The sequence below is a fragment of the Crinia signifera genome, chromosome 2 (assembly GCF_055691185.1).
Source record: "Crinia signifera chromosome 2, ASM5569118v1, whole genome shotgun sequence".
NCBI lineage: Eukaryota > Metazoa > Chordata > Amphibia > Anura > Myobatrachidae > Crinia > Crinia signifera.
The window spans coordinates 329,231,504-329,375,682 of NC_139218.1; the positions used below are offsets into that span (position 1 = coordinate 329,231,504).

General features: G+C 43.7%; 1 protein-coding gene across 6 annotated transcripts; it reads left to right on the forward strand.

Annotated features, from left to right (window-relative positions):
• Nucleotides 1-9,983: 9,983 nt before the first annotated feature.
• On the forward strand, nucleotides 9,984-89,691 carry DTX3 (deltex E3 ubiquitin ligase 3). Of its 6 annotated transcripts, XM_083169396.1 has the most exons (7): nucleotides 9,985-10,161; nucleotides 30,174-30,235; nucleotides 31,072-31,150; nucleotides 38,995-39,100; nucleotides 61,084-61,838; nucleotides 77,826-78,043; nucleotides 86,881-89,691. In XM_083169396.1, exons 5-7 carry the CDS (start codon nucleotides 61,104-61,106, stop codon nucleotides 86,954-86,956), a joined length of 1,029 nt encoding a protein of 342 aa, XP_083025522.1. In that variant the 5' UTR covers nucleotides 9,985-10,161; nucleotides 30,174-30,235; nucleotides 31,072-31,150; nucleotides 38,995-39,100; nucleotides 61,084-61,103; the 3' UTR covers nucleotides 86,957-89,691. The 6 variants fall into 6 exon arrangements, with proteins under 6 accessions (XP_083025518.1, XP_083025522.1, XP_083025520.1 ...); XM_083169394.1 differs by lacking the exon at nucleotides 38,995-39,100; XM_083169397.1 differs by lacking the exon at nucleotides 31,072-31,150.
• Nucleotides 89,692-144,179: the final 54,488 nt, after the last annotated feature.

A 144,179-nucleotide genomic window follows, 5' to 3' on the forward strand; every position in this document is an offset into this window, starting at 1 on the left:
CCCAAACCATAATGGACAAGTTAGCACTTATCCCGTCCAGTTTATCTGTAAGCTGTGGATGGTAGCCGTCTCTCTGAAAGGACTATTTCTCACCAGACGCTCCCTATTGTTTTTTGTGTTCCTCCAATTAATTTGTGATTCCCAAAGCAACTCATGAATTGTCTTGGGTATGCTTTGGCTACAGCTGCATAATCCACATATTGATTATATTTAATTGTAATTGTCAGCTTGGGGATACTCCTGCTTTGCTCAAGTCTCTCCCCCAATATCTTCGGGGCTGAAGACTTAGGCAAAGTTACCTGAGGTCTATAAAGATGCTGATGTATTCAGAGAACAGGTGTCTGGTGTGCTCCATCCACATTGGATATGGGATTGCCCAATTGATACGCATGTATCCTCTTCCAGTACAAGAAACTCAAGCCGTATCCAAATTTATTAGGAAAATCTGCAAAAGTGAGTCACCCAACCTTCCTCCTCTCTTGCCAGGACTGGAATGTTCTTTGTTAAGAAAAAAGATGTAAGGTTAAGACCCTGTATTGATTATCAAGGCCTAAATGACATCGGTATAAAGAACTGCTACCCTCTCCCATTGATTACTTAGCTCTTTGATAGGGTCAAAGGAGCGACCATCTTCACAAAACTCGATCTTTGTGGGGCCTATAATTTGATAAGAATACAGCATGGAGACGAATGGAAGATAGCCTTCATGACCCGTGATGGCCACTATGAATATTTAGTGATGTCTTTTGGCTTGTGTGATGGCCCCAGCAGCTTTTCAGCATTTTGTCAATAAAATCTTCAGAGCCATTTTATACAAGTTTACTGTCACAGGTGGTGGATTAGATGGTATCGTGTGGTGCACAGGAATAGATGATTGACCAGAAGATGTAAGTGTAAAACGAGCAGGTTTAATGAAAGAGCTTATATATAAATTACATGAACTTGAATCAAATAATTCTTTGATGAGCAGTCACAAATCATAAATAATAAGTTTGCAATGACCTTGGAAAGAACTGAGAAACAAGTCTTTGCATAAATATTGGAATTGGTGTTTGAAGATTGATTGGACGATTGGAAGATTGAACAATTGAAGATTGGACGATGGAAAGATTGATGATAGGATCTGGATCAGGAGGTAGAACCGGAGGGTACTGTGATGGTCCAGTGGCTCCCCAGGAATGAAGGGGGCTCAATGGACCGGATACCAGGAAGAGGCTGAGATGAGGTCAGAGGCCGGCAGGGACTAATGACTGACAGGACACAGTGAGCAGAGGCACTAGGAGGAGTCAGGATCTTCCCAGAGCTGTATACTGCCCAAGAGACTCTTTGCACTGACCCAGGATAGCCTAGGCAGATCCGCTTTATGGCAAGGGGGTTGCTGCCATTGGCCACCTGGACAGAGGAGGAGGGAAAGACCCAGCCCTGGCCAATCACTGTTTTGCCCCTTTTCCAAGATGGTGGCACCGGCCTCCCAGCACCTACCAACACACAGTCAGACTTCCACGCCTCCAACAAGCCTTTCAGAGCCAGCATCCTGAACCTCCATGACCTGCTGCCGCCAGCCCAACTGAGGACTCCACCGGACACATGCCAGCCAGCGGCAGACATGGCCAGGTGAGTACGGTGCCTGCCGTGTCTCTGCACGGCGGCGTGTGACATTTACGGTGGTCTATCTATATTGATATTTTCCCAAGATCTGGTTACACATTGTCAACAGGTTAGAGAAGTTCTTAGGAATCCGCTACAGTATATGGCAAACTTTTCAAATGTACTTTCAATGTTTCTTTTCTTCTTATGATATATTATTTCTGGTACTGATCTTCGCATGGACCTAGAAAAACTTGCAGCAATCTAGAATTGGTCATAACCCATGTAATTGAAGTATGTTCAGCACTCTCATGGGTTTGCACTTTACTATGGGAAGTTTACACAAGGATTTTCTACGCTCATTGCCCCAATTATTGCAGTTACTCGTAAGGGGGGCTGATCCTTCCTTGTGGTCTGAACAAACACTTTCTGCATTCCGACTCTTTAAGCAAGCCTTCATCTCTGCTTTAGGTTTTCATTAATCCAACATTAATAAGCCATTTGTTTTTAAGGTACAGTAGATGCCTCCACTGTTGGTATAGGTGCAATCCTTTCTCAGACTGGAGAAGATGGCAAGTAATCCATGTGGGTTCTACTTTCATTAGGTTCTGCCAGATGAGAAGAATCATTCCATTGGGGATCAGGAACTTCTGGCAATAAAGTTAGCTTTAGAATAATGGAAGTTTCTATGCCAATTATAAAAATCTACTTTACCTGAAGGCTGCCCAGTGTCTCAACCGGCACAAATCTCATTGGGCTTTATTCTCCTGATTCAATTTCAATATTGTCTTTCACAGATATTTCTTCATTAGATTTTCCGTCTGCATGGTTTACCTATGAAAATTGTTTCTGATCATAGTGTACAGATTGTGCAAGATTTTGGAAGGCATTGTATTCTGCATTACAGGTGCAACTAAAGTTCTCTACAAACATCCACAAACCAATGGGCAGTCAGAGAGAGAGTAAATCAGTAACTTGATACCTACTTCAGACTTTACATTGCTTCTTCTCAGGATAACTGGGTAGAGCTATTGACACCACACACTTTTCTCTAGTCTATGGACGACATCCCAAAGTTCCAGATTTCCACTCTTCCTACGATAGATGTTTCAGCAGTCTCTATTGTTCTCGGATCCACCTCTCTCTTAAGAAAGCTTCTCAATGAAATTAAATATTTGCAGATCGCAAGAGATTGGCAGTACCCAAGGAAAAGGGGAGTGTCGCGCTTCCGTACATACGCTAACGTGTTCACCCGGAGCTTGGCCTGTCCACTCGGACATCCAGCATGCGGCCAAGCGAACAGGCTCTGCGGGTGTTTCACACGCTAGAGCCCGAATTCGCTCAGAAGTAATATCCAACCCATTAACCAATTACCCTCATTTTATAGTGTTTATTGAATTCCATTTACTAATTTCCTTCCCCAATTACGCAACTAATTAACCCTTATTACATGTGTCTTTCTTGTGTTCTGAATGTGCCACTTTCCTAAGTAACTCTCAATCTATTGTCCCAACATGAAAGGCACACTTGTGTGTTAAGGTTGCCGAGTTTGAAATGGCACCTAATAGCAATTAAGAATGCTGGTGGAATCATGTGTAAAAACAATAAAATATATAAGAGATATGAATGCAGAGAAGTGTAAATGGTTAAAGTGGAAAAAGTGTGCTTCCCGTGTGGCTGCCATGTAGTTAGTTAATTGATTAATGAGAGAAACTTGTATGTTGCATGGGTGTGTATTGCATGCAGGTGCATTTAGTTTATGAATTATGCGTGTTGATCGCCCATGCGAATGCGGGGCCGAGAAACGGCTGGGCTGCGAGGCGTGAGACTTACTTTTATGGAGCGAATTAATTGGAGCTCGATCAGTCCCAGCACTCGCACAGTGGAGCGAAGCCATCACCCAGCACATGTAGCCACCACCACATTATACGCCCTGGTTAATGTCCAGTTTTGTGGCCGTGCCCATCCATACGCCCACATTACGCCTACTCTGAATGAGTTTGTTCGCTAGGGTATTTCTACTCGTAAGGTTGCGAGCTTGCACGGTTGCCCAAACCTGCACATGCGCCTTGCGTACGGTACGCATGCGCAGTAAGCAAAGAAACGATCTGCGAACGAATACGTGCCCGAGTGAGGCAATCAGATTAAGGGCCATACACCAGAAGTAAGAAGTTGGGCTAATGCTGCTTATGTTCATGCTCCTCGTTTTGTCCAAGCTTTCCACAAGTGTCATCACTCAAAGCCTCATGGGTGTTTAGTGTCCACTCATAAGAGGGGGAACTGTCAGGAATAGGGTTCTGTCTCAGCAGTACATACTGGCATGGTGGAGCAGTGGTCTACGGAGATCAAAAGTAAAGATTAGAGGCGAATCCTGTGTGACTAGATGCTGATTGCTGGAGTGCAGTCCTGTCTCTCCAACCATCAGTTCCCAGGCCGATAGTCCAAGCCACCAGTTTGATATCACCATCCATAGTTTCCAAGATTTACAGTTTGTCAGAGTGTTACTTTTAAGCTGCTACCCCACCCAGCTGCTCATGTGATCCTGTATCATGTAACGAGACATCCCTAGTTACAAGTCTATGTGCAAGACTCACCTCAAGGCTCCTAGTTTCCTTGTCAAGACTTCTACCACTGCCTCACCAGTGTCATCTCCAGGAACACAAAGCTCTACAGAATAGACGGACCTGACACTCTCATGGGCCTTGCAGAGTCTAGGGGTGAAATGTAATAGGATGAAGAGAGAGTGAGAGATTTGGTAACAAATCTCCAGTTTTTTAAAGCTACAATCATTTACACTGCAAAATCAAAATGATTGCAGCTTTACCAAATCTTTCACTTTCTGAATCTCTCATCCTATTAAATTTCCCCCTAGCAGTCTGAATATGCACTGACTCCCTGCAACAGGCCACTTGGATCTAGCATTTACGTCGTAACCAGGCTTCAATATCCAGGCAGTGGCAGACAAATTTCAGACAGTGGGAGACTTGAGGCACATTTTTATTGGCCAGGTGAGTGCTGGGGTGGGAGAGCAGGTTGTGATGTAATAGTGTGGAGGGAAATATGTAAGGTGCATTACTGTGTGGCAGTATGTGTATGAGGACATAACTTATGTGTGGTATTATGTGTATAGTGTGGACAACTGTGTGGCATAACGTGTATAAAGGACTCTACTTTGTGGTGTAATGTGTATAAAGGACTCTACTTTGTGGTATAATGTAAAAAAAATGTAACCTGTTCAACCTAATGTGTTCCATAACTTAATATCATAAGATAGTTTGTTGTGTCTATTAGCACAGCATACCTCTGGTATGGTTATGCAAACCTTAATACCTTTAAGAAAGAGTGTACAACCGTATATACTATTGTATTGTAGTCTAACGCACAAAAAAGGTTTAATCAAAAAAGGGGAAATATAAAAGCATATATACTGTAGATAAGTACAGTATGACTTCACAACAAAAAGATACTTATAGCAATCTAGGTAGACTTGCAGCAAAGATATACTTATCCTAACATTCTATAGTATTACAGCAGATGGATATAACATAGATGAGAATTACAGATCCAGGGGTTATCAATCTTCAGATATCATGTGGACACCAGGTTGCCAGAGGTATTTACAGTATGTACTGTATACATTAGCACACAATGAAATCTCCTTTCATTGGTCTAAAAGACACACCCCCTCCAAGTAATTAATGGTTCATAAAATGGCTTAGATGAGAATGAGTGCTTTGTCTAATATGCAACTTAAGGGTCCCACCTTACAATTTATTTATATTGCTACATCAGTTTCTACAGACATACCTACTTATATTCCTAACTTGCGAACACAGTGTGCTATTATTCCTGCTGGTGAAATACTGATTCATAGGAGACCAAATAAGTGGTCCGAACAGTGCCAGATTAAGGTATAAATGGGCCTGGTTATTCACAAGGAATAGTCAGGCGCCTGGTATAGAGCTGATCCTTCAATTAAAGCAGCTGCTCAGGTGTGGGGGTAGTCACTCCCCACTTTTTTGAAAGAGAAAAAGGGAAGACACGCACTAGGCGAGTCGAGCAGCGCTTAACACAATGAATGATACCAATTGGTAAAATTGATACATTTTTTACCAATTGGTATCATTCATTGTGTTAAGCGCTGCTCGACTCGCCTAGTGCGTGTCTTCCCATAAATGGGCCTGGAGCTGAAAATGATCAAGGGCCTATTATGCGCAATAATAGGGGTTGTGGCCAGCACCTAATAATGTTGGGGGCGTGACCACTGTTCTGTTTGGGTTGTCTGCTCATGGGTGTGTCTGTATTTGTGTAAATAATTTCAACTAATTATATATGTCTGGAAAAGGCAGGGGCGGGCATTGGAAAAATGCAGGGAGATATATTGGCGGGTGCCCTCCAAAGGTGCACCTGCAGCATGCCAATGTCCTAAGATACTTGCGGGGTGAGGCGGCACTCCAGTCATAAAAAAAAATACTGAAAGCCGAAACTTGGCAGACAACATTATCAGCACCTTTTATGTGGTCACCTAACTTTACCACAACATATACCCCTTATACAAATCATGCAACACAATAGTAACCCCCTTATACTGTACTTGCCTCTTACACATTATGCCACATGGAATGAGCCAAAATTCACACTATGGCACACAGATTGAGTCAAAATTCACTTTAAACCACACAGATTAAGGAAAAATTCACATTTTGCCACATGGATTGAGCCAAAATACACACTATACCAAACAGATTAAGCAATAATGCACAATATGCTTCATAAACAGGGGCATTGCGCACCAAAGTGCATTAAATGCATAAAAAATTTACACCATAATGAACATTACATGTTAAGCCACACAGCATAATGTCCATTATGTTTTTTGCCAAACACCATAATTCCTATGAAAAATTATGCTACATAAGTGCTGCTTACCTACATGCTCATTGCCAGGCGTTCCATGCTCATTGCCATGTGGGATTACATGCTCATTGCCAAGGGGAATACATGCTCGTGGTAACTGGGGGACAGCTGCTGCTGGGTAGAAATGACAGCCATTGACAGTCAAGCAGGGGGCTGCCCGGCTGTATTCAGAGCGCTACAGTTTCCGGCTATTTGAAATAAAACCCCTTTCACAGCAGAAAATGCAGGGCATTACCCGGGAATATGGTCCCAGGATCATGCAGGCCCCTTTTTAACCCAGCCTAGTCCCTGCATTTTCTGGTGTGAGGGGGAGAGGTAACCCCCCCCCCCCTTAAACAACCAGCTATATCTTCGGAACCAACTGACCCATTTACATGTGGGCTTCGAATGATTTTGGTCCCGTGAAACTGGGCCGTTTGTTTCCAGTGAAAACTGTCCTCAAACAACATGAACAGCCATGAAATTACATTTCATATATGAAAAAAATTGGTACAATATCTCTAGAACCAATGAACCCATATGGACCAGCCTGGTATGAAATTGAAGGCCCAGTGATTTGAGTTTGAGCTTCTGTGATGCCGGAGGGGGAACCAGGCGAGTCGGGGTGGGGGCGCGCCGGGGGGGGGGGGAGGAGGGGGTTGTACCTGTCCTGCGGCTGTGTATATAAAGCTTGCGGCGGCGGTGGCAGTGGGGGGTCCCTGCAGTCAATAAGAATTTAATAACGAGCGCTATCCGCCTGGCTACGCGGAAGCGCTTCTGTTGTGAAAACACTGGCTGCACGGCGCACGCTGATTTGCTGAATCAGCGTGTGGCCAGTGTTTCCACAACAGAAGCGCTTCCGCATAGCCCGGCGGATAGCGCTCGTTATTAAATTCTTATTGACTGCAGGGACCCCCCGCTGCCGCCGCCGCAAGCTTTATATACACAGCCGCAGGACAGGTACCCCCGCGGCACGGGGGGGGGGGGGGGGAATGCCGCCCTCCAGTGGCCGGCGCCCTAGGCAAATGCCTAGATTTGCCTAGTGGTGACGCTGGCCCTGGGGGGAACTGGCAGCGGTTGGAACTGGGTGGGGGTCGGAATTAGCGAGTCCCATGTTATCCTATGGGGAAAACATTCCAGCTTTGCCTGGCAGTAGCTCCGGTTCCCATGGGGCTAGCAACGTGGGGCTGGGCTCGTTGGAAAACCCTGTCCCTCAGCTACAAAATGGGCCTATTTGGAGAGTGGGCCTGGAGCGGGAGCTCCATCAGGCCCATTGTTAATCCGGTTCTGGGTCCGAACCCTGGGATATATTTATAGCAATGTAATAATGTAATAGGTGGATTGATAGATTTACCAGCGATTCCATATTATATTGTAATGCTGGGGCCCATTTATAAAGGATAACATGATTTTGGTGAAATATTACCACCCAGGATCGCATTGTAAAATTCGATCCTATCGCCTCAGTGAATTAACCACCATGTGCAAGAACAGGACTCCGAAAGTAGCCTATCCCAGCGAGGTGCTGAGCCCAGCGCCGAGGGGTATGCGCATGCAGTGGCGGATTCAGGGGGGGGGCACCCGGGCACGTGCCCCCCTTGTCATTTATTTTGTAGCTGAGGACCAGGGCTTTCCAACGAGCCCAGCCCCGTGTCTCTAGCCCCCCGGGAACCGGAGATATCGCCTGGCAAACCTGTAACGTTTTTTCCCCATAGGATAATATGGGACCCGTCAATTCCGACCCCCACCCGGTTCCGACGGCTGCCAGTTCCTGCCCTGGCATTACAGAAGCTTGTGGTTGATATCATTCAATTCCAAATCGCTGGGCCTTCAATATGATACCAGGCTGGTCCAAATCGGTCAATCGGTTCCAGAGATATTGCGTGTAAACCGATGTTTTTATTTTTGAAATGTAATTTCATGGCTGTTCATGATTTTGAGGGCAGATTACTCTGGAACCAAACGTTCCAGTTTCACTGGACCAAAATCATTCAAAGCCCACTCAAAAGTTCTTCAATATAATACTTGTCTCATGTAAATGGGTCAGTTGGTTCCGAAGATATAGCCGGTTAAATGAGATAACTGTTAAAGGGGGGAGGGGTGGTTTTCTCTCCCCCTCACACCAGAAAATGCAGGGACTAGGCTGGTGTAAAAGGGGCCAACCTGGGAATGCATTTTCTGGTGTGAAAGGGGTATTATTTCAAATAGCCGGGACCTGCAGTGCTCTGAATACAGCCAGGCTCTGCCACTGTCAGTGGCTATCACTTCTGCCTGGCAGTGGCTGTCCCCATTTACCACGAGCATGTATTCCCCCTTGGCAATGAGCATGTAATCCCACATGGCAACGAGCATGGAACCTCTGGCAATGAGCATGGAACCCTTGGCAATGAGCATGTAGAGAAGCAGCACTTATGTAGCATAATTTTTAATAGGCATTATGGTGTTTGGCATAACACATAATGGACATAATGGCGTGTAACTTAACGTGTAATGGACATTATGGTGTAAATGTTTAATGCGCGCCTTTGGTGGACAATGTCCCTCTTTATGAAGTGTATTGTGAATTTTGGCTTAATCTGTGTGGCATTATGTGAATTCTTGCTCAATCCATGTGGCATTATGTGAATTTTGTCTCAATCCGTGTGGCATTATGTGAATTTTGGCTCAATCCGTGTGGCATTATGTGAATTTTGGCTCAATCCGTGTGGCATTATGTGAATTTTGGCTCAATCCGTGTGGCATTATGTGAATTTTGGCTCAATCCGTGTGGCATTATGTGAATTTTTTCCCCAATCCGTGTAGCATTATGTAAATTTTGGCTCAATCCATGTGGCATTATGTGAATTTTGGCTCAATCCATGTGGCATTATGTGAATTTTGGCTCAATCCGTATGGCATTTTATGCATTTGGCTCAATCCGTGTGGCATCATGTGAATTTTGACACAATCCATTTGGCATTATGTGAATTTTGGCTCAATCCGTGTGTGTTATTATGTAAATTTTGGCTCAATCCATGTGGCATTATTTGAATTTTGGCTCAATCCATGTGGCATTATTTGAATTTTGGCTCAATCCATGTGGCATTATGTCAATTTTGGCTCATTCCATTTGGCATCATGTGTAAGGGGCAAGTATAATGGGGTCTAGTATTTTGTTGCATAATGTGTAGAAGTTGTATACGGTGTTTGACGCGACCCCTGTTAAGTGGCCACACCCCCTTTTCTGGAGCGCGCCTTTGGCGGGCGCACAACTACATCCTTCACTTTTGTCGCCATGGTGGGCCTGCATACTTTAAATGCCAGGGCCTATTTTTAATTCCATTCCCACCCTCTCCTGACGCTCTCTTAGCATGTACACTGGCACCACTAACACCGCCCCTCCCCCACCCAAACCCTTTTTTATCATGGTGCCCCCCCTGTCATTTTATCCTGGATCCGCCCCTGTGCGCATGCACCCCTGAGAGCACCCATCTGACAGGAGCCTGTGTTAGGGCAAGGTGAGGAGGAGGAGCAGCAGGAATAGGAGGAGGGAATGTCACACCATCACCTCTCTGTTTCCTATAACCAGTGCAGGGTTCTCTTCTCCTTCAAGCTCCTCGCTGTTGCTATGGCTATGACCATTCCTGCAACGCAACACCCATGTGACCTGCTGTATTATGGCTGCTGCTGCGATGGGAGGTATGTAATCCTATAGACATGTTCTGCACATCATCCCCGCCGCCTGACATGGACTTTGCATGTCACGGCTGCATTAGTATAGCCGCTGTGTGTGGCACTGCCAGCGACGGGCCTAGGGCATGACGGGCGGGTGCTATGGGAGATGCTCGTCATAGCGGCCGCGGCGTTTACAGCTGGGCGCATCGCTAGCTCCGGCATCACGCTGCTGCCTCCCCGGGCACCGCTGCTCCTCATCTCCCGGCCAGTGCTCCCATGTGCTACTCCTCCCGGGCAGAAGGGCTACAGTCCCAGCAGCGGCGGCGGTGGCGGCATTGCTGCTCCTGCGGCCATCACACTGCATTAATCCCCGGTACACGGGAGGAGATACCTAAGACCGACCGTGCCCGGCCTGGGGAGCTGGGGTATTGGTGCTGGCATCTGGGTGCGTATATCATACAGTGATTATGACTATGTAATATAAATAATATTTTGGCATATTAATCCAACGTTGTCACTGATGGTCCGGAGCCTGGGTGGGAAAGGAAGGGGTGGTGTAGGCAGCCAGCAAGCAGGAGCCTGCCATGGCTTCAGTGTACAGGAAATACAGGGGCATGCCATGCACACAGGCAGGGGATTGCTGCTGTGCCATGCACACAGACGGGATTGCTGCTGTACCATGCACAGGGGTGGGCAGAGGCTGGAAGCTGATGGATAGATTGCTATTACCAGGCGACTGCTGTCCCTGGTCTCCGTGCCCCCTCCATGCTCTTTGTTTCTTGTGAACACTCATTACATAGATGTTTCTTTGTGCATACAGTACATGTACATTTACAGTGTCTACACTGATAGTTTCAGAATTATTACTATATGGGTTCTGTAGAGAATAAAATAAAAATCTCCATTTTCTATATTTTATATGTATCTACTGTTAATAAATGACATCATGCAGGTACTCTATACATGGTATGTTTATATGGAAGTTGGCATTTTTGTTTTGCTACTGTAATTGTAAATATCCATTCTGTAACTGGATTCATGTATGACATAAGCTGTGGTGTAATAATACATAGCCTGGCTTAAAAGATTTAATGTTGAAACATTAGAAAAGCATCTTCTTAAGATGCCTTTGTGCCTTCTTTGTGGGTATGTTCTAATCATTAACAAGATAAATGTAATAGAGAAACTGCCCTGTGGGGGATTATTTTCAGGTTTGCTGTGAGACACTGTTCAATTCACTGTTCATCTCTTTGGAAACTAGTGGGTTAAACACATTTCTAATACAAATAATCTACATTAATAATGTGCGTCTGTGGCCTCAAGGCCTAAGGAAAAATGCATTCTGAGCCTGGTTAAATATCAAGCTGTTGCTAAGAAGTTTCCTCAAAAGCTGAAATCTAAGATTGAAGAATAAAAAGTTAGACAATATCCACCAATTCAAATAGCAAATGTGTGTGTGTGTGTGTGTGTGTGTGTGTGTGTATATATAATATATATATAAAAAAATTGTGATGTAAGCTCTGTGCTGTATACAGCACAACACACAGGCCATTACTTAATAATGCATGTACTGTGGTACAGTCCAGAAGTATAGATGATGTCATACTGTAGATGTTTCTTTTGTTTTGGCTTCAGTATTATTGCATATCAGCAGTTCATTTGTCCATTTTATATTTCTTGGCATATGTAATTTATATCACGCAAATACAGTATCTATATATTTGTTAGTATAACGTATAGTGTTTTTCATTTGTTATAGTAGTACGTTTTAAATCAGGTCAGCAAAATGTAAATGCATCATGCAATGTATAGAGCATTTGTATTTTATTCTAAAACTGGATTATGTGATAAATATTTGTGAGGAAACTGCTGATTGTTATTTGTTCCCATAGGGGTTCATTTACTAAGATGGGAATTCTATTGAAGATGGCATGTTGCCCATAGCAACCTTCTAGAACAGGGGTCTTCAACCTTTACCACATTAAAAAATTCAACGAAGCCCGAGAGCCACTAATCTCTACTGTGGTATTTAGCACAGCCCTTCATAGATAGACATTACAGCCCCCATAAAGCACAGCCCCCCCCCCCCATACATAGTTGGCACAGACGCCCATACACATAAACCCCACCCCTAATATATAGTCAGCACCAGGGCTATTTCTAGACAATTAGGGTCCCAGTGCGAACAGAAAAAAAATGCAGCTCCCCATACATAATATTATATTGAAGAAATTGCTCCCAAAAAAGGATGCGGCCTAATTCTAAGGGGTGTGGTCTAATTATAAGAGTGTGAACTAGCAGGAAAACCTTTACCTGACATCTCACTTTTGCAACCTGCATGACCAGACATTGGTTACAGCAGGAATGGTTGTTGTCCTTCCACACTTAAGTTGGCTGGCTAAAGGCCACACAGTGACCTAGTATGCCATCAAGCCCAAACAATGACAGGCTACTTAAATCAATATACACTGTTTATCCGTAATGCCCATTACACATTGTGTCACACACTGTAATGCCCATTACACATTATGCCACACACCATGATGCCCATTACACATTATGCCACACACCATGATGCCCCTTGCACTATAATGCCCCTAATACTCCTGCTTATACATATGATGCCCCCAGCAGTGCCTCTCATAAAATGCCACCAGTAGTGTCCCTCATAAAATGCCACCAGTAATGCCCCCCATAGTCAGTACCACATTGCACAGCCTGCCAGCCCTCCCATAGTCAGCACCACACAGCCAGGTAGCCCCCCTCACAGTCCGCACTGCAGCCCATCCACCCCCCTATGTTCAGCACAACATTGCAGCCAGCTCACCCCACCCCCCATAGTCAGCAAAGCATTGCAGCCAGCCCCCACCCCCCATAGTCAGCACCGCGTTGCAGCCAGCCCCCTGTAGTTAGCACTGCATTTAGCCAGCTTCCCCCTTCCCTAAGAAACCTGCGTGAATCTTCTGCAATGTCACAAGATGTTCCGTGTCCCTGGCAGAGGTCTCAGGAAACACAACAGCTGCGTCAGAGGGCTGGCGGCGGCTGTCACTGCTTTCTGCGAAAGGGCATGCGCAGGGCAGGTACGTGGCCTCAGGAAATACACAATGCGCACAGTCCCACCTGCCCCAGCCACTGCACATCCACCTCCGCCGCGTCCCACCTAGGTTTTTTTTTGTACACGGCAATGACAGAGGCGGCAGGCCACTCAAAACAACTCAGCGGCCGACTCGTGGCCCGCGGGCCACGGGTTGAAGACCCCTGTTCTAGAAGATAATATTTAGAATCGGATTGCTTGATATGCAACCAATCCCAAACATCCCATCTTCAATAGAATGCCCATTTTAGTAAATTTACCCCTATGGGGGCAAAAGACAATCAGCAATTTGCTAACAAACCCAGGAGAATGGAGAAAGCCATTCAGTCAAATTGTTCAAATCAAACAGTTTCAACCATAGGACCCTATCTGAGTGGCAGATTTTGTCCGTTTCCAGATTTTGGGAGCAAATTACTGAATTACAAATTACATTCAGTCCCATCCAGCACCAGCTTTTTATTCCATCCAAGTAACTTGTTGGATGAAACTTGGTCTAGTATATGGCTAGCACAAGCTTTTACCAATCTGTTTTGCAATGTGCACGCATGCTTTAAATTGGGCATCTCAGTCCTGGCACATTGGGCCACACAGATGTACACGAAGGAAGTTTGAAACAGCATTTACATAAAGTTGCACATGGACTACTGCCAATAGATGCTTCTACGCAAAACCAGGTCCTAATGTGTTATCAATTAGCACAAGGATGCTAATAAATGCCCCTATGTAAAATTCATGCTACAATCCTGAGTGTACCAGTGGGACTAGTCTCACAGTCCTGTGTGGCAGCAGGAATAAATATAATAATTAGATTGGCATATCATAGTATACTTCTGCATCTGTGTAAACATGAGTGAAAATCGATCTTTACCTCCTTGAAGAAAAAGGTTCAGGATCAATGGAACAGGTCTGCTCTCCAAAGGTGCCCCTAGTGGTAGAGAATTTGCTAACATAAGCTTAGGGGCCAATTCAGGATTGCTCGTAGCGATCCGCATTCGTCCCCAGCCCCAATGATTGCGGTTTGCGCATAAAATGCCAAGCGGTTTATGGGCATCCCCAAAAAATGCTGGGCGCAGGCGGGTCGATGCCTGCCAGGGTCACATGACACCAGCGACCCCCGCCATCTATTTGGCGGCCAACGACAGGAATAAAAGTCAGTTTGGACTGACTTTTATTTCCAAAAAGGAGAGAAATCATTCGATGGTCGGCGATCATCGAATAATTTCTCTCCCCTTCAGCTGCATGCTTCATGAGTCTCTCTCTCTCTCTGTGTGTGTGTATGTGTGTGTGTGTGTGTGTGTGTGTGTGTGTATATATATATATATATATATATATATATATATATATACTAGGTGATTCATCGCGCCCTACGGGCGCTCTTCACACCGTCGTAAGGGGCTGCGCCCCCTTAATTTGTGAACGTTTGTATATGAGAAATATGGTTAGAATTGTATGAAAGATGCCCTGTATTGCAACTTAGGTGTCCGCGAATCGCGGGAGGGGGGGTCGCAGAGGGTGCCGCGAATTGCAGGAGGGGGGGTCGCGGGGGGTGCCGCGAATTGCAGGAGGGGGGGTTGTGGGGGGGTGGATGCTGCGAATCGCGGGAGGGGAGGGATTGCAGAGAATCGCGGGAGGGGGGTCGCGGGGTGGGTTGCCGCAAATCGCGGGAGGGGGGTTACGGGGGCGGGGTTTGCGGCGAATCATGGTAGGGGGGGTCGCGGGGGGTGTGCCGTGAATCGCGAGAGTGGGGGTTGCGGGGGGGGTGGGGGGGGGGGTGACGCGAATTGCCACAAGAAAAAATCAACACAGAAAGGTCAACACATGTAAATGTTGACATAAGTGTGGCACTTCATTGGTGTCCATGTCGACACATGAGAATGAATATGAAAACATTCAAAAAATGAAAAAAAAAAACTTCAAAAACTCATGTCAACCTTTTTCATTGTCGACCATAGCCATGTCAGTGTTTTCCATGTGCAATTTAATTCTGGAGCTGCCGCGAATCGCGGGGGGGTGCCGCGAATTGCGGGAGGGGGGGGGTCGCGGGGGTGGGTGCCGCGAATCGCGGGAGGGGGGGTTACGGGGCGGGGGTTGCGGCGAATCATGGGAGGGGGGGTCGCGGGGGTGTGCCGTGAATCACGGGAGGGGGGGTCACGGGGTGGGGTGCCGAGAATCGCGGGGGAGGTGTGTGTGTGTGTGTGCCGTGAATCGCGGGAGTGGGGGTTGTGGGGGGGGGGGTGTGACGCAAATCGCCACAAGAAAAAATCAACACAGAAAGGTCAACACATGTAAATGTTGACATAAGCGTGGCACTTCATTGGTGTCCATGTCGACACATGAGAATAAATATGAAAATATTAAAAAAATGAAAAAAAAAAACTTCAAAAACTCATGTCAACCTTTTTCATTGTCGACCATAGCCATGTCAGTGTTTTCCATGTGCAATTTAATTCTGGAGCTGCCGCGAATCACGGGGGGTGCCGCGAATTGCGGGAGGGGGGGGTCGCGGGGTTGGGTGCCGCGAATCGCGGGAGGGCGGGGTTCACAGGGGTTCCGGTGGGGGGTTGCCGCGAATTGCGGGAGGTGGGGGGTCACGGGGGGTGCAGGTGTTTTTGCTGCGAATCGCGGTAGGGGGGGTCGCGGGGGAGCGGGGGTTTTTGCCGCGAATCGCGGGAAGGGGGGGGGGGGCGCGCGAGGGGGGAGGCTTTGCCGCAAATCGCGGGAGGGGGGCGCTCACCTGGTGGCTGTGGAGTAGCAGTGCTGGGCAACATGGGAAGGCAGTGGGTGTCTGGCACTGTCTGTGGGCTCACTGGGCTGGTTCTCTGTCACATAACTCCCAACATGACCCTCTCCAGGAGGGACACAATGCTCTGTTTCTAGACTACCCCTTAATGTATGATTGCCATCACCTGTTTTAAACAGGTTAATTTCTCAGAAAGGTGTTCAGCACAGATGAAGGCAATCACACATTAAGAGGAAAGTCCAGGAACAGAGCGTTATAGACACAGACACCCACTTTGAGTGACAGATGTAGCCAAATATATAGGAGATATATATATTTGAAAATATATATCTCAAGCAGCCCTCTGCTCCTGATGAAAATTGCTTGATTAAAATGGCTGCTGTTCTGACCATTGTGATATATAGTGGTATATTAATAATGGGTGCAATGTGCATGGTACACACAGGTCCCAGCTCCCACACCATGCACATTGCACTCATTTTTAATACTTACCCCTCCAGAGTACCGCGATGAAGGCAGCAGTGCTGCTGGAATCGCTGAAAAAATGGCTGCTGTGGGCATTGTTTTGGAGTTTTGCACATACATGGTAGTCTGTGCCCTCTAGTGCTCAAAACTCTACTGTGTTGTGCACTAGAACGATGCTGCGGCCGAAAATCTCGGAAAGGGGGGGGCAAATGGAGGAGGCTGCACAAGGGCCTCCTCCTCTCTGAAAGCGCCTCTGGTGATATACTATTCACAATATATATAATACTTCTATTGAGCCGGGGTATGTGTGTTCTGATCCTACCTACAAAATTCTGATAGGTATGTATGTATATATATATATATTAGTGACAGAGAGAGAAGGCATGTTTTCAAATATATGTAATATATATAATATAGTAATACTCACCCCTCCATTCGGATAAGAATGAAGAACCAGTACTTAATCACAAAGGGTCCCTGAGAAAATGGTTTACAGTTGAAATGGGTGCATCTTCTGATGAACTTTTGAATAAACCATTTTGGCTTTGCATCAAGGGCGTGCTGGTTTTTCAGTGTTCTCCCATTCTCTCATATCCCAGCACGCTGATTGCACCTACGGATTTTCTCTTCTTAAATAATGAGGCTGCACACCAAAGCTGTACTTCTAGTGTGCAGCCTCATTATTTAAGAAGAGAAAATCCGTGAGTGCAATTGGCGTGATGGGTTATTTAACGGTAAATGGATAGTGGATATGCATCGGATGATACATATGCATTTAAATAGGAGTGCGGGTTGGTGCATGGTATGTATATATATATATATATATATATATATATATATATATATATATATATATATATATATATATATATATATATATATATATAAGTTCAAAGGATACCGCACCCACCGGACTTCTTTAGCAGAAATAACGTCACACTGCAACTGCCATATATCAGCAACGTTTCGGGATTTTTTATTTATCCCGTCCTCAGGCTGTACACAGTGTGTACAGCCTGAGGACGGGATAAATAAAAAATCCCGAAACGTTGCTGATATATGGCAGTTGCAGTGTGACGTTATTTCTGCTAAAGAAGTCCGGCGGGTGCGGTATCCTTTGAACTTTTATATTTAATCTTTATACCGGCACCGCGGCAGCTGACAGCAAGTGAGCGGGTGCAGGGACATCGCAGCTATATATATATATATATATATATATATATATATATATATATATATATATATATATATATATAATTAGAGTGCGGTAATCTAATAAAAGTGGTACTACATTTATTAGATTAGCGTACATTAATTTTTCCTTTGTACTTTCCCTGTTCCTCACTAACAGGAGGTCATATTAGAGGTGCTGTTTTCTGGTTCTTGACTAGCGCATTACAGAGACCTCACTTGTGTTTTCCTCATATATATTGATGCTCCTGTTTTTTGTCTCCAAGGCAGAGCTATGCTTGAAACTTTGCTGCTATCTTTGGCTATTAAATTAAATTAATCAGACATATACTGTATACATTGTTAATGTGACAAATTACTATACTTTCTGCAAATGTCTGTTTTTTAAAGGAATATCTACATACTGTAGGTGTATAGAGGCCCATTTCCAGCAACCATCACTCCAGTGTTCTAATGGTACATTGTGTTTGCTAGTTGTGTTAGAAGACTAATGTATGATTACAAACCCTTGAAAACCCTTGTGTAATTATGTTAGCACAACTGAAAACGGGGTTGCTTGTTATTATCTAGAGCTGGGGTAGCCAACCCTAGTCCTCGAGAGCTACCAACAGTGCATGTTTTGCAGGTCTCACAGAATCACAAGTGAGCTAATTAGCTTCATCTGTGTATCTTTTAAAATGTGTCAGTGATTAATGAGTGCAGCTGTGCAGCAGCTTGGTTGTCTGGAAAATGTGAACTGTTGGTAGCTCTCGAGGGCTAGGGTTGGCTACCACTGATCTAGAGCATCACATTTGAGGGATCGAATATACTCTCAAAATGGCCAGAAAAACAGTCTATTCTTGTTCTTAGAAATGAAGGCTATTCCTTTTAAAAAAAAATTGCCAAGAAACTGAACATTTCCTACAACTGTGTGTACTACTCCCTTCAGAGAACACCACAAACAGGCTTTAACCAGAGTTACAAGAGAAGTTGGAGGCTCCGGTGCACAACTGAGCAAGAAGTCAAGTACACTAGAGTCTCTAGTTTGAGAAATAGACACCTCACAGGTCCCTAACAAGCAGCTTCATTAAATGGTACCCGCAAACGCTAGTGTCAACGTCTACAGTGAAGAGGTGGCCTTCTAGGCAGTCCATTACTGTCCATGATTCCTCTGTCCAATGTCTGTGTTCTTTTGCCCATATTAATCTTTTCCACAGTCCCAGATAAAACCTTTTCTTTGCCACTCTGCCTAGAAGGCCACAATCCTGGAGGTGCCTCTTGACTGTACAGAAATGTACAGAAGGAGCACATTTTAATAATAAGTAATGTGGTCAAGGTCTATTATAGGCTGTGTTTACCACAGTATATTATTTTTCTCTTCAATTGAAAGTAAAATCAGCAAATAGTTTTTAGTATAATTTTTTTTTGCCATTCTGTAAATAGCTGGTTAAGTACCTTTTTAAGTATGCTTCTGATAGTCCTTGTTCTCAGCCACAATTACCTCATTTTGAATACTTCTCTTAATGGCAAACAAGTTGACATCTTTCAGCATGCCATGTATTTGCAGAGGAGGGACAAGTAGGAGGAATATGTCACAGTGCACAGTTCAGACCAAGGCCAGAGGGGCGTTGCAGTGCACTTCTCACTGTATCATGTGCCATGCGACTGTAGTTGCCATGGTGGTCCATGACACTGCATAGAATTAAAAATCATTTATAGCATAATGAAGTAAGGCAAAGACAAATGGTACTTAAAAAGATTATTTTTATAGCTTGCCACGGTGATTTCTAATGAAACTTTCTATGAGTTGACTGCTTAAAAAATGTATGCTTATTGTAATTTTGTACTCATTGTTTACGTATGACATGGTGAACAGATTACTTAAGCTGGGTACACACAGATAGATTTGAAGCCCAATGTGGGCGTTCCCGATCGATGGGAACGACCAATCGTTCAAATCATTCCGTGCATCGTTAACTATGCGCGTACCCGCGAATCGTTAACGATGCGCGTACCCGCGAATCGTTAACGATGGTCTATGATCTTTCCTGCATGCAGGAAGATCATAGACAAATCTTTTGTCAAGTGTATCCAATCGTTCCGTGTGTACGCACAATGAACGATTTGATACACTCGTTAACGATGTCGGAACGCTTCCGACATCGTTCCGTGTGTACCCACCTTTAGACACCAGTGTATTACCTGCTTAAGTGCAGGCTCTTTAAATTAGCGATGGTAGAACAAGATTTTACAGTTCACTCTCATATATATTTTTCTGGTACTTATGTAGTATCTGGGCTGCCGATTTTTTGATTGTATGCCTTAAGTTAAGGCATACAATCAGATGCGATGCGATATCGCATCGCATCGCATCCGATATCGGATGCGATATCGGATGCGATGACCCGATTTTTCCATAGGAATCAATGTTAAAATGATTCCTATGGAAAAATGGGTCCTTTTCATACCCCTACTATCCAAGTGGGCATGGAGTTGGATATAAACCTGTGGCGAGCGTAGCGAGCCACCGAGCCCGAAGCGTGGCGAGCGAAGCGAGCCCCGCGAGGGGACGGTATTCGTCCCCTCGCGGGGCTCGCTTCGCTCGCCACGCTTCGGGCTCGGTGGCTCGCTACGCTCGCCACAGGTTTATATCCAACTCCATGCCCACTTGGATAGTAGGGGTATGAAAAGGACCCATTTTTCCCATTGAATTCCATGTTAAAATGGACTCAGTCCATTTTAACATTGATTCCTATGGAAAAATCGGGTCATCGCATCGCATCGCATCGAATCGCATGGTCGCATGCGATGCGATGCGATCTCCCGATCCGACCCGATTTAGAAATCGGCAGCCCAGTTACTACATAAGTACCATTTTTCTATTAATTACAAATCAGAGGGATATATATATCTGTTCAAATTTGAACATTTCTTTAAATTCCTATTAAAAAATGTGAATCTTGATTTGAAATCAAATGTTTATAAAAAAAGGTTTATGATGTGAGGACCATTTGAAGAGTCCTAAAATAATAAATGTTGCCCATTATATAAACATTTTTAAACACAAATTAAAAATTTAAATTGCCCTTTTAATGTTGTTAAGCGCAATGGAGTTTTCTGCGCTATATAAGAAACTAAATAAATAAAATACATTTAATACAATAAATACATAATATTGCTCTCTTTTTCATTCTAATTAACTGGTAGAATGAATGAGGCAGAATCAGCCCTGCACGTTGAGGTCCGAATTGGCTCCCTTGTCACATAATGCGCATGTGCAGACCCCAGCAGTGCGTGCTTTTAAATTGCTGGGGAGCTGGCTCGCTCACTGACACCCAGCATTTCCTGGGCGTATCCAAACAAATGGTGGATGCATCCATTGAAACGGTGGGTGGGACCCAGGGAACGTTGCAGTTCCCCTGCCTGCTTGATGCCACATTACGTCAGCGCCGGCCCGCGCAGCTGAAAGTCCTGGGCTACCCTTCAGCTGCGTACAGAGAAAAAAATCTTTGATGGCAAGTAACAAGCATAGCGAGGGGATTAGTCTGTTAACCTGCTCTCTAGGCTCCGAATAAACACACCCTTAGCGAGGAGTTCTGAATGACCCCCATCGCTGCTGTGTTTTTGGACATTGCAGCCATACAAATTTTTGCCATCACCTTTGATAAAGCTACAGCCAGTAGTGAAACGCAACAGGTGTTTCCTCACTCCTGGACCCATCTCCTGACTCAAGGATTGCTACCTACCACTTGGACAATTTTCTGTCACTGCTCCATCTGTGGAGAGCCACCTTGGAACTTCCAAGTGACCCCCAAATCTCCAACCACTATCTGGATGACCCAGGGCAAATAATTCGCAGGTGGACTTCCATTATTGACCACCACCAACAATGATAAATACACCTCCACCTTGACATCCCATTGTGTTTTCCTCCAGCGGTTATAGGGGTACCGCACCACCAGTGAGGACCCTTGGGCATTGGGATTCCATCTCCAGACCCATTTCACAGACACCTCCTGCGGCTATACATCAGGACACTCCACCACCAGAGAGGACCTGTGGCATTCCCCCTTTCCTTTGGTCCATGGACAGTGACTCACCATCCACAATGTGGTAATATGCACCTACCTCATGTTTATCCATTGAGCCAGTAAAACAGGAGTGAGCAATTTAATCAGCCTTTTTTATTATATGTAATGTTCTAATTGTACTAATTGTGTGTATTTTACATAAATATTTTTTTACATTTAATTGATTGTGCGTTATTCATTGTAGTAAAGAAGCACTGTTCCCATTTCCTTTTTTCTTATACAAATATTTGCAAATGCTGCAGGAGGCACCTGTAGAAAACAATGCCTTGTGCTGACATTGCAGGTCCAAGTCCAATCTCTGGATTTGACCCCCTCCTGGCAGCGGTGAATGGGAGATTGGATTGTCACACACTACTATGAGAAGTCAGAGAAGTGCATGGCCACCTTTATGGTTTGGAGGTGAAAACCTGGTGTTTACTTAAAACTAATTGCAATTTAAATATCAATTATATATGGGCCAATAACTTCACAGTATGAACCTATGATATTGATATTCTAAAAGAAATTGAAGATATGCAAGTTTTTCCTTTAACACCATATTAGCTGAACTATAATTTACTTTATGGATATTAAGAAGGGAAACCGGTACTTATATGTTAGTTGGGCGCCCACCAAGCTATTTGCTTAGTTTTCCACGTCCTCTCATGGGGTGCACTACGCGCGCCACGCTTCGGGCTCAGTGGCTCACTGCGCTCACCACACTATATAAAATCAACTCCATGCCAACATGGATAGTGGGGGTATGAGCGTACTAACTATAGTGGGCGCCCAACTCCGTTTTGGAGCGAGGGGGAATCGGCGTATGCAGCCGCAGAAACAGCGAGACTCATGGCTAAATGCAGCAAGCTCTCTGCATTATCCGAGAACCTAGCTGTTTGAGGGAATCCTCGCTGTCCTGTAACAGAAGATTCCCAGAGAATCGCTTGTTTCTGCGATTCCCGCTATTAACCCTGGCCGCATTGAATACGGGCCAGTGACAGAAATATATTTCATTTTATCCTTGCGTTTCATGCCATTACTACAGTATAAACCCCAGCAAATTACCCCAAAATTCTGTCGGCTAGCTTTTTTGATGATAGAAATTCCACGTATAGTTTTAACTTTTTACCTACATTTTTTCTGCTAGGGAAGTGATTTATAGGTCACTGGAGACTCAAATAAGTCAAATGGTGGCTGATATGGATTATTGAATCTTTATTGGAAGCTGAATTTCTAAATATATGCTTATAGAAATAAAATTTGATAAATATTATGTAATTGATGTCTGGAACATGTTCTGCTTAATATGCAACTTTTGCAAATGATTGAACCAGGTGGCTACAAAATCATAGACTGTAGTCAGCCAGCATCCAAGAAATAGGGAACTGCAAAATACAGTATAAGGAAGTGTTCATTTCAATATAAATATAAGGTGTTCTGACAGTGTATGTGGAAATAAATCAAGGGGTTGTACACTGTTATTTTAATCAATTTTAATCATGTAATGAATATTCCAAATCACAGTATTTGATTGGTCAATGTACATGATTGACTTGTTAATTAGTTATTTTGATTGGTTTACCTTGATTTGTAATGTGAGTGTTCTAAAGCCTATCTATATATGTCTGAATAATTTGTTCTGTAGGGCAACTCACAATATACCTAATTTTGCCTGCTCTGTGTATACACATTCATTTAGCTCTAAATAAAAATCTTCAAGGAGACTTCTGTTCTTTTTTAATTTTTAAATATCCATAACAGTGGCGATCGTTACGAGACAGTAGAAATAGACTGTGCCGCACAGTGTAGTTCTACTTTCGATTCCGACGCTGCAGGGCCACGCATCATCATTGAAAGCGGATAAACATGGTGCAATTTGAACTAACTTGCTATGAAATTTGACTATATAGTTGATAGCCAATAGCGCACCGTGTGTACACACCTTAAGGATCAAAAAATCCACAATTTTATAAAAAACACACCCCAATATACAGAACCAACCCACCCACTTTTCATAAACTCTTCGTATATATATTGCAACTCAAATTAGAACATTAGGGGTCTCCAGTAGTGATCCTTCTGGAATCAGGGATCTGGACCCGCTAACATCATCATTGGGGGTGGACCAGACCCTCCGATATTATTGTGGGGGAGCGCTGGGCATCTTAGGTGGCGCTTCTTAGAGGCGGTGACGGTCGGGCAGTCTGTTCTAGCAGGGCGCTGCTAGGGCTGCAGGGTGTGTTTTGCCCTTTGAAAATAGGGCAAGGCGTAACAGGATATATGGTAGTTGTTGGTTGGGCTTCCGAATATACACAGAAAGAAAGTAGCTGAAACCAGTTTATAAGCTGAGGTGTTTGTGAACACTCCCTTTTTTCTGTTTGACCTAGAGTCTGTCTCCTGATATTTTTAGACTATCCCTTTAACTCAGGTGTGTGTGTGTGTGTGTGTGTGTGTGTATATATATATATATATATATATATATGTGTGTGTGTGTGTGTGTGTGTGTGTGTGTGTATATATATTATATATATATATACATACATACATACATACATACATACATAATTTATTTTCCCGCTGCTGTGTGTGTATACTACTGTTGTCCACTACGGTGCAGGATGCCGAGGAAGGAAGTGAAGTGGCTGGGGGAGGCCGGGGCCGCCCGCGCACATGTGCATTCTGTGCTTCCTGATGCTGTGTTGCTCGGCCCAGGGGGGAGGGGGGGGGGGAGGCGCTGGCTGTACTACTATCTATGGAGAGGGGCAGCTGTGCTGACTATGGAGGGGGGCTGGCTGTGCTATCCATGGAGGGGGGGGGGGGGGGGGGAGCTGGCTTTGCATACTAACCCTATCAGGTGTTATGACAATCTATGGGGGGGGGTGTTAGGTGCTGAGTATGGGGGGCTGTGCTGACAATCTACTAAGGGTTGGGGGATTATGTGCTCAGTATACGGACTGCGCTGACAATCTATTGGCGGGTGGGGGTGTTAGGTGCTGAGTATGGGGGGCTGTGCTGACAGTCTAATGGGGTGGGTGGCAAATAAAGTAAACTATGCGCTCTCCTTCTGACAGAGTTCTGCCTGTGTGCAGAAGTATGCCTTGTGGTATAGCCGTGTGACACTACGTGCTAAAAGCTGTCGGCTTAATGTAATGGAGGGTAGTGACCAAGTAATGATGGGTCAGGAGACAGTATTTTGAAAAAGCACCGTTGCTTTATTGATTAATAAAGATAATAAAGTGTGAGTGCAAGTCCTCGTCCCACTGATGTGGGGATAAGTCACTGAGGGGGAGGAGGAGGAGGGGGTGATGGCAGCACGGATGTTTGTGCTGTTGGCCGGTGAATCCTGATAAGTACGTCCGCAAGTGCAGACAGGGGGAGATGAGAGTTAATGGATAAGTGGAGCACAGGGGGTGGTGCAGGGGGCTGGCGTCCCGTCCCCCCGCAGTGCACCTCTCACCTGTGTTCTGAAACACGGAGGTCCCGCGGCGTTCCTTGTAGTAATCCTAAGCCGCAGCACAGACAGCATGTGGACGACGCTGTGTGCTCGGCTCTGCAGTGACGCGGTCGAGCGCGACTTCCGGGGCCTGGTTGCCAAGGAGACCCTAGCCGCGTTCAGTGGCGTCTTTGCTGCAGGCTCTACTCCCAGCCGGGAGGAGGCTTTGGTGTGGATGTGGTGGATGCAGTGCTCTGTCCAACGCGTTTCAACCGCTGTGCGGTCTTTTTCAAGGATAGTGAGCAATGGTGAAAGTCAGTGATTTATTGCAAAAGGTCATCCCGCCCTCTGTGTCTCTGAGGGCGGTGAGAGCCAGCGGGTGCCATGGGATCCCAGCGGCTCTCCTCTCCCTCCCTTACCCGGCGCTGCTGCTGCTGCACCGGGCTCTCCTCCTCCCTGCACCCGGAAGAAGATCATAGTGTAGGAAGGAGGAGGTCACAGGTCCGGGCAGCACAGCGGGACGCCAGCCCCCTGCACCACCCCCTGTGCTCCACTTATTCATTAACTCTCATCTCCCCCTGTCTGCACTTGCGGACGTACTTACCAGGATTCACCGGCCAACAGCACAAACATCCGTGCTGCCATCACCCCCTCCTCCCCCTTCCCCCTCAGTGACTTATCCCCACATCAGTGGGACGAGGACTTGCACTCATACTTTATTATCTTTATTAATCAATAAAGCAACGGTGCTTTTTCAAAATACTGTCTCCTGACCCATCATTACTTGGTCACTACCCTCCATTACATTAAGCCGACAGCTTTCAGCACGTAGTGTCACACGGCTATACCACAGGCATACTTCTGCACACAGAAGGAGAGCGCATAGTTTACTTTATTTGCTACTATTTCTCTGTGGGTCTGGATAACTCATTACTGTGCAGCCCCTTCGCTCAACAGGTAACTGAGTGCTGGCAAACCCCCTTTTTCTCTAATGGAGTGGGTGGTTATATGCTTGGTACGGGGGCTGTGCTGACTATCTATGAAGGGCTGTGCTTTATGAGGGTGTGTGTTGTCTATGGGGGCTGTGCTTTATGGGGATATGTGATGTCTATGGCGACTGTGCTGTCTTTATTTACCCCTTTCAGACCTGCAACCTGGCAATTGCCCAGCATTTAGAGTGCCAGGTCATATTTTACTCTGAGCATAGCTTAGTGGCCCTTGTGCTTCGTTGAAGGTTGAAGACCCTGCTTTAGCTAATTACAGATTTCCATTTTTTATGTTAAACTTCAGTACAAAGCAGTGAGAGCTCTGTCACAAAAGTTTATTTTTATGTATTTGTAACATCAGCCTTCGTAAACATTCATTTGCCATGCAAAGTGTATCAGGTGTGGTATATTTTGTTGACACACTCATGTTCATGATGTCATGTTCTGAATGTCAACATTCAGGATCTCAAAATAAAGTGTCAACATTCAGAATGTTGACACTGATATAATGGGGGTAAATCAGACTTGATCGCACACCCGTGAATGTTCAGTGATCAGGGAGACGATGCCCCGCTGGAGTAAAATCCTTGTGTGTGTGTGCCATGTGTGTGCCATGTGCCAGAACAAGTCACCATTGAATGATTTTCCAGTGATTGGTCACTGTGTGTGATTAGCCAGAGACTTACTCAGCGTTTACGATGAATACAGGCATATCTGACCTGTTGCTGACCTCACACACCCTCCCCTAAAATACTTAGGTACGCTGCATTTTCCCCTGACACTACCAGCATGTTGCTGTGGCGCTCCTAGTGTTTATCTTGGCACTCCCAGGAAATGGCTGGTTTCCAACTCCCAGATGCCTACTTCTTGTCAATCACCTTGCAAACGACCCAATGTTTGCAGGCCCGAATATATTTTCCTGTACAATCTTGCTGTTATCGTAACCCCAATCATAACTGCACACTATATTTTTATATAGTTTATAACCGCCACATAAAATTTATTTTCCAAGAGCTAATTCCATAAAAATGCATTATGTTAAAGAACTTGAGTGGTGATGCGCGCTCCTGCATCATCGCCGCGAAAGCTGCTCATCTGCTGGTATTACCAGCAGATGAGCGGCTTTGTGGACGGCTTTCCATAGCTCTGCGCTATGCAAAGCTGTCCGCCACCTCATTGACAGCGCCGGGCAAGGGGAAAGACACTCGGGTGGGGGGATGTTCTAACATCCGCACCCCCTTCGACGCCCATCGCATTCATAATAATCGCATATGCACTAACATATGCGATAATTATGGCAAAGGACAGCTCTTGCGTTAAGAGCTGTCCTTTGCGGTGAGAGCCAGCGGGTGCCATGGGAACCCAGCGGCTCTCCTCTCCCTCCCTTACCCGGCGCTGCTGCTGCTGCACCGGGCTCTCCTCCTCCCTGCACCCGGAAGAAGATCATAGTGTAGGAAGGAGGAGGTCACAGGTCCGGGCAGCACAGCACTGTGCTGCCCGAACACAGGTGAGGGTGGGTTGGTGCGGGGCGGCGAGGGGTCACATTAGAAGACCATAGGCTTCTATGGCGCCGCGTAGCCCGGCGGGGGATGCTTAGAGCATCCCAAAATGCGGTAAAAACCCTGATAACAGGGCTTTTACCGCATTTTTAGTTTAGTTTAGTTTTCCCCCCAGCGATGACAGCGGTTATTGCTGTCCATACACACTGGGCAAGATTACCCAGTGTGTATGGACCTTTACACAGTACACAATACAAACTAGTTAAAACTCACACTCACTTAGAAATTTTTAGCTCAAAGTAGCTCACTTTTCCTGTTTTGAGCTACAGTACTTTGAGCTCAAAATCTCCTAGTGTGTATGTTTAACAGGATGAGTGAACCACTTTCCAAAGTCTCCGAATGTATGGGTGCCTTTAGATTGGGTTGAAGCAGTGCAGGAATTAACTCTGACATGGCCAATTTGTATAGTGTATATGCCATCATATGAATCATATTCTGTACGCATGCGCTGAAAGAACCCCATTTTTTTCTAACATAGCAGTCCCAGTTTGATTGACATGAAGACCGGTTTAAGGTCAGAAACGTGGGCTGAAATTTAATAGGATGAGATATTCAGAAAGTGAGAGATTTGGTAAGAAATCTCCAGGTTTTTTTTAAAGCGGAGGTGGCTTTTAGATTGCAGGCAACTGATTTTTTTCTAATTAGCAATCCATGCTGAATTAGGCCGAGTATCGAGCACCAAATAAAGAATAAGATGTCACAATTGGGTGGGCATATACAATAAGTCTGCTTCCAAGATATCGGGCGAACGATTGGTAAGTGTACATGCACAAGATCATTTGTGCATAAACTTACCAATCGTTTGATTAATGGTAGGGATGAGCGGAGGGACTAATCCATCTGCTAAGGGTGTACCCATCTAACCTTAAAATTGGGTGACGACATTCTGGGTGTTCAAATTTTGATAATGGGCCTGATTCAGAGTTGATCACAAAAGAAAAATCTTTCTCAAATGGGAAAAACCATTTGCACTACAGATGGGGAAAATGTAACATGTGCAGAAAGGGTAAAGCCCCCACACACAAGGGGTTATTGTTGAAACTGTCGCTCAGAAAGGGGCTTCCCAGAGATATCTTTCACAATATCATCTAGTGTGTATACTTAATATCAGTAACTATTGCAATTTAGATTTCAATTTAAACACACCCCACTCAAATCTAATGTAGCCCATACACTTTTGAGATATTGTATACAATCATTAGAGTTCAACCACATCTGTTCAATCAAATGATTGTATGCACATTTTATGTACCATGCGAGGTGATGCGCGCGGCCGCCGGTCGAATGTCAGGTCAATAGATATTATGTGCTGCACATAATATTTATCGAAATGCGTGAGCGATCCCTGGCAGAATTTGAAGAAACATTTCAAAAGACTGGGCGGCCCTCTGATTGTCTGAGAGAGAGCTCTCTCTTATTGGCTGTATACCAGCCCTCCTGCTCTATTACACCGCCGCCATCCCTCTTCCAGCACCTGATCGCAGGTGGCATGCGACATAGGGTGCTGGAAAAAAAGCACTTCGGCACCATAAGATGCAGTCAGATGGAATGGTACATCACATTGCGATCCGATCACACAAGTGTATGAGCACCATAACTGCTCAAGTTGCATTTGCCTCACCTGCAGCGCAACATGTTTTTGCCCAATTGATAAAGAGTTTGATTTTGCGGTCAACTCTGAATCAGACCCAATGGTAATCGATGTCCATCAAATATCGACTTTCTGTGCATGTCGACATTATGCCATTAACTTTTGAATGTTGACAAACTGACCTTACATGTGTACCTGCATGGTACAAGAGGCCTACTGCCAAAAGTAATGATCAATACCTAATCGCAAATGACCCTTAAAAGCAACGCAAAGGTGGCGTGTATAAACAAATGCTGTTTATATGAGGTACTTTTTCTGTTTCAGCGTCTCTTGCACGCCAGCTCTTGTGGAACTAGAAGTTCCAGCATTTGTTGAGGCAGAGACTGCTTAGGCCTGGTTGAAATAAAAGGCAGTATGCAAGGAGTAAATATCAGATAGTATGTTGTATTGTTGCTACTTTAAGGTCGTCAGTCACAAATTTATCATATTAAACATGTTTCCTATGCTCTGTGCATAGCTCCCTATAGGCGAGAAACAGGCAATGGTCCGGCCTGTATATTTTTCCAGCACAAAGCCTTGCTGAGGTAATTAGGAAACAAAATAATCATTACATTACATGAGAAAGTGACAGGGACGGGTTGTGTGGACAGATTACACTCTCCTATATACGGTGCAGTGGGGGATGGGCGTGTGTTTACAGCAGCTTTCTTTTATTTCCTCGCCGTAGATCTCTTTCACTTTAGCAGAAATGGTTTGCTAAACTGGGCCCTTTTCCTGCAACGAGTATATCTGCCTCCGCCCCCTAACAGCATTACAGTATATAACAAATATGTCATGTGAAAGTGCAAGCAGAGAGTTCACATAGTCACTGCTGCAGCTAGAGTGATTGCATTATAACCATTATCTATTTTATGTGTTTTTCTTCCAGTTAAGCTATAATAGGACCGTTGGGGATTTTCTTCCTGTGGAAACAGCCCATGGGGTCTCCAGGTAAGCAGCTCTGATTTAATTTAGTGACAGAATGTAGTAGTAGGAATATAGTAGGATAACTACATTAAAGCTAAGATCTGTAGAGGAAATGAAATCGCTGTGCCAAGTGCTATTGTCAATGTATATGTCTGCTTCTAATAGTATGTCAGCTTGTACTTCGGTTTAAAACTGATATACGTTTCCTTGTAAGGGCTCATCACCGTGACGATGTAAATTATAGCTTAGGTAAAACAGTGAGGGAAAAAAAACCATTTCAAAGCACAATAGGAGATATTTTTGGGTGATTCACACATATATTATAAAAATGAGTGGGTTCCTTACAGTGCTGGCTGTGTTTGCATAGCAGCAAAAAAAGGGCCCTATAATATTATTATATATATTTTAAGAGCTTTTCATAACATTATTTATAATGGGGAACCAGCAATTTGTATGACAATCATACAGGGATCGCGAATGATAGAGAAAAGAAAATTTGCACATACAAAGTAAATTCATGTATTTTATTTTTGTACTACTTGTTTTTGTCGGAGAACCGACGTATTTAATGTAATTTCCGAAAGCTGTGGCTGCTGTACACATGAATTCATTTCGCGCACGTGCATAAGTAGGAATATGTTGAAGAACTACCCTGTAAGTTACACAGTGCAACGTTTACTGTTAACTGGGTGTTCATTGTAATATGCTAATAAATTAAGAATACTGTATCGAGGAATCAATTGCAGTAAACACGGAGTTATAGACAATTTTATAATTGTATAGTAATAACGAGCCGCTGAAATTCCCCGCGTTGTTTGTTATGTTGCTGTAGAAGTTAAGTCTTTGTTCTCAATTCACAGACAGTTCCCTTCATTTTGGTCTCCTGAGCCCGATTAAATCTGAGAATTGTCCCTGATTTCTCAGTGGGAGGGGTCAGAGGTATGTGTTCCTGATATAACTGGTTGAGCGTTTGTTAGCTCTGGGCCTGGTTCAGAGATGGACGCTAACGGAGCAACAATGCAAATGTTGGTGCAGTTGAGCGATTATTTTGCTACTGCTCATGTGCAAATTATTCTAAAAAAGCATTACCCTGACTGTACACATTAAGGTGCTGCTGCGTACATAGGCACAGGCATCAGAAATGGCAGAGGAAGGAGATGGGCATTTCTGGGCAGTGGCTGTGATGTGGCCTGATTGGAGTACAATAAAAGACTATATATTGTGTGATGGGCATGTTGTAGGCATGTCAATGCAAGTGGCCTGCGTTCTCAGATTCAAAACTGCTTCCACAAAGGCCAGGTACAGACTGAGACACTGCGTGGGCCAGAGGCAGGTGTTGGAGGTGAAGCTGTTGATGCTAGGTGGGAGGGTAGTGATGGACTGTCTGGCACTACTGCTACTGTGCAAAGGGACACAGAAAGTGGGCGACTCAGGACTTACTAGCATTTGCATATTATCGCTGGTTCACCTCCTCAGACAATCGGGTGGATGCAGTCCAACTCTGAATCAGGCCCTTTGTGTCTCTGTGGTCATTTTGTGAGGAATATATATTTGCCTTTCTGTGCGTGCCACAAGTAACCAGGGATGCTAGAAATGTAAGAGATACATTCAAACATTTCTAAATGCTCTGTTAATAATGACCCTTCTCATGTGGAGACCCATCTACTGTCAGCTGAAATCACAGCTGCAAAACTGTAGCCTATTGCTTGGACTCTGAGATATGCGCAACTCAGAATGCTGAAGAAAGAATGACAGCCACCTGAGGCTGCAACATGAGGTGCAACAGTTGGTGCTGCACCTCCAGTTGGTGCTGCACCTCCCCAAATGACAGTGCTATAGACTGGGACAGTGGTTTCCAAACCTTTTTGTACCATCACGCGCTAAAGTTTAGGGCCTAAACTATCAGCATTTTATTCACCGCACCCATAGGCCAAAAGCTACATTGTGGAATTCTGTAGAAATGATTAAATTAATGAAATTGTTCTTAATATGTCATCCTTAGGTTAAGTTACGTGGTGGTAGACAGGGTTGCTCTTCTTTTTGTTTTATGATTAGCAGCCATCGCCTTTGGTTTTGCCTATCAGATGCACCATAAACCCTTTTGTTTGGTTCTGGGCCACCAAGCCACGGCACCCGCAAGTGACCTACTGCAACCCATGGAGACCCGCTGTGTCTACACTTTAGAAACCACTGGCCTTTGCTAATGAATGCTTTGGCTGGTGGAACATAATGTGGAGTCCTCTTACAGTTTTACTTATGTCCAACTGTTATAATCAGGTTTTTGTCACCTGGAATTTGTGAATCTTTAATGAAATCCTATATTTCATCCCATTTTTATATGCATATAAATATTTGCATCAGTAAGTAATTAATCTGCCCCAATATACATTAGGGATCTATTACAGAGCTGCCTGCAAAACAAATGATATTATGATTTCCTGTGACTGTTGGTCTGCGTGGTGGTTGTGGCAGTGTTCATTGGGGTTGGAAATCTTGTATCTCTTGATCAGAGGAACTGGAGTAATTCAGGCTCAGGGCCTCACAAAATGAACAAGATTTTGCTTTCTGGTTGAGATGTTTAAAAATGATTGAAAGTGGAGATTACACATATGTTTTTCTAGAAAAAGCTACTCACATGGCAAGAGAACATTTAAAAATAGCCTAATGTTCCTTGAATTTGAAAAGTAGATGCGGGCATATATCTATGTAGTATATGTGAAACACTGCTATATCAGATGCTATAACACTCCTGCACCCAAGGATCACCATGCCTGAAGGGAGATTGTGAAGCAAGTTCTTAGCCTGTGAGATTGCTGCATAGATGTCTGTGAACAACATGGTTAACTGTTTAAAATATCTTGAAAGCAATTTATATGCTTCATATCATCTCATATTGTTGCTAAAGCCAAGATCTACACATGGGTTCCATTACATGTTAGATTCCTGCTCTTGGTGATGTGTTTCTGTGAGCTGATTATCATGTAAAATTCTAGATGCAGAGTGTTTAGCACAGATACCAGCTATTCCATTGGTAGGACCAAACCCACTTTACCTGTATATCTGTTGGCCATAACACAGTGATAGCTATTCACCGACACAGTGGGGATCGAAAGCTTGGGCACCCCAGGCAAAAATTCATTTTAATGTGCAAAAAGAAGCCAATGAAAGATGGAAAAACCTCCAAAATGCATCAAATTACAGATTAGACATTCTTATAACATGTCAAAAAAAGTTTGATTTTATTTCCATAATTTACACTTTCAAATTAACAGAAAACAAAAAATGGCGTCTGCAAAAGTTTGGGCACCCTGCAGAGTTTATACCTTGTACTGCCCCCTTTGGTAAGTATCACAGCTTGTAAACGCATTTTGTAGCCAGCCAAGAGTCTTTCAATTATTGTTTGAGGTAATTTCTCCCATTCTTCCTTACAAAAGTCTTCCAGTTCTTTGAATTCCTGGGCTGTCTGTGACGCACTGCTCTTTTAAGGTCTATCCATAGATTTTCAATTTCAATCAGATTTATTAAGCTCGGTGAAGTGATAAACTGTCTGGTTTTTATCACCGGCCAATCAGCTCCTACCTGTGAAGTTACAGGCTTGGTTTGAAAAATGACAGGTAGGAGCTGATTGGCCGGTGATAAAAACCAGACACTTTATCACTTCACCGAGCTTAATAAATCTGCCCCACAGTCTCCTGGGCAGCCAGCATTTCCGAGACTCCCCCAGAGTGACAACATCTGGGAATTGGTCCACCCCCCGTGAAGCCACGCCCCATCTCTCATAAATCCTTTAAACTTACATTGTGATTCCCTTGAATAGTTCCCTTTGCTAGGGAAGGGTTCACTTAGTCACTCTGATTAATGAAGAAGTCTGTTGGACAGTATGATTGTAATCTGTTCAGTCCCCGGCGGGTTTGCACCGGGGACCGATGTGAACGCACTGCGCATGTGCATATGCGCATGTGCAGGGCTGCCGTGTGAGGGCATTCAGCAACTTGCATAGTCACCGCGATGTTCACATGGGGGGAGGCATTGCATTTCCTTGGTGTGTGCCTTGCATTTCCTGGGTGTACCTACAAAAACGCTGGGTGCGCCCATAAAAATGCTGCCCATCTCCATGCGAATGCAGGCGTGCACCTACCTTCTGGGGGCGAGTGGCTGATGTCACAGGATGTCAGCAGCCTGCCCCGTTTTCAGACCCAGACACCACAAGTCTAGGTCAGTCTAGACTGACTTAGATTTGCAAACAGGGTAAAAATGATTAGTTGGGTCGGCGACCATTAAAAGATTTTGGCCCCTACGCTACCCTGTGAATGGATGTATATGCAAAACATCCAATCGCAAAGCAGCTGGGATGTTTGCAGCTGTGGGCGGCGTTAGCAGGCTCTCTAAGCAGCACATTTTTGCTGCTAAGCAAAATAAACAGAATCACTCCCTATGTGTTTACCATGTTCTTTGACTCGTTGCCCGAGTTCCTGTGTTATACAGACAGCAGTGGTCTATTTCAGGAACATGTGTAGGGCTGTAGCAAAGCCATAATCCACTATGTGCTGGCCCCACTGGCACAAATTACACACTGTTACATCATGAATAGGAGAGGGCACAAGACTGGAATATAGGTGACTACCTGGATCCCATCGGATGCACAGGAGTGTCCATGCGGCAGTTTTTATTCTGCAGATTTCAGTTCCATAACAACCCATCTAAAATAGCCTTGATAACTTCTATGCATTTGTTGTTGCACACCTTGGGGGAACTGAAAGGGGTCGGGGACCAAAAGGCTACAGGAAATGTGTGTGAAAGGGGCCAAGCAGGAATGATACACTTATACTTTCATAGTGTGTGTGTGTTTTTTTTAAATTCAATAAATTCTCCTAGTCTAGTAACTTTTTAACTTTTTAGCTGGGAAATATACTGTCCTATCAGACTTCTATATCCGTTCTGTCATACTTTTTATTATATAGTGTGTGTGTGTGTGTTTACTGTCTTTTTTTTAGATATTTCTTTAATAGGTGGGACTGCAAGTTTCAGCAAGCCATTAAAGCCCCACATGCTGTTACTTGTGGTTCTTTAAGTACCAGCATTTGGGGGATGCATTCTGGGTCTCGTAGCCCTACATGAAAAAGAATATTCTTTTATTTTTTTTTCCAATAAGTGTTTTTGAGATAGTTAACTGAAACAAAAAGGCAGCCAATATTCTATGAAACACTGAGAATGAAATAAGAATACATCTAGTTTGCAATAGAAGGCTGGAGATGCAACATAATGAAAGCAAGAAGAATGTCCCCCAAAAAATACCAACAGTCTGTTATGTAAGTATCATTCCTGCTTACACAAAACACTTGGCAATTAGGTAGCTATCCAAAAATAAAATAACAGAGAAAATACAGAAGAAGAAAGAGGAAATAGGGAAGGGTTGTGTTCAGCGACCGGCCCAGAAATGCAACCAAACCTACGTAAAGGTAGAAGTCCTTGATGTGATGATTAGCAGAGATTAGCTAGGTGTGCAAACAATAAATGGGGGCTTTCTCTAAGACATAAACCCTACGTATGTCTGTGAAGAGGTGAAGTCCAGTCAAGGTAGCCATGTGGCTGTGAATTTCTGATGGCTTTCTGGGGTCACTCTCATCTCCTCCACAGACATATACAGTACATAGCTATCCTGTTGAACCATTCCTTTATGGTAGGGGGAGTGGTGCTACGCCATCGCACAGGGATGACCACTTTGGCTGCACTATTTAGAAATTTTAACAAAGATTTTTTATAGGTTGATGGGGAGCCAGAAACTATGTTAAGGAGCCAGAAAGCTGGCGTTGAGAGGACGTTAGGACCCACAATTAGCCTGGAGATTGAGATAACATGAGAAAACTGTGTCTCAATAACTGAGTAGCTAATCGAGCTAATAAATGTGGCTTGAAAGCATTTTTCACAATCAGTTGAATGAAGCTGTAGGTCCAAGTCCCAGGCCCCTGTATATTTAGGAAGTATTGGGAACTTATTTTCTATCGAAAATCTGTAGCATCTTGGCAGAAAATGGGTCGGGTGGGAGGAATCTAGACACATGTCTTTAAAACCCGTCAGGGGTCTAGTAGTGCCAGGTCTAATGTTAGCACTCAGAGGGAAATGTTTCAGTTGAAGATATTTCCATATCTCTGATGGTGGTAGGTCCCAGTTTGATTGCATGATGGGAAAGGGAACCACCTCACCTGCCTCCACCAGCTGGTCGACACGTGTTACCCCTTTAGACCGCCATGAGTCAAAACTTCGGCCCGACATACCCAGGAGAAAATCAGGGTTATCAAATAATGAGGTCAGAGGGGAAACTTTGGATGAAACATGTGGAAGAAGTCTTCGTCTAGACCATCGGGATAGTGTGGGGCCAATGGTGGGGTGTGAAGCAGGGGGGATTTTTGAGCGCCATCGGTATTGAGCTAGCGGAAATGGAAAGGGATCATTTTCCAGTGTCACCCATTGTTTGACAACCTGGGGTCAGGGCCATTCTATAATCCTATTAAGTACTATGGCATCATAGTACAAATTAAAATGGGGCAACTGAAGACCATCCATGTGTTTGCCATGAAAGAGTATAGAATGTTGAAAGCGAGGTCTCTTGTTAGCCCAAACGAATTCTCTAACAGTGTTGTGTAATTCTCGGAACCAAGTGATGGGGATATGAATTGGGAGATATAAAACTCTAGGTAGGACATTCATTTTAATGACGCTTATTCTTCCCAGCCAAGAGAGACGTCTGTTGCTCCAGTGAGGTCGGTGTTTATTAGTACCCCCAAGTTTTTGAAGCTATTGGGATGCCATGTAAACGGGAGGGATTTTTTGAGGGTCTCCAAGGATTGAGAGGACATTGACACATTCACTGCCACGGATTTTAAAAAATGTATTTAAAAATTTGACAGGAAACTAAATAAGAATATTATTTCTAACTTTAATCACTTAAATTATGTTATCTGTGGTTGCTGAGAATAGATGTGGCTTCATCCCTTGCCTTGGGTGCGTGGAAAGGGGACCCCTTTTTATTGAGTGGATCCCCACACCCCCACACTGGACCAAATAAGGCTCTTTAGCTGATTTTAAAGTATATCTATTAGCATGGGATGACAACAGCTTCTGTATTATAAACTTGAATTTTGGACCTCCCATTTGCCAGATCATTGGCTACTGTCCCTGATAATATCAGCTCTTTTTTTAATCTCACTTCTCCAGTCTCCCTCTGTCTTAGCTCATCTATAATCAAAATGTGAAATAATGGACTGATGAGTTGCAGCAAAACATACTGCCTACTTGCCTGTGACACGTGGCTTTATTGAATGGTGAAGGGTGGGTAATCAACACTTTCTCCTTCTGGGGTGGGGTAAGTTTATTTTGGCACTGTGTGTGTGTGTTATGTTAGGACCACATCCTGCAGTAGGTGGGAGAGCTAAAACCTCTGCAAACGGTTGGCCATTGCCAAATTGCTGGGGAAGAAGAAACTGTGATTATTATATAGAGTTCTGAGAGGGAATCGGCAGAGTGGATTGTGTTTGGGCTGTGGATGGAGGCCCTATCTCTCTGCAGCTGCCACTAAAGGCAGGAGGTGGGACCTGTCAGCTCCAATGCATAACTGGGGAGTCAGAATTTAAGGGCAATATATAATAGATTGGGTGGGTCCTCGGTGTAGTCTGCCAGTACCCCTTTTAAGATATTTAGCAAGATTAAATAATAGATGACTGCTAAAAAAGCAATTTAGTGTTACATTTTAAAAGGATTTTGCTATGTCAGTTTTTTTTATGTAGTCGTTACAAAAAGAACAGATGACAATTATCAGGATTAATATTGTGCATACCTTCTTCAGAAACATTCCAAGGCGTTCCATCAGTTGCTATAAATGTTATGTTCTGAAAAATTCACAGACCTTGTAATTGCACTTCAGCTGATGCCTTTATAGCACCATCAAACATAGAACATTTTACTTGACTGAAACAGTTGTCATGGAGACCCTGAACCTGCAAGACCCTTATCTGTAAGCTGAACACGCCACACACCTACTGTAGCTGTCACATTCCCCTACAGTTGTTTGGGAAAAGTCAATTTACACATTAATTGCAAATAGTTTTTCAGAGTGTTCTTTAAAAAGAGTGTAACACCTGAATAATCAGAAGTGTTTCTAGAAATGTAGCCTCAGTAAGTTAAGGCTAGTTTTATATATTAGCAGAGATTGCTATGTTTTTTTTCATAAAAAGGTTGGTTTTTAGGAGTCTTTTTATGGATCTCCGAGAAGATTTCCACTAAATTAGTCCAGATAGTCACTAGGGTTAAAGTGCCAATTTGTTTAAAGGTAAAACCGGTTGGTTTTGCCTTTAATTGCCTTTTTAAATCTAGTGACTATGGGCAGTAAGTATTCAATGCCGCTGGCGAGGGGGATTGTGCAGCGGGGATGGCTTCTTTTTGGGGAGGATCGCTGAAAACAAGCCTTACTCGCTGTCAAACCTCCTCGCCAGCCGCTCGCTGTATTCAATATTCCGGGGAAATCATTCCCCACAAATGCTATAAGTCAATGATGTCACCCACCACCCGCTCCGTACAGGCAACCTCTGAGGGGGGGGGGGGGTCGGGGTCATTAACGGTGCGTTTCAGCACACATCGTTAACGATATAGTGATTGCACTATTTATCATTAACACTATCGATATCTTTAAAAATATATTGCCCAGTGTGTACCCAGCTTAAGAATTGATTTACTACATTGTCAGTTGTTTCAAATAACATCTAAATTTAAGAAATGTCCCTTTAAAGTTCCAGAACTGCCAGGTTTCTCCAAGATTCTAAAGGACCAAGATTTTTGAGTACTTAATTGAAACAAATGACAAAAAAAATGAAAACCCTTATTGTAAAACTCAAGGTAAGAGGCATATAGTCATAAGGTGATCTTGTTACAGTATATAGAGTATGCTAGGTTTACATTTATTTTATTTATTGTCTTTTTTAGTACTTGTTCCAATACTGTCCTGGATATGAACTGTAATTTGCATATTAACATTTAAAACTTCAAGAAGACTTTTCAGGTTGTTTATGGTCTCCTTCCCGTCATGTGATCAATGCAGGGATAGAAATGCTCAGTATACATATTAGAAACATAGAATTTGACGGCAGATAAGAACCATTTGGCCCCTTTTTTTATCCTTCAGGTAATCTCAGCCCTTTTTGATCCTTATTTCTTTGTAAGGATATTCATATGCCTATCCCAAGCATGTTTAAATTGTTCTGTTGTCTTAGATTGTAGCAGTCATTCTGTCACTCCAGAGCAGCGCCCTGCTCCATGCCAACACCTTTGAGCACCTTAAAGGCATTTCTATGCTGAATACCAGGGGTGAAATTTAATAGGGTGCGATTTTTTTTGGACATGTTTAAAAATCACACCAAATCACATATGCAAAAATCGAATTTGCATATGTAATGAGATGCGAATTTGCGTCAAAAAAGTGTGATATGGTGCGATTTAGTGTTATTTTTAGACTTAAAATGTGCGCATTTTAAGACATGTGATTTTGTGTAAAAATAAATAAATAAATAAACGGCGTGGGGTCCCCCCTCCTGAGCATAACCAGCCCCAGGCTCAAAGAGCCAGTCCTGGTATCATAAAATCACAGGGACAACCATGTTGGGGTTCCCTGGATTTTACAAAACCAGCACCAGGCTCAAGGGCCGGTCTTGGTTCCCAAAATACGGTGGACAAAATGACTAGGGGTCTCCCGTATTTCAAGAACCAGCACTGGGCCCAACCAGCACTGGGCCCAACCAGCCCAACTAGCCAGCAGGGTAATGCCACAGCCGGGGAGACTTTTTATACAAGTCCCCCCCACTGCCAAAGCATTTATCCCTCTGACAGGTCAACATGGGCAGGGGTCCAAGGGAAGTGGGGACCCCCCAAAGAAGGGGTCCCCCCACTCCAGAACTTACCTGCCCATGTTGAAGCCCGGGGCTGTAAAAAATAGATATAAAACATTGTATACTGCTGTGGAACTATGAGTTCCAGCAAGCCTGCACCACATGCAGGCACTTGGAGAACCACAAGTCCCAGCATGTGGGGCAAGACAGGGCCCGCTAGGACTTGTAGTCCCACAGTAGTACAAATAGTTAAATAAGTACACACACACACACACTGACAATAAATGGAAATCATGTATAAGAACAAAACCTCAATTAAGTTAAAACTAAATAAATGAAATTCGGTACAGTAATTAATATGGGCACAATGCTTAAGCAGCCCATACACGCTGCGATGCGGGCTGTGCGTTATGTGCTTTGAGGTGCGCGTTCTCGCGGCACCTCATCGCACAGTACAAAAAGTATGTGCTTGCACATACTTTTTGTACTTAGTTTTCATCACATTGCATCGCATTGCATGCAAAACGCATGCAATGCGATTTGATGCGTGCTACTTAAGCACTGAACGCACGCCCGTATCGGGACGTGTATGGGCGGCTTTAGAGTTGTTGTGTTCCTTAAGGGGGTATAGGTAGGGGTGTGTAGGGGGCTGGGGTTGGCGGAGGGCTGCCAGGTGAGGTGAAACGTTGCTGTTGTCTCCCCTGGTTTGTCAATCATCACTCTTACCCGCCATCACCTGGCAAGCTGCAAACTACACCCACAAAAAGGAGCAGAGCGCCACACTACAATCCTTCTTGTTTAAGCATTGGAAAGAGTTAAACTACTAACCAATCATCTATCATTTTTTTTAAACGCAGCCTGTATCATGACAGTTAGCAGCTGATTGGCACTATAGGACATGATATCTGTATCCCTACTTGCTTTTGGCAAATGGAGATTGTATGGGACAGATGTTTTAAGAATTGGTATTCAGAGATACCACATGTTAATTCTTCTACTATACTGTTAAAACATTAAAAATAACTCTCCATTTACCTATTTGATAAGAAGTACATATCTGAACTATCCACTGGGCGTATTTGTCTAAGTATTAGAGATGGCGGGGAGCTGTCCAAAGTGTACAATTTCCTCAGCTACATTCTTCCATAATATGTGGGAATGTAGGAAAATCAGGAAATTTGGGGATAACATTATGATATTTATTAATTCAATATGTGATTTACATGTTTCAAAAGACCCCCTAGCTATGTTATACTTTATGTCAATGTTATGAATTGGTATCTACATGGGCACAATACAGCCTTGTTACAATTGCTTAGGACAATTCTGACTGTACCAAGAAAGTCATATTACCCTATTGGGTTGTTTCCACATCACTTTCCTCCAAGCAGTCAAAAATAAGCTGTTACAATTACTGAATTGGGAAAGAAGGGCCACAAGTCCCAATGTTGAAAGAGCAGTTCCTCGTGTATCTAGATACAAGAACACATATGTTGAAGCTATTTGAAAAGACTAATTGGTATTTCTATTGAATGTTAGAGTAATATACATGGACCTTCCTTTTTAGTACTGCCCTGCCAGATGTGTCCCTCTGTACAAATTAAATGTATACAATTTTTTAGTTTTTGGTAGATCTTGAGAATTGGACGTTATTTATTTGCACTCTCCCTAATAATCATTATTATTTGTAATATAACTTCAAAAAAATTATATTTATAGAAAATAGATTTTTGTTCTTTTTTGGTTTCTTCGTTGAGGTATTTCACTTCCAATACGCTCTGTGCTAGGCCAATTTCTTTTGGAACCCAAAAATGAAGCACTCAGGAGATATCCTTGCAATTTTGGAAATGTATCTGTTCTGAAATTGCCTTAAGGCACTTTGTATATGTGTGTTTCTTCTTTCTCAATAAAATTGTTGTGGAACAAAAAAACATCCACTTAGGAGGAATAACCTTGGCGTAATTAGACCTTTAAGCAGCTAGCATAGAAAACCACATGTAATAGCTAATGGGAGTCCCAGTTACTGGCATTTATAGGTATTCAGCCTGTGCCTGATGTAAGCCATAATCACGGGAAGAGAAACATCTTTGCCATTATTTACAGGTGTAACAGATGTGTCCTCGTACATCTAGCCTCAATACACCAGATGTAAGGCACTTGTGCTAACAGGTCTCATGCAGTTCTTCTAGCGTCAGGCGTCTTTTGTTGCCAAAATTGCATCTTAGTTGCAATGTGATCGTACCAGGACACTGTTTATGATTCATTTAATATGCAACACGTATATCATCAGTGTGTGATTGAGTCTGAATATGAAGCACAATGGAACTTTGTGTGGAAAAAAAACACACCATACACTGGCAATCTCACAGGATCTCGTGTTCCAAGATGGGATATTTGTCGTGGCTGCAGCAATGATATATGAGGACACATCTGTATATAACCTATATGTATCACCTGTCCAAAACAATGCCATATAAATGTTACACCTGGGCTGGTTTGTTATGTATTTTATTTTGGCTGTGAGGAAGAAGGATGCTCAGTTATTAATATAGGAGGCCAGTCAATGATTGCTGATGCTTTGAGTGATCATTACAGGACCTTTATTACTTAGGGCCTGATTTTGAGTGATTTTTGTGATTGGAGGTGCGCCAGGATACAATGTTTGCTACTTTGCACAGAGTACCCGTTCTAAGAACACAGAGATCAGATGGTCTAATTCCCCTTTTACACCGGCCACTCGGCAATTACCTGGCATTTTTAAGTGCCGGGTAATTTTGCTGGGTGCAGCCGGACCCCATTAACAACACTGGCAAATTACTGGGTTAAAGCTTTTCAACCCGTTAATTTGCCGGACAACCCCGGGTTTTTCGGTGATGTGAAAGGGTCAACACAAGTCTTAAATCCCTGCACTCTGACCCTGGTCAAGAGCAGGGTCAGAGTGCCGGGATTTAAAACCTGTGTTGACCCTTTCACACCACCGAAAAAACCCGGGATTTCGAGCAAATTACAGGGTTGAAAAACTCGAACCCCGTAATTTGCTTTGTGGTGTGAATGGAGTATAAGACTGGCAGTCTGATGCCGTTTGGGGGTGGGGATGGATAGGTGACAGGCTCTGTTTGTGGAAATTAAGGTGTGTTGCCCCTGTTTAGGAGGAGGAAAGAGGCCTGGGATCTCAGGCAGCTTACGCTTCGCCATGGGTGCTGCAAGCCAACCAATGGTGTCAGAGATTGTCCGATACTGCGTCTTAAGTAATGCAGACATTGTGCTTTTAATTGCCATAATAGTGTATTGTAAAACTGTATTGCCATAATAGTGCTATCGTTACTGTTTTGATGGCAGCTACAGTATATCATCTCATCTAATGCTGGGTACACACCAGGGCGACAAGGGTCCGATCCCATCAATCTAGTTCCAATTCCGACCAATTGGATGTAGATTGTGTGGTGATTGGGCCCTTTTCTGTCCTGGTGTGGGCTGATACCGATTCGATGCGCAGTAGGATCTGAAGAACGACCATACTCCCGGGTGCGGGTCGCCATCGGATCGGACTCGCTCACGGTGCACATCGTGAGCGGATCGTGCCCCCCCACGCGCGTGTGTCATCGTGAGCGGGTCGGAAGAAACACTGACGTCCCGCTCACAATGTGCATCGTGAGTGGGTCATCCTGGTGTGTACCCCGCATAAGGCCTCTACCTTATTTCAGTATTAATTCTACCTAATCATTGCTTTACTACAGTAGCTACATATATGCTACATACATGCCCAATCATTGCTTTACTACTGTGGCTACATAGATGCTGCATATATGCCCAATCATTGCTTTACTACAGTGGCTACATAGATGCTACATACATGTCTAATCATTGCTTTACTACTGTGGCTACATAGATGCTACATACATGCCTAATCATTGCTTTACTACAGTAGCTACATAGATGCTACTTACATGCCCAATCATTGCTTTACTACAGTGGCTACATAGATGCTACATACATGTCTAATCATTGCTTTACTACAGTGGCTACATAGATGCTACATACTGTACATGCCCAATCATTGCTTTACTACAGTGGCTACATAGATGCTACATACATGTCTAATCATTGCTTTACTACAGTGGCTACATAGATGCTACATACTGTACATGCCCAATCATTGCTTTAGTACTGTGGCTACATAGATGCTACATACATGTCTAATCACAGTGTTCGCGAAAACCACCCAAAAAAGTGGGTCCCGGGGACCCTTCACTTCTAAAAATTGGGGTCCTACCTAACCTTTTCTGGGTCCCAACGGAATAAAGCCTCCTCTCCCCTTCTCCACAGCATGGCACATGTGGGCCGGGGGAGAAGTATCAATTGGCCCACTTGCATAAAAGATACATAAATACTAGAAAGTATATAAATCCGAAAATAGGGACAGTGCGCGCCGAAGGCGCGCGCTAAAAATTTAGAGCTGGGTTTTTTGGGGGAAGTAGTGTGGTCGCATAGTAGTACCAATTCACATTACAGCACACACCGTAATGCCCAGTATACATTACAGCACACACCGTTATGCCCAGTACACATTATGGCACACCGTTATGTCGAGTACACATTATAGCACACACCGCTATACCCAGTACACATTATAGCACACACCGCCATACCCAGTACACATTATAGCACACACCGCCATACCCAGTACACATTATAGCACACACCGTAGTGCCCAGTACACATTATAGAACACACCGTAGTGCCCAGTACACATTATAGAACACACCGCTATACCCAGTACACATTATAGAACACACCGTTATGCCCAGTACACATTATAGCACACACCGTAGTGCCCAGTACACATTATAGAACACACCGTAGTGCCCAGTACACATTATAGAACACACCGCTATACCCAGTACACATTATAGAACACACCGTTATGCCCAGTACACATTATAGCACACACCGTAGTGCCCAGTACACATTATAGAACACACCGCTATACCCAGTACACATTATAGAACACAGTGCCCAGTACATATTAAACCAGATAAGTGCTGCTTACCTACATGCTGGTTGTAGGAGTTACATGCTGGTTGCCACGTGGGGGTGGGGGTGTTTGTATGCTGGTTGCAAAGGGGGCATTTCATGCTGGTTGCAAAGGGGGCATTTTATGCACTTTTCCCAGGGGGGGCAGTTCATGCTTGTTGTCCAGGGGGCTGGAAATGCTTACAAGGCGCTCAGCAGAGTAGGTGAGCGGGCTGTCTGCGCGGCGGGGGATGAGATGCGGCTGAAATAGCTGATGTGCTGCTCTGAATTGAGCAGCATGTCAGCTCTTCCAGCCACATCCAGCATACCCTCCAACATTTGGAGGGCAGAAAACGGTACACAATCAAAAAGGGGGCGTGGCCATGGGTAAAATGGCAGTGGCCACAGGTAAAGGGGACATGGCCATGTTTGGGAATCATTACATTTCAGAATCATTATATTCTGCATAGTCACATCATCTGTGCAAACAATTTTATACAGTACATTGCCACCATAAATTATGAGGGTGAGACAGCCCCATGACTAGGCTGCTGTGCAGTCCGAGTGACTGACAATAGTGAGTCCCCCATTACATTTGCGCGGTCGGATGCAGCTCGCCTCACCAGCGCCTGGTCACCACTCACCACCAGACTGCTCATGCTCACAGATCGCTCCGGTGGTGGCAGCAGCAGCGTCGTCCTTGCAGTCAGACAGCCACAGGTCATTTGGCGCGGCTTAAAGCTCTAGACTGGTGGCGGCATCCAGATATTGGATACATGCCAGCGGGCGACCTCTGTGTGGATAGCTCTGCGGGAGCGGGACCGCGGGCTTAGCTAACATCATGACGCAGAGGCACCGCAAGTCTGTACTGGGAACGGTGGGGGGGGTATGATCCAGTCCCCCGCCACGCAGACAGCCCGCTCACCTCTCCTGCTGAGAGCGGCTGTCTGCTGTTACATCCCATCCAGTCCCGTTCCACCCCTGCTCGCCTCAGGCTCTCAGCACTGCAGCAAAAGGACTGTACTTACGTACACAGCGTGGCGGGGGCGGACCGCACAGCCGCACACTCAGTGAAACCTGCGCAGAGCGTAGCGACGTGTAAAACAAGCCACCTGTGATTGGCTGCCGGCACAATGATTGGGTCCCGGCAGCCGCTGACCAGTGAATGATTGGCTCATGGGCGGTTCTCGGCTGCAGCACATCGCGTCCCCGGGGACTCCTTCAGTTTTAGAAACTGAGTCCTCGGGTGCCAATTTGGGGTAAAATACGCGGTATAGCGCGTTTTTGCGAACCCTGAATCATTGCTTTACTACTGTGGCTACATAGATGCTACATATATGCCCAATCATTGCTTTACTACTGTGACTACATAGATGCTACATACATGCCCAATCATTGCTTTACTACTGTGGCTACATAGATGCTACATACATGTCTAATCATTGCTTTACTACTGTAGCTACATAGATGCTACATACATGCCCAATCATTGCTTTTCTACTGTGGCTACGTAGATGCTACATACATGCCCAATCATTGCTTTTCTACTGTGGCTACATAGATGCTACATACATGTCTAATTATTGCTTTACTACTGTGGCTACATAGATGCTACATACATGCCTAATCATTGCTTTTCTACAGTGGCTACATAGATGCTACATACATGGCTAATCATTGCTTTACTACAGTGGCTACATAGATGCTACATACTGTACATGCCCAATCATTGCTTTATTACAGTGGCTACATAGATGCTACATAAATGCCCAATCATTGCTTTACTACAGTGGCTACATAGATGCTACATACATGTCTAATCATTGCTTTACTACTGTGGCTACATAGATGCTACATACATGCCTAATCATTGCTTTACTACAGTGGCTACATAGATGCTACATACATGCTCAATCATTGCTTTACTACTGTGGCTACATAGATGCTACTTACATGCCCAATCATTGCTTTACTACAGTGGCTACATAGATGCTACATACTGTACATGCCCAATCATTGCTTTAGTACTGTGGCTACATAGATGCTACATACATGTCTAATCATTGATTTACTACTGTGGCTACATAGATGCTATATACATGCCCAATCATTGCTTTACTACTGTTTCTACATAGATGCTACATACATGTCTAATCATTGCTTTACTACTGTAGCTGCATGGATGCTACATACATGCCCAATCATTGCTTTTCTACTGTGGCTACATAGATGCTACATACATGCCCAATCATTGCTTTTCTGCTGTGGCTACATAGATGCTACATAGATGTCTAATCATTGCTTTTCTACTGTGGCTACATATATGCTACATACATGCCTAATCATTGCTTTACTACAGTGGCTACATAGATGCTACATACATGCCTAATCATTGCTTTACTACAGTGGCTACATAGATGCTACATACATGCCTAATCATTGCTTTTCTACATTGGCTACATAGATGCTACATACTGTACATGCCCAATCATTGCTTTAGTACTGTGGCTACATAGATGCTACATACATGTCTAATCATTGCTTTACTACTGTGGCTACATAGATGCTACATACTGTACATGCCTAATCATTGCTTTACTACTGTGGCTACATAGATGCTACATACATGCCCAATCATTGCTTTATTACAGTGGCTACATAGATGCTACATACATGCCCAATCATTGCTTTACTACAGTGGCTACATAGATGCTACATACATGCCCAATCATTGCTTTACTACTGTGGCTACATAGATTCTACATACATGCCCAAGCATTGCTTTACTACTGTGGCTACATAGATGCTACATACATGCCCAAACATTGCTTTACTACTGTGGCTACATAGATGCTACATACATGTCTAATCATTGCTTTACTACTGTGGCTACATAGATGCTAAATACATGCCTAATCATTGCTTTACTAGAGTGGCTACATAGATGCTACATACATGCCCAATCATTGCTTTACTACTGTGGCTACATAGATGCTACATACATGCCCAATCATTGCTTTACTACTGTGGCTACATAGATGGTACATACATGTCTAATCATTGCTTTACTACTGTGGCTACATAGATGCTGCATACATGCCCAATCATTGCTTTATTACTGTGGCTACATAGATGCTACATACATGTCTAATCATTGCTTTACTACTGTGGCTACATAGATGCTACATACATGCCTAATCATTGCATTTCTACAGTGGCTACATAGATGCTACATACATGCCCAATCATTGCTTTACTGCTGTGGCTACATAGATGCTACATACATGTCTAATCATTGCTATACTACTGTGGCTACATAGATTCTACATGCATGCCCAATCATTGCTTTACTACTGTGGCTACATAGATGCTACATAAATGTCTAATCATTGCTTTACTACTGTGGCTACATATATGCTACATACATGCCTAATCATTGCTTTACTACAATGGCTACATAGATGCTACATACATGCCTAATCATTGCTTTTCTACAGTGGCTACATAGATGCTACATACTGTACATGCCCAATCATTGCTTTAGTACTGTGGCTACATAGATGCTACATACATGTCTAATCATTGCTTTACTACTGTGGCTACATAGATGCTACATACTGTACATGCCTAATCATTGCTTTACTACTGTGGCTACATAGATGCTACATACATGCCCAATCATTGCTTTATTACAGTGGCTACATAGATGCTACATACATGCCCAATCATTGCATTTCTACAGTGGCTACATAGATGCTACATACATGCCCAATCATTGCATTTCTACAGTAGCTACATAGATGCTACTTACATGCCCAATCATTGCTTTACTACTGTGGCTACATATATGCTACATACATGCCTAATCATTGATTTACTACTGTGGCTACATAGGTGCTACATACATGCCCAATCATTGCTTTTCTACTGTGGCTACATAGATGCTACATACATGCCCAATCATTGCTTTTCTACTGTGGCTACATAGATGCTACATACATGTCTAATCATTGCTTTACTACTGTGGCTACATAGATGCTACATACATGCCTAATCATTGCTTTACTACAGTGGCTACATAGATGCTACATACATGTCTAATCATTGCTATACTACTGTGGCTACATAGATGCTACATACATGCCTAATCATTGCTTTACTACAGTGGCTACATAGATGCTACATACTGTACATGCCTAATCATTGCTTTACTACTGTGGCTACATAGATGCCACATACATGCCCAATCATTGCTTTACTACTGTGGCTACATAGATGCCACATACATGCCCAATCATTGCTTTACTACTGTGGCTACATAGATGCTACATACATGCCCAATCATTGCTTTTCTACTGTGGCTACATAGATGCTACATACATGTCTAATCATTGCTTTTCTACTGTGGCTACATATATGCTACATACATGCCTAATCATTGCTTTACTACAATGGCTACATAGATGCTACATACATGCCTAATCATTGCTTTTCTACAGTGGCTACATAGATGCTACATACTGTACATGCCCAATCATTGCTTTAGTACTGTGGCTACATAGATGCTACATACATGTCTAATCATTGCTTTACTACTGTGGCTACATAGATGCTACATACTGTACATGCCTAATCATTGCTTTACTACTGTGGCTACATAGATGCTACATACATGCCCAATCATTGCTTTATTACGGTGGCTACATAGATGCTACATACATGCCCAATCATTGCTTTACTACAGTGGCTACATAGATGCTACATACATGCCCAATCATTGCTTTACTACTGTGGCTACATAGATGCTACATACATGTCTAATCATTGCTTTACTACTGTGGCTACATAGATGCTACATACATGCCCAATCATTGCTTTACTACTGTGGCTACATAGATGCTACATACATGCCTAATCATTGCATTTCTACAGTGGCTACATAGATGCTACATACATGCCCAATCATTGATTTACTACTGTGGCTACATAGATGCTACATACATGTCTAATCATTGCTTTACTACTGTGGCTACATAGATGCTACATACATGCCCAATCATTGCATTTCTACAGTGGCCACATAGATTCTACATACATGCCCAATCATTGCATTTCTACAGTAGCTACATAGATGCTACTTACATGCCCAATCATTGCTTTACTACTGTGGCTACATAGATGCTACATACATGCCCAATCATTGCTTTACTACTGTGGCTACATAGATGCTACATACATGCCCAATCATTGCTTTTCTACTGTGGCTACATAGATGCTACATACATGCCCAATCATTGCTTTTCTACTGTGGCTACATAGATGCTACATACATGTCTAATCATTGTTTTACTACTGTGGCTACATAGATGCTACATACATGCCTAATCATTGCTTTACTACAGTGGCTACATAGATGCTACATACATGTCTAATCATTGCTTTACTACTGTGGCTACATAGATGCTACATACATGCCTAATCATTGCTTTACTACTGTGGCTACATAGATGCTACATACATGCCCAATCATTGCTTTTCTACTGTGGCTACATAGATGCTACATACATGCCCAATCATTGCTTTTCTACTGTGGCTACATAGATGCTACATACATGTCTAATCATTGCTTTACTACTGTGGCTACATAGATGCTACATACATGCCTAATCATTGCTTTACTACAGTGGCTACATAGATGCTACATACATGTCTAATCATTGCTTTACTACTGTGGCTACATAGATGCTACATACATGCCTAATCATTGCTTTACTACAGTGGCTACATAGATGCCACAAACTGTACATGCCTAATCATTGCTTTACTACTGTGGCTACGTAGATGCCACATACATGCCCAATCATTGCTTTACTACAGTGGCTAGGTAGATGCTACATACATGCCCAATCATTGCTTTACTACAGTGGCTACATAGATGCTACATACTGTACATTCCTAATCATTGCTTTACTACTGTAGCTACATAGATGCTACATACATGCCCAATCATTGCTTTACTACAGTGGCTACATAGATGCTACATACATGCCCAATCATTGCTTTACTACAGTGGCTACATAGATGCTACATACATGCTACATACATGCCCAATCATTGCTTTTCTACTGTGGCTACATAGATGCCACATACATGCCCAATCATTGTTTTACTACAGTGGCTACATAGATGCTACATACATGCCTAATCATTGCTTTTCTACAGTGGCTACATAGATGCTACATACATGCCTAATCATTGCTTTACTACAGTGGCTACATGGATGCTACATACTGTACATGCCTAATCATTGCTTTACTACTGTGGCTACATAGATGCCACATACATGCCCAATCATTGCTTTTCTACTGTGGCTACATAGATGCCACATACATGCCCAATCATTGTTTTACTACAGTGGCTACATAGATGCTACATACATGTCTAATCATTGCTTTACTACTGTGGCTACATAGATGCTACTTACATGCCCAATCATTGCTTTTCTACTGTGGCTACATAGATGCCACATACATGCCCAATCATTGTTTTACTACAGTGGCTACATAGATGCTATATACATACCCAATCATTGCTTTACTACTGTGGTTACATAGATGCTACATACATGCCCAATCATTGCTTTACTACTGTGGCTACATAGATGCTACATACATGCCCAATCATTGCTTTACTACTGTGGCTACATAGATGCTACATACATGCCCAATCATTGCTTTACTACTGTGGCTACATAGATGCTACATACATGCCCAATCATTGCTTTACTACTGTGGCTACATAGATGCTACATACATGCCCAATCATTGCTTTAGTACAGTGGCTACATAGACGCTACATACATGCCTAATCATTGCTTTACTACTGTGGCTACATAGATGCTACATACATGCCCAATCATTGCTTACAACAGGAACAGTGCACGTTAAAGGCATGGCCAAAAATGTAGGTGTGTGGCTTTGTGGGGAAGGGATGTGATCACATAATAGTACCAATTCACATTACACCACACAGTAGTGTCTGTTATTCACAAGGTGGCCTGTGCTCTATCACACCTACACACTCCATTAGCTTGCAACCTGCATTCTATCACACTGACGCTGTCCCTTATCCTGTGACCTGCGCTCTATCACACTGACGCAGTCCCTCCCGCAACGGCCTGCGCTGTATCACACTGACGCAGTCCCTCACCCCGTGGCCTGCGTTGTATCATACTGGCACAATCCCTCGGCCCGCACTCTATCACACTGATACGCTCCACCACACTACGGCCTGTGCTCCATCACACTAATGCACTCCCTCACCCTGTGGCCTGCACTCTATCACACTAATGCGCTCCTAAACTGAGCTTTATCACACCAACAGACTCCCTCACCCCGTGGACTGCGCTCTATCACACTGACACAAGCCCTCACCTTGTAGCCTGTATTATAGAACACTGATGCCCTCCCCCTGCAGCCCAATCTTCACCCTCCCCACTAGTGCCTAATCCCCGTACCCTTACACCTTACCCTACACCCAGTACCCTTCCTCCTAACCCTAACCATCTGCCACACAGCCTAACCCTAACCTCATTTCTAAGTGTCTAACCCCTCCCTCCCCCACAGCCTAACATTTCCCTTCCCCTAAAGTCACTTGACAAACAAAGACACACAAGTTCAAGCAAAGCACACACAGAAGTTCACATACAAGACACACACACACTCACTGTTACTTTCCAAATAGATAGTGCAGAGTGCGGTCTCACATGCTGAGCTGTCCTGCAGCAGCCTCTCACTCTCTTGCTCTAGCAGGAGCAGCAGCCTGAGTCGTAGTATCTCCTCCCCATGCTGAGTACTGCATAGCCTCACCCCCATCACGCGGTCCTTGTGTAACTCCGCCCACGGCCAAGTGCTATGCAAAAGCCAGCAGGATGCAGAGCGGGAAGATAGCCTCTTCTGCTGGGCGCTTCCCCTCATTCCAGATTAGGTGTGTGCCAGCAGTGCAACCACAGTGCAGATGCGCTGTGGGCACACATCTAATTACGTACCTGCTTTTACCACTTTTGCACTTTTATATAAGACTTGAATTTTGAGTAATGTATTTTAACTGATTAGTGTTTCAGAGAGAATGTTTTTTAGTTTTTTCTTTTGTCGGACGCTTTATATCGTTATCAGAAAGTATCTTAGGCCATCCTTTGAAACAGCTGGTCAGGTTAAGTTAGTTTTCATACATAAATTGTATTGTGGCTATTGGCCCTATACAGATGTTGTTAATTTTTAGTACCCTTACAGCCCATTGAAACAATGCTTCATTCCACCTAAGAAGTGGTAAATTAAAAGCTAGTGGCTTAAGTATACTTGCATTACTTTATGGTATAGAATAATTATAAATGATTAAAGAGAGATTATTGCTTATTCTAGAAAGATTTTCTACAACAGGCTGGGCAGACTTGGCACCCCTTAGAAAATATAATATCTAATTTTAGTGATATTTCAAACTAATTGCTTTCTTGGATTAGCATCACATGTGTTTTTAATCTTCTAATCAATCATGAAGCTTTTTAAATGGAGAAAAGTAGTCAATCAGTTGAAATTCCGACGGTCGGAATCCCGGCAGTCAAAATGCCGACGCCGAAATCCCGACACTTTGAACCTCTATGGGTGTCCACACCCATATAGGGAGAATAAATTAGTGTGCGGAGCGTAGCGAGCCCGCAGGGGGGTGGGGGGCGATCCACATCCCCCCCTTGTCGGGATTCCGGAGTCGGGATTTTGACCAATCCCCACTGAACATGGACAGATACAAGCTGAATTTCAAGGTCAAGGTGCATCAGTGTCTGATCGCACCATCCAATGCTTTTTGAGCAGCAGCGGGCTCCACGGAAGAACATCCAGCAGCACTCCACAAAGAAAAACAACATAAAATAGCCAGACTGGTATTTGCTACAAGCCACAATAGTTCTGAGAGAACATTCCATGGAAAATATGAGTCAAAACTTGAGTATTTTGGGAAGTCACATCAGCTCCATGTTCACAGAGGAAAAAATAAAGCATTTATTATTATTGTTTATTTATATGGCACCATAAGGGTTTCACAGTGCCTAACACAGTACAAGCAAAACAAGAAAATAGCGACAAGAGCACAAGACAATTTAGGACAGGTACATGGTATATTAACATTGTTGCATCATGGATAGGACATGGAAATAAGCATTAGGGTGGCACAAACTGAGGGCTAGGTTGTAGGCCCAAGAGTCGGAAACCCGACGGTCAGTATAACAACATTGGAATCCTGATTTTTCAAATGACCGACAGTATGCTGACTGACAAGGGCCTTGTAGGGGTCCATGACCCCCATAGAGTTTAAATACAACGTGTGGCTAGCCTGCAAGAGACATCATTGTGCTCGCCACCCCCCCCCCCTCCCCCTCCCTTTCGGAGTACTGGCAGGCGGGATTATGATGTCGGTATACTGACCGTCGGATTCTCAACTGTTGGAGTTGAAGATATTCTAGGTAAAGGTGCGCAGGCACCAGCAGTTTAATGGGGCAATCCCCTGTTGGTTGTGTTGGGAGGTCAGGGATATAAAAAATGTGTAAAAATCCATCTGAGGTTGTGAAAATAGGGACTTGTTAACATGCTTCATTTTCCCGATCCCCGACAGATCACCTGATCATCACTGGCCACTGGTCAGCACATGTGGATTAGTGGTGCCAGTGGGTTCGGTGGATAACATCCGCTGGTGTGTGGGCACCTTTAGAGAAGCAAAAGCACATGAGGGGAGAGGGTCCTGCTTGTGAGAACTTACATTCTGAAGGGAAGGAGCAGACAGAGAGGGGGTGACACAGATTGGGTAGACAGAGAGCATGGAACAGAGGGTTAGGATAAGAAGGATGGCTCTGTTTGATTGAACAGCTTTATGGAGCAAGACATAAATAGCAAGGTGTGGGTCATGCTTGCCTACTTTTGAAACTAGTTTCAGGGAGATTATAGTTGGAAGTAGAATTTTGCACAGTGCTCCATTGAGGGGGCGTATGACACGCCCCCTCAATGCTTGCTCCACCCAAAGGGGCGGGTCTAGTTCCATATATGGAGAGATTGTGAAAAGAGATTGTGAACCTGGCACCTAGAAGCGAAGTGTGTACTGCTACATCTGAGAGGAATCTTTAAAAAGGACATATACAAATGTAGATGAGCCCCAAAGCAGCTAGTAAGAGATACTATACCTGGTAAAGTGCTGGGAAATGACTCTGATGATTCAATGTAAATGTATCTGTCTGGGTGCGGACAGTTTCCCGACAGTCCGGATCCCGACAGTCCACGACCCCCATAGAGGGAGTATAGAATAGTCCCCAGCAGCGTGGCGAGCGCTTAGTTGCGCTTGCCCCGCTGTCTGATTCCGGCCAGTCGGGATGCCGACTGTTGGGGCCATATACCACACCCATCTGTCTCTCATTCCTTTTTTCCCAAAAATGTAATAGTGTAATGTGGGCTAGGTGAAATGAGGGAGATTGCTGCTATTTCAGGGAGTCTCCTGCAGAATGCAGGAGGGTAGGCAACTATGGTGTAGGTCCTCCAATAGAATAATCATGTAAAACACACAGCTAAAAGTGCCCAGGAACAGAACAATGAACTGTTATGAAGTGGTCTGTTATGGGCCCTGATCTTATTTGTATCAAACATCTATGGAAAGAGCTGAAACATGCAGTCTGGAAAAGGCAGCCATCAAATCAAAGACAACTACAGCTGTTTGCTAAGAAAGAGTGAACCAAACTACCTGGTAACAGGTCCAGAAGTCTCATGGAGAGTTACAGAAAGCATGTTTACAGTGATTTAAATTAAAGGTTGTGCAGAAAATTGTTAATTTTCACCCTTTTTTTGTACATTTTTCACATACCTTTTTACTTTTATAGGGGGTGGGGAATCAGCAAAGGTGGAAACAGACCCAAAATGGGGCAAAAATGCCCACAAATTTCACAAAACATGTGGATTGCCAGCAAATTCACCAATCCACATGGTTTTCACGCGTGCAAGATTTTCCCCCCCAGGTGAAAAATGGACACAGAGATTGAATAGGGTGAATCTAATTAGAAAATTGCCAGGTTTTTTACATTTGGGAAAAATCCAGCACGGGCTGAAAACCCCCCTAATTGTCCCATTATTATTGTCCAGGAATTTTCATTTAACATATGCTGTTGAACAATTACATACAGTAGTTACATAGTAGTTAAGGCTGAATAAAGACTTGCATCCATCTAGTTCAACCTAGGTTTATAATAGTTTATCCCTTGTTGTATAGTATGTTCTGATTTTTTAAAGACCGATTATGTTTCTTATTTGTACCCGTGGATGTTTTTAACCAATAAATGTTTATCCAATCTTATTTTAAATGTATTTATTGTGTCTGCCGACACCACTTCTCCAGGAAGTTCCAAAGTTTGACTGCTCTGACCGTAAATAATTTTTTCTTCTAATCTAAACTTGTGTCCTAGATTTCTTGCTAGCAGAAAAAAGGGTGTTTGACAGTTCCTTATATTGGCCCTTGAAATATTTGTACATGTAGAGCATGTCCCCCCTTAAACATCTCTTCTTTAGTGTAAATAGTCCAAAATTGCTTACTCTCTCTTCGTAACTTAAATTCTCCAATCCCCTAATAAGCTTTGTTGCTCTTCTTTGGATGTTTTCTAATTCTATGTTGTCCTTTTTATAGTGTAGGGCCCAGAATTGTACTCCATGTACAAAGCATTCTAACCAATGCTTTGTACAGTGGCATAATTACTTTTGAGTCCCTAGTTTCCATGCCCCTTTTAATACATGCTTGCATTTTGTTGGTCTTTTTTGTTGCTATATTTCATTGAGCACTACACCCCAGTTTGTTGTCTATTTGGACTCCTAGATCCTTTTCAAGTACTGAATTACCCAATTCCTCCCCGCTTAGGTTATAACTAGCACACTGGTTATGTCTCCAAGGTGCATTACCTTGCATTTATCCACAGTGATCCTCATCTTCCACTTTTTTGCCCACTCATCTAGATTGTAAAGATCCTTTTGAAGCGTGGTGACATCTTCTGATGATTTAATAACTCTGCTCAGTTTAGTGTAGTCTGCAAAGATGGATACATTGCTGAGTAACCCCATCCCAATATCGTTAATAAAAATGTTAAATAAAATGGGCCCTAGAACTGAACCCTGTCGCACTCCACTTAGTACTGATTTATTTGATACGGCACTGTTCTCTATTACACAGCCAGTTCAGCCAGATATTTGCCCCTAATCCCATGTCCTCCATTTTATTTATCAACCTCTTGTGTGATACTGTATCAAAAGCTTTAGCAAAATCTAGGAAAACCACATATACAGCGTGGCCATTATCGAGGTTTTTGCTGACATCCTCATAGAAACCTAGTAGATTAGTTTGGCATGAATGATGTTTCACGAACCCATGCTGGTTATTGCTGAGTAAACTATGAAGGTCTAAATATTCCTGGATCCCATCTCTTAAAAATCATTCAAACAGTTTACCCACTATTGATGTTAAACTCACAGGTCTGTAATTAGCTGGATCATCCCTTTTTTCTTTGTAGAATATTGGCACTACCTCTGCTATTCTCCAGCCTTTTGGTACCTTTCCTGATGATAGTGAATTATCAAAGATGTAATGTAGAGGGGTCACTAGTTCCTCCATTAATTCCATTAGTACCCTAGGATGAATCCCATCTGGCCCTGGTGATTTGTTTGTTTTGATTTTGTTGAGCCTTAATATTATTTCCTCGGTCGTGAAATCGATATTGAGATCCAGCTTGTTCGTCCCATTTGTGATACCTGTGCATTCCACTGTCTGCTCTCCCCTAGTAAACACTGATGAGAAGAACTCATTTAATAGTTCTGCTTTTCCTTTATCATCCGTAAAACTTTTTCCATTGATATCGGTTAATGGGCCTATGTTCTCCTTAATTATTCGCTTACTATTTAACAATGGTGTATGCCAATTCCTTTTGTCACTTTCTTCCACAGTTAGGAGGTGGGGCCGTACTCGGCCCAATTCCGATGGGGGGGTCTGCGCATGTGCGTATTTTATGGGCATCACCATGAAAATGCTGGGCGTTCCACTGGGACGCATGTACTCTGACGGTAATAAAAGTAAATTGAAACTGACTTTAATTTCCAAAGGGGAGAGAAATCATTCGATGGTCGGCAACCATCAAATTACAGTATTTCTCTCCCCTTCAGCCGCATGCGAGGGGATGTGTTCATGTACATACCCTTGCATGGAACAGAGGGGGGTTGGACGGGCAGCGTTTATGGACTCGCTGCCCGGTCATGCCAACACTAATGCCCATGACCTTTATCGTGTCCTTTACATTTGTCTGCTATCCAGCAAACCCAGCACCTGTCACGTGTGCTTTCATGTTGGCTGAAGGCACATCCCCATCAATGAGGCAGATGTAGCGGTGCCGTTTCTACTGCTTTTTCTGCCCACAGCTGGGCCCCATTTCTTTTTTCAGATACTTTATAATTGTAAGTGAGAGGTCTTGCTGTCATCCACATTTGGCTGCTCTTTCACGGCACAAATGATTAGAATAATACAAAGCATAGAAGGACTAGTTCGCTACGGTTCACATATGTGATCCACAGCACGGTTTCTAGATGGTTGGGAAACTGCGCATGCACAGGACCCATTTCGCGCATATGCTGGACAGGTCCTGCGATCGCATAGAAAAAATGCAATTACCTTTGCCTGATTGACAGCAGTTTATCATATTGTTATCCTATGCTTACCTTAATGAATCAGGCCCAGAATCTGTGTTATAAATACTGTATCTTCTTTCTGTTATTTTAATCAGACAGGTGAGGCTCTGCCTTTTCTGCCTCCCCTGACTGCATGTCCCATGTCTGGTTATGCCTAATTTTCCTGTAATGACAATAAATGTATGTAACTATACATTTAATACAGTTACAGTGAATTTATGTTTCTCTTTCCTCCTCTGATTCTATGCTCTGCTTCAATGAGACATACTGTATACAAGTAATATAATTGCTTTTACTGGTTATATTTTGCATTTCAGTGATTTGGGAGAAGTGCCTGTAGCCTGTTTTATCAAATACAGACAAACAGGTCAAGTGAGTTCAATCATTCTCTCAGAAAGAGGATTTTGAGGCCAATCCCAATTCTCTCATAACAAAGACGACAAGGCTGTAGTTTTATAGAAGCCATTGTCAATACTCATTGCACTGAAAGTGATGCATACATTTCTATGGAAAGCTGTTATACAATCTACTTAAAAACACCTACAATTACGTATGAAGAGTTTATAGAGTGCGCCTATAAATGTGCCACCACCAATTACAGACACTTATAAGTTATATCAACAGTCAATTGGTTATAGTGTTTTTAACACATTTTTAATAAAATTTCTTTAAAAAAAAATACAATCAAGTTAGATCTCATTGCAGAATAGTTTAGTCCCGTGATTCAGGTATCATAAAATGAACATAAATAACCCCGACGCGTTTCGTCATGTAGACTTCATCAGGGGTACAAATCAGTAGTGTCGAAATAATAGACTGAAATATTCAATAGAGCAAAAAAATATATTGGTCCTCTTGGACTCCTAAATTGGTTCACAGGTATACATTGGTTTCAATTGTAGTTTAATAGATTTAGGCGAAACACTCGCATATCCCAAGAAGGTGACACAAGTACCGGTGAAGGTACTTGTGTAGTTTCATGGCGCCGGCATGGCGCCGTGCTACTTCCGGGTTCTACGCTTGCCACAAACTATGTTAAAAAAAGTAACTTAACTCCATGCCAACATGGATAGTTCATACCTCCACTATCCATGTTGGCATGGAGTTGATTTTAAATAGCGTAGAGAGCCACCGAGCCCGCAGCGTGGGCGAGCGAAGCGAGCCCCGCAAGGGGACTCAGACGCACGGCGCCATACTGGCGCCGTGAAACTACACAAGTACCACGGTGAATAACAGATGACTCTGTTCAGCTGATTAAGCGTATCAGGTAGTATCCAAGTGAATGAACTCCTAATGCTGCAACGACAGTTGCAGCATTAGGAGGAGTTCATTCACTTGGATACTTGACAGTTGCAGCATTAGGAGTTCATTCACTTATTTATTTACAGTTTCTTATATAGCGCAGCAGATTCCGTTGCGCTTTACAATAGTAGACAGTGATAAGACAAACTGGGTAACAACAGACAGACTTGGAGGTAGGAGGGCCCTGCTGTAAGCTTACAATCTATAGGGATATAGGGGGGAAACATAAGGACAGGCACCAGTAATAGCATAGCAGTTACAAGTCCAGAAGGGAAGCTATATAATACATAAGTGCCTCGGAGGGTTATGCATGTAGAACTTAAATATGATAGGCTTGCCTGAAGAGGTGAGTTTTCAGGGAACGCTTGAAAGTTTGGAGACTGGTGGAGAGTCTTATTGTGCATGGAAGGACATTCCATAGGATGGGAGCAGCCCGATAAAAGTCCTGTAATAATGAATGGGAGCTAGTGATCCGTGCAGAAGAGAGACGCAGATCTTGTGCAGAGCGGAGTGGTCGAGATGGGAGATATTTTGTGATAAGTGCAGAGATATATGCTGGTGCAGTATGGTTAATAGCTTTAAATAAATATCAAGAAATATTGGTTAATAGCTTTATAAGCAAGTAGAAGTGTTTTATATTGAGTACGGTAATATACACTTGGATACTACCTGGAAACGACAGTTGCAGCATTAGGAGGAGTTCATTCACTGTTCAAATGTTCATTCACTGTTCAAATGTTTATGCGCATGTGCAGTCGCGAATTCGCAATGGTGAGTGAGAACCAGAATGACCTCCCTAGTACTTATATATTGAACATGGGAAATATGTTTGATCTCATGATTTTTCTATTTAGTTTGCAGCCAATGTTCTCTAATGGAACCTGTATTTCTTTTTGTTGTTAATATTTTGATCTCTCTTTTTTTTTTTTTCAAGTTTCTTTTGTCTGGTCCAGAATGGCAGCCTGTGGAGTGAACACGAAGAACAAAGTCACAGTTAACAAGCCAGTTTGGGAATTCCTCAACAAAGAGACTCCATCTAAATTAAACCAACTGAGAGAGGACAACGGAGTTCGCATCCTGATTGATGGTGAAACATCAGAGATTTATGTGTTGCGACTGTCTGTTGACAGCAATGTTCCAACAAATGCTATCTCGCTGGCTAGAAAAGCTCTAAAATCTTTGTTAAAGGATACCGAGAAAGAGTTGAAGAAATCCTACAAGCAGCACCAACATTCTGGTTGCATGGCTTATGCGGATAAGAACAGTGACCATGCGGGTGAGCTGCACATCCGCAGTACTTATAACAGAGGTCAGCAAAGTACGAGCAGCCGGGGTTTACCTGGAAGCTCCAGTGGGGGAGCAAGTAGTAGTCATGGAGGTTCTCGTGACCACAGAAGAGAGGAAGCCGAAGATGACCGGGAGAACCAGTGCCCCATCTGCCTTGGAGAGATTCAAAACATAAAAACACTGGAGAAGTGTCAGCATTCATTCTGTGAGGATTGTATCACCAGGGCTCTGCAGGTGAAGAAAGCGTGTCCAATGTGTGGCCGTTTCTATGGGCAACTAGTGGGGAATCAGCCTGAGAATGGTAGAATGTTGGTATCCAAAGACTCCGGCCTTTTGCTTCCTGGCTATGAGAAATATGGGACCATTATCATCCAGTATGTCTTCCCACCTGGCATCCAAGGGGTAAGATCTGTTTAACTTTACTGGTAGCACTGCTAATGTATGGCTGGCATGAGGTCAGTCCTACAGTTTAAATCATTTCAAAATTCCTGCACAGATTGTTTTGCAGTTGTACAGTGCGTATAGCAGTTTGCTTTGTGATGAGCCTAAAGTTGCCCATACATGGTACAATTATTGTATACAATTTGGACTAGATCGCATCGCATAGGTTTTGCAATGCAACGAGATGCAATCTAGTACAAAAAGTATGTGCAGCACATACTTTTTTAGCTGTGCGATGAGATGTGTCTGGGAGCGCGCATCTCATCGCACCCAGCAATTGTACCATGTATGGGCGCCTTTAGCTCTTATTGACTTGCCTTTGGAAAGATTGTTTTCTCTTATTGTAATACAATTTGGTTTAACTAAAAGGTGAATTTGCTATTGAACTTAGAGGATGGCACTAAGGGCCTAATTTAGCATTGATCGCTATTTAGAAAAGATGCCAACTAAGCGATTATTGTCTGTTGCAATGCGCAAGTGTGACTGCATATTGTGAATGAAAATGCGAACACTTAGCAATCACATACCAGTTGCAGTTTGACTATGAGGAAGCCAGTGTTTATGGGTGTAAACATGGCATTTTCTGGGTGTGTTTAAAAAAACAGGCGTGCCCAGGCATTATGGGGTGGGTCTATGACATCAGCGCTCATCACTTTCAGCCTGTCTCAGTTGCAGATTAGTGGATGCCTCAGACTTACGCACAATTTTCCCAGATGGAATGTGCTCTTCAATGTTCCTGGATTTGCAAATGGAACTGCGGCTGCAAAGGGTTCTGCGATGCATTCTTATTCAAATCCCAGAATCCTGCCAATCCCTGGGATTGGCCCACCCTAATTGTGATCCAATATTATTCCATTTAATGCAATCATCTATTATATTTCATATAGTTTTCACATAATGGAGGAATAATAGGAAATTATTGATGTCATGCAGTTTGTGGGCTATTGAATCAGCAAAAAAAACTCTTTCATTCCTACAGTAGGACATTAGTGGAATCCCTGATGTAGATCCCTGACTTTGCTCAGTGCCATCAAGTATATATACCTACTATATACTCTATACACTATATAATCTATTTGATGCTGGAAGGCTTCTGTTAAAATTCGGGGTTTGCACATGCGCATTTCTGCGAATGGCTTTGGCGAGTTACACACTCGCCCGGCCGTTTGTTGCGGAGGGAGGGCCGCCAGCAGAAAGGCGTTGGAGCAGTGGAATGCTCAGTGTTTTATGGGCATCCCCATGAAAACTCTTGGCTGTTCCCCTGGGTACGCAGGCGGGCCGATGCCTGCCAGGGGCGGGCGGAGTGCCTACCCCTTCTTAGGTGGACTCCACGGGAAATAAAAGTCAGTTTAGACTGACTTTTATTTCCGAAGGGGAGAGCAATCATTCGATGGTCGGCGACCATCAAAAGATTTCTCTCCCCTTTGGCCGCATGCGAAAAGGAATGTGTCCACCTACATCCCCTCGCATGGTGCTGAGGGGATTCGGCAGCAGGGGGCAGACGTTCGGCCGGGTGGCGTTTCAGGGCTCGCTAAGCAGCGAATGACCACTGCTTAGCGAACCTTGCTGAATCAAGCCCAATATGTGAAATGGAGTTGGCTATCCTCATACAGTGCGTATACATTAGACTACATTTTAAACTATTTGGATGATTCTAAAGAATAGGAACGACAAATCATGTAATTCGTCCATTGTGTACACTCCATCACGATACCGATGCGAGTTCTCGCTGGTCGGTGGTTGTTCTTCTGTTCTTTTGAACATGCAGGAAGGTTTGTAAATATCATTAACGATTCATTGCACATCATTCAGTGTGAAGCACTCCCGAATGATGAGCGATATATAGTTCTGTCCTGGATGATGTGGCTTCTGTCAGGAACCAGTCTGTTTTGTTTTCTGTCAGTTTCTGTTTGGCATTTTGACTCACTGGTGGCCTCCAGTGGCAGGTCTGTTGCCATTACAGCTTTGTGTTCTGGGAGCTTAATTTATTCACTAGGCTGTGAGATAATTAAGCTAATTAAGCACTAGCCTGGGAGCTCCCTGAATCTTCAGGTGCAATTAATCACCTGAGCCCTTTATAGGGCAGGCTCACCTGCAGTACTCTGCCAGTGATAGCTTTCTGTTAACCTATGTTTAGTTCCTGCTTCCTGTGGAGAGAACTCTCTGTCAGCTCTCAGCTTCGCTACCTGGTTCCCTGTTCTGTCTGCTGTTTGGATCTCAGGATTTATCCTCTGCAGCTCATTGCTCACTGTAGCATCAGCCTGTATACCCGGACCCCGGAGCTTTCTGGTTCCTGCTGTTCACCTTTGGAAATTCCAGTGCTCTCCTGGTTTCCTGCTTCCAAGTCTGCTTGGTGTGTCATCCAGTCCTGGGCCAGAGCCTGCGCCTGATCCACTTCCCTCTTCTCCCTGTGGGTCACGTAAGTGCTCCTTTGGAGCCCGGTGGTTCTATCTTTTATTATTCATTTGCCCGCCGTGGCTGTTCCCCGCTGTGGGTCCGTCGTTATTCCTTATTCATTTTTCCAGTTGTTCCTCCTGTTTTGTTATTGTCTGTCACCCTAGCTTCCATCAGGCAGGGGTGTTTCCCTTTCCATCTGCAACCGGTTTTGGGGAATCACTTGCCTTGGTGTGCCCCTGTTCCGAGATTCCCTATTGTATCTCTTGTGTCTGCGACTGGGTCGCAACTCCCGTCCTTGGCCTGGTGCCGGTAGTCAGGGGTCTTTTTCCAGCTAGGTCCTTTAGCCAGATCATCCTTTTGAGCTACCCCCTGGCGATTGCTCACCCCTTGTCATTACCTAACACCTGGCTGCATCGGGGTCAGAGCCGGCCTAACTGGCTCTGTCGAACGCGGCGGCTACAGGCGAAGCCTAGCACTTGCAGGGGTATTCCATCTGCCCGGGGGACTCAACAGAGTCAGTGTAGGTTTCGCTGTGGCCGTTCTAAACAGCGGTCCCAGCTGCGGGCTCACGCCTGACCTTTTTCCTCCTGCCAGCTGTCGTATCACCCAGAGCCCAGGCGAGAACCTTAACATTATCACTGGCCATACCGATATATGCATGTGTTCACAGTAGTCATATGTATACATGCATATATAAAATTTTGCTTCAAGGTGATTTGGGTATTTTTGATTGGTTGCGGGACTTATAGATTTGTCCATATTAAGAGTTTTTTTTTCTTCCCGCATTTTGCCCGTTATAGGGTTTTGCTTTATTCAGTTTGCCCAGGTGGTCTGGCATTTGTTTCATTGCTGTACTTAATTATGCAGGCCTTGCAAGCTTCCTTGATAGCCTTAAATACTGCCTTTACAGCTTTAAAACCTGAGCGGGTTAAGGGTCTGCAGCAGTCATTTCTGCGATTGCAAGATCTGTTAACCCAAATTTTCCTGGACCTGTCTGAGGTTGTTGGGGCTCAACCAGCTCCTAAGGAGACCCTGGCTAAAGGGTTAGTCAGTCAAACTTCAGATCAGGAGATTCAGAAGGGACATAGAAGTTTTTTACGGCCAAGGCTCACACCAGAAGAGCGGCGACGGCGTAAAGATTTTAACCTATGTCTGTATTGTGGGGAATCAGGCCACTTTCTCCAGTATTGCGAATTGCGCAGACCTGGTGGTGGTACTGGGAAGGATTTTCCTCAATCTAAGTGGTATCAGGAGATTACATCTATGCCGGTCTCCTCTAAGCAGGAGGAGCCTGACCACACACCCCACATACGTAACACTCCGACTTACAACTGGGGTCCTAAGACTAGAGCGCCCCATGTTGAGGTACGGAATCAGACGGGAATGTGGAATTCTTCCACAAAGTTTCCTGACAGAAAGACGTTGGGTACTAATCTTCCAGTCAGGGAGATCAACGTTCTTTCAACATTGAAACTGTTAAGTCCTGTAGAGGAGTATCAGGTTTTTCCCTCAAAAGGGGCTTCAAGCAGCATAATCCCAGAGGGGGTCCTTGAAGCCGTCACCCCTAAGAGGGTCTTGGGGAACTTAACCCCACATGGAGTTATGGAGGTCATTGCTCCTGATGAGGCCTTGGGAGGCATAACTCCGAAAAAAGAATCCCTGACATCAGTCTCAGCCGGGATTTCTATTGACATCTTCCCCGATCTTGGGGTTATCGGAGTTGCCTCTGAGGTTGTGGATCCAGGAGTCCCGGTCTCCTTAGGCGAGTCTGATGCCGGGGGCTCATCTAGCGGCAAGGGCGCTTGGGGCTCATTGAACGTTTGTGGTGCTCGAGGTCAGTCGAGCCAATTTGATGCCCAAGGCCCGCCGGGCATGTCTGATGATACTCCTAACACTCCATACTTCGATGGAGATTTGGCCCAGCTCCGACCAATTGCTCAGCAATTCCTCGCTAAAATGGACTTCTCACATAATATGAAGATAACTCCTACTTCTGCTGTCCGTTATCTCTTATCATGCTTTAGAGGAAGAGCTTTGGAGTGGGTTAAACCTCTCATAGAGGCTGACGATCCCATCCGAAGGGATCTTCCGGGTTTCCTAAAAACCGTGCGGAAAGTGTTCAGCCCAAAGGCCGTAGCCCCGAGTGGGGGCCCAAAGGCCGTAGCCCCGAGTGGGGGCCCAAAGGCCGTAGCCCCGAGTGGGGGCCCAAAGGCCGTAGCCCCGAGTGGGGGCCCAAAGGCCGTAGCCCCGAGTGGGGGCCCAAAGGCCGTAGCCCCGAGTGGGGGCCCAAAGGCCGTAGCCCCGAGTGGGGGCCCAAAAGTTTGTTTCACCCCGGAAGGGGGTCAAGTTTGTTTCACCCCGGAAGGGGGTCAAGTTTGTTTCGCCCCGGAAAGGGGTCAAGTCTGTGTCACCCCAGAAGGTGGGCAAGTCTGTCCAGTCCCAGACGGGGACTCTGTCTATCCGGTCCCAGAAGGGGACTCTGTCAGTCCGGTCCCTGATGGGGGCTCAGTCCATCTAGCCTCAAGTGATATTATGGAAGCTGTGTCCCCGGAAAGGGTGGCCATATCCTTGTCTGAGGTCCCAAAGACCACAGCCTCAGCAAAGGACTTGAGAGCCATAAACCAAGTTGGGGTCTCGGTCATGCCAGCTTCTAGGGAGACTTCTGGAGTTTTAACTTCTAGTGGGGTCGTTCCCATAGAGAATACCAGTTCTGAGGTCCCAGAGATGGATGCCCCTACGTCCATCGTATTTGATGGAGATCTTGCCCATTTTAGTGCCCTGGTTAAACACTATACTTCCCTTTTTGAATCAGGACCATCTTCAGGGGTCACTTGGACTAATATTATATACCTCCTCATTTCGGCCTTTAGGGGTAGACCTCAGACATGGGCCTACGAGCGGATCAATTCTGGTGACCCTTGTATTCGAGATCTATCTTCTTTCTGTGATGCAGTTATTAAGAAGTTCAGTCCCAAAAAGAAGGATAGGGTTCCACCAGCTCCTGGAAATGTGGTGCCCAGCATAAGCCAGGGGCTTAAGGACCTGGCTTCTGGAGACTCACAGTCTCTGTTTGTTCATTCTTCCGCCTCATCGCTTGGTCCGGAATCCAGGAGTTTAGCTTTTGGTTTTGTCTCACTGACTCCTGACAAAAAATTTTTGGACACATCGGGTACCTGTAATTCTGGGTCTGGGGAATCCAATAAGAGTTCTGCTCTCCTCAGAGCGAGACTTCAACTTTGTTACTGATTTGGTAACCCATAGCTGTGATTTGATAGAAGGTACCATCAGATCTGATAATGTGTGGGGCCTTAAACTGCTGATTCCATCAAAATCTAGGAAAAAGAAAAAGAAGAAGCATTAATCTTTTTCCACTTTCCTGGATCATCTTGTTTGTCTTTTTGGTTGTGCCCTGTGGTCACCCTCTAGGGGGGGCACTGAGACAAGCCGTGGTTTTAGCTTGTGTTCACCTTTCTGTTGCCTTTGCCCCGTTATCCAGAATCCAGATACATTTAATTTTTGGAGGTCCGGATTTTGGGGTCTATTGACCCCTCCTCAAGGGGGGGGTACTGTCAGGAACCAGTCTGTTTTGTTTTCTGTCAGTTTCTGTTTGGCATTTTGACTCACTGGTGGCCTCCAGTGGCAGGTCTGTTGCCATTACAGCTTTGTGTTCTGGGAGCTTAATTTATTCACTAGGCTGTGAGATAATTAAGCTAATCAAGCACTAGCCTGGGAGCTCCCTGAATATTCAGGTGCAATTAATCACCTGAGCCCTTTATAGGGCAGGCTCACCTGCAGTACTCTGCCAGTGATAGCTTTCTGTTAACCTATGTTTAGTTCCTGCTTCCTGTGGAGAGAACTCTCTGTCAGCTCTCAGCTTCGCTACCTGGTTCCCTGTTCTGTCTGCTGTTTGGATCTCAGGATTTATCCTCTGCAGCTCATTGCTCACTGTAGCATCAGCCTGTATACCCGGACTCCGGAGCTTTCTGGTTCCTGCTGTTCACCTTTGGAAATTCCAGTGCTCTCCTGGTTTCCTGCTTCCAAGTCTGCTTGGTGTGTCATCCAGTCCTGGGCCAGAGCCTGCGCCTGATCCACTTCCCTCTTCTCCCTGTGGGTCACGTAAGTGCTCCTTTGGAGCCCGGTGGTTCTATCTTTTATTATTCATTTGCCCGCCGTCGCTGTTCCCCGCTGTGGGTCCGTCGTTATTCCTTTGTGTCATTTTTCCAGTTGTTCCTCCTGTTTTGTTATTGTCTGTCACCCTAGCTTCCATCAGGTAGGGGTGTTTCCCTTTCCATCTGCAACCGGTTTTGGGGAATCACTTGCCTTGGTGTGCCCCTGTTCCGAGATTCCCTATTGTATCTCTTGTGTCTGCGACTGGGTCGCAACTCCCGTCCTTGGCCTGGTGCCGGTAGTCAGGGGTCTTTTTCCAGCTAGGTCCTTTAGCCAGATCATCCTTTTGAGCTACCCCCTGGCGATTGCTCACCCCTTGTCATTACCTAACACCTGGCTGCATCGGGGTCAGAGCCGGCCTAACTGGCTCTGTCGAACGCGGCGGCTACAGGCGAAGCCTAGCACTTGCAGGGGTATTCCATCTGCCCGGGGGACTCAACAGAGTCAGTGTAGGTTTTGCTGTGGCCGTTCTAAACAGCGGTCCCAGCTGCGGGCTCACGCCTGACCTTTTTCCTCCTGCCAGCTGTCGTATCACCCAGAGCCCAGGCGAGAACCGTAACAGCTTCACTTGACAGGCAATTCTTGGACACTCCTCTCCTCCATTTTGTGCCAGCATCGTTCAAGTGACAGCTACAACCTTAAGCACAGCATTGGCTACCAGAACTCTGAACCAAGAAGGATCCATGAATACAGAATGCAGAACACTTTGTTAAGCCAGTCAAACAAATCAGAGCAGTAAAAGCAATGTACAGCATTCAGCAGCTATGCACCAAGCCTCACTTGTCCCAGAGCAGAACTACGCAGAGCTAAAATGGCACCTGCCTAATATACCCGACAGTACAGCCCATTATTTACATTTTGCAGAAGATGGTCAGGTGTTTTGGTAGAGCAAATTATATAGTATATCGTTAACGATTTAGCAGTCATTAATGTTTAATATATGTTGTTTGTAAAAAAAAAAAAAACGCACAGTATCGTTTGTCCGGGAATCATTGTTTACTAGTAGCCTAATGTGTACCCACACTCATTGATGTATGACGGTAGCCAACTGTTAGAAAACCCATTATAGGGCCTCATTATTGCCAACTGTACTACGCCTACTTTAGTTATTAGGCTGATGAGATGACAAATGACTCATGTTTACCTTGATTACTGTAAGATGGGAGATCACTTTCCCACAAGGACAGATAATCACTTACATTTAATGTTGCTAGGAAGGAAGGATTTGTAGAACAGTAAATAAAATATATATATTTTTTAAGCTCATATAGTTTTACTTAGAAAAGTACGGTTAAATATTAAATCAAAGGCACATTTAACAGAACGAAACAGTGAACAGTGCAAAAAGGGTCACAACAGAAGCAAAAGATTAAAAAAATATCATTGGGTAATATGCAAACAAGAAATATTAATATCCAGTAGAGGAGAGGAAAATATTATGAAATAACAAACTGACCCAGAACAAAGAACAGATTTTTTTGGGAAGGGGACCAGGGGAACATAGGTAAGGCGTGTACACGGTGTGATATTTTCTAGTGCCCAAATTTGACTAAGCAATTTTGACTGTATGCACTGTCGATTTTGACTGTATGCACTGGGGATTTTGACTTTGTACATGTCTTTTGTCTATAGAAATATCACAAGGTTTGAAAATAGTTTGCGATCTAGTCAAAATTGCCTTGCCTGCAGTCTATCAAATCGCACCATGTGTACAACCCTTAAAGCTGGGCAGCTTACAGGGAAAAATATCTGGAAGAGAATGAAAAAAGTCAAATGCGGAAGGGGGGTTCAAAGATAAAGTTGTATAAAAAGCAGGACAAGGAGTGATACAAAGAATAAATGTAAATAAGATAAAAGGGAACAGTTAGTTTAAGCAAGACCGGAAGGGTCTCACCCTATTCACTCTTACAAGCATGGCCCTCTTCCCTCATGTGATTTTCCTTCTTTTACTTAAACCATCTTTAATGGTACCAAATCCTGTGGTTTTCTGCTGATATTTATTCCAGTGTCTCCTGCTGACACCGCTATGTTTATCTACCCTGTATTTGTCCTCTATTGTATTCAACGGTTTTGCTTATTCATTTATGTACTCCGCAGGGTTGGCTGCTTTAAAGCAAATGGTTTAAAAAAAAAAAAACAGTGACAGGCACAGCACAGTTTCTTTAAAAAAAATAATATATATAGGGGCCCATTTACTATAGGATTGCATATGCAATGCGATCTGGGAATGCATGTCCCCCAAGATCCGTGAGGTCTGCGCATGCGCGGTCAGCAAAAACCGCCTGACTGCACTACCCCTTCAGCAGTGCATTCTGTAGCCCATAGGCTTCAATAGGCTCGCGCCATCTCAGAATGGCGGTAGCCTAGGGACCTGACGCAATACTATCCGATATTGACACATCGGCCAGTATCGCATCCCCCCCTAGAATCCTATGGGGGATATGACTACGAGCGGAATTGGAGGGATCACAGTAGGGGTCAGAGATTCCTGCTGCAGTCCCTTTGTGTTACATACAGAGATACTTAATATTTGTTGCTAACTCCCGAAACAGGTGTTTTCAGGGAATTGTCCACAAATTTTTAATAGTAAATGTGCCCCATAGGAAGGTGGATCAGATAAGAGAGGTGCTGATTCAGGGAAAAAATCACAGTTAACAGTCGCAATCTTAAGAGTAAACAACACCAACAGGCAATACCACAGAGAAACAACTAATGGTTTAATCTTCATGTTTACCTCAATTCAAAACCTTGGGGTTTATTCTAGTTCATTCTTTCTGACAAAATCCTTCTTAGATGGACAAAACCATGTGCACTGCAGGGGGGCAGATGTAACATGTGCAGAGAGAATTAGATTTGGGTGAGTTATTTTGTTTCTGTGCAGGGTAAATACTGACTGCATGATTTTACACTTCAATATAGATCTCACTTTGAAGAAAAACCCCACCCAAATCTAATTCTCTCTGCACAAGTTACATCTGCCCCACCCGCAGTGCACATGGTTTTGTCCATCTAAGAAGGATTTTGTCAGAAAGAATGGACTAGAATAACCCCCTTAATTTTTTAAAATTAAAACGTTAATGCAAAACAAAAATTGGTTTAAACCAAAGTTTTATTTCCAACCCTGGTACTATCAATTGTGCACTACGAATCGCTTGTGGTGCAATCTAAATAAAGGATAATATTATACAGTACCATGGTGCCCACAGCAAACGGAACTTGGCCACTATATTAGTTTGGCGACTGATGATGTATTCCATTTAAGATTGAATGTAATAGTTCTTGACGCGATGGGCAGGAGGCTGTTCCCAGGACTTAACAATCTGAAGTTTAGGAGTGCAGATACTGTGGAGAATCAGCTTATTAGGATGATTTGGTAACTGGAAGTGATTTGACCATTGGCCAGTATCTGTATGTCTAGTGTCTGATTGTGTGTCTCCGAAACACTGCCATCTGTTGGCAGCGAGTGAAACTACATCTTTCACTCTCACACATGCACACACAGAGGCTATCACAAGGTAGTCTACTAGTTTTCGAAGCATTTGCTTCCAGCTAGCTTACTAGTGGTTTGATATTCAGGTAAATCCACCAGATGTGGAGAAAAGATCCCACTTGACCACTCTGTCACAAGCAAAGATTTGAGGTGGAAGGGTACATTGTATGCAGACTTGCAGGGACTAGGCGCCAACTGGTGTAAACTTTGTATGAAATCTCTTTAGTAACACGTGATTGCAGCAGAACAGAAGCTTCTCTAAACCCCACCTCATAGTATGGAATGCAGCTTTGTTCCAAACAATGTAAAAGGGGATAATTCAAGGAAATGAAGAAATCGTGACTTTGACGGATGCTTTTTTATAATGGTTTATTGCTGTTTGTTATATAACAAAATAACTGACCAATAACCAATAAAACACTCATTGCATGCCCACATATTCAAAACATAATACAATTCTAAAAGGAAAACAATACATATTATACATACATTCAAAGGGACATTCTTTCCGGATATATCAAATCTTTCCTGATCCACTGTTGCAAATCTTAGCAATTGATATCAAGCACCAGAGTCACGATTGTGTTTGAAATAATGCTACTGTTCTATCATTTGTTGAGATCATAATAATACTAATAATAATGTGGTCGGAGACCCGTTGGTCTGACAGCGACTGCAGCACTGAAGTGCTTAACTCCTGTTTAACTCACCATTGTAAAAGGACCCATCGGCGCAGGGAGACATTTTGGAATGGACCAATACGCGTTTGGTCCCCATTTTCAAATATTACCAGGGCTAGATGTTGTTTGCCGGTACTTGTGTATTAGCACAGCGCCCACTTTCCCTACATACTGTATGTTAACGTAGTAAAATCGCATTGCATGCCAATATTGTATGGGATGCGATTTTACCCTTCCCGCCCACTGATAATCCCGCTCCCTTGGCACATCTGGCAGAATTTCAATCTGAGTTGATTTTGTGAGGAGAATAGTCGTGTGTGATGGAGCTGGAGAGAGTCATAGTGGGTTTTTGCGAATTTTGGTTCATTTCTGTGAATTCCCGAAGCGTGTCGAGCGTAGCGAGCCCCGCAAGGGGCGTCGGAACGCCTCCGCCCGACCTTTTCATACCCCCATTATCCACGTCGGCGTGGAGTCGGTTATATATAGTGTGGTGAGCGCACACATGTATTCCGCGTCCGCTCGCCACACTATATAGAACCAACTCCATGCCGACGTGGATAGTGGGGGTATGAAAGGTTGGGCGGATGCGTTCCGCCGCCCCGTGCGGGGCACGCTGCGCTCGCCACGCTTCTGTATGCCGTGGATAGTGGGGGGGGGGTTGGGGGATGACGTGGATAATGGGGGGTGGGGGGGCACACTAAATGACATTGTATGTCATTTAGTGGTATAGACCATTAAAAAGATAGGATGTGATAAAAAAATCGCATCCTATGTCGTGTACGATGCGATATTTCATTGCATCGGACGCATCGCACAGCACTATAAACAGTACGCGATGCAATGCGATTTCACTACCATGAATAGTGTCATTTGCGTAGCGGGCGCCGTGCTAATGCACAAGTACCTGTTTGCCTATTGTGTACCAGGGATGCGGTTGGGATGCCAGCATTCACTATACTGACGCCAGCATCACGACTACCGCAAGGAGACCAGCGCCAGCATGCCAACACCAATAAGAAGTATATAAAAAACAAGCGTTAATAATGTAACCATGAATATTGGCGTGTTAAATGTGCAGTCTCTCACATGGGTGATTTATGTTGAGGTAAAGTTCCTCCTAGAGTGACCACTTGACCTTGTATCAGTCCCTTCAATTTGCAATGTCTCAAACACTCACTATGGACAGATCTCATTTGTAATTAGCTCAGGTAGAGCATGGAGTTCCTGGAGTGGAGGTTTCCTTATCCAGAGGGAGTTCTTAAGTCCAAAGAAGGGTAGCTGGTGGGTCTTAGCAAGAACCTTGGGGTCCTGGGGTCTAGAGGTAGTTGGATATCCACGCATTAAGGAGAGGCTGTTAAGTTGGCACACTGACGCGTTTTCGCCTGTCAAGCTGGCTTTTTCAAAGATGGTCTATTGTTGCTAGTGGGTCTATATTTATACTATATCCAATATAACTGTTGATTGATTGCAGCTGTGAGGCCACATGGTTATTACTTCATGAAACATCTAAAACAGTTAAGAAATATATGCCATGGTTTATTCTAATTATAAATCTTATGGAGACAGACTATAATTCATGTATTTCAATAAACTTAACTAGTATCCAAGCTTTCATTCGGTCATGTGACCTTTGTAATGTCACATGATCACTATGTTTACTTTCAGGTTATTCTCAGCATATTTGTAAGAGTAATTGTAGAGTTCTTATTTTTTATATCTAACTTCATCAGTATATCATAGTTCCTTTAGGCAAAAAGATGTCAAAACAAACATCGTATTTTCTGCGGCCATGTGACCACAATGACGCGGCGTCCACATAATCACGATGACACTTTATAAGGCTCCGTGATGTGAGGTTAAGTCCTGGTCACGTGGTGGCCCCATCTGGTCATGTGGCTGCGATGACGGGGCCGCCGCGTGACCACACTAATACAGCACTAGTTTTAAAGATTTTTATTTGGTAATTATGAAAGTGTGAATTCTATCATACTAAAGATGGGGATTATACAATTGTTGCTTTAAATTAGACACATTTATTTAGTAATGCTTGTTTTCAATAAGTCTGCATATATATTGCCCCTAATAAGTCCTATGCATATTTTTGAATGCTTATTCCTTTTTCCCTTTTTTATGTTAGTAAAAAAATAAAATTAGTATATAGACTAACATAAACTGCTAGATAGACTATCATATTGTTCATCATATTGTTTATAATCACATCATTATTAAAAAAAAGTATATTGTTTTTTATTACATCTATGGCAGTATGAATCCATGTAGAACGCAGTATAGATGTATATTGAATGTGCTATTAGTGAGAAGATGCCTAATATTAATTATTCTATGCAGCTTTAAACAATGGATAATTACCGTATTTTTCGGACCATAAGACGCACTTTTTCTCCCCAAAAATGTGTGGGAAAAAGTATTATAGTGTGAATAATACATATGCAGCATTCAGCAAGAACAAAAAATACCGTATGGAGCACTCCCACTGCGCTGGGTGGGAGAGCCAGCAGTTACAGTGTGTGGGTAGCGCCGGCGGCTAGCGGCGGGTCCTGGCTGCTGCTGTGCCATCATCTCAGAGCCCGGCATCTGAGAGCGCGGCAGCAGAGTGCCCGCATCAGCCGACATCATGTGACTCCCCCCGTTCCCCCCCTCACCTCCTCCTTCCTCAGAGTGCATCGGGCAGCGATACCTGAATGGGGAACCGTCTGTGTCTACAGTACGTGTGTGTGTGTGCCTGTCTATCTATGTGTATGCTGACTCTGGTGTGTGTGTTTCTATGTGTATGCTGACTCTGGTGTGTGTGTGTGTGTGTGTGTGTGTGTGGTGACTCTGGTGTGTGTGTCTGTCTATGTGTATGCTGACTCTGTTGTGTGTGTGTGTGTGTGTGTGTGTGTGTGTGTGTGTATGGTGACTCTGGTGTGTGTGTGTGTGTGTATGTGTATGCTGACTGTTTGTGTGTGTATGCTGACTCTGGTGTGTGTGTGTGTGTGTGTGTGTGTGTGTGTGTGTGTGTGAGTGTCTGTCTGTCTGTCTGTCTGTCTACAGGTAAAATCCACTGTTCAGTGTAACCTGGCATGTCTACCCATCCCTAGAACACAGAGCTGTATCCTCCATCGCATCAGTACAGTGCTAACTACTTCCAACACTGAATCTATCCAATCACGGCAGTGCATACACCTGCTTACAGGGCTAGTATAGAGCCGAGATGCTGTGTGTACACCTGCTTACAGGTCTAATATAGGGGAGACACTTTGCGTACACCTGCTTACAGGCCTAGTATAGGGGATATGCTGTGCATACACCTGCTTACAGTGCTAGTATACACGGGAGATGCTATGGGTACACCTGCTTACAGGCCTAGTATAGGGTAGACGCTGTGCGTACGACCTTATTACAGGGCTAGTTTATTAAATATTTTATTATACTATTTGGTTCAGAATAATTTTTTTTCCTGTTTTCCTCCTCTAAAAAGTAGGTGCGTCTTATGGTCAGGTGCGTCTTATGGTCCGAAAAATACGGTAGATAGCTGAATAGAGATATTTAAAATTTAAATATAATGTGGAGTAAAACCAGATATTTTGACCATATGTGGGACTTAAATATAAATAATAATATAATATATATATATATGTTAATCTTGTTATCATTTTGCCCATAACTGCAGATTAAAATGACTTGTGCACATTCCAAACTCCTTTTGCACAGACACGTCCTCCGTGCATTGTCATTATGACGGTGTGGTTAGTGTGCTTTAAGAGAACACCGGGGGAAGCTGTATGAGATAATCCTGTACAGAGCTGTTGCGGTCACGTGATTGTCACATCATTGCGGCCACGGGACTGACACAAGGCCTTCCACCACAATGCCCTGCACTGCACTGATGCGGTCATGTGATTGCCGCGTCAACACGGCGACAGTATCGCCCACTAAAATGCTCCATGTTGTATTAGTGTGGTCATGTGACACCCGCGTCATCGCGGTTACGTGACCATGACTTAACGGATGAAAGAGCACCTTAAGGGTAAACTTTCCGACTCTGATAATGAGGTGAAAGCTGCCGTTCAGTCCTGGTGTTGACAACAACCACCAGATTTCTTCTCCAACGGGTTTGTCCGACTCGTCAACCGTTAGCGCATATGCGTGGAAAGGGATGGGGACTACGTTGAAAAGTGAATAGTGCATTACATAGAGGATACACTTAGTTATCATGTACAAAAAAGTGTTCAAATGTGTTCACAAATAAAAACTTATAGCCATGGAGGCATTACTCTTCAATCCAGCCCCATAAGTGTGACTAGTCCATGCATTGCCAATAGCCAGTTCATTGTATTGACATAATTTACAATTAGGAGTAAGACCAGCTAAAAGCTGCAGATTTGCACTGGGATAAAACAATGTTGATAAGCAGAGTCCTCTCTAGCCTTTGGGGGTTATTTTGGTTCACTCTTTCTGACAAATTCCTTCTTAGATGGACAAAACCATGTGCACTGCAGGTGGGGCAGATATAACATGTGCAGATAGAATTAGATTTAGGTGGGGTTTTACTTCAAAGTGAGATCTATATTGCAGTGTAAAAATATAGCAGTCCATATTTTCCCTGCACAGAAACAAAATAACTCACCCAAATATAATTCTCTCTGCACATTTTACATCTGCCCCCCTGCAGTGCACATGGTTTTGTCCATCTAAGAAGGCATTTGTCAGAAAGAGTGAACCAAAATAACCCCCTTTGTTCTTATGTCTGCATTGATTGTGCCTGCTTTACGTATGGCCCGTTTTCCTCCACTGTCCGACACTGCAGAGCACCTTGCCTCTTACAAATCAGCAGCAGCAATAATAATAACAGGTTCTGCACAATCGCATGAGACTAGTGTTGCAGGCCTTCAGCCCACGCTACTGCCTTAAGTATGCTTTAGGCATTACAGCTACAAATATAAAAGAGAAAATGGCACAGTTTTATAGCCAGTTTTCAATAAGAAATATGTGGTAATTATTTTACATTACAATTTTGCTTTTATTCAGTTTGTATTATTGATGTCACAGGTTTCAAGTACGTTACAGGTACACTTTAAGTATTTGTTCTAATATGTGGGAAGTGTAAATTGTAGACAGTAACTAATGATAAATACTAATAGGACACTGGTTTACTGTAAATAAAATGTATTTTTCATGGCTGCAAATGTGTCATTTATTCTGTTTCTGCAGTCAGAGCACCCAAATCCTGGTGTGAGGTATCCTGGAACAACTCGTGTGGCTTACTTACCTGATTGTCCGGAGGGGAACAAAGTTCTTACCCTATTTAAGAAAGCATTTGATCAACGTTTGACCTTTACAATTGGGACTTCAATGACCACAGGAAGACCTAATGTCATAACGTGGAATGACATCCATCATAAAACCAACTGCACAGGAGGACCACAGCTGTAAGCATCCCTTGTTCTCCTAGCGATACCTGTTACCTCATTTCTCATGTAAACTGACATCATTACACCTCTGCGCTTACAGATTGTTTGACCCAAGTTCACACTGGTTCTTTAGATCTTGATTTTATTTTATATCCTATATTCATATTAATATTTTCCCGGTACTTGTGTAGTTTCACGGCGCCAGCATCTGGGTTCTACGCTCGCCACAAACTATGTTAAAAAAAAGTAACTTAACTCCATGCCAACATGGATAGTTCATACCCCCACTATCCATGTTAGCATGGAGTTGATTTTAAATAGCGTGGCGAGCGTAGTGAGCCACCGAGCCCGCAAGGCGCCGTGAAACTACACAAGTACCATTTTCCCATTACTGTTGCTTTATAAAACCTTGGCAAGTATACACAACTATGATTCTGATGTAATCTGACCATTCAGGGTTTCCTTGAATTTTTTAATGAGGATTCTGTTACTACTGAGAAAAGGCTAATTTAAAATGAATATAGGCTAATAACAGAATTGTCTTTATGAAGCAGCTTATTTTAGCAGTAATAAATTAAGCATAGAATATATATATATATATATATATATATATATATATATATATACTCTATGGGAGTTATTCAATCCCAAAATCCGACTGTTGGGACTTTCCCGACAGTCAGGTTCACGGCCGTTTTTGACCTGTTGTGACTGTAACTCGACAGTCAGTATGCAGTATTCTGAGGGTCGGAATTGCCACGTTTTGTCAGAAATGGACGCTGAATTGTTGGAATCCCCCACGATTTCGTTAGTTAGCGGCCGTTTCCAACAGCGTGCTGAGGAGCTCCGCCTCCTTGATATTTCCGGCAGCTCTGTCCCTGTTTATTATCTGGGACCAACCCCTGTCTCCCGCTGCCTTGCCAGAGGAAGGGGAGCAGAGGAGAGAGGAAGAAGGTGGGAGGCTGGCTGTGCGGCTGGGCGCACTGTCCTGTGACTGGCTCATATCTCCCACTGCCAGAGGCCCACACAGAACTCTACCCAAAGTCACAGTTACAGCACTTACGCCTGACAAGCATTAGCACCTCATGCTGTGGCTGTGTGATAGCTGTAGGCATCCAGCAACTTTATTCTGCCTTGTGAAGTGTACAGAGAACTCCCCAGTCAGTGTGTCCTGTATTTACCCCGCTATCACTGACCTTCCCCAAAATGTAACATACTAGACCCACTTCAGCACTTCTTTTCTTGTCACCATTCGCAGCGGTTAAACAATACCAAAGTGACGTTGACAAGGGTCCTTAGTGGCAGACTCATTAGCTGTGATTAAAGTTATACTTCTCACTGCAGATTTTTTTTTTTCAATTATTAAATTGTGTTGTTTTCAATAACAGAAAACAAAACATTAATTGAATTCAGCCCTTTATTGCAGAGTGTGACAGAGTAATAAAAGGAAATAATTATATATTTTACATCTTTTACTAGATCGTCCCCTGCAACCTTGTCTTTTCTAGAGTGAGTATACCAAAATGTATAACAATTTTAGTTGACATTTTGGTTAAAAGGAAAGGTGGGGGAAGACTCAGCAGAGACTCCAGATCATTTAAACACGAAAGAAATCCAAAGACTAATGTGTATAAAAGAACATAAGGGGATATTTTATTGCACCTGAAGATGAGAAAGGGGGGAACACAGAACACATAACCTCTGTTGTATTGATACCACAAATACGTCAAACAGAAATATTCAGATCTGAAATAATGCTGGACAGAGCTATCAGGGGGAGGTTTCAGGCAGGAAGAACTAGATTTATAGATTAAACTAATAAGACGGTCCACCGTCCAATCAGCTTGTGGAGTAGGTCCAATCGCTGATCTGTGCCAGTAAGCATGCATATTGGTAGGTTAGTACAGTGGTTCTTAACCTCGGTCCTTAGGGAACCCCAACAGTGCATGTTTTGCAGGTCTTTGTCACAAATCACAGGTGAAATAATTAGCTCCACCTGTGTTCTTTTAAAATGTGCCAGTGAGTAATTAGTGCAGCTGTGTATCTGTGAGGTGACCTGGAAAACGTGCACCATTCGGGGCCCCTGAGGACCGAGGTTGAGAACCACTGGGTTAGCACATATGAGTGCTGCAATTTGTCTAGCTCTTATTATATTGCAGTACGTCACCCTAGGAGTCTTGTCCCTCCAAATATAGTTCAAAATTAATTTATAAATTTAAATAAGAAACCTCTGGTGGACAAAATAAGGTATTGTGTGAAACAATACATTGTCTTAAGTGCCACTAATCTACCAAGTCAAGAAATATCAAAACCCATACAGGTTGGTATAATCGCGTAGAGAAGTTCCAGCAAGGGAGAGCAATTCGTATAGAATTTTATTAAAACAAAATAGATGAGCAATAAATAAATAAAATATCATATACAATAAGATAATTAACAAACTCTAAAAAAATCAGACACTCGTGTCCTCATTCCCTGCTTAGCATTACATTAAAAGCACGAATTTCAAGAATCACTGATGCAGTAGATTAATGCAAATATTGTGTGTCCAGCGGTAATTAAGTATAACAAAAAGGTGTGCTGTGTTAATTCCTTAGTCTTCAGCGATTTGATATGAACAATTTGTTATTGGTGAAGGGAGGGAGGGCAGTGGGGCACACATTTAGAGGTCCTGGCACTTTTCTTGACCTTCTCTAAACTGTTACAACTTGTTATTAAAATGTGGGGGGCACTGCAGGCAGAGGGCGGCGTCTGAGTCAATCAGAATAAGGCCCTTAGTCCAGGAGCTTTGGCAATCACAGTGAGTTGGCTTTGCGGTGAGATCACAAATAGCAGATTTTTCTGGAACAGAGTCAAATGTTAAACACTCTGGAAGATAAACATACTGAGCGGTTTCTCTGCCTTTGTTAAGGGGCAAAGGTTTGTGGACTTCTTGGATCTCTGTGTAGGTTGTATAATTTCTCATAGTAACTAGCAAAAGCATTATATATAGGAATTGAGTCGTTTCCGAGAAGTGGAGAATTCTGGGTCTTATTTTTACTCTGGCTAGGGTTTGCGAGCAAAAAAAATGAACAGATTTATTACCCAAGGGCCCTTATTCAGATCTGATCGCAGTACAAATTTGTTCTTACAATGGGCAAAACCATGTGCACTGCAGGTGGGGCAGATGTAACATGTGCAGAGAGAGTTAAATTTGGGTGGGGTGTGTTGATACTAAAATCGAAATTGCAGTGTAAAAATAATGCAGCCAGTATTTACCTTGCACAGAAACAAAATAACTCACACAAATCTAACTCTCTTTATACATGTTACATCTGCCCCACCTGCAGTGCACATGGTTTTTCCCATTTTGAGAACAAATGTGTACTGCGGTCAGATCTGAATAAGGGCCAAGGAGTAATATTTCTGTTGAAGTTTACTCAGAACACTACACATACAGAACAATAAACTTTTGTTGTAATTGGTTTCATCTGAATCATAATCAGAGATTCTACTTGTCAACGTTGAATGATTTTTTTCCTCTGTTTTTTATGAAAAGTAAGCCAGGACTTTACACCTGAATGCTTTAGCAGACATCAGTGGCGGGCTGGGCAGGGGGCAGGATGCCATTTGCCCCCCCCCCGGGCCGCTCTACCAAGTAACGCTGCGGGCCGCCTGCTTGTTTACCTCATTCTCCTGTAGCCGGGGCTTTCAGAATATGGCCTCGGCTACAGTAACATGGCCGCCTGCATTGATGACATGTTCAGGGGATACGGCCATGCATTTGGTTCCTCCTGGCAGTGACAGACGCAGCGGGCAAGTGGGGGTGACGTCACGACGCCACCCACCTGTGTATCTGCTGGAGGAAGAGCCGGCACCCGGCGGGCAGAAGGCGGAGGGCAGACTGCTACGGAGTCGGACGGAGGATGACAAGCCAGCCAGGCAGGGTGAGCAGGCCTGTGGTGTCCTGGCAATAAAAAAATTTTAACAGGGAGAGAAGCCTGTGGTATTCTGTTACTATTATTATATAGTGGTTAATATTATTATACAGGAGGAGAAGGCCTGTGATGTCATTATTATTATTACTATAAAGAGGGAGCAGCCTGTAGGAGTACTCCTGTTATTATGCAGGGGAGCAGGCCTGTTGTGTCCTTGTATTATGCAGGGCAGCAGGCCTGTGGTTTCCTGGTATTATGCAGGGTAGCAGGCCTGTGGTGTCCTGGTATTATGCAGGGGAGCAGGCCTGTGGTGTCCTGGTATTATGCAGGGGAGCAGGCCTGTGGTGTCCTGGTATTATTATGCAGGAGGAGCAGCCTGTGGTGTCCTCCCATTATTATGCAGGGGGGAGCAGCCTGTCGTGTCCTTCTGTTATTATGAGGGGCACTTAGCTGTTATTATTATGCAGGGGGGCTTAGCTGTTGTTATTATGCAGGAGGAACAGGCCTAAAAGGAATGACCGTCTGGTCTGCTGAAATGGAATGCCAATCGACTATAATGAGAGAAGATTTCATTTATATGTATATTTCAGAAATTATTAGACCTATGAACTATAGTGTTTGTACACATCTTGCTAAGACCATTACACATACAAATAATGCAGAATGACGGCTGCTTGCTATGGATGACAGCCCTTTAATTCGCATACTGGAGCTGTTTCAATGCTATTTTTGCTTAGGGATGGCGAATTAAACGGCCGTCATTCCATAGGAGGCAGCCGTCATTCTGCATCATTCTGCATGTAACATATGTGTAATGGTCTTAGCAAGATGTGTACCAAAAATATTGTTCATAGGCGTAATAATTTCAGAAATATACATATAAATGAAATCCTCTCCCATTATAGTCAAAGGGCATTCCTTGTTAGCAGACAAGACTGTCATTCCACTGTCATTCCTTTTCATACATCCCCGTCCTGTTATTATACAGGGGAGCAGCCTGTGGTGTCCTGTTATTATAAGGGGGGAGCAGCCTGTGAGTTGTTGTTGTTGTTGTTATTATTATACAGGGGGATCAGCCTCTGGTGTCATGGTATTATACAGGGGGAGCAGCTTGTGATTTGTTGTTGTTGTTATTATTATTATTATTATTATTATACAAGGGGAGCAGCCTGTGGTGGTGTTATACAGGGGGATCAGCCTCTGGTGTCATGGTATTATACTCCAGTTGGTATAATCAGCTCCAGGCCTAATCTTTTTTTATTAATAAGAAAAACCTCCATTTAACATTGTTACTTATGGGCCAGTGCTCTAGACTTGCCCCCCAGGCTGAAAGTTGACAGCCAGCCCCTGGCAGACATGTAACCTCATCGCCCGCCCCGAGCAGCCATAAAGGCACGTTAGCATTTGCTGGGGTCCGCCCAGAGTTTCTATAGGCGTGCCTACCATTTTTATGGGCACGCCTATGAAACGCTAGTTGAATCCCAGAGTATGCCCCCTGCCTGTCACTCAGGCAGCGAGTGCCGCGGAGAATGAAAAATTTGCCAAAGGTGCTTGCTGCGGGGGTTTGCACATGCGCATTATCGCCCATGTACAGACCACCACCATCAGGGACGGGGATCTGTGCGAAGAGATCTCAATCGGCCCCATTGTCTCTTCAGATGAGCACCAGTATGGGTCGTCACACCTCTCAACACCACCTTATGGGCACACCAATGGGTAGAAACTGATCAGTCATTTGGGGCATTGGTAGCTATGTAAGCATCTTGAGCCTCTGTGAGTGCTGTAGTTGCCACTAATGTCGACTACATTTAATCTGGGAAACACCATAGTCTTGGGAGAAAGCTAGAGTTGTGCCTATACTGCTGCAATACTAGACTGGTGGGAATGTTGAAATATCCATTTATCTAACAGAATTAGGTCAATGCATAAATAAGAATTACAGACATGAGTGCCCATGGGCACCGGGGACAGCCCCGGGCTTCAGCCCGTGCTGGGGTTATCCTGGAGGTGGGGACCCCTTTATTGGCATGGAGTCTCCCCCTGCTCTGGTATGCTGGCTGTTTGAGCTCGGTGCGGATTGCCAAAATACTAATTTTGTCACCTGTATTTTGGGAACCAGGACCAGCCCATGAGCCTGCTGCTGGTTATAGAAATAAGAGACCCCAACTTGTTTGCCCCTTGTATTTCTACAAAAAAGGACCGGCTATTTGGGCCCGGGCCTGGTTATAGCCATGGAGGGGGCTTTAAAAATTTTTTTTTTTTTTTTTTTACACTGAGAAAAAAAAACCATGGTCTACTCATTATTCGTATTTACTGGTGAATTCATATTAGGCAAAAAAAAAATGCCTGACGCTAGCAGAGTCTTATGGGACTTGGCAGGGGACGTACCAAGAGGGGCTGTTTGACACTACTATTTATATAAGATATATCAATACACATCTGTAGTCCACACCGGTATCCGGACTATTTGTCTACAACAAGAAGATAGACAGCCATTAGGTCGACACCATTAGTTTGACAACTCAATAGGTCGACTTGCCATTATGTCGACATACCATTAGGTCGACATGTTCATTAGGTCGACATGTCATTAGGTTGACATGCCATTAGGTCGACAGTGTCTAGGTCGACAGTCAAAAGGTCGACATGGTTTTTTTTACAGTGTTTTTTTTTTTAGCCGACATGTGCCGACAGGCGGTTTTTCATGTCCTACCATCCACTACGGCGTGGAGTTAGATCATAATAGTGTGCCGAGCGCAGCGAGGCACCGTGCCCGAAGCATCGCGAGCGATGCGAGGGGCTGCGGTTCACTTCAAACTGTGTCCATGTCGACTGTGTCGACATTTGGGTAAAAAAACTGAAGAAAAAAACACATCGACCTTTTGACTGTCGACCTAATGGCATGTCGATCTAATGACATGTCGACCTAATGGCATGTCGATCTAATGACATGTCGACCTAATGGCAGTGTCGACCTAATGGCATGTCAACCTATTGAGTTGTCGAACTAATGGTGTCGACCTAATGGCTGTCTATCTTCTTGCTGTAGACAAATGGTTCCGCATCTGTCCACACCAAATAAAAACATTCTTATTCAAGTTATTACTGCAGGCACTGGAGTGTCCGCTGCTGCTGCTGCTGCATGGTAACCTGTACTGAATTACCAGAAGTGCAGCAAGGAATAGTTGGTTACCTCTATATAGGTGTGTGAACAGAATTTATGCATTAATCTTTATTGACATAAATTTAAATATTTATGTTACAAGTTAATAAAGCAAACATATTAAAAAGTACATCTAACAAACATGCAAAATGGAAAGATATCTGTGAATAATGGTCTAATGATCCGAAATACAACCTCTGTTTAGTAATTTATGATGTGATGCTTTATTGGCCCCTGAAGAGTTGGGAAATCCACTATATATGATCCCATGACCCACAACCGCACCAACTTGTTGAATTGTTTATTTAAAATATTTTTTATTCCTACTGTTGAGAACGATATATATCATAAATATTAGGGAGATAGTGGTATTTGTGGCTGATGTGTTTACACTGTTAATAAAAGTAGCAATTCTATAGCACTTTGCCTTGAAAGAAGTCAGGTTTCACAGCTCTGGACAAAAGGTAGTTTGAATGATAGGTACAGGTTGAGTATCCCTTATCCAAAATGCTCGGTACCAGAAGTATTTCAGATAACGGATTATTCCATATTTCAGAATATTTTTATATTTCAGTGAGGTATCTTGGTTTTATGTTGTACAAACACATGAAATACACACAAATATATTTTATTTGTGCATAAAGCAAGGTTTGTGTACTATCTCTGGCACTAATTTTGAATGCTAATCAATCATTTTCTTCCACACATTTAGTGCCAGTTGCATAGCATGTCCACAGTAGTGCCAAGTTACATATCATGTCCCCAGTAGTGCCAAGTTACATATCATGTCCCCAGTAGTGCCAAGTTACATATTATGTTCCCAGTAGTGATAGTTACATATTATGTCCCTAGTAGTGCCAGTTTCATATCATGTACCCAGTAGTGCCAGTTACACTGAACCCGGGTCTGCCCTGGAATTTAGTGTGTGTCATTAAAAAGGAACTTTTTGGCTCACAATAATGGGATAATTGAAAATTGCACAAACCAGGCTATACTGTAAGACACTTTTCTTACAATCAGGGCCGGTGTAAGGCTTCTCAGCACCCTAGGCAAAACCAAAACTTCAACCCACTGCCGCCCCCGTGCCCCCACCCCCCATACTGCCACAAATAACCATTTCTCCAACCCTTTAATGCATACTTGCCTAACATTCTAGATTGGCAAGGAGCCTCCCAAAACTGAGTGGTCCACCTAGCCCCCCAGGAAGATGGGCAAGACCTCTGCATTCCCTGGAGGCCCCCAGCACCCTTCCCTTTGCCACTCATGACATAGTACAGGAAGGGAGGGCAGCAACGTAAGGAAGTATGCCTCAAGAGAATGTATGGAGGTGAGGTCTTAGAAGTTCCACAGCCTTAAGTACAACAAGGATCGTCACAGACCTCATTGATTTTTTGATAGGCAGACTTGGTGGCGCCCCCTAGAACCTGGCATCCTAGGCAGCTGCCTAAAGCTGCCTAGTGGTAGAACCGGCCCTGCTTACAATGGGTCTAAAAACCCAGGTTGGATGTGTCCAAACTACAGAAAGGTCCCAGGTGGAGTCTCCGGTCCACAACCCTAGTAAGGAGCAGAAATGTGGGTTAATGCACATTAACAGGTAAAATTGCCCCATTGTTTTGCCCTGTGAAAGGAGTATAATCTTAAACCATAACAACATTAAAAAAAAAGACTTTTTGTATCTATGGCTGTATAAAAATGCAATTCATTATTTGATAAAGCTGTTACTATTGTCATGCTCATTCAAAGCTAATGATAAAATATCTGTGGGTTACTTTCAGATTTGGGTACCCAGACCCCACCTATTTGCTGAGAGTCCAGGAGGAATTGCGAGCCAAAGGCATCACTGCTGACTAAAGGAGAGAGGACACATTGCCATCTGTGGGTGGAACAGAGAGAGGAAGAGTCTTCTTTGTCCAAGTGGACAAAACTTAATTTCAAATAAAGGAAAACTCACCTTTGGTTTTACTTTGCATTATGTCCATTTACTCCTTTGCTGGTCTGATAGCCTTTTGAAACTATAAAGAAAGGAGATAACCGCAAATAATTTTCAAGCCAGATTGAGCACAGAGCATTTGGGACATTACAAAGTTCTGCTAATCTGTAATGATATTAATGACCTTTCTTTGTCAGTTTACCTTTCTGGCAAACCAGAAGATGGCATGACAGACAGTTGTCTTTATCAACGATTGTGGAGGGAGGAACACTAACGGGACCTCTGACGCGAACCCTGTGGAGATGCCTCCTAAAGCTGGCCATGCAGTTAGTCATCAGTTTGATTCCCCTTTAGTGTATGGCTATATTTGTGAGTGGGAGAAGACAAGTGTTTGTGACCTTACAGTGCATTCCGGTTCGGGCAGTTCTTCTATCCATTTACCTGTAATGACTTCATGTTCGGAGCTTTGTAGTTTAAAAGCCATTAGAAAGAACCAGTCTACTTGTCTCAGCGCATTCTGGATACGTAGCCCGGATCACGTAGTCATTGTGTTTAAATGCGTTATAGATCTTGTTATTTTCACGACTATAATTGCCCATTGTACTAGATGCTGCAATACAACTCCTGCAGTCCTTATGTTACTTTTATGTTCTCTGTTTCATTTTCTTACGTAACTGGGATTTTATTCTGGTCTTATTCAAAACAATAAACAAAAAACTTTCATTTTTGTTCACTCCTCAGAGAATTCTGGCTGTCTCATCATTTACAAGAGTGCATGGCCATACTAGGTAGCCATAAGATTAGAGAAGCAGTCACTTACTTCCGTGATTGTCTAATGAAGTAATGTTGCCAAGGCTGGGTTGACGGTTTAGATTTGTTTAGCAAAATGTGTCATTAATAGTTTTTGTGGCTTGGGATTTCCTCCGGTAGCCACAGCCGAAAAGTGTCTATGTTTTATTGATCACATTAGGACCTTCTGTCAAATATAAAAACATAGCAGTAATGTGACCCTATCGTTGACTGTATTTGTTGACTCTTTAGGAAGATCTCTATATTAGGACATCGTTATCCAAGTTGTGATCCTCCTCCCATTGGTATAGATCTTTAATAGTTTGCAAAAAAAACTTGTGGTTAAACAACAGATAGAGAAATCAGGAGCTACTTACATTTCCATCATTTTTGGTCATTTGTTTCTAAGAAGAAACGTTCCCATCTCTCCTGCATGTGTTAACAAGTTACCAAACGGTTTTATATAATGTTAACCAGTGCTAGTTGTATATTAGTTATATCTTTTTTCTAGCAACGTCTTACTTTCCCTGAATGTGCTGCTTTGTTGCGTATACTCGTGCTGTAACACCTTAAAGATGTCCTCCATGGTTACACTGCAAGGTGCAGATCTTGGTCCATTCTCCAACCTGTGCTGCAACTGTTGAGTGAAATGGATGCATCTAGGAAACCTCTATAAAGTGTGGACATTTACAAAGTTGTTCCGCTGACGCAGGCAAGAGTAAGGGAGAAATTTACTAAGATGGGATTTGTATTTCACATGGGATGTTGCGATGGGCAACTATTAAGAATTTACTTTACTTATTTATTTAGCACCTTCTAGAAGATAATTGAGAGTATCTGATTGGTTGCCCATAGCAACATCCCATGTGAAATAGATCTCCCATCTTAGTAAATTTCACCCATAAAACTTGATTGTTTGCACTATTCGGTAATGCAGATTGTGTTAATAAATAAAAATAGTAATAGTGCCAGTAAATGTGGAATCGTTGAATACCATGAGAAAGAAACCCCAAAAATTTATAACTTGGTGGGAAGGATTAGGTTGGCAAAGTTGAAAAAGAAAAAATAGTTTTGTTATTTTAAACACCTGTGCATTTAGATTAACAGGACATCACAACTACACCTTACAATACAGTGTATTGTACAGCTATTGTTTTTTTGTTTTTGTTTTTTTCAAATTCTATTTTTGTGGTCATAATATTGTAGGATTTGACAGTCTTTACTCCCTCCCTTAGCAACATTCTATCTGCTCTATATCCCTCTGAGATGCCATTTCCCAAAGAGAACATTGCTCATATGACTGTAGACATTTAGGGCAAGATGCACTAAGCTTCAAAAGTGATAAAATGGAGAGTGATAAACAGCCAGCCAATCAGCTCCTACCTGCCATGTCACAGGCTGTGTTTGAAAAATGTCAGACAGGAGCTGATTGGTTGGTTGTTTATCACTCCATTTTATCACTTTTGAAGCTTAGTGCATCTGGCCCTTAGTTACATGGGGACCTCTTGTTATTATGTGCTAGAAGTGCTGCTGTATTGGGAGGCGGCAGCGACTGGTGAGCAAGTCAGCAATATCTAATTGTAAGATCTTGGTGACCCCAAGCACAAAATAATGTCTGGCTTCCAGGAACATTTTGCCGTAATCCTAGCTGGTCCACTTTGTGTGTCTATTGCCTACACAACTTTTGTGAGCTATACCAATATCCATGACAGCCCATTGAAAGGAGAATAAGCAAAATTGTTTTTCTATTTAAATTAAGCAGATGGACGAGGGTCCTTGTGTTTTGCTTCCGTGTCCAACCTCCTCTCAGTATGGCCCTTTCACTATGGGACCACCAATTACCGATAATAAAAAAACTTTTTTTGGACTTTTGAGTCTCTCGTATTATTTGGAAGATGAGGTTGTGAAATCCAACATCCAGCACTTGCCATGGTGAGGGACTGGCACCTTACTCTAATACGTTAGTTTGTGTTAGCTACATAAGTAACTAATAATGGGAAAAGTAATAGCACATTACATTATCTGGTGACATGCCCACCAAACAGAAATACATTTTACTATTGGCCATGGGCCTACAGGTCAATAGCAAGATGGATGAAGGTTTAACATGTCTTATTGTTCATATTATTATTTGCCTAGACATTCTCTAAAGAAATAGAAATTCCATGAAGAAAACATATAGCCTTTGCTCCTTAATCATTAAACTGTAACCTCCATAACTTAGCCAGAATGCCTTTAGTATGATGGCTGTTTCCTGGTGCCCTGTAGCTGTATAAGGAATACCCATGTACAACAATGAAACCAGTAGAGCAGGACAAGTAAACAATGCAGGAATCTATAGGTTTTGTGTAAAGTTCTTGCTTAATTAGATTTGAAAACATGTCAGAGGAGAAAGAGAATTGTATTGTCTGACATTTATGTACATCCTGTAGAGTTGCTAATAGAAAACATAACTAGTATTGTCAAGTGCCTGAGGGATGTCCGATAAGAGTTGTGAAAACCAGACTGCGATGATAACATTGTGGTATGCAGTATTTAATACCACAATATACCACACACCCAGAAAACACCACTAAATACTTCTTAATACATAATTATATATGCATTTATGCCTACAGCGCTGATGCCTAGTCTTTGCACAGTTCAACTCGACTGTACACTTCCCCTACTTACTATACAGTGAGCAAGTTCTACAATATAAGAGAGATTTACTAAAGTTCTGATTTCACAAACTGCATGGTTAGGCAATTTTATGTGCCCTTGTAAGCCTTGCCATTTATTAAAGGCTAGACCACACATCAACCACACTATTCAGGGTGCCAGATCTAAAACCCCTATTCCAATTTCTACGCATAGACAAAATACAAAACCTACATGACAAGCTGCTATGTTCTGATAGACAAGATTGCTGAAACGGCATCCATGACTGTATGGTGCCCATATCATTAATCATTTCTAATACTGAGGATTTGTTGAGTTATTCTGTATACTATCCCTGATATAGTAAGCATAATACATTTGGATGTTTATTTCCATTAAGAAATATAATGTTCTAAATGGGAGTAGTTTTTTGGTTGTGGTGATATTTTGTGTTATAAGAACACGAATGGAATCTTCTAGATTTATTCAAATGCAGTACCGCTGCCCAGGCAGTTGCAATTGCAAGAGTTTATAGGGAATTATGTTACCTTGTATAGACGAGGTTTGTATCTCCTTTGGAATGACCGTGTACTGTATGTGCATATTAACAGTTTGTCAATCTCAGTTAAACTCCCAAAGAGTCATTTTGAATTCAGAAAACTTACAGTGTAACATAGCAACTGAAGAACTTTACTAAATCAACAGGCTGCCGGTATTTTACAGAGGGGCCTTATGTGCAATCTCCATGCAGCTTTCCCCCTAGTGCTGGTGCATGGGCAGTGAAGTCTTTTGGCTAAATCCATTCCCTAGCATGAACCCGAGCGGTAGAGAAATTAGTCGCTCACCATCGAATGATTTCTATACTGTTTGCTAAGAAAAGTTAGCCTGGACTGAACTTTTTCAGCGCCCACTATCCTGTGTCTGCAGTGTTCCTGAGACTTTGGGACCACCACACATCCAATAGGGTTCTCAGCTTCCAAACCATGGGTAGTTTGGCTTTGAAAACTTCATCTGATGTGTGATTCTTTGCCCACCGCATACAGAAATGCTGCTTAGTACCTTACTCTGAGCCCATGCCCACTGTATTGCTTCCTTTTTCATGTTTTGGCAGAGCTGCCTTTAACACTGGCAACTTGCAGGGCTGAAGACACGTCCAAACGCAGATGCATTGATGTCCTAATATTTGCCTAACCACTATGAAGTGACTAAATAAAAGTGCAATTAAAGGGAACATCCATGTGGCTGGAGCTCTTAACTTTCCACCCTAATTGTTTCATTAACCACTAATACCTGACAATGTACTGTAAGTGCCTCATCCCCCAGAACCTTCCTCAGCTATTGTATGTGCAGACAATGCCATCTTCCTCCGCAAACACAGCTACTTTGTTTGTTAATATCATACACATCACAGAATTATTAATGTTGTTCATTCAATCCATGACATTTATAAAATGCTTATACAATGGTATTCATTAAGTAATAAGACGAATTACATACATGCCTGTTCATATTCAGTGTAAGCATTGTACAGCGGCTATTGGGAACGTCATAGCGCTAGCCTGAGGATTCTAATTTATTCTTTACTGCCAAAACTTCGTTATCATTTATAATCCTTTGTGTTTTCATTACTACAATATATTCATTGCAACTAGCAAAATCTGTGCATCATATATTTGGTGCTATCTATAGTTCTCCACAGAAATAACATATCCCAAATGACCTTGTATAGCAGCGATAGACCATATAGAACACTGTAGGGGGTATATTTATGAAGGTGTGGGGTGTAGTGGGTATATTTACTAAGGTACTGGAGAATTTGCCCCTAGTAACCAATCAGATTTTAGTTATTTATCTAGCATCTTTTTCAGAGATAATAGCTACATTTGGATTGGTTGCTATGGGCAATACCTCCACTTCTATGTAGCAGTACTTTAATAAATATACCCCAAGTGGTAACAATCTGGAACCATTTGGGATTTGGGATACAATATGATCCAGAGAGCCACCTACTGTCTAAGCCTGTCCCAGAGAGGTAAAACCCTTGTATTTACTACCATTTACACAATTGTATCATTTGTAGTAAAATTATTGGACAAGCACCTAAAGGGAAACGAAGGGCCTAGACCTGGCAAATACATGTGGTCTGGCTGTAATACTGGATGTCTTTCTACATAAGATGGAGAACTAACGATTTCCATTGGCTGAGCTAATGATAATTTATCATTTGATGCCAACTAATGGCTCATTCCATAGTAATGTCACTTCTTAATGATTTGCTAGACTGAATATTAGCTCCTCCCATAATGTTGTAGACTAACCATTATAGGTGTTAAACCACTACTTAAAGATGAATATTATTAAAGGGACCTTACCTGAAAGTCAACAACACATTATTGCAATATATCTGCTATGTCAGAAGGGTATTGTGAGATTTGTAGAACAAGTAAAGTTTTCTGGGGGGGGGAAGGGGGGGGGTTTGTGTTGTATTTCAGCCCCTTAAATGCCAGAGTAAATGTCAATGCATTGTTGGACTGCCTGGCAGAAAAAGGGTAACATTTCATTGAAAAACCAGAAGGGCTTTTGAGAACTGCATCTAGATCTTACCTGTGTGCATTGTACTGTACTATATTGTACATAATTGCGGATCACTTAATGGGACATTGTGGGAACAGTATGGTTTTGATGTATTGGACTTATGCAGTAATAAAAGAAATATCTCAGAACCTTGGTTTTGTTTTATTTTGAACACCTGAAAGCTGATCTATCAGATTATTACTTGTGTGATTGATTACTGATATTTATATTTGCTGGAGTGTTCCTGTCGGTTACTAACACGGCAGCCATTTTGGGGGTTTGATTAACTAGTGCTTGTTCATGTGGAGTTGATATACTGTATTTTCATGACTATTTGTTTAGCCCATATATTGGAAGCATTCACTAGGGTATATCGAATGCAAGTTTTTACCCGCAAAATGTAGGCAGTGGGTATTGAGCCCATTCTTTCCTTACCAAAGCTATGTGCGCATTCAATTCTTATACTGTGTAAATTAAATAACTTGGGCAGGAGAATTTTTCCAGAAAAACACTGCGGAAAATTGAAATAAAAATGGAAGACAGCATTTACTTCAAATTATTACAAATATATATTTGGTTCCGTATGGATGTCTTTTTATACCTTTTCACAGTGAAAGCCCAGGCCAACCTGTGTTATTGAACATGGTTCTGGCCTTGTCAAAACTTCTGAATACAGGTTTACAATGGTAAAAGGATAAAAATAAATAAATGATTTGTATCGCCTCATTTAGAATAAAGGCCCTCATGCCAATCCAATGGACGGGACCTGCACATGCGCATTATTAGTTATGCACATGTGCAGGCCTTCTGCACTGTCGGCGTGGCGCTTGGAAAATGAGTTTCAAAGCTCTACAAGACCAGGGCCCAAGGTACTTGATGCAACATCTCGGTTGAGATTTAATCGGATGAGAGATTCAGAAAGTGAGAGAGATTTGGTAAGAAATTTCCAGTTATTTTAAAGCGGCAATCATTCACACGGCAAAATCACCTTCGAGAAAGTCGTAAGGCTACGACGAAACATGTTAGGCAGCACTTGCTATATCTAACTATTGGACTCTGAAGGTTGTTGGACTTATTGCTGCACAATACTCCACTTCATCTTGCTCATCCTGGGAACACATTGCTGGAAGTCACCTGGATTTCTACCATCATTTGGGACATTGCCATCAGCCCATTGTGGATTACAAATTATCGCATCATTGTGAGGACATCTCCATATTCGAGAACAAGATCTTCCTCCAGCGGTATATAATACCCGGCATGATATGTGACTCCTCCATAAATACATGGCTACAAACTCAGTGGAACTAGCAAGTAAAAAATTTCTACAGGAGTAATATAAAGCAGCAGAACTCCATCAGTAAAAAATTCATACCTTCCTTGTCTTCACCCAATATACTGATACACATGTATATTGATTTTAATAATTTACATTGTTATTGCTTCACTTATACTAATTACTATTTTAATAAATTGTTATATTGTAATATCCAATTGATCTATTTTAGCGCTCCACATTATTTTTCTTGTTTTTCTGTATACACTCTTAAGGGGGTGACTACCCCTTCTAGTCGGAGATGCTTGACTTAACACCCCATTAGGCGCATAATCTCGAGTGCACCCCCCTTCTTCAAAATTAAACTGGTTTTGCACTGTAAATGATTGCAACTGTAAAAGACTGGAGATTTCTTACCAAATCTTTCACTTTCTGAATCTCTCATCCTATTAAATCTCACCCCTCATTCCTTACTGTCCAACTGTGATATGTAGACTATTAGCAGTACTGGAAATAGAGGGTGACATTTAATAGAATGCGATTTTATCGCATTTTTAGAAATCGCACCATATCGCAGCAAATCGCACTTTTAGAACTCACATTTTTCCCTTGTAATCCGCATATTTAATGAAATGCAAATTTGCGGGGAAAAACTGCGATTTGTGACGATTTTAAGTCATGGAGCGGACTTTCTCAGCTCCTGATTGGCCAGCTGGCGGCCAATAGAATCATTCTATGGAGAGGCACGGAAGATGAAACATCTCTGCGCCTCTGACAGTCCGATGCGGGGAGCTGATGGAGTCACCGGCATGTCACAGAAGGTGACAGAAAACCAGGACTACGTTGGATCAAGACTACAGATCTTCACAGTGTCCCTCGGCTGTGACATTACCCTGCTGTCTGGTTTGATCTGGGGCTGGTTCTTAAAATACCCCTAGTCATTTTGTCCCCAGTATTTTGGGAACCAGCCCCGGACCTGGAGCCTGGGGCTGGTTGTAAAAAATCGGAGAACCCCTACTTGCTGGGTTTCCTGATTTTTTATTACCGGCCCTGGCTCTTTCAGCCTGGTGCTGGTTACAGCTGTGGGGGGGGGACCCCACGCTGATTTTTTTCATTTATTTATTTAATTTTATATTTTTTAATCACTAAAGCCTGCACGGAGCTGACTGATCCATGCAGGCTTCTGCCAAATACGACAGGAAAATAAAGTGTATTTTCCTGCCGTATATTCGCCGCCGTTTCACGCCAATTAGCAGCCGTATTTTCAGTAAATCAGGAGTCACCATTCTTTTGAATGGTGATTCCTGTCGTATTTTAACGATGGTGTATGCATTCATATTTGTAAATACAAATACGAATGTCCCATCAATATGAATACAAATATTTGTATTTTTGGCATAGTAAATGCCAAAAATACGAATACACCCAAAAAAATCATATTTTCCTAGGAAAATACGATATTTTTTTTCTACGAATTCATATTAGTAAATTTCCCCCTATATTTCCTATATAAAGGAAAACATTATGCTGGGCAATTTTCACACCTATTTTGACAATTTCACTTGGCACTCAAAGGGTTAAATATGAAATTCTCATTAACATTACTTTCAATTACAATCTTATAACATAACACAGTTTAGCATCTATGACATACCTCCTAACTGTCCCACTTTTCACAGGAAAATCACAATTTATTTTTGGGAAGCCCTGCATCCCCCCAGCGGGCAGCAGTGACCCACGGTGAAAGGGGGGAGTTGGGAGAAGAGCAGCGATGAATAGTGTCAATTCATGAAGGGGCATGGTCAGCAACTCTCAGCTGCTGGCCATGGCCCCATAATGAAATTAGCAAGAGGCAAGTTTCGTATGAAAGCCACACCCCCTTTAGGCTAGGCCACACACCCCTACTGGGAAAGCACTGATTGGCCACAGACAGGTGTCCCTCAGCTCTTCATTTTGAAGTTGTGAGGTATGTCTATGATACAATACATTATCAAAATAAATTCTTTGCCTTTTTTATAAGTCTTTATAATTTTTTTCTTTGTGTGCGCCCTGGAAAGTGGAAAAAACCAAACCGGTTTAATCACAAATGTAACCATTGGCAGTTTGAGGAGGAGCTGCAGCACAGTTCAGTTGGCAATTGGTGTGGCTCCCCTATTTAACTTTTTAACTTGTCTACAGCCCACTCTGGAGTCTCCCCCAATATGTAGGAATGACAGTTTTTGTCAGTTTGGGGGGGTAAATGGCCGATTGTCGTTTGCTCTCACCCTTTACCAGATATAAATTCCAACCAGTCAGATCTGGTAGATGATCTCCCAGATAATTGTATAGTGTATGGCCAGCTAAGCATTTTAGAGACACACAATGTTATGACACACAAAGTACTTGCCATACCAGAAAAATTACAAGATGCATATTAGTACGGCAATTAATAATTTCAAGGAAGAGAAATGAAAGCGCTTCTGAATATAATAGTGACAATTACTTGCATTTTCTTTATAGTGACGCTGGAGCAGATTTTTCATCCCATGAAATAAAATTAGCCTTGACAACATGACTTTGCTGCTGGCAAGTTAATTATGCAATAAACAATTAATGTGGAGGAGTTTGCTGAAGATGACACACAGTAAAGCACCAGAACTTATGTTTATTTTGCCTGTGTTAAGTGCAATAAGGAAAACTTACCAATCTCATTCAAGAGCAGTTGTCGAAGTGGGATTTAGAAGTAGGGGTATGGACAATTTGTTTAGAACCACCAGGAATCAAAGGTACACCTAGAACCCAGATGCTTTAAAGGTTTGATAACATAAAATACATTTTAGATATGTTTTAACACTATATAAAATAAAATAAACCATATTACAAAATATCCAACCTGTGTTCCCAACTTACTCTGTGTCCATCCACTTCTTCCCCCTATCTGTTTTATTTCCCTTTCCTGAATATCTCATATAGGGCTGGTGCTAGGTTGATCGATAAAGTTGCAGGCTCCCAGCCATAGTTTACAAGCAGACAGCGCATGCTGCAATAGAGGTATGGTCTCACAAGGAAGGGGTGTGACCACACAATAGTCCCCCTATAGCACAATCTTATTCCCACTACATGGCACATAGTGCCCCTAATTTATATCCCACCACATAGTAGCATGCCTTAATAACGTTGTGCTACAAAGTTGTACCTATTATACATCTTATGCTGCACAGTAGTGCCCCTTACACACGCTGCCCACAGTAGTAGTGCCCCATATACACATGATACCCCCAGTAGTCATGCCAGTTACTCATAATGCCCACGCAAATGCCCCTTACACATGAAGTCACTCAGACATGCGTAGTAGCGGCAAAGCCTGGCTAGGGCTGCATGAATAGCAGGGCGTGGTTTCCTACATGAATCTATCTCTCTACTTATCACAGCCCAGACTGGCCGTCCCAAAGGGCAGAAATACATCCCAATGGGACTGCCTTTTCTGTGGGTGACTGGCAGGTAGGAAGTCACTGTCAGCCACACTGACTGCATTTGGCTTCACTGACACCACTTGTGGGGATCCGATATGATATCCCGGCGGTCGGGATCCCGGCGGTCGGAATCCCGACCGCCGAAATCCCGACAAGGGGGGGACATGGATCGCCCCCCCTTGCGGGCTCGCTGCGCTCGCCACGCAGCGGGCCCGGTGCCTCGCTACGCTCGGCACGCTATTATATTCTCCCTCTATGGGTGTCGTGGACACCCACGGAGGGAGAAAGTTTCGGGATTTCGGCGGTCGGGATTCCAGTGTCGGGATTCCGACCGCCGGGATCCCGACCGCCGGGAAATTAACCGCATCCCACTTGTGGTGATAACGGAATTAAACTGCAAATAAGCAGTGATTTAAGTCAGCTTCAACACTGCAGATTAATAAACTGGACTGATAAAAAAGAAATATAGAACTTCTTTCTTAACATAGAGTAATGTATACTTTTTTTTATTCATATACATTTATTTTCTTAAATATCATGCATTTGTTTACTTTGGTATTAAAAAAATAGTTATGTTTGATGATTAATGGGGAGATTTAAAGTGAAGAGAGAGAAAATATATGTATGCATGTGGTGGTGTGGCAGTTATATACACACCAGTGGAATTTGATATGACACAGTGAAGTGGATTAACCAGTGATTTGTTGAGGATAGTAGCAGAGCAGGATTAAGACAGGGGGGCCTAAATTATAACACTTATAAAACGACAAATTTTGCTCTCCCCTGCCAAAAAAGTGGGTAAGACAAAAAAATGAAGGAAATAATTCTAGGCATAAACAAACTTTAATACAAAATAAAATTGTAATCATACATCTATGTACCCAAAAACCCCCGATTCCCATGATACCTGGATTATAACACTACCCTAAAAAATTAAATTGTTTGCAGTGGCATAACTATTAATCCCCCCCCCCCCCCCCAAAAAAAAATAATAATGTTAGGCCGCCGCCTCATCTAGCATCTACACATCCAGAAAATTTTCTGAGTGTCGCTTTTCATAAGCAACAGGAGAGAGCCGGGAGAGCTGTGAGTCCGTGACCGAAAACAGATGAGCCGGCAGCAGGTCATGGCGAATGGCAGCGGGCAACTATAGCCCTGCAGACCCGCTGGTGCCCACACTTTCTCTGCCCCTCCCCGCTACGGCAGGGGCTGCGGGACTATAGTTACACCACTGATTGTTTGTATCTATTAAGTAGCGATAACTATAATCTGTTTAGCTACAATGAGTGAGTTGGTATTTATGTACAGAATAAGCTGCACTACAAAAAAAAAATTTGTTCAATTACTCCCACAGGAAGTGAGGTCATAGAGATATCCCCATATAAAACCCTCATGATCAGCCCTCAGTCATACTCAGCCTCTGCAAGTGAACACACCACTTCAATACTCTGGTAGGTTGCTCTTTGGATGACTTTTTTTTTTCTTATGAAATTGTATATTATATTCTAGATGATTCTATATGATGTTGTCTCTTATAAAGTGAAGGATACATTCTTTAAGGATAACAATGTACTATTCTAACAATTAAGGATTAATCTTTATAACTATGGATTGAGATTCATTTTTTATAATGGTGTATTTTTTCATGGTGAAAAGTCTTCCCATAAAATCTATAATAGAAAATTATGACTCTTTTTTAGGGTACTTTTTTTCTGTGATTTTATAAAATCCACACTACACCAAATTATTTTTGGTATGTATGAATTTCCCTCCTCTTGGAAAAAGCTTGTGTCCCAGGCGCTGGCTGGGTGAGCAGAAGCAGCAACGGCCAAATCCGACATTCCGATTTAGCCGCTGATTGAATAGGTAGTGTCTGATCCATTCTGACAAATAAATGTCAGAATGGAGCCAACACTAATTGAATATACCCCTATATACTGTATATATATTTATGAAAAATGTGAATACTTAATCAGCACCAGTCAGGCACAACACAGAATGCATTTCTATATATATTTTTTAACAAGTGCATGGCGGCGGTGCTGCTGCTGTCTCTGAGCTGGCTCCACAGCTCCTCTCTGGCGTCTCTCGACCCTGTGTGTGTGATGTGATGACATCACACACATTATGGAGAACCCGGAGGGAGGCAGAGACCAATAGACTCTGCGTCCAGTTATAGTATGTCTGAGTCAACAATGGGATCCAGGCCCAGGCCAGCGGCAGCGCAACATAATGACGTGAAACATTTCCGCGCCCGGGCGTCTCCTGGCCTGGCTGAAGCTGTCAGCTCAGCTTAATGTCAGTGCTATACCAACAATTGTTAAAACACAACCCTCAAAATTATGTTTAAGAGCTGATTGTCTAGGTACATTATCTCTCTGCAAGGATTGATAAATCTTTTCTTAAGCCTCCTTACCTATGCAATGACACAATAAAAAGTCAACCCAAACATGTTTATATAGAGATTTATACAAAGAAATGGGGAGGTATGTAACGCTGCCCAAGATTTTTGGCCGTGCGGAAATTTTTTTAAAGGGACATTCACTTACAAGGTAAAACATTCACTTGGCATCCCACACAGACGCCAAATGTTGAAGATAACAGAACAAAGTAAAAATAAATAAAATGAAGGCAATAATAATAACAAACTAGAAACATCGAAAATCAACTGAGCCATTACAACCCAACGAGGTATAATTGGCTGATGCTGCGTTGGATGCACATGTGCCCTAAATCATAAAATGTGTTTGCTAAAAAAAAAGCCTTAATCATATGAAAAGTTCCATCTAGCAACAGTATTTTCTGTATGGAAATGTAACATTGTTACTGCCTCATTACAGATTAATAGTTGCACTAAATAGAAAATATACATTTTGCAAACAAAGCATAGGTAAATAACATTATGTTTGCACATATTTTAGTCTACAAACGATGCCTATTTTCTCATCATCTCTGCATCAGCTCTGAAGATGGCTGCACTGCCATTCCTATCATTGTCCAACCAGAGCAGTTTTTTAGTCAGTGTGGCTCCCCTGGCAAAAAAGTTAAAATGCAGTCTCCTCTCACCCTGAATATTAAGAACTAGGTGATTCATCGCGCCCTACGGGCGCTCTTCACACCGTCGTAAGGGGCTGCGCCCCCTTAATTTGTGAACGTTTGTATATGAGAAATATGGTTAGAATTGTATGAAAGATGCCCTGTATTGCAACTTAGGTGTCCGCGAATCGCGGGAGGGGGGGTCGCGGAGGGTGCCGCGAATTGCAGGAGGGGGGGTCGCGGGGGGTGCCGCGAATTGCAGGAGGGGGGGTTGTGGGGGGGTGGATGCTGCGAATCGCGGGAGGGATTGCAGAGAATCGCGGGAGGGGGGTCGCGGGGTGGGTTGCCGCAAATCGCGGGAGGGGGGTTACAGGGGTGGGGGTTGCGGCGAATCATGGTAGGGGGGGTCGCGGGGGGTGTGCCGTGACTCACGGGAGGGGGGGTCACGGGGTGGGGTGCCGAGAATCGCGGGGGTGTGTATGTGTGCCGTGAATCGCGGGAGTGGGGGTTGCGGGGGGGGGGGTGGGGGGTGTGACGCGAATCGCCACAAGAAAAAATCAACACAGAAAGGTCAACACATGTAAATGTTGACATAAGTGTGGCACTTCATTGGTGTCCATGTCGACACATGAGAATGAATATGAAAACATTCAAAAAATGAAAAAAAAAACTTCAAAAACTCATGTCAACCTTTTTCATTGTCGACCATAGCCATGTCAGTGTTTTCCATGTGCAATTTAATTCTGGAGCTGCCGTGAATCGCGGGGGGGTGCCGCGAATTGCGGGAGGGGGGGTCGCGGGGGTGGGTGCCGCGAATCGCGGGAGGGGGGGTTACGGGGCGGGGGTTGCGGCGAATCATGGGAGGGGGGGTCGCGGGGGTGTGCCGTGAATCACGGGAGGGGGGGTCATGGGGTGGGGTGCCGAGAATCGCGGGGGAGGTGTGTGTGTGTGTGTGCCGTGAATCGCGGGAGTGGGGGTTGTGGTGGGGGGGTGGGGGGGGTGTGACGCAAATCGCCACAAGAAAAAATCAACACAGAAAGGTCAACACATGTAAATGTTGACATAAGTGTGGCACTTCATTGGTGTCCATGTCGACACATGAGAATGAATATGAAAATATTCAAAAAATGAAAAAAAAAAACTTCAAAAACTCATGTCAACCTTTTTCATTGTCGACCATAGCCATGTCAGTGTTTTCCATGTGCAATTTAATTCTGGAGCTGCCGCGAATAACGGGGGGTGCCGCGAATTGCGGGAGGGCGGGGTTCACAGGGGTTCCGGTGGGGGGTTGCCGCGAATTGCGGGAGGTGGGGGGTCACGGGGGTTGCGGGGGGTGTGACGCGAATCGCCACAAGAAAAAATCAACACAGAAAGGTCAACACATGTAAATGTTGACATAAGTGTGCCACTTCATTGGTGTCCATGTCGACACATGACAATGAATATGAAAAAATTAAAAAAATTAAAAATAAATCTTCAAAAACTCATGTCGACCATAGCCATGTCAGTGTTTTGCATGTGCCATTTAATCCTGGGGCTGCTGCGAATTGCGGGAGGGGGGTCGCAGGGGGGGTGCCGCCAATCGTGCAAGGGGGGGTCGCAGGGGGGTTCTTTTTGCCGCGAATCGCGGGAGGGAGGTCGCGGGGGGGGGGTGTTTTTTCCGCGATTCGGGGGGGGGGTTCTTTTTGCAGCGAATCGCGGGAGGGGGGGTCGCGGGGGTGTTTTTGCTGCGAATCGCGGTAGGGGGGGTCGCGGGTGTTTTTGCAGCGAATCGCGGGAGGGGGGGGGGCGCGGGGGGGGGAGTTTTGCCGCAAATCGCGGGAGGGGGGCGCTCACCTGGTGGCTGTGGAGTAGCAGTGCTGGGCAACATGGGAAGGCAGTGGGTGTCTGGCACTGTCTGTGGGCTCACTGGGCTGGTTCTCTGTCACATACCTCCCAACATGACCCTCTCCAGGAGGGACACAATGCTCTGTTTCTAGACTTCCCCTTAATGTATGATTGCCATCACCTGTTTTAAACAGGTTAATTTCTCAGAAAGGTGTTCAGCACAGATGAAGGCAATCACACATTAAGAGGAAAGTCCAGGAACAGAGCGTTATAGACACAGACACCCACTTTGAGTGACAGATGTAGCCAAATATATAGGAGATAACATGGGGCCTGTTTAATTAATAATGATATATGATAAATAGCAGCTTATCGTATGTGATCCTTAAGCTATGCAAATGCAGGAGAAGGTGCATATCACCCCTCGCTTGCATTTGAAATGGCATCGTACTGCTATGTGATTGAAGTTCAAGAGGAAGATTGCGGTGTCCTTCTGTGACTGCAGCCTGACTAAATCTAACCTTACTCAGGCTGCCTGTCACAGTACGGCTTTGAGGCCAAGGATGGCCCAGCCATTCCTGGAAATCAGGGGCGAAATGCCGGCCATCCCTGCCCCCAACCCGCCCCCCCCCCCCCCCCGAATATTGATTAACAGGCAGAGGACCCGAACATTAGGCACGATACGGATCGCTCATGCGAGTGTAAACATATGGTACAGTACTTGACAACTTTCACCGAATGTCAGGGAGACTCCTGAAATAGTAGCAACCTCCCTAACTCCCTGAAGAGTCCAACTATCTTCCTGATTGTACTTTTCCTCCATTATATAACTGCTAGACACTTGAAAACAAGAAAATAAATCACAGATATATACATTCAAATGAGATCGTCAATGCCATTCCCCTGCATTATTATTACTAACGCACAATGGTCACTATGGCTACAAACATTCACAAATAAGGTTTCCCATGGCCAGTATATGAGTCAAACTATGTAACAGCTCGTGCATTATGTCCACCTTAACGTGGCGCTCATAGATGTTACTTTCACAATCTCACTGAAATTCTTTCTCAAAAGTTGGCAACCACATATGAGTGTAAATAGTTTAAAAATATTTGATTGTAAATGAAGCAAATTTAATTGCAGCATATTTACTGACTTTCCTGCCCTGTCCTATGGAGCGAGGCAGTCCAGTCAACACATAGGGGACATGGGAAACACAAAGGTGGACTGTGCTTACTTTTGAGTAACAGCATAGAGATGTCGTAGAGAAAGCTCCATGTATTTTTGTGTTTTCACAGTTGATCAAAGGGTATGCTGAGAGGTACCAGTGGAGGCTAAGAGGTACAGGGGGAATCTAAAAAACACAGAAAAGACTGAAATGCACACGTGGATGGCAAGGCTTAGAGACACAGAAGATGCTGAGCTTCAGCGTTAGACTGAGGGACACAGGGGAATGGTGAGGCTGAAAGACACAGGAGGATAATGAGACTGAGACACAGGAAGAGGCTGAGAGATATAGGAGGATATTGAGGCTAAGAGACACAGGGGGAGGATGAGACTGAGACACAGGAAGATGCTGAGAGACACAAGGGACGGTGAGGCTAAGAGAGACACAGGAGGAGGATGAAATTGAGACACAGGGAGAGGCTGAAAGACAAGGTGGGATGGTGAGGCTGAGAAGCACAGGAGGAGGATGAGACAGACACAGGCAGAGGCTGAGAGACACGGGGATGGTGAGGCTGAGAGATAAAGGAGGATGATGATACTGAGACACGGAGAGGCTGAGAGACACACGGGGATGGTGAGACTGAGACACAGGGAGAGGCTGATATATACTGTGGATGGGAAGCTGAGAGATAGGGGAGAATGAGGCTGAGAGACACTGGGTGTGGGATGAGTCTGAGAAAGACAGATGAGATGAGTGTATGGCTAAAGATGAATGCTCATAATGGGAATAGGAGACAAAGGGATAGTACTGAGGCTGCAGGATAGAGGATGGATCCCAGACAGAGGCAACACATGGGTCCCCTCTCTTAATATGCCTATGTTCATGAGGTATAGAGTAGTATTAAATAGAAAGTCATTTTTTTTTTTTTTAGAGGGATTTCAAGTTCAAGTACACTTATTTCCTTTCTATAGCATCTTGTCCCCAAACACAATATTGCTTTTATGATTATCTCATTTCTCCTACAAAAGCTGCTGTGTGGAGTGTTCTCATTTGTTACATAGTGATGTTTGTTCAGATGTTCCTCCTGATGCTTTTCATGTGCATTGTACATCACTGTACACTGCTTAACAGCACTACAAAACGCAACACACACAACACAGACTATTTAAGGTGAAACCAGATGGAAAGAACACAGAACAGCTCTTGCCATCTGGAAAAAGTTTTGCTGCATTCAAAGATATGGATTGTACAAGTGGCTTTTATTATATCTGTAAATTTTGCTTACACAATAGAAGTGACTATGCCAGCATGTTAGTGCTGCAGTACTTGAAACAAGTACTGTGCATATGTAGCGCTTGTTAACTAAGGACACTGTCTTACTTAACATCTGCAGTTACACTCAAGTGTTCAGGGTTAAATAAGAGACATTATACTGCTTTTATAATTACCATTCATGAAGCATACAGTTATGCTGTGTACACACGGGGGAGATATATTGCTCAGCCATATATGGCTGAGCAATATATGGCTGAGCAATATATTGCTCAGTTTCTCCTTTTCATCAGCGACCAAAGATGGTCACTGATGAAAAAGAAACTGCCGGGGGAGCCCGGCAGTGGTAATCAGCTGGTCGCAGGAGCATGTTCCTGCGACCAGCGATCACCACAGGGGCAAAAACGGGAGCGTGCACCCGGCGATATATTTTTGCTATCATCCAACCCTGTTACATACCTCCCAACATTCTGAAAACATGAAGTGGATCTCCGGCATGCGGCAGAGACGTGCCCCCCAAATGTGTGGTCTCTTAAAAAGTGGGCATGGCATTGTGGGATTGCTGCGACCACAGGCAACACCCCCATTTTCATCACTGCAGGGGCATGCCCAGTGCTCTGTGAGCTGCTTGTGTGCCCTCAGTCCCTCTGTCTCCCATGGATAGATGCTGTGCAGCTGAGTGACAAGGGGACTCGCTAATGCCCCCCCCCCCCCCCCACCGTGATAATCCTCTCAAAAATGGGACTGCCCTGCAGAATAAGGCTATTAGAATGTATGTCCAGTTTCCAGTTTTTAAACAAACGTATACACCCTATTATAAGGAAATACTTAGCATTAACTCAACCATTCCCATACCTTCCAACTTTGTAAACATAGTACTCTGGACTCCCGCATGCAAAAAGGGGCATGGTCTCATTAGGAAGAGACTTGTTTCATGGGATGACGTGTCCGCTAGCCACACGCCCATATTCCATTACTGTTGGGGGCATGGCCAGTGCTCTGTGAGCTGCTGACCATGCCCCCTGTCCCTCTCTCCCCCAGGAATAGATGCTGTGCGTATGTGTGACAAAGCCCCTGGAGGGGTGACGTGCGATGGTGTACCTGGACTCTGGACTTGCCGACTTCAGATCTTCACGGCTTCTTCTCGGAAGAACCTGTGGCAGGGGATGGCACAACCCAAGGAGAACCCCCAGAAGCGACACTACTACAATTTAGCAGTGACAAATATTTATTTAACGAAACACCTGTGCTAGTCACTGCGATGCATTTGTACACATATGCAGAAATCAATAAGAAAGAGGTGCAGCATGTAAACATTTACTTTAAGGCATTAGACACTCAATAATCACAAATACATTTAAAGAAAACCATATCAGAGAAAGCAATATTACGTCACTAAAAACACTGTACTGTACATGTGACACGGTAACACCAAATGTCCGCCAGGTGGCGCTTCACACCCTGTGGATGCTGAACTACAGTCTCTGCCTTAAGCAAAAGTCATTGACTCAGAAATGGTCCCGCGAAGGAGGATCCTCACGAATAAAGAGTTAGGCCCTATCTTAGTGTGCACACTAACTTATTAAAAAAAACGGACAAAGGTGAACAGTCCTCTCTCTCCAGAGGGACAGGCGAGCCCCCGTTCCCTGGGGTGGCTCCCTGTAGGGAATACAGCGAACAGGTTGTAGGGGTCAGTAGCCACAGGATGTTCTGGTACAACCACATTTATCACTGTCCTGCTCAATAGCAAACAGCTCAGTCCCTGGAGCAGGGGATAGTACCCGTGTTATTAGATAGGTGGCCTGGGTATGGAGGGGCCTCTCCAGTGGCTCTCCTCACTGGTAACGGGGGGTAACTGGGGATTGCTGTGACAGTATAGCGTGGGTCAGACTGAGGCTAATGATGCTCTGTACTAAGGAGCAATCTGTGGGATTGACTTAATAGGGATAGTCTCTGGCGTGGTGCAGACCAATCGTTGGGGCATAGGGCACCCCGGTACCTTAAAAGCAGCTGCAGGTGCCGGCTCCGGCCGGAAGCGACTCCCGCTGTGCGGCTCCTGGCCTGGCTCCTCCTCCGGCGCTGGCAACCTCCTCTGGCAGCATTCTCCCTGGCTTCACAGCTGGCACCCTGCAGGGCCTCCCTCTTGCATTCTCTGTGTGGCCAGCACTGGCTGGACATCACTCCCCAGCGGTAGCTGTCTCTCCCTGCTCTGGGCGGCAGCTCCTTTGATCCCTGTCTCCTCTCTCTGTGCAGCTGTCAATCACTGCCATGTGCTGCGGCTGTGAGCGGCTCCTCTCTGGTCTCTCCCGGCTGCTGTATTACTCTCTCCTGCCCAGGTGCCAGAGGTCACTGTCAGCGGGTCCCGTCTCTCTGCTGCATGGGTCTTTTAGTCTGCACTCTGTCTCTCAGCTCCTGCACGTGCCAGACCTTTTTCTTCCTTCCAAGCTGCTGGGATCACCTCTGACCTCTCTCTTCCTGTCACACTCTGCTGATGCTCCTCACTAGAGTGCTCCCCCCTCAGGAATGCAGGTAGGGACAGATACAGCAGGGTCCTAGCTCCTGCTTTGGCTGTTTAACCCTTCCTGTCCTGGACAGTGGACAGGGGTCTTCTTAGGCAGCGTTGGCTGCCAATGTTTAGGTCCTTTGGGGCACAGGGGCACACCAGAGGTACCCTGGAGTGGGGTACTACATGCCACCCCGCTGGAAATTTGCCTGTCCTCAGGCAAACAACAGGGGCATTAAGTCCTTTCTGCTGCCACCTGGCTATCTAAAGTGGGCTCCCTGGGTCAACCATCCCTCCGCCACAGGACTCCCATCCCTCTGCGGTCCAGGTGCTTCAATGATGAGCATGGATGTCGCCCACTCTCACAGTGCGACTGGCACTAAACACGTCTCGCCTCTTGGTCTCGCCTCTTGGACCTCTGTATCGCCTGTTGTATCCTGAAGACAAACTCTTCTCCAGAGATGGTCACATATTCACTGTTTGTCACAGGCCTCACTTCGGTGAAACAGGTCTCGGCCTTCTCAGCTGTCTTTGCGATTTCCATAGTGGCCTTTGCTTTGGGCGGTGGTATAGTTGCCTTTGGGCTTTCAAGTTCCAATGGCTCCATTTTCTTTGCCACGGTCATGTGGGCCACAACTTCGAGGCATCTCTTCCGTTCAGCGTTACTGGCATCTGTCTGCTGGAGGCTTGCTGTCTGGTCACCCGAATTTACCATTCTTGGGGTGTACTCCTTGTCGGTTCCTGGCCTCACTTCTTTAGGCTGAGCTTCGGCCTTCTCCGCTTTCCTTGAGGTTTCCACAGAGCCATTAGGTTGAGACGGTGGCCTAGTGGGTTCTGGAGGACACTGCAGTCTAATGGCATTTTCATGGCACTGTTGCACTGCCTCATTCTGACTCCGTACGTCTGTTCTCTCATTGATCTCCAGCCGTCCCTTTCTCATTGAGCCTTTAGGTTCTGGTGATCGTGGCATCTGGTCAGGCCGGGGGTGATTACTGATGGGCCGGTCAATCTCGCTACAAACATCCTGCGACCTTCTCCTCTTCAGGTGGTGCTGACCATATGGCTGGTGCATGAAGCGTCGATGTTGACTGTGGATAGTTGCATATCTGCTGCCTCTTACTGCAGCACCACCGGGGCCTGTTACGTTGGTTGCCTTAACACCTCTCCTTCCATTGGTCACTTCAAATTCGACCCATTCTCCTTTTTCCAGGCTTCGGAAGTATTTGTTCCTAGGGGTCTTCTGGATACCGGTATAGTGCACGTATACGGTTCTCCAATTGTCTGCCCTTATGAAGCCATAGCCACGTGCTACACTGAACCACGATACTTGGCCGGTCAAGTTTCTTGTTCTGACTTGCCGCTCCTCAGTGTCAGGTGGTATTCTTGCCGTGGTCTGACTTTGCATGAGTTCTCGCTGACCTAGTAGTGGGTCTCTTCCCGAGGGTCGGTCCTCCTCGTCGAATTGACCGGTAGAGCGTCTTCCCGTTTCTCTATACATACTCCTCCGAGGTCGGCCTCCTCTCTCCCTTCGTGGACCCCATTTCTGGTGTCTGGATTCGCTCTGTTCCAGTCTTTGCCCCATTCGGGCGAGATCTAAGGCCAGTTCTGTGAGCTTACTGTTAATGGCGGACAATGGGTCTGGGCCTACTGGTGATTGCGCCTCTTGAAGTACTGTTCTCTTCTTTACACTACCAGGTCCCTGGCGTTTGGCTTCCCAGTGATCCTCCGTCTCTTCTTCTTCCACCGTAGCTCCTTCTTCTGGCTCTTCATTCTGGACTTTTTCCAACACCTGTAGTGCCGATTCCTTTAGCTCCTCAAATGTGCAGCCTTGTTCTTGCCGCTTTATCATTCGGAGCTGGGCGCGGGTGGTCTCTTCTCTTGCCCCTTCTACGAAGAGGTCTATCAGCATTTCCTCCGCTAGTGGTACTTCTCTCGGGTCTGCGGCTTGTACTGTCTTCATGGCCTCGTGTAATGCCAGTGCGAAATCACGCAGTGATTCTCCCTGTTTCTGCTTCCTGGCATATAACCTGCTCTTCAGCACTGGCACGGTTTTGGCATCGAAGATCTTTGCCAGTTTTTTCAATATCTTGTCCGCCGTCTCCTTGTCGCCTTCTGACCATGATTTGACTTCTCTCAGGGCGGACCCTCTCAGTTGCGCCAGCAATATTTCTTTGCTTTGTTCTTCGTTCAGTTGGTATAGGGTGAACGTCGAATTCATGCGGTCCTTGAATGCCTTAAAAGTGCTTGTGCCTTTCGTCCGCGTATCTCCCGAGAATGTGAGTAGCCACGTGGCTCCGAAGTAGTAGGGCATCGTGATCTGTGCCGCCGCTGTCTTCGGCGGTTCTCTGTCCTCTGGTAGTAGCGGAAGACGTCTGCGGGGGGACGGTGGTGGAGTGCCGGTTTCCGACATGTTTCCGATCCTGTTCGTGGACGCCACGTGTGACAAAGCCCCTGGAGGGGTGACGTGCGATGGTGTACCTGGACTCTGGACTTGCCGACTTCAGATCTTCACGGCTTCTTCTCGGAAGAACCTGTGGCAGGGGATGGCACAACCCAAGGAGAACCCCCAGAAGCGACACTACTACAATTTAGCAGTGACAAATATTTATTTAACGAAACACCTGTGCTAGTCACTGCGATGCATTTGTACACATATGCAGAAATCAATAAGAAAGAGGTGCAGCATGTAAACATTTACTTTAAGGCATTAGACACTCAATAATCACAAATACATTTAAAGAAAACCATATCAGAGAAAGCAATATTACGTCACTAAAAACACTGTACTGTACATGTGACACGGTAACACCAAATGTCCGCCAGGTGGCGCTTCACACCCTGTGGATGCTGAACTACAGTCTCTGCCTTAAGCAAAAGTCATTGACTCAGAAATGGTCCCGCGAAGGAGGATCCTCACGAATAAAGAGTTAGGCCCTATCTTAGTGTGCACACTAACTTATTAAAAAAAACGGACAAAGGTGAACAGTCCTCTCTCTCCAGAGGGACAGGCGAGCCCCCGTTCCCTGGGGTGGCTCCCTGTAGGGAATACAGCGAACAGGTTGTAGGGGTCAGTAGCCACAGGATGTTCTGGTACAACCACATTTATCACTGTCCTGCTCAATAGCAAACAGCTCAGTCCCTGGAGCAGGGGATAGTACCCGTGTTATTAGATAGGTGGCCTGGGTATGGAGGGGCCTCTCCAGTGGCTCTCCTCACTGGTAACGGGGGGTAACTGGGGATTGCTGTGACAGTATAGCGTGGGTCAGACTGAGGCTAATGATGCTCTGTACTAAGGAGCAATCTGTGGGATTGACTTAATAGGGATAGTCTCTGGCGTGGTGCAGACCAATCGTTGGGGCATAGGGCACCCCGGTACCTTAAAAGCAGCTGCAGGTGCCGGCTCCGGCCGGAAGCGACTCCCGCTGTGCGGCTCCTGGCCTGGCTCCTCCTCCGGCGCTGGCAACCTCCTCTGGCAGCATTCTCCCTGGCTTCACAGCTGGCACCCTGCAGGGCCTCCCTCTTGCATTCTCTGTGTGGCCAGCACTGGCTGGACATCACTCCCCAGCGGTAGCTGTCTCTCCCTGCTCTGGGCGGCAGCTCCTTTGATCCCTGTCTCCTCTCTCTGTGCAGCTGTCAATCACTGCCATGTGCTGCGGCTGTGAGCGGCTCCTCTCTGGTCTCTCCCGGCTGCTGTATTACTCTCTCCTGCCCAGGTGCCAGAGGTCACTGTCAGCGGGTCCCGTCTCTCTGCTGCATGGGTCTTTTAGTCTGCACTCTGTCTCTCAGCTCCTGCACGTGCCAGACCTTTTTCTTCCTTCCAAGCTGCTGGGATCACCTCTGACCTCTCTCTTCCTGTCACACTCTGCTGATGCTCCTCACTAGAGTGCTCCCCCCTCAGGAATGCAGGTAGGGACAGATACAGCAGGGTCCTAGCTCCTGCTTTGGCTGTTTAACCCTTCCTGTCCTGGACAGTGGACAGGGGTCTTCTTAGGCAGCGTTGGCTGCCAATGTTTAGGTCCTTTGGGGCACAGGGGCACACCAGAGGTACCCTGGAGTGGGGTACTACATATGCCCACTGTGTCTATTCACTGCTTCTTGCAGTGGGTGGCAGGAGGACTCCCAACTGTCCCCCCTCCATTACAGGACAATGCTGTCCACGGGTGGGATGTGGGACAGTCACAAAAATTCATGACTGTCCCATGAAAATCAGGACAGTTGGGAGGTATGCATTCCTGTGATAGCACATGATGCTGCTTCATACCCCTTTCACACCACAGCAATAACACAGTATAGTGCCGAGTTTTAAGCATGTCAACCCAGTTCTAGGCGCAGTGTGAAAGCTCCATAATCAAAATACGGGGTAAAAAAACCCAGTAATTTAAACCGTGTTAAAAGGAGGATACTACAGGGTTCAGAGGTGATATATTTTGCAGTGTGAAAGACTCAGATTCTGTATTTTGAACACATAACTCTGCAAAAGGAGGTGATAGACTGTCTCCCTGCCTGATGACACAATCCTGAATTTGAAGTACAGATGGAGCCCCCATCATTCAGCCGGGGGCTGGGGATAGAATTGCCAGCCGCCAGCCTCTGCCAGCTGCCAGAGGGGGGCATGTGTGCATGAGACGCTCGCACACCCCATTCCGACTGAGCTTTCTGCCGCCTCCCATCACCTCCCCGCCAGTCCCTGTCGGTCCCGCCACCTCTCCCCGCAACCGGCCCTAACCCTGCTTGTCTCCCTAAAGTGGAGACGGGCAGTGTTTCCACTCTCCGCCGCTGAGTGACTGGGACATGCGCGGTTGTGAGACACCTGCGCATCCCAGTCAGATGGAGCACCTCTCCTCCAGCGCTCACCAGCGGGGGCACTATGGCGAGCGCTGGAGCATGAGAGGCGCTCCATCTGTAGTGGAGAAGCATTGCTGGAATATTTCTACACTACAGAACATACAGTTATGGCAACATGGACTGGTGAGGACTGGAGGGGAGGGAGATGCTTAGAATAAAAGGGGAGGCAGACATTGCCAGACAAATCACTGGCACTGTAAAGGGTTCTCTAATGTATAAAAACAATTGCAATTTGTCCAGTACATAATCATCAACAAACAGGTTTGTTTTTAGCTATAATACAAATATGTGAGCTGTAAAAATCCATAACAAATGACATTACACTGTTTTCTATGGGTGAACCGCATTCAGTGTAAAAGGCAGCAACCTGGTAATAACCCAGTAATAAACCAGGTCCACCAGGTGATGTGAAAGGGGTTTAGTTTGCTCAGACCCATTTCAGAGCATTTTGAAATACTGGGTTAGAGCAGGGCTTGCGATGTGAAAGCAGTATTACAGTCATTTTATCTGCTTTGGAGAAACAGGCTCAAACTTTATTAGTAACAAGAATTCTGGCGCCATCTACAGGCTGATTCCCACCAAACTACATTAAGCATCGTGGGGGAATAAACATCAGCAAAAGCTGGAGAGGCGAAGACTCTTCCTTCAAATTCTTTATTGTAAAAAACGAATGACATTTTTTTTTATGTTTTGGTTACAGCTATAGACAGCAAACAGTGCAGTATGGTAATTGGCATCTTCAGCACCTGGTAGCTACACATGGGCAGACTAGATGATGGATGCTGATGTTTTTTGCAATTCAGCTATTAGTGGTAAAAACAAAGAAAGTAAACTGTGCTATTTTGAGGAATTAATTAAACATATTATCACCCAGCGTGTATGGCAGATAAAAAATTAAATTTTATTAACACATATAAAAAAAGTTCAAAAGTTTGGGATTACATAGAAATAAACTCTATACGTTGTTAATGTGCTAAATGACTGTACTAGCTGCAAATTTCTGATTTTGAAAGAAATATCTACATAGGTATATAGACTCCCATTTCCAGCAACTGTAACTCCAGTGTTCTAATGGTACATTGTGTTTGCTAATCTTATTAGAAGACTAATGGATGATTAGGAAACCACAGCTGAAAACTGGTTTGCTCATTAGAGAAGCTATAAAACTGGCCTTCCTTTAAATTAGATGAGTATCTGGAGCATCAGATTTGTGGGTTCGATTATACTCTCAAAATGGCCAGAAAAAGAGAACTTTCATGTGAAACTTAACAGTCTATTCTTGTTCCATGCGCAAATTGGCAAGAAACTGAACATTTCCTACAATGGTGTGTACTACTTCATTCAAAGAACAGCACAAACAGGCTCTAAACAGATTAGAAAGCAAAGTGGGAGAAGACGGTGCACAACTAAGCACGAAGACAAGTACATCAGAGTCTCTAGTTTGCAAAATAGACACCTCACAGATCTTCAACTGGCAGCTTCATTAAATGGTACCCACAGAACACCAGAGTCAACTTCTACAGTGAAGAGGTGACTCCGGGATTCTGGCCTTCAAAAAGCTGGGAATGCCCTAGTGAAAGGCCTCAGTAATTACACCCCAAATCTCTTGATACCAATTGGAAACCACCAGTCATTATCAAAGGAGACCTGAACTAGGACTTACAGGCACCGATTGCTTGGAGACGTACTGTCTGGAAATATGGACTAACTGCATTGGATACTACTTCAAGGGTAATATCTTGCTACACAGCAATAATCTATGAGCTACAGGATACCCAAAAGTACTGTTTCCAGTCACTCCATTTGCATAGAGCATGCTGAATGGTTGATTATGATTAACTCATTTTGCTCGACTCACCTACGGAATAGGGAGATGGTGAATATACATTAAACCTCCGCGAGAAGTGAACTACCTAACTGGGAACCGCACAGAAATTTTCCCTGCCCGGCAGTTATGGGTTTCTTCATAGTTCGTCCTGATAGGCATCCCAGCACCCCTGCATCCCACCATAGCCGTCCGCATACGTAGACAGACTACTGGGTCATAAGCCCGGATATCCAGTGATGGGCAGGCATCACAAATCACAGCTCTTATCGCCAAAGCTGTCCTTTGTGGTTCTATTCATAGAAGATATGATGTAAATGCGAGGTGGGGCTTAAACTCACCAGTGCATCCCACCCAACGTCTTGTCTGCTAAATCAAGTTGTTGTTGATGCCACTTAATTGGTCCGGCAGTTTCTCACACTAGGTTAATGAACCTTACAGCAGTCAGGAAAGGAATAAAACTCCTTCAATCTAATTACTTATCTACTATCTGATTTAAGATTAAGGGAGGTATTCAATCACCGTCGACCATCTCCCAACGGGGAAGATGGCCGCCGGGCCCTATCTTTCCCGACAGCATTGAACAGGGGAGCTCGGCAGAACGAGCCTGACTTCACAAGCTGTCGGGCTCATTCTGCCGAGTACGGCCGGGAAGTGACAAGCTTTCAGCTGCAGCTCGCCTCTTCCCGGCCGCAACTCGTGGCCACGCCCCCTTCCCACCCCGTTGCAGGCGGGACATTGAATACCGCCTGCAAATTCTCGGTCGGGCTTACAGAGAACGAGACAGGGTCACGGCTGTCGAGCAAGCTTGACGGTCGTGACCCCAGATTGACAATTTCACATATAACATATCCAGAAAATGCATCACAAAATGGCCATATTGTCACTTCCTACCAATTGCCTAAATGCCCTTTTTATACAAAAAAAGTAACATCTTTCTTTTACATGTAACCCAAATCCAATTACTTCATCGAGGTGATAATGCTCAGGTCAGCTAACCAGTCAGTTATAGCCACATAGACAGTTGATGGGTAGGATGTGGCTCAGTCAGGTAGTGACAGTCCCTTTAATACATATAAATGTAAGTCTCCAGTATCCCCCCGGACCCCCGAACCCCTTCACGGTTGCCCAAATTCAGAGCACAAGGGTGCAATGAAGTGATTTGCGCTGAATTGCATCATTATAGCCCCGCCTCTGCTATATAATGCTGTTTGTAACAATAACTTTATTGTTCAACCATGCACCCAATCGGCCTGTCACCCGGTGTCCATGCCCCTTATACACCAACAAGGCTGCCCCCTTAAGTATGTTTGCCTATCACTGGTCAAACTTATGATTTCTAAGTTGCTCTCACTTTTCTCTCAGCTTGAACCAGTCAGAACATCCCCGTGAAAGAATATAAATAATGTAGTATATAGACAGATATTAAGACAGCTTCTTCCATACATTGAGTGAACATTCCAGTGCCCAAACACCTTCTTTGGTGCTTGGTCAGGGATTATCTGCAATTATTTAGCAACTAACAGAAGCTAGACTTTTACTATAAATCAGTGATAGTCAGGCAGCCAATCACTTGGAGCTTACTGACATTTATAACATACCTCCCAATCATAGAATAATCGCAGCAGATGTGACTGTATAAACTGACAGCAATGGAGGATAGTGAATGCATTTGTGTTACTCTGCTGTCATTTGCAGGAATTTTTTTTAAATACTCCTAATTACAGTAATTGTGTTATCAGACATCTCACACTGTGGACCTTATTCTGGTCCATACGCTTGCATGCAAATTCTCACGGCCACCATTCGCAAGGTGGAGTTTGTTGGACTCGCAAAGCTGCAAATTTCCAACCTTGCGAATCAACTAGAATAAGAAGCACTTTGTAGGTGTTATGCAGAGTTGAATAAAAGCTGCATTTTATAGGAAATGTTTGCACTTTTTGCAGAACTGACCCTAAATGACAGAAGCAGAAAGCTAAGCATGCATGGTCCTGTGCGGACAGCGGCAGGGAAAATCACACTAGGATTTGTGGCTACTAATAGCAGTAAGAGAAGTTTCAGACCAACCTCTCTTTTGGGCTATCGTTTAGGGGAGACATGCTAAACATGTACAAATATATCAGGGGCCAATATAAGGAACTGTCAGGAAACCTTTTCACTTTGAGGAAGGAGTCTAGGACACGTGGGCACCAGTTTAGACTAGAGGAAAAAAGATTTTGTTACCTTAGAGGAAAACATTTTTTTTACAGTCAGGGCAGCCAAATTGTGAAACTCTCTTCCTCAGCAAACACAATAAATATGTTTAAAATAAGGTTAGACAAACATCTATTGGGTAAAAACATCCAGGGGTACAAACAACAATCATAATCTGTCTTTAAATAAATCGGAATACACAACACATAATAAGGGATGTAACAAATGTATCATACACACTAACCAAGTTTGAACTCGAGGGATGCACGTCCTTATTCAGCCTTAACTACTATGTAACTATATATAACTAAATTAAAAAGTTCATAGGAAAAAACATACAACTTATGTACCTACAACTCTGAAAGTTCTCTCTGTACTTGTAATATACAGAAAATGATTTATCTCCAAAAAATGACATGTTGTTGGCTTTTTGTGGCAAATGTTGTTTGTTCATTCCAGAAATCCAGCATTTGGAAAGACCCCTCTGGAAATTCTGTGTTAATATAAATAATTGACTAATGTCAATAAACAAGGACCTGTTCCTGTGTATTTCCAGCAGATGGCACTAAGCACATTTATCGCATTTGTCACGTCCTAAAATGAATGAGAATGAGACATTGCACTTTAGTAGAAGATCCATATTAAAAGGAAAAAAAAGATTATTGCTAAGGGGTCTATTTGTAAAATATTATTTAGAAACATAGAATTTGATGGCAGATATGAACCACTTGGCCCATCTAGTCTCCCGGAATGGCCATGAGGATCCTGAAAATCTGGTCCCTCTCCCGGCCTCCCGGAAAGGTGGGCAACCCTACCAGTTTCTGGGGGACCCCCGCTCCCCCCCCCTGTTCGCGGCTACCTTCCCCGTACCGCGCCGTATAAATAACGGGATATACCGATCTCCGATGAGGGGGCGGGGCTAAAGTGGCAGAATCGCATAATTTTAGCAGCACCCTCTCCGCAGTGATCAGCAAATCGGGTAATTTCCCAAATGGGGGTGGGGCTTAATGATGGCACACTCAAGCCCCGCCCCCAACCTCCTGCTGCAAGTCTCCTCTCCGGCTTCTCCCGGAGAGGAGATTAAAAAAGTCGGCAACCCTGATCTAGTCTGCCCTTTTTTAAACATGTTCCCTCAAACCATATTTGATCCTTATTTTTTTGTAAGGCTATCAATATGCCTATCCCTAGCATGTTTAAATTGTTTGACTGTATTTGCCTCTACCACCTTGGCACTGGTAGGTAAAGCATCTGAAAATAGGATACACTTCACAATAAGAATCGGGAGTCACCAATCATACATGTGTGGTCTGTTGCTAATGTGATCAACGCATGTGCAGTAGTCTCCCAGGACTTAAACTCAGAAGATAAAGACGTCCCTTTTGGTTTTAATTGCTGCTCTTTCTGCATACAGTGTTAATCAACATTGTTATGCATGCAGTAAGTGGAGGAGGGTATTGCATTCAAATGTGATGCTTGATACCAGTGGGGAAGGCAGGGTGTTTCTGTCTCAAAAGTGTTGACTCCTTCTCAGTGATAGACAGGAGCCAGTTACTGCACTGTAACATTAAGAACAAGTTTGAACAAAGCCATACCTCCCAACTTTCCAGCTTATTGCTGGAATATCCCTGCTTTTTGGGACGTTCCAGCATCCCTCTCGTGGCTGGCCGGCGCATGTGCACAGCATCTATTCTTGCAGCCAGAGGGCTCACGGCAGCATTGTTAGTACAGGACACGCCCCTTTTCTACCAGACCATGCCCCCAATTTTTTTTTTTTGCGTTGCACAAACTGTCCCTCTTGGCTGCCATCAAATGTTTGGAGTTATGCAAAGCACTCTCTGGGGAAGTCCACCACCCAGAACCCTCATAGTGAGGTTCAGGGCACTAGGTCACTCCCCCTACATTGTAAGGTCATGCAACTTTTACAGGAGATGAGCTCTACCACATGTTTTGAGGAGGCCGCACCCGGTGTCTATAAAAAGCAGGGACTCCACTGCTTGATACACCCCGCCATGCATAATGGTTTCAGGGATAGGAAACGTGAAAAATTAGAACTTGATTTTTTCCCCGCAGGAAGCTTCTTATAATTAAGGAGATAAATATTTGCCACAAATAAGTTTAATATGATTGGTTTAAGAATTTACAGGCGCTTGATTGCTTTCATTTTAAGGCAATGCAATTCAAAGGCAAGTGGAACAAATGCACAGCGCCAGTTCACAGCACATGACATTTCAGCAGCGGATTTGCAGAGTGCAGAGTTGTAATCAAACAAGAATACTATTGTCAGTACTCAGGGCTTACGGTTATGGAGTCACTACATCTCTATTAGCAGCGCACCTGGTGTTTGTCAATCACACTTTTCCTCAGGCGGTCAGTAGCACAAGCTGAGATTTAAATCTATGAAAGTAGTTTCTTAGTAAGGCTCCATTGTCAGTCACTTACAGTCTAGATGGTTCTGACAGTAAACGGCATTGATTATGACATAAGCTAAACAGTTCTAAATGTTCCTACTGTTTAAATGGTACAGTGTTGCAGATTCTTTTTTTAAACAGTTTTTATGTACGGTTCTTCTCTCTGATAAATAATATATGATAAATTTGAGGCAGCACGGATGGTGTAATGGTTAGCATTACTGCCTCACAGTACTGAGGTAATGGGTTTGATTCCCACCATGGCTCTAACTGTGCAGAGTTTGTATATTCTCCCCGTGCTTGCGTGGGTTTGCTCCGGGTATTCCGGTTTCCTCCCACAATCCAAAAATATAATGATAGGCTAATTGGCTTCCAACAAAAATTAACCCTAGAATGTCTGTTTGTGCGTGTATATGTGGTAGGGAATATTGATTGTAAGCTCCACTGGGGCAGGGACTGATGTGAATGTTCAAATATTCTCTGTAAAGTGCTGTGGAATGTGTATGTGCTATATAAGAAACTGTTAATAATAATAATAATAAATTCATACAGCATAGAAATTATTGCCAATTTGCGCACCTCCACTTTCTCAATGATAATGAAGTAGAACCCAACAGTCAGGTACACCCTTAGGTCACTGGTGCAGCCTAATGCGCTGCAACATGCTGTACCTCAGACCTGTCACTACTCGTTCCTGTTTCCTAGGCCCCTGACTGCTCACTATGTCCCTGACACACCTCTGACTGCTCCCTATGCCACTGACATACCTGTGACTACTCCCTGTGCACCTATGCTTGTGTTCCCCCTGATGCGAATAAAGTATCCTCAGCAGCGCCGCATACTGACATGCCATGACAAGCAGCTCAGTCAGCCGGGCCGCTTGTCATTGCGCAATGGTGGGAGGCAGCGGGCCAGACAGAATTGGTTCACAGGCCGTATGTTGCCCACCCCTACTCTACAGCAACAACTCCCTTCCATCTGGTTCCACTCGCTGCCTTAAATGTCACACATTCCCTGGTGCCACTCACTGCCTTTCCCTGTCATGTATTCCCTGGTGGCACAGTGTCTCTCTCTGGCCTCATCTACTGCCTCTCCCTGTCACCCTCTGCCCCTCCCTGTCACCCACTGCCTCTCCCCATCATCCACTGCCTCGCTCTCTGCATCTCCCTTATGCCCCTATCTCCCCATCACAATCTCTCTCCTGTCACCCTCTGCTTCTCCAAACCATCACCCTTTCCCTGCCATCCTTTCCTGTCACCCACTGCCTCTCCCCATCTTCCTCTATGTCTCCGACCCATTGCCCCCACAGGTATCCCATTCCCTGGCATCACTCACAGCCACTCCCTGTCTTAAAAAAAGGATCCTGGCAAGGGCGTAACTACCATAGGGGCTCAGAGCTGAAGGGGACCCATCTTTGCTGTCTAAGTAATATGTTTTACATACATTTATCACTATCAGTTGCTAAATAGGGGGCCCTTACAAAGTTTTGCTATGGGGCCCACGAATATCTAGGTACGCCTCTGGATCCTGGCTTTGACTCCTGATGGTAGTGGGTAAGGACTGAGGAGGCAAAGGTTGGCATAAGCTTGGGAATTGTTGTGAAAGCATGATGAAAACCTTGGCATGACTCATAGAAAAGACATTCCCCTTAAGGACAAGCCCCTTGTTGCAAAGCCACACACACTTTTCTTGGACCCTAGCCCTTCTCCTATCATAGTGCTCCCCTGTCATTTTTTCTGTGTTTTACTGAAATAATGTTTTGGTAAAAAAAAAAAAAAAAAAAGACACCTCACTGTCTTGAAATCTGCAGCAAAGTATTTGTTTCCTATGATATTGCTTTCTTCTTTGCTATTACTGACTGTATACAGCGCAAAACCTCCCACTCCTCTCCTTCACACTACCTGAGGTGATTTCTTTGTGTGTAATCTCTTTCCCAGTTTTAATTTAACTGTGATTTGCCTGCCTATTTTAATCATAGTCAGCTGATTCATTTGGCCCTGTTTCACTGATTAACTGTATTTCAATCTATTAATCATCTGTGATTTGCAATTGCTCTGCATTATTCGGGTTATTCTGGTTCACTCCTTCTGGCAAATTCCTTCTTAGATGGACAAAACCATGTGCACTGCAGGGGGGCAGATGTTACTTGTGCAGAGAGAATTAGATTTGGGTGGGGTTTTACTCCAAAGTGAGATCAATATTGCAGTGTAAAAATAAAGCAGCCAGTATTTTCCCTGCACAGAAACAAAATCACTCATCCAAATCTAATAATCTCTGCACATTTTACATCTGCCCCCCCCCCCCCCCCTGCAGTGCACATGGTTTTGTCCATCTAAGAAGGAATTTGCCAGAAGGAGTGAACCAGAATAGTCCCCGATGTGCCTAGCACACCTGGCACCAATATTACCCCATACCCTGACTGAGTTCTTTGCCTATATCCCTTCTCTGCCATCCAGCTTTCATCAGATACTTCAGCTCTCACTGTCACTTCTTCATAATCCTTTCTGTCCTACCTGTTACTACAATATTGCACCTCCCCCACATTGAGTTCCTGCCACAATGCCCCCCCATGCACCTCTCACTCTACCATACCTTTTATTATTTTCGTCCCTTACCATCTCCATTCACATTTCTGCAGCTTAACCCTCTCCCCTCTTCTGCTTCCTCAACTTCATCCTTTTTTTTTATTATTTACCACCTCCCCATTCCCCTCAAAACCTAGTCCATCTTCCCTCCTTTTCCCTTCTACTCCTGCATCTCCACACTGTTCACCTCCACATCCCCTTTTCTGCTGATACCCCTTTCACATTGCAGCTTTAACACAGTATATTGCTGTTTTTTTACCGTTTTAAAACCGGGACAGCTGCAATGTGAAAGCTCCATTGTCAATTTACCGGTTACAGAATACCGGTATTTTGAAACGTGCTAAAAGCAGGATCCTACACGTTTTAAAAAGTGATGGGACAAACGGCATTGAAACGACAATAACCCTTTTAGACCCTTAAACTGGTAATATACGTTATATATGTGGTGTGAAAGGGGTTAAGGCTGTCTGACCCATTTTTAAAAACGTTTAAAATTACCGGGTCAATGCCGTTTATGCGATGTGAAAGCAGCTTGAGCTTCTTAACTAGACAAATTGTGCTGTTCCCCTAGCAACCAATCAGATTTTAGCTATAATTTCTCTTTTGCATTCTAGAAAGTGCTAGATGTCACATCGATACAAAATGGTGCTTTTTTTTAATGGGAAGATATGGTTAAAAACTTATATACTACAAGCTGATTTAAAGGTGGTTCTGGCAGACAAGTATGTGGGCAGAGATGTCCTATTACCCATCTGGACCCTTTGGTTCTTATGCCTTGTAGTCGTTTGCCTAGCGGCGGCTGGTGAAAGGAGTACAAGGTCCATAAAGCGGTCTTCCATTGGGGAGATGTCTAGCAGAGTTTGCCTTCTGTCAAGAACCTGAAATGGACACCATCATTGTACAGAAGTCAACTGATTGGACTTCAATCAGTTAGCATTCAGCTTTTCTTTGCTAATCCAGTTAAGCAGTAAAAAAAGATGTTATTGCTTATAATCACAAGTGAGGCAACACTGTCCTACTGTCTATTAGTATTTATGTATATTTTCATATATATATATTTTACAGGTGACCTTTGAACCTCTAAAAATGCTTATTCAGGAGTTATTCCAGAGAGAAGGGTATATAAACTGAAATTTGCAATTAAACATCAACTTCTTAGTTTAGAAAAAGCATGAAGTGTTCTCAAATGAAAAGGATCAACCTGAACATTATGATGTAATTCTGACCAAGTTACATATTATCAAATACTTTTCCCAATAAACTGCATTTGTTGGGATTAGTGCCGCCTTGTACAATACGTGTCATTAATTCATGTGTAGCCAAAGAAGCTTGTCCATTGGGAACACTGGGCAACACCACCACTTTTCTCTTTTAGAAGCTTTAGAAAATCTACCCCTAGATCTCATCATATTCCCACTCTTTCACACCTGCTCATCCTGCCCATCCCTTTCATCCAAATACTTTCTAAATCTCATCCCAAACCATCCTCTTCACTCTCAGGTTTTCTATGTCCTGGGTGTATCTAGATATCTGTGTGTAACAAACTGGCATCTGTCCGTGACCACTTTATCTCCAACTCCCTTAACCTGATTTCCATAACTAAAACTTGGATATGCCAATCAGACACCATTACTACCTTTGTTTGGAAGGCTCTGTTTTTCTTTCCTGTCCTTAACCCTGTGCCGTCTCTCAAAGTTCAGTATACCTTCCTCTGGTTTCCTGTCTACTTTTTCAGTATATCTTCCTCTTGTTTCCTGTCTACTTTTGGTTTGCAGTCATCTACAGACACACATATCCCCCTCTACCATCTTTTATAATTTCTCTCTTCAGACATTGGGCCAGATTCTTTAATCTTCAAAAGATATCAAATAGAGAGTAATAAATAGCTAGCCAATCAGCTCCTGCCTGATATTTTTCAAACACAGTCTGTGACATGGTAGGTAGGAGCTGATTGGCTGGCTGTTTATCACTCTCCATTTTATCACTTTTGAAGCTTAGAGAATCTGGCCCATTCTCTCTTATCTTGAGTGACTTCAATATCTGCATTGATGTTCTGACTACCCTCCCCCAGATCTCTTCTCTCCAAATTTGTTGAACATCTGGTCTTACAAAGTCTAGTCACTTTCATTCCACACATCTATCAACTGATTTCAAGTTGGCGTTTGCTCCCTTCACCACTGTTACCGACATTGTCATAGCTAAATACAAGGCTCAGTTTTCTATTTTCTTCCTTCATGACTTGTCAGCTGCCTTTGACTCTGTCAACCACCCTCAAATTCTGCAAATTATTCCTTAATTTAGTCTCAGTAATACCTCCTTCTCTTTGCTGTTCTACTACATTTCTAACCACTCCTTCTCTGTCTATCTCCAACTCTATTTCTCCCTTGCTTCATCTTCCTATTGTGTTCCCCAAATGCCTGTGCTTGGTCCCTTTCTTTTCAACACTGACAACGCATCCATTGATTATCTCTTCGACTCCGTCTAAAATACTATTCATTATGCATTTTTAAAAATTCAACCTAAGACTGTGGAGCAGATGTATTAGTCCTTGAAAAGTTAGAGTGATATTAGTACCAACCAGCTCCTGACATTTCTCAAGCGCAATACAGAAAAATATATGAGAAAACCTGCGCTCCAAAGCAAAGGGTGCAGCCCTATCCACGAGTAGTCACCAAACAGCTACTCTGAAGATACGTATATAAAGAAGGGGGTTTGGATGAGGTGCTCATACTTGAGATATAAGATCTTTCCAATGACCTTTGTTATGTTCAAAAGTACCTCAAAAAAAGAAAACAACAACACACTTCTCATAGTGCAGTATCTTAAAAAAATATATAGTATATCAAATTTCAATCACAAGATGTCTCACAGATCCTCCACAATATCCACAGTGGTCACATACTTGTCAAATCTTCATTTACCTCGGATAAAATGAAAAAATGCTCCACATAGTGTAAAATAGGCATTTATTCCATATACATAAACAATATAAAATACAAGGGGGCTTAGTACCATATTAAGACCAGATTTCTGCCATGCATTTTGGTACCTGGTTGGTAACTCCTACTGTCTTTCATATGATGATTTTACAGAGTTTGTATCATTTTGGGTTAAGCTTTAGACCAATGTCATTATTTGGGCACAACACATACAGGGCCTTATTCTAGTTCACTCTTTCTGACAGAATCCTTCTTAGATGGACAAAACCATGTGCACTGCAGGTGGGGTAGATGTTACTTATGCAGAGAGAATTAGATTTGGGTGGGGTTTTACTTCAAAGTGAGATCTATATTGCAGTGTAAAAATAAAGCAGCCAGTATTTACCCTGCACAGAAACAAAAAAACTCACCCAAATCTAATTCTCTCTGCACAAGTTACATCTGCCCCACCTGCAGTGCACATGGTTTTGTCCATCTAAGAAGGATTTTGTCAGAAAGAGTGAACTAGAATAACCCCCTTGGTTTTGTCCATCTAAGAAGGATTTGGTCAGAAAGAGTGAACTAGAATAAGGCCCACGGTTCTGTACACATCAGTTCTTCACGTGGCCTTAGGATAGATATGTTTTTGGCATTCTTTATCTGTACTATGTTTATGCTACATATTTAGATGTTTTATTTTTTGGCAAATACATTTTTTAAACATGTTAAAAAGGAATATTTGTATTTGGCATGTCTTAAAATGACATCAGAGTTTCTCACACATATGTTTTGATTTGTTTGCTTTGTGAGATGTGCTTTTAGAATGCAAGTAAACATTCCAAATATAACAATGCAGTAACTTACTGTAATTAGATGAATATGTGCAGAGTCATGTAACAAAGAAGAATTACATGGTGCAATCTATTTTCTTCCATATTTAGTATCAATTACCATCTCCTGTGTTCTGTTTGTCCTGAGTATGGATATGTGCAGATATATAAATGAAAACATATAGACAAACACACCATGAGGATGCTCACAGCAGAACAGATTATTTCAGGAGGGTCATTTTTTTAATCTTGTTTAGGACATTGTTCTATGCAGGCCAGTGTCACAAGGGAAGGAGTGGCATATAGGAAAGCAGGAAGCTAACAGACTGATTCATTTTCTATTCAATCCTGATTCGCTCAGGAACGAATCGAACACCCAGTGTACACATTCGGATCTGTACTATATAGTCTTGTCTGCACAGTCTATTTTTCTATTACATTTTGATGCTGGGGGCCCCTGCATCGGGACTGAATGTGGCTGAAAATCATTTGATTTAGATTTGATTTTGACTGTATAAGCAAATTTTAATATAAAAATAGTCAAAATCGAACCGTGTGTACAGGGCTTTAGATTAGTGATTTTCAACCTTTTTACCTTGTGGCAACAGCGCTCATCGCCGGGGCATACACACTGGGCGGCTTTAAGATGAAAGCCGCTGAAACATGCTGTTTTGATTGGCTTTCAGTGTGTATGAGCTTAAGTCTGGGATATCACTAAATTTTTTTGATGATATAGGCTTCTATCGCTGCCCGCCACAGAGGACGACCCCACTAGTCCCGTCCCATCCTCCGTCAAACTCCTCCCCATAGCAGCATGTCACAGCTATCCTTCCAGCTGTAGGGGGAGGTGCCGGGGACAGCCGCTGAAGCACATTGCGATGCTAGTCACATATGTTAGTACATATGCGCTAGCATCGCTGCAGCAGCGCGGCGAGGGGTCGCAATGTATTTTAATACATCCCGCCCTCTTTCGCAAACAAAAAATAACCATTGAAGACTGTTTGTAGAAGGGTTTTGGCTGTGCTTTGCTTTGGACTTTTGTTTTGTGCAATCCCCCCCACCACCTTCTCTCCCCCTTATGCAACTGCCATGTGGTCCAGTAAAATGATTGACAGCTCAGCATTCATAATGCTGTGCCTGCAACTGTCACAATCTGCCAGAAGACCACAAAGCCACATAAAAGCATTCCTGCACACTCCGATAACACAACCCAGATTGTCGCTGGCTACTAGGCAGAAATGTACTGCTTTGTACAAAGGATAAACAGGAACTTCCATTGCCAAAAACAGGATAAACTACTGAAATCAATAGACTCAACACTACATTATCTTTCTCTACATCAGTTCTGTGGTAATTAAATGTTAGTTGTGTTCTGTTTTTCCATGTTCTGTATTTACTTGATGTATTTTCTGGATATATCGCTAGGAGACAGGCCCAGCTTTCAGCTTTACAGTAAATAGGAAAATAAATTCACAATGCTGGATGGCCCTGGCTCTCATTTATGTTTGCTGTTTGAGATTATGAGGTCCAAAGCCAGTATATTACTTAAGAACACAAAAATATTTCTATTTGTCTGGCACAGTTGTATATAGAAGTAAACTTTCAATGCATTGGCTGAGATCCTGATTCAGAGGTGTACGCAGTTTAGATTTGAACAGAAGTGGCCGATGTTTTAAGTCTGAGCATACATGAGGCGTGGCTACGGAGAGCAAGGAGTGAGACGTGTTGCTCGAGTCTCTCCTGCTCCATGAGCCATCCAAAAATCCTACTGGATCTACCCCAGTGACCAGTAACCCTTGGCGGGTGGAAGCAAGGGAAATCACCCCCCCCCCCCTCTCCCGACACAAGGGTGAATAACCACTACCTACTTGGAGGTGAGGCGAGTGGAGTCGCTGGCTGCCGGCTTTTGACGTGGCGGGAAGGCGCGCCGCGAGACACGGAGGTAACTCACACCGAGCGGTGACCCCGGGTGTGAGACGGGGCTGCTGCCTCGGGAGTAGCGGAAGGAGCGTGGCCCGGAGACGCAGCGGGGGGCGCCCAGTGAAGCGACCGCATATACCGGCAGACCTGCAGCATTCAGCCGGACTTTTCTAGACAGCGCGCGGCACTGTGTATGCGGCAGCGCCAGCAAGGAAGAGGTGAGAGAGGCGGGAGACGCCGGCTGATCAAAGGGGGTTGTTGGATCTAGCAGCGCCGGCAGAGGCTCCGAGTAAGAGACGGAGCCTGTACCCAGAAGCTGCTGGAAGGAGAAAAGCGGCAATAACAGTGACATAGATAGCACTGGCTGTATCAGCACAGAAGTTACCAGCATCTGTCTGCAGCTCCTTGTGAGAGACGGAGCTGCGGATACTTGAGCCGTGCAGTGAGGTTTCTTCTCCTTCCCCCCGAGTGGGAGACGGGGTGGCAGGAGTGGAAGAGCCATCTGTCTGCTGATAACATAAAGCGAAAGGCGATTGTCGGCTCCAAACATACAGTTGCCAACACTGAATGTGAGTAACATTTACCTATTTTTGCTCGGCTTTTTTTTTTTTTTTTTTTTTTAAACACGCTCAAAAAGCTCCTCACCGTCTTATTAAAGCATCAGATTATAAAAGCAGTGCCAAAAAAATGCCTAAAAGCCAGAATGCAGCTGCGGCCAATAAACTAGCCAAATACGCCAGACAATCAGGCACTCTAACACTCCCCACCAGAGAGGAGATCCCCTCTCCGGCCATCCCCCCAGAAGATGAACAAACTGGGCCCACCATACAAAAAGTACTAGACGCCCTCGCAGCAAGCGAAGGGCGACTAGCTAATAAAATCGAAAAGGTCCAAGAGGATTTGGACATAATGAAGTAAGCAGTGCAGAGGGTTAAGGAAAGAGTCAAAGAGGTAGAGACCCGCACATCAGTATTGGAAGATCAAGTCCCCCCTTTGACTGAGAAAATGGATTGTATGGCCACTCAGTTAAAATTAATTAACTCTAAAATAACAGATCTGGAGGGACGTTCCCGGAGAAATAATTTAAGGCTGGTGGGGCTGCCCGAAAAAATAGAAGGATCAAATCCGGAACTATTTTTACAAAACTGGCTGATTAAAGTTTATGGCCAAGAAGCATTTTCAAAATTTTTCTCCGTAGAAAGGGCCCATCGTGTACCCCTGAGAACACCTCCCCCCGGAGCACCAGCCCGCACATTCATAGCGAAGATGCTACACCACTCAGACCGGGACACAGTTTTGAAATTGACCAGAGCTCAAGGCCCACTACTCTGGGATAATATAAAGGTGGCAGTGTTCCCAGATTACGCTGTAGGGGTGCAGCGGGAAAGAGCGCAATTCTATGATGTGAAAAAGCGTTTGAGAGAACTGGAACTACAATACGCCATACTTTTTCCGGCTAAGCTCCGTGTAATTTTTGAAGGCGAAACTAAGTTTTTTCTTACACCCAAGGAGGCAGCGGACTGGCTGGACATTAAATTTCCTGGCAGACGCCCAGTAGGACCTAATTGATTTTGCAAATACCGATCTGCCGAGACCCATGGGGCGCGAGAGAACTCCCCCCCCCTTTTTTTTTTTTTTTCTTTCTCCTTTTTTTTTTTTCCTTTCGGTGTGGCACAGGAATGAAATTTAACACACAAATGAAATAATGATGCAATTAGCACTATTTTATGAGACACAGAATCCATAACAGGACGATTTATTAATGTTGGATTGAAATGATAAATGTCGGGGCATAAAATTAGTTTAAGTTATATGTGGGGTAGTAATAGTAAAGGAGAATTATGTTGATATATAATAGGACACTGTATTTTCATGAAAATGTCTGAAATAACACTTTAAATGAAAATAGTAAGGATAGACACTTAGGTAAATGAGGTTATAAGGGTATATACGAAGACTCTTTTTTTTTTTGTTGCACAGGAATGAAATTTAACACACAAATGAAATAATGATGCAATTAGCACTGTTTTATGAGACACAGAATCCATAACAGGATGATTTATTAATGTTGGATTGAAATGACAAATGTCGGGGCATAAAATTAATTTAAGTTATATGTGGGGTAGTAATAGTAAAGGAGAATTATGTTGACACTGTACTTTCATGAAAATGTTTGAAATAACACTTCAAAGGGAAATAGTAAGGATAGACACTTAGGTAAATGAGGTTATAAGGGTATATGTGAAGATTTTTTCTTTTTTTTTTTTTTTGTTTTTTTTTTTTTTTTTTTTGCACAGGAATGAAATTTAACACATAAATGAAATAATGATGCAATTAGCACTGTTTTATGAGACACAGAATCCACAACAGGATGATTTATTAATGTTGGATTGAAATGATAAATGTTGGGGCAAAAAAATAAATTTAAGTTATATGTGGGGTAGTAACAGTAAAAGAGAATTATGTTGGTATATAATAGGACACTGTATTTCTATGAAAAGGTTCGAAAGAACACTTTATAAGAAAATAGTAAAGATAGCAGAATGGAATAATATGAAATATGAGACAGCGGCAGTAAGGGAGACTGTACCCACAGGAAAAGTAGAAATCTGAAACCCGTTGGGTGCTCCATGGGGCACTACTATAAGCAATGTGTTGTTCAGGAGCTCCTGAAGGGGATTTAAAAGGCTGATAATGCTGATGTTCGGCTGCTGTCCCATATTTTAAAGATCTAACTGTAAATAAGGATTTGAGGATGAAAAGTGTTCCCATTTCCCTTTCCCTTTTTTTTTTTTTTTTTTCTCTCTTGGGGGGGTTTCCATAAATATTGACCCCGACACTTTGGTGAGGTAAAACTAATATGCTTATAGGGGGATGAAGGGATAAAATACCCACGAGTCGAATATTATCCCTCTTGGATATCTCATAAAATAATTTGTAATATAAAGGTCCTGGCGGGAGGCAGGGTGGGAGGGGGAGGGGAGGGGAGATGAGAAAAAGGATTGGAAAATAAATATGCCCTCCAAAGCTGAGGGACTAGTTACTGAGGATTTCCTATTTTACAAGACTCTTTTCTGGAGCAGGAGAGAGCACCGTGCTCCTAGCCATTAGATAAATTGCCCCAAAAAAACAAGGTGTATACTTGGACTAGGCAATAGAGTAGGGAACGGGAGAAGGAAGGGGGGAGGAGCTATGAAGCATGTCAGGAAGAAAAAAGATACGGGGCATGCAGGGTGGGGGGAAGGGGGGAGGGGAAAGGGGAAGATAACTAGGTTAACAAAGTCGAATTCAGTCATATCACTCTGCTTATTATGGTACTTCTCCCTCTTCGAGATGGGGGAACAGAAGATAGGTATCCCTGACCAATGGTCAACATGAAATATAGCCTCCTCACATGGAATGTGAGGGGGATCAATGATAAAATAAAAAGATCTTTGATTCTCCGCCAGATCCGACAATATACTGCTGACATAATATGCTTGCAGGAGACCCATTTGGTGGGAAGAAAGGTTATGGCCCTTAAAAAACCGTGGATAGGGTGGGCTTATCACTCCACCTTTACCAACACATCTAGAGGCACTTCGATACTGATTCGGAAAGGAACTCCCTTTACCCCAATAACTATCCAAATTGACCCAAATGGAAGATATATATTCATAAAATGTAAACTGGGCCCACTAGAATGTTTAATTATGACAATATATATCCCACCTCCATTTAACTTTGAAATATTGAAAAAAGCTGCCGAATTCATGGCACTGTCTCCAAGAGTCCCGGTAATAATGCTAGGGGATTTTAATAATATCCTCGACTCTACCCTAGATAAGGATGGAAGCAGTAGAAATCGGGGAAGTGGGTTCGCAAACCTGATAAAAGATATGGGGTTAGTTGACGCCTGGAGGACAAGATACCCGGGGGAACGGAAATATTCTTGTTTTTCTAGCTCTCACAACACCTTCTCTAGAATCGATATGGCACTTGTCACTAAAGACTGGATGCCAAGGATAATTAGGGTGCAATATCTAACTAGGGGTATATCAGATCACTCCCCACTAGAGCTTAGTGTGACCCTAGGAGAAGAGAAGGGACTTTCCCTATGGAAATTGAATGCTAAATGGCTCACTCACTTTAAAGCTGATGAAAATCTTGAACCACAGTGGCACGAATTCTTTAGGCTTAATCAGGGTTCAGCATCAGCTGACGTTATTTGGGATACGTTCAAAGCAACCCTCAGGGGCTCATTAATAAAAGAAATAGCCAAACTGAAAGCTAGTCATAAAAAGGAAGAACAAAGACTAGAGGTAAATTGTGCAAGACTAGAACTACAATACACACAAGTAAAAACCCAAGAGAATAAGGAGGTTTGGATTAAAGCCCAAGAGGGATGGCGTAAACATCTAAAAGATAAGATAATGTACAGAGAACTATTTGCTGGGCACACCAGATACATGGAGGGAGACAGGCCTGGGAGTTTCTTAGCAGGGTTGGTAAAGGCGGAGAACTCTATGAATATTATAACAGATATTAAGGATGAAGCAGGAGGGGTGCTTACGCATACACCGGAAATAGCCAATAGGTTTAGGCAATTTTATGAGGAATTATATACATCTCAGCAATGTAAGACTCCGGAGGAAATCCGTGAATACCTTAGGGGTATAGCCCATCCAGTATTAACAGAAGAATCTAGAGCCATGCTGGATGAGCCAATAAGACTAGAAGAAATAGAAGAGGCAATAAGAGACATTCCTGGAGGTAAGGCCCCCGGTACGGATGGCATTCCCCAGGAATTGTACAAACGGCATAGTAAGTTCTTCTCGCAGAAGCTCCTAGAATTAATCTCGGGGCTTTATGCTGGGAGAACTATATCAACTTCTATGACAGAAGCCCTAATAGTAGTAATCCCCAAAAAAGACAAGGATTTAAGTCTTGTTGAATCATACCGCCCGATCTCGCTGCTAACCAATGATATTAAAACCATAGCCAAAATACTGGCAAAAAGATTAAATAAGGTTATCAGCGAGATAATTCACCCGGATCAATCCGGTTTTATACCAGGAAGAACAACCACCACCAACTTAAGGAAGCTCTATTGCCACCTCCAGACCCCGCAGCACAATAGTGATAACCCAGTTGTAGTTGCCTTAGATGCCGCTAAGGCTTTTGATACAATGGAGTGGGAGTTTCTCTGGCAGGTATTGGAATGGATGGGGATAGGCCCAGTCTTTATTAACTGGATCAAAATGTTGTATAGAGCCCCGGTGGCAAGGGTATCTGTCAATGGTTATATCTCCTCAAGATTTGAGATTGGAAGAGGAACAAGACAGGGATGCCCGTTGTCACCGGGGCTATTTGCAATCGCAATTGAACCATTGGCATGCATAGTGAGAGGTAGTTTGGAGGTGGAAGGATTAAGAATAGGGCAACGGGAAGATCGTATCGCATTATATGCGGACGATATACTACTTTTTATTAAAAACCACCATAGTGCGCTGCCAATAGTTTTAGACATAATCAACAAATATGGAGACTATGCCGGCCTTAAGATTAATTGGGCTAAGTCATGCGTCCTCCCTCTTGGCGATAATCCCCTCCCGGGCCAGATAACATATTCTCCCCTAAAATGGGTCGATAAATTCTTGTACCTGGAAATATGGGTCTCAAGGAAGACAGAAAACTTTGAAAAGCTTAACATAACACCTCAAATTGAATATGTTAAAACCAGGGTAAAGACATGGAGCAAGTTGCCCCTGACAATGACTGGTCGGGTTAACCTGACCAAGATGATTATTCAACCGAAGATAGCGTACATCTTGGGACATGCCCCACAATATCTCCCTCGGAGAATATTTTTGGAGCTGGAGGGTCTAATATCATCTTTAGTCTGGGGGGGTAAGAGAGCCCGAATCAAGAAAAATAACTTAACAAAACGAAAGGGAGAAGGAGGATTGGCCCTTCCAGATTTTTGGTTATGTTATTTGGCTGCCCAGATGGCTCACTTAAAAAAATGGATACAAAAAGGAGGTGAATATGAGTTGATGCAGGAACTAGTGCAGATTGTATCCCCGGGTCACAACCCATTACAACTGCTTCTGAGTGGTAATTTAAAACGCACCTGGCCACCAATGATAATACAGGGAATTAAGGTATGGAATCATGTTGATAAATTACTGGAGTCCCAGGGACTAGACCCAGAAACCCCGTTGCATAATGCTCACCCCTTGAGGGAATTAAAAGAACTACAAATGGAGAGAACTTGGGTACAGAAAGGTATCAAGGAGATTGGGCAATTGTATGACGGGGATGAGTTGCGATTATTTCAAACATTAAAACTAGAATACTCACTTCCCAATGCTCACCTATTTCGTTATATTCAATTAAAGCACGGCCTAGAGAAACAATTTCAGGGCAAAAAATTAGATTTACGTGAGTCTCAAACGAAAAAAATGATAAAAAGAATTCCTGCTAGACATGAAACTGCATTTTGTTATAAAGTATTAAGCAACAACAAACACAAGGATGGGATAGGAGACATAAAGAGGAGATGGGAAGAGGATTTGGGACCCATCACAGAGGAAGAGTGGGGTAGAGCACTGAATAATGTGAAAACTGCTACAAACCAAGTACGTTTTCAACAGATTCAGCTGTTTCTAATATACAGGACATACATGACACCGGAACGGTTGTTCAAATTTGGTGGCAGAAATAACACCAACTGCCCCAAATGCCAGGACCCCTCTGGAACTTTCCTCCACCTGTTGTGGACATGCCCTAGAGTGGCCAAGTTTTGGGCGGAAGTTATAAACACTTTGGTAACAAAGGGTATTCCACGTGGAATTTGCACACCTAGAGCGTGTATATTGGCCCTAGAAGAAGGAGGATTGTTGAGTAGGCCAGTACGACAATTTTTTAATAATGTTTGTATGTTGGCTAAGGTGTGTATTGCGCGGAAGTGGATGGCATGTGAAGGGCCAGAAGTAGCCCACTGGAAGGCCTTAGTTCAGGAAACCAAATCGCATGAGAGACATCTGTATTTTATTAGAGGAATGGAGAATAAATACCACCTTATATGGAATCGATGGGGTGACAGGAGCTAAACTAGACAGAATTTGGATAAGACCGATGTTAACCTGGGGAATATGGGTAGGGTGGGTAGGGGGGAGGGGAGAAAAGAATTAAGATCTGTAATATTGTATATTATACTCAAACTGAGGTACTGGTGCTGCGATGAACTAATCCACTTACGGCTGGGTTAATGATAAGAGGTATGAGGGCACGAATAGGCAAAAAAGGAGAAAATGGGCATGCAAGCCCAATGAATTTATTAATAAAAATAATCAAAAAAAAAAAAAAAATCTACCTCAGACAAAAACTGAGAAATACCAAAAGGATAAAACAAAACAGGCCGATAGTGGATGGCACATCGCAGCGCCTAGGGAATAAATATGTATATGGTTAAAGGAGAAGTATGTATATAACAACATGTATTGAGTATAATCTAAGTATATGTAAAAGATTTTAATGAAAAATTTATAAATAAAGATCGAATTAAAAAAAAAAAAAAAAAAAGTCTGAGCATACATATAGTTCATACTACCATGCATGCCGACGGTTACCACTGGACACCCAGAAAGAAAGGAAAAAAGGTGCAAAAAAGGTGCATGGTTTTCATCACTCTATGTCATAGTTGCCTACACTCCTGCATTCTGCAGGAGACTCCCTGAAATAACAGTAATCTCCCTCTTTCCCTCAGTATTCTAGCAATCTCCCTCATTTTCCCTAGTCCACATTACACTGTTACATTTTTGGGAAGAAAAGGAATGAGAGATAGATACATTTACATTGAATCATCTGCACCATTTCCCAGCACTTTACCAAGTATAGTAGCTCTTACTATCTGCTTTGGGGCTCATCTACATTTGGATATAAGTCATTTTACAAGATTCCTCTCAGATGTAGCAGTGCACACCCACGCTTCTAGGTGCCACGTTCACAATCTTTTTTCACAATCTCTCCATATATGGAGCTAGACACGCCCTTTGGATGGAGCATGACACGCCCCCTCAATGGGGCGCTGTGCAATATTCTACTACCAACTATAATCTCCCTGAAACTAGTTTTCAAAAGTAGGCAAGTATGCTCTGGGTGCATATGCAAACTACCACCAGAGAAGGGGGGGGTGTTCTTTACCCAGGCTCGGGTCTGATGGAGGTCACACACGTACCTTGGTTTTTCTTTTATTATTAGCCTGTAGTAGTCTAAGGGCTGCTGCCGTGTTCCCTTTGGCAGCACAAGCGCAGTATGAGCCAGTGACCTGACACAGGAAGCTCGTCGCCCGACAGAATGGTAAATCTGTGTGAATATTGAATTTTCACGATTTGTCTTTTGGGGGTTATTCACACCTGATCACTGGGCTGCTTTTTATAGCCCTGTGATCAGATAGCTGCTGCCCAGCCAGAGTGAAATCCCTCCTGTCCTGCCCTATGCACCATTAAATGCTTTTTCCAGTGTGTGCCTAGCTCAGAACATATATGGCCAGTGAGGTACAAACAGGCTGATCGGGGCTGGAGCTTACGCCACACACCCTCCCTGAAAATGCTTGGGTCCTCCTATGTTTTCCTTGACAGTAAACGGGCAGGTGACACCCACAAATGCTGGCAATCAACCTGTGTATTGCCAGGGATTAAAAAAGATGCAGGATTTTATAGCATGGTGGCCTCACGCATGCCTAGCCGTACACGTGTGCAATCCATCGATAATCGTCCGGTCTGAGAATTCGCAGCTGTGCGATCAGGTCTGAATAACCCCTTTTGCACAAAATATATTTATCACGGTCAGCATTAAAAATGTGGATTGTGATAAATATGCCCTACGGTACTTTAAATAAAATGGCATTGTGGAAAGGTCCACGAATATGCGATTGGATGAAGTCACACTGGGGAAATTTACTAAGATAGGAGTTCTATTTCAGATTGGATGTTGCTAAGGGCAACCAATCAGATACTATCAATTATTTTCTAGAAGGTGCTAAATAAATAAGTAGTATCTGATTGGTTGCCCATAGCAATAGAACTCCCAGTTTAATAAATTTCTACATCTGCCTGAAAAGTATGCTGACATTACAAATGTTTTTTTTTTATATAATAATAATAATTGTAATAGTAATATTGTATACATATACATATTGTTTCAATAAATATTTGCAAGATTTGCTCAATTTAGAATTTACTTATCTTTATTATTAGCACAGGGAACATAAAAAAAAAAAAAAATGTCCGAAATGATTACAAAGGTGATTTGACTTTCTGCTGCTGACTGCATGACTGTGACCACTAGATGGCAGCATATTTTACCTCTAGAGATTAACAATATTTTCTCAAATGATGACTGCAATTTTCACCTCATTCCGTATTTGGATGTTGAATTTTCCATGTTTCTCTGATGTCATTTAGCCTTTAGTGTTTTGTGCATAATTTCCCCAATTATTTCTGTACCGTGTGAATAGCCCGTTTTGTTCCAGCGTGATTTCTTTCTAGTTGGGGGGGGGGTTAATGCTATGGCCGCAAGGACCACTATAGACGTGTCCCCCAGCGGTGGCATTACACTACTGACTGTTGGAGACTGGTGCTGGGTGCAGGAATATGGTGGACCTCTACATCTACCCCCCTCTCGCCTGTATTTGTGCAACCAGGACCAATCCAAGAACCCAGTGCTGGTTCTTTAAGTACCAGGGAACCCTACACAATTTTTGAAAGATCAGTGATTGTATTGTTTTACTGTTGTACAGTTCCCAGCAAACACTAGCTGCCATAATCTGGGTACATATCGATGGCTTTCAGAGAACAATACATCACTGGGCTCCAAAGCAAAATCACAGGGCCAGTATGGAAATTGCTTTATGGTATCACTTTATTTTTTTCTTGTACTTGACCTTTACTTTTCCTTTATTTCCTTTACAAACGTAATAGAGAAGGAGTGTTATAGAGAGGGGCATGAGCAAATACAATTAGTGTAATGCATCGTCAGATCTAAATATAGCTCTTGCGATAAAGCATTACCCATCACAGTTTTACAAAGGAAAAGTGCTTTGTTTGTTTATAATGGTTCTCATGGTAACAGATACATTGATTTTGTTGCTATGTTGTGGCTTTTGCACCACTTAATAGACTGCAAATAGGTCTAATATCTAGGCAAAGGTTTATATTCTGACGTTTCCTGGAATTGTAAAAGATTTGACAGTATTAAAATATTAATATACTAGTCTTAAGGCCCGTCTGATGGACAGGCGGAAGTTAATGTTTATGTAATCCTTGTACCACCTATCCTTCCCAACCACAGCAGGGCAAAAGCTGCTGCAGCAGTCAGAACAGGTCTCCAACTATCCACCTACCCTACCCAACCACAGCAGAGTAGAAGTAGCTGCAGCAGCAGGCACAGCAAGTCTCCAACTATTCACCTACCTTCAGGGGCGGATTGGCCCATTGGGAAACCGGGCCATTACCCAGTGGGCCGGGCCAAAACTCTTTAAAAAGGGGCCGCCACGCTCCCCCCTGGGCTGGCTGGGCCGTGGGCAGCGGGCGCAGCACTTTGCCCAAATCAAAAATGGCCACGAGAGGCTGCTGCGCATGCGCGCACAGCACCTCCCAGGGCCTTCAAGCGGCGCAGCACCTCCCAGGAGAAGAATGGATTTTTTGGTTTGTAACCTGCGCTCTGAATCCTTTTGTGTTAGGTTAGCAGCCGCACTAAACGGATGACTGTTTCCGTTTCAATTTGTACAGATTTCTATTGGGGTTTGTGCTGCGCTCTACCTTCAATGTATTTGCCTCTGCAAATGATTAGTATATACTGCGAATGTATGCCTTTAAGAACTTCAAATTTATTTCAACATCAGTCATAAATTATGGCAGTCGTAGTACTAAATAAACAAATAAATAAATAATTAAATGAATAAATGAAAAAATTTTGAAAAAAATGATGATGAAAAAAGGATGAGAAAGTTATAAGTTGTTGTGCACAAAAATTATTCTGTTCAGAATGAACAGAGTTAGGTCCTTTGGTCAAATGAAAAATAGCGGCGTCCCGCTGTTTGATCAATTGTAATGTCTTTGCTTGTGGATCAGCTTTCAGGTACCTCTTTCCTTCAGGTTTTCCGGGTCTGGTACTCGTGGGGATTGGTGCACACTACGGGTCCCGGACTCTTGGGACTGCGCGCGCCGTCTGACTGTTCCGGGGAGCTGCGTGTATCACACCGCTCTCCGTTCAGACAGGGATTGGCCGGACGCTGTCCCTTGTCTGTGGCGGTTACTTGGTGCACCTTTTCGGGTTTGTAAATACCCGTCCAGGTGGCTGTTCACCACTCTACGGGTCCCTTGGCTCAGAAGAAGGCTTACGCCGAAACGCGTTGGAGAGAGACCCCCAGTACAACTCCATTCACTTGTGGGACAGACGGAGAGAACGGTACAGAAGCGGATGACAGCGTGTGCACACACTGGACGACGGCAAGGAGATCGCCAAAGAAAGAGGTAAGTACGGAGAAGGGAAAGTGAGGTAGTGAGCCAAGGGACCCGTAGAGTGGTGAACAGCCACCTGGACGGGTATTTACAAACCCGAAAAGGTGCACCAAGTAACCGCCACAGACAAGGGACAGCGTCCGGCCAATCCCTGTCTGAACGGAGAGCGGTGTGATACACGCAGCTCCCCGGAACAGTCAGACGGCGCGCGCAGTCCCAAGAGTCCGGGACCCGTAGTGTGCACCAATCCCCACGAGTACCAGACCCGGAAAACCTGAAGGAAAGAGGTACCTGAAAGCTGATCCACAAGCAAAGACATTACAATTGATCAAACAGCGGGACGCCGCTATTTTTCATTTGACCAAAGGACCTAACTCTGTTCATTCTGAACAGAATAATTTTTGTGCACAACAACTTATAACTTTCTCATCCTTTTTTCATCATCATTTTTTTCAAAAATTTTTCATTTATTCATTTAATTATTTATTTATTTGTTTATTTAGTACTACGACTGCCATAATTTATGACTGATGTTGAAATAAATTTGAAGTTCTTAAAGGCATACATTCGCAGTATATACTAATCATTTGCAGAGGCAAATACATTGAAGGTAGAGCGCAGCACAAATCCCAGGAGAAGAAGCAGCAGCAGGTGAGCCCCCCCTTTCGCATTACATACCGACCCCCCGGCGCGCATTACATACCGCGGCCCCCCCTGCGCGCACTACATACCGCCGCCAGCCCCCGCACACATTACATACGGCCGCAACCCCCCACCCCCGCTCCTGGGCCGTAAACAAGTCCCAATCCGCCCCTGCCTGCCTTTGCCATCCACAGCAGGGCAAGGGGACACGGTGCACTATTTTAGAATCCATGTCAACTGTGTCAACATCCAGGTAAAAAAGTGAAAAAAAAAACGTATGTCGACCTTTTGACTGGTGACATTCCCCATGATGACTTAATGCTAGTGTTGACCTAATGACCCTGTTGACCTAACTCATGTTGACCAATCATGTCGACCTTCAGTCATTTCGACCTTCAGTGGTCGAACTAATGCTTGTGGACCTAATGCTTGTCTATCCTATGATCCATACCCCAATGAATAAGCAAAGAGAGAGAGAACTGACTGGGAATCGATCTCACACGGATTTCACAACGATATCTACATGTCCTGAGGAAGCCACTGAACACTTGGAGGTGGTGCAAGCAGAATATCATTACTACATATGGGGGGGGGGGGGTTGGTTTTTCTCTGTATATTAATCAGAATCATTTAACTTTATTGTAACCAGTGGTGTTTTTTACCTATTGGCTGCAGCCCCTCCAGGTGCAAGATCTGGGGCGTATTCCTGCGATCGGACGCCCCAGGATGGCAGCGCTTACTACAAGGAAGGTTTGGCATACTGTATCTTTGAATTTAAGCGTTCTTTGGTAATTAAGCAGATTTCAACTAGTGTTCTTATTTCCGGGTCACATGATCGGCCTGCACTCTTTTTATCAGATTGTGTTTAGACACACAGGTGTGTGTTTTATTTTAGCTTGGATTAATGACTCAAAATGTATTAGACTGATATGAAATACATTCTTCTGACTGCCTCCTAGTGAAAGCAATGGGTATTTTTTTGTTTTGAAAGACGGTTTTTAAAATAGTGTGATTAATGCTGGGTACACACCAAAACGATTTTGGCACAATCTCATCAATCTGGATCCAATTCAGACTGATTGGATGCAGATTGGATGCAGATTTGGTCAAAATCGTTTGGTTGGATCTGAATTGGATCCGAATCCGATCCTACCTGCTGCAGGTAGGATCTGTAAAAGATCCATTCATCTGAATACAGAGGGGATCGGATCGTATGCAAATCGTATGTAAATCATATGTAAATCGTATGCAAATCGTATGCAAATCGTACTATCCAATTTGCATACGATTTGCATCCAATCCAAATAGTTTTGGTGTGTACCCAGCATAAGTCCTACAGGTGTGCAATGTTTCTAATTTAGCAGAGTGCTATAAATTACTCCCCTTTGAGACTGTGAATATTCATTTTGCTCCTGAGGAAGGCGGAGTGTATCCAGGGAAACACGTTGAGCCTGTTCACTATTGCCCCCAACTGGCATCACCATCCACTGAATTATTGCTGAGAGGAACTTTTCTACTCTGACTGGACACTGCATGTGGGACACTGGCATCTGTTCCTAATTCTCCAGCCTATAAAGCAGTGTTTTTCAACCACTGTGCCGTTCTCAGGTGTGCCCCCAGATCTAGAGATGCCCAAACCATTTTACAGCCACCACCAGTTCAACTGTTATTTACTGGTATCTTCTTTATATGTAGTGAGCCAATGTATTTTATTTTTGTTACCTGTGGGGACCAGTTTGATTGCTTTTTTTATATGGGGGCCAATTGTTTTTTTTTCCTGTAGGGTCAGAGTGTTTTGCCCTGTGGGGATCTCATGGTGTGCCTTGGAAAATTTTATATCTTATTTAGTGTGCCACAAGGTAAAAAGTTTGAAAATCACTGCTATAGAGTCATCACCATTTATAAGTCTCCAAAGATTCCTGGTAACTTCAAAAGCATTGCATGAGGATATAAGGGACACGTGTATTTCGAAAGCAAGATTTTACATCTCCCATCTCCTCGGATATCATCATATCTCAGCAACATTCTTTCAACTGGTGGATTGGTAATTTAAACATTGATTCAGTTGGATTTTATATGTTCCCATTTAAATTTTATCCTAGCTGACTTTATTCCCATTGTCAGCATTTTTATGCACACTGTGACTTTTTCTTTTTTCTTTTTAAATATTATGTATGATAAAATGATATATGTTTAGTGATTAAAATTTGATTTATTTTAATACTGTCTTGCAATTTATTCACAGCCAGCGCTGGCACACCATATTAAATTCCTTCTTAGGACAAGTTGGCCTAGTGTATGGGGGCCTTTAGAGTATACCAGCGATACAGTACTCAGTAGGAGCTGCATCTTAAAAGGAGATCATTAGGTAATTATTATTCATTACTTATATTTAATTTCTGTTAGCGCCCAAATTCACTAAGTCATTTTACTGTTTATAACAATAGGCATATAACGATGTTATATGGGGAAAATTTACTAAGTTGCCCATAGCAACATCACATGTGAAGTAGAATACACATCATAGTAAACCACCACCCCCCCCCCCCCCCCTACCCATTATGTATAAAAGATGATAGTATTATAAATGAAACACTTTTTTGGGAAATATATAGGAAAAATAAAAATAAAAATGTACACAATATCTTATATTTGCTGCTGGGATAAGTGTATACTGTAGCTATAGAATGTACTTGCTATCCTTCTCTGAAGCCACTTATTTCAGACTTATCTGGAAATCTGTAGATTTTGTCTTGTGCTATAGACATCATGTCTGGCAGAATATTGCACTGACTGCTTGGATAAAAGGACACAGTGGCAGGTCATAGACAGTTTAACGCCTTGCATATAGTGAGTGCACTTCTTAAATTTTGATAATTATCATTATTACCAGATATTTATATAGCACACACATATTCCACAGCACTTTACAGAGAATATTTGAACATTCATATCACACACACAATTAACCTACCAGTATATTTTTGGATTGTGGGAGGAAACTGGAGAACCTGAAGTAAACCCACGCAAGCACGGGGAGCATATACAAACTCCGCACAGTTCATAGGTGCCGATTCTGTGGGTACTTGAGGGCCCGAGCACCCACGGAAATTGATGAGCACCCACCCGCTCAGCAGCGGCCGACCCGCCCGTGTCCCACTGCACTCCCCCTCCCTCGTCGCTGGCACAGGTACTGTGTGAGCATTTATGTACCTGCACTGTGGGAGCATTTATGTATTTGGCACTGTGGGGGCATTTATGTGTTTGGCACTGTTGCCATCATTTGAATATTGGAGACAACTGTGCTGCATATAAATCAGTATTATTTTGTGGCCACGCCCCTTTCCCATGAAGCCATTCCCCTATATTTTTGGCTTGAGCACCCACCAGCAAAAACATAAATCGGCACCTATGGCACAGTTAGGGCCATGGTGAGAATTGAACCCATGACATACATAGTCAAATTAGAACTACACTCCTTTTTTTTTTTTTTATTAATTAGATAAACTGGGAGCTTAGACAGCATTCTGATAGTAAACATATTTACTCCTAATAGACGCATGTCCGTGATTTCTCAGGAATATTGTTACTTCTATCATTTGGAGCATAATGCAGCATCCAAAATAACTACAGCAGTAAGGGTTAAAACGTTTTAATTGTATTTGTTAATTTCTAGTTTGGTTACGCCTTACTCCGCGCCTGTGATTTTTATGACATGCTTCTGAACATTGCTAATGACAGATCAAAGCAGTTTATTTTTTGTAACGTTTGATAAAGTAGCTCTGAACTCATAATGCCACCTGTATAAATAATAAACATATTGGGGTAAAATTATTATGCGGCACCTTTCAATGCCACCACTTCTGCATTTTGAATAGCTGGATTTAATGGAAAATATTACTAAATACAATTATTCATTCTAATTCATAATTTCCTGTATTTCATATAGATTGTAAACTTGCGAGCAGGGCCCTCCTACCTTTTTGACTGTCTGTAACTACCCAGTTTGTTTAACACTGTTTCCAATTGTAAAGTGCAATGGAATTTGCTGCGCTGTATAAGAAACTGTAAAAAAAAAAAAACATTTAAAGGGCAATATTATTAATAGGGGTGCCAATCCCGGGGCATTTTTTCAATCCCGGGAATCAGGATTAAAAAAATGCTCAATCCTGGGCGTCCCCAAAAGAAAACCGCCCTTGTCCCCCTTACTTTAGTGCAGACATACTGCGGTGCAGCGGGGCAGGCAGCGACTATGGCCCTGGATGGAGGTGTACGCGAGTGAGGTCAGGCGCCGCAAACGGGTTCCGGCGCTGGAGGTGCAGTACTGAGGCCTGCGCAGTGTGACCCATAGGTCAGAAATCAGAGGCCGGAATCGCTGCCACGGCGCCCAGTGAGGCCGGAGCCCGCCCGACAGTGAGTGACAGCACACAGCCCACTCGCCGCTTGACCTCTCCAGGCCACACACCGGGTCAGGAACAGCCGGGCAGCGTCTGAGTGGGTACTCAGACGCTGTCCGGCAATAGATCGCGCAATCCCAAACATTTTGGGGCCAAATCCCGGGATTCCGCCAATCCCAATCCCGGGATTGGCCACCCTAATTATTAATTAAAACACACATTCTATTTTATATTATTGCCTTTTTAAATCCAGCGACTAAAGCTGCAGAAGATGTGGCAGTTTTGAAAACTGTTACAGGTTGAGTATCCCTTATACCAGTGGTTCCCAAACTGTGCGCCTAGGCTCCCTGGGGTGCCTCTGTACACTTGCAGGGGTGCCTCGGGTTGGTTGTCCAGGACCAATTCAAATTATTTATGGTCAATTATTTTCTGGACAAAACCAGTGCTGGTGGCTGCCATCCTAAAATGTGTACAATCAGAACCAAATCCTGCCCTTTACCACATAACTGAACCTAAGAAGCACATATAAACACA

Coding starts and splice junctions, on each gene's coding strand:
- DTX3 (XM_083169392.1), top strand. Junction 61,839..77,825: donor TCCCACCTGGCATCCAAGGG/GTAAGATCTGTT, acceptor CTGTTTCTGCAG/TCAGAGCACCCAAATCCTGG. Junction 78,044..86,880: donor TGCACAGGAGGACCACAGCT/GTAAGCATCCCT, acceptor GGTTACTTTCAG/ATTTGGGTACCCAGACCCCA.